Consider the following 121,896-nt stretch of genomic DNA (forward strand, 5'->3'; position numbering starts at 1 on the left):
AGACGTGGCTCTCTCCATACAGCCTCTGTCATCGCCTTCTCCTCTTCAGCCCTGTTGATGCATTCCCAACCTGCCTGCTGGCAGCCCAGGATAGGCGTCTACCTGGAAAACTGAAGGAGCATTGGTCTGAAGGAGCATTGGTATAAAGGAACACAGGATTTAGGCGTGAGGCTTTCAGGGACTGTCTCAGGTTACTAAGGAGTGAAGAGATATCAGAGTCAAGCTCTAAAAACGACTAAGGTGGTAGTGTTAACAGGACAAAGAGAAAAGGGAAAAATATATCCTCCTGGTGTACATCACTTGGAGATATAAAAGCTGAGTGACCTCATGTCACTCCATGGACTTTAACAGCATCATGCTGCTTTACACAGACCAGAAATGATTGCTACAGATACTGCTCTTGGAGCAAATGCTGGACTTCAGCTTCTGTATCACTACCAGTTCCTCTAAATTCATATAAAGTGAAAACATTGCAGATTACAGGGCTTGATTCTAGAATTAGTTGTGCTGACTGCGTGTCACAGCACATAAACCTGGCAGATCTGAGCGCTGGGGCATCTCAGCTCAACTTCTGTTTCAGAAGTCTGACTTTTCCAGCATCTCCTACTGCTATCAGAATGAATGAAGGTGTTCATCAATGGTGTCAGAGGGTTGAAAAGCATTTATGGGCTGAACAGGCAAATGTTTCCACAGGAAGACAGTGAGTGGTGCAGCCCTTTGTTCTTCAAACTTCATGTTGTGGCTACAATGCATGTTGTGGGTCTATGGTACTCAGTTTTTGCTGTTCTGTCTCCAGTTTGGGGAGTGAAATGCTACCTAGAGTTTCCCAGCAGCATCTCAGACAGTCTTTGGTAAAGAAGTGGATGTCAACAAATGGGGTAGATCCTTGATATGGTTGCAGGGACTTCTGCCTTGTGCCCCTGTTCTCCTTGGGACAGTAAACAGAGCAGAAGCCAAGGCTCTCATGGAGTGAGGCTGGGTTGCAGGGATGAAGCAGAGCTGGATTTGCTCCAGAGCTGCATCTAGCAAGGCCTTAATCTAAAGACTTCTGGTGGGAGAAGCCATCATGGAACTGGAACGGCATGGCTGGATGCTGGCAGAGAGACAAGAGACATCTCCTTCTGGCACCATTAATAGTTTTATCTGTTTTGCTTCTCCCTGCCATGCCAGCATGGTGAACAAGCTGACAGCATTCGTCTGGTGCAAGTGCCAGCCGAGAAGGGCACCAGAGCTGCTGAAAGTCATGGGGAAATTATGTGGGGCTGGGTCAGACTTCCCTCTGGGTCTTACCTCTGCTTTAAAACCTGGAATGTAGTCTTGGAGTCGATTAGAGAGAGCTGCTGCCTTCCTCCAGCTCCAGCCCTACCCATGAGACAGCATCCGAGCTGCTGAGTTGGAGGGACTATTGTCAACCCAGTGCCTCTGCTGTTATTTCCCCCCTAGGAAAACAGACATGTGGCTCTGTGCATGGCAAGAGAGGTTTTGAGCATTGCGTTCAGGCCTGGACCTCTGAATGGAAACACTGAGCTCTGCTCACCACTGAGCGAGGCTCCGTGCAGCTTTCTGCCCAGAAGCTGTGTCTCCCGTGCCAGCTCTCAGCCGTGCCCAGCTTTCCCAGAATATTGTGCTAAACCATCCCGCTTTCTGCTCCTAACTGCGAGGAGCTCAAAATCAGGACGAGGATGTGTGGGTATTGCCATGGTCCGGCTTTGTTGGTAGGAGTACACCATTGAAAGTATCTGCTGCGGAGGTGATCCTGCAGAGGTCAACTGATGTGAAGGGAACAGCTTTTGTCTGAGCCTGCCAGACGAGGAGCTAAGAGAGATCTTTGTTTTCTTTTCTTAAGCATTTCAGCTTCTGTCTGACTCTTGCAACCATCCTATTATTTGCTGCATCATCCTTCATCTCAGCGACGTGGAAGGCAGCCCTGCTGTTTAATCACTTGCCTTTACTGCTCACTTGTGGCTAATACTTGCTCCTCAGCATTGCGAGTGGAATGCAGTAGCACTGCTTTGCATTACCGCCCTGTAGCTGAGAACCAGGCCAATATCATCAAAATTCAAGGCATTCCTTTCCCAAAAGCACTTTACATGGAGAAGTACCCTTAACTCTCTCTAGCCCTGAGTACCAGGCTTGAGGGCCTCTTTACCTGCCAATGATGCTGGGCAAGCTTACAGCCCAGATAAACCCCAGGCAGCCGGGGAATGGGCTCCAGTTCTTGTTTCACCACTTGAAAAGCAACTTTCAAAAACTGGTTGGAATCCAGCCTTTAATTTTGCACCCACAGATTTGAACCCATAATCAGAAGTAGGCTGGGATCTCATCTGCTGCAGTACTAACGCTGTCAGCACGCATATTGCCTGCCTAATCCAAAGGAGCAGTTAGGTAATTAAAAGGCTAAATGTCTTAAGTTTTTCCCACCACTAGTTAGGAACAGGGGATGAAAAGGCATTGGGTCCTCTGCACATGCCCTGGGTAAGCAGATTCTTTTACCCCTTGTCTCCTGGTCATTCATTTGGTATCTGTAAGTGCTCCCTGCAGCTTTCCAATTTATCCCAGGCTGCTTTCCTAAGAGGGGCCCTCTGATGTGCTACTCCAAATGGAATTATTCTTCTACGAAATCCTAAATCCACTCACTTCCCAAAATGAGGCTTAATTTAGAGGGAATTCTTTCAAACATATTTATTTTCTTTTCTGAGTCCAAACTTCAGGAAAATTTCAAACGCAGCACATGCAGCATCCATGATTTGAGGCAGTGCCTTGGGCATCGCTTCCAGGGGAACACAGCCCAGCAGAGAATTGTCACTTTTACTGGCATTCCTAAGGCAGCAGGATTTGGAGGAGAGCATGAGAGATTTTATGGTGCAGCCTTGTTGTTCTTGTTGTCACTGGGGCAAAAGAAACCTGTTATGTTAAAAACCTGCAGCCTCTGTTCTCTGCTTAATGATGGGGAAAATGGTCCTGAGGTCTGCTCCCTTGCTTGAAATGTCACTCCACACCTGAAAGGAGAAAATAAGGGAAGTAAAATGGAAAGAAGGAATGTGATTTTACATTTCTTTCCTGAGTGTATAGAATGAGTATGAAAAGGGAAGGTATGTTTTTGTTGGGACACGAACTGAATAATCATTAAAATGTGTGTTTTCTGCTTGACAACGTCATATTTAAACAAGTTCATTCACAGAGCGATGGACTTCATCATAGAATGAAGTCGAATGGAACACAGTGATTGGGCTTTGAAGTAGGTAATTCTCAGAAGCACTACATTATGTTATTAAGAAAGATCTCGGTCTCTGCACAGAAGCAGCTGATGCTTCATCAGGTTTTGGATGTCTGCTCACCTCTCCTGGGGAGGATGAGCTCAGTGATCTGACTGGATTCCAGCTGGAACTGAATGTTGCCTGGGTGTGATCCCAATGTCCAAACACACTAACTGTGGATGGTGGCTGGAGACTTCTTCAGAGAAGCCAGCTGATGCCAGGAAGACATCACTTCAATGAAGTCATTGGATGGGAGTCGCGTTTTGCTCTCAGGCTGTGGTCTCGGCCGCCTTTCTCAGTCTGGATCATGATTAATGCTGTGTCCAAGCTAAAAATTAAGGCTATTTTATAACTGGGCATTGAATTTGCTTCTTCTGTTTCCTGACTCATTTGAACCTTTGTCAGGCAAAGCCTTTTTCCTCCCCTGGAAAAGCCCTGTAAATCTCTTATCGTTCATCCATTTTGGTAAGCTGCTGATTTTCCTCTCCATCTTGCCTTTCACTCCGGGACGTGCAGCACATGTATATTTGTCATAAGCACATATTTCTTTCTATGTCTTGAGACCTGTTTTCTTCTTTCCATCCTTTCGCATTCATGACTTTGCTTTGCTGCAATTTAGATTGCAAAATCTATGAGGTAGAAAGCTGACTGCAAAACGCAGCCTCGGTGGTTTGCAGACAAGTAATGCAGAAGGCAAACTGTGTATTTTCATGGGCTACCAGTGTGTTTTTAGGAAAAGCTCTTTTTGCAGATGGACAAACAGCATGGAAATTGAGTGGAATTTGTAATAAGCTCCCAGAGATTAATTACTTTGTGCTCTTTGTCACATTCAAACTGCATGGAGCCCCAAGATAATGTCAGATATCGTGTAGGCAGTAGCTAGGTGGAACACCCCTCACAAAGCCTCCAGGATGTGGGTATTCATACTGTTAAACCTAATGGTCATCAGTTTGCTAGGAGCAATGGAGTGCTGGAGGTACCCATCTCCCCCAGGAGCTGCTGCAACAGCACCCTGGTCTCTCACAGCCCACTGATGTTTCCATAGAGGGATGCTCACTCCAGCCTCTTGGTCCACTTCCTACTAAGGATAATTGGATTATTGCTTGAGGTTTTCTTTCCACTTGCATTTCCACTGCTTCTTAAATGCCATGTGGTATTTACTGCACATTTACTCAAGCAATACTGTTGAATGCTATTACTTGTCCCAGTGGTGGAAGTGGTGGGGGTTTTGTGAGGCTGTGCAGGCTCCTTCCACATGAAAGACCCTGTTCTTAGGAATATCAGGTTTTATTATTTATTTAAAGGATGTTTTCATGACACTGCAATTTCTAACCCAGCATGGCGAAGCCATTAAATAATAGCGGGTCTGTTTAGAAGAATGTGTTTTATTTGGCACATTTGGGGAATAGCGGTACAAAGGAAGAAAATAAAGTTGCCATGTTTATGGCAGCTGGGTTCTCTGTCCGTTGGTAACCACTTCCCACAAATAACTGCTTGCTGGTGCCTACACATGATATTTTAAGATCCGAGCTCTTAAAAAGAAGCCCATAACCATCAGCAATATTTAGTGCTGTACAGCCTCCTGGCCACCACATAATGACTGCAGTGTTTCTTATGAAAATGAAACTCATTGCATTCTGGGCTTTACTTTAAGACCTCACATCAATCACTCAACCTCAGGCCATGCCTTGCACCTTTTCGTTTCCCACAGCCTTGTTCCTTCCCTTATGTTAGTCTTAAAAGTGTCTTTTCTACCTTCTTCCTTACTGCCTCCTCCTTGAGGAAATAGGCTCTCTCCAAAGCTCTTTGCTGAACAATCCTTTTGCTTACCTGGAAAAGAGAAGGAAAACTGGTCAAGCCTATGCGGCAGACGCACCTAGAGCACCCTTACTGACTGTTTCTTACAGCAAAACAACCTGGGCATAAGTAGTGGAAAGATCAAGCAGCAGGTTAGACAAGTAAAGGAAAAACCATTTTTGTCCTCAACAGAATTAACTGTGGGACCCATTGCCAGAGGATATTGTGAAGGCCAGAAATAGATATTACTTTTTAAGATGAACTAAGTAAATGAGTGAAGGTTGGATTCATCACTCCTTATGCAATGCAGTGACTCAGAGGAAACAAGCCACTGAGAAAGCAGCCAGGAAGTTGGTAGGAGCTGTGAGGTACCAGCATCTGCTGCTGGTCCTGTGGGAAGCAGGATGGGTCTGACTCAGTCACTGTTCTGTGCTTTTCAATCACGCCACCCGTAAGGGGGAAAACAATTACAAACGTAATTACAAACTGGTACAAGCTGTATAAATGCAGTTCAGTTAAGGTTAGGATCTGCCTTACTGATGAAATGACCCAGTTGTTTGACTTTTAAATCTCTTCGTTTCTTTCTTTCTGCCTAATACTTTCTTTCTCCTGCGCTGCTGTGATGAGTTTTGTTTGCATACTCCTCAGGGCTGTGACCACGTCTTTCTTTCCATAAGGCTGTCTCATGCAACCAGAAGCTACAGTAGCTTTATTCATTCAATTTTACTTTCTCCCATTCCTTGGCAACCCCATATGCTGCAGCTCTCCTTTCCTCCTTTCTCTCCTCCTGTCTAAGCAGTGCACAATAAATACTGCATCAAGTCTGTAGTGATAGGACAAGGGGTAACAGGTTAAAACCTAAACAGGGGAAGTTTAGATTGGATCTAAGGAAGAAATTCTTTCCTGTTAGGGTGGTGAGGCACTGGAATGGGTTGCCCAGCGAAGTTGTGAATGCTCCATCCCTGGCAGTGTTCAAGGCCAGGTTGGACGAGGCCTTGGGTGAGATGGTTTAGTGTGAGGTATTCCTGCCCATGGCAGGGGGGTTGGAACTTGATGATCTTAAGGTCCTTTCCAACCCTAACTGTTCTATGGTTCTAAGTCTTTCCACCACCCTCCTGATGAAACTGGGGTTCAACAAGCAATGAGGTCAATACTGAGTGTTTGACTCTTCCCACCAGCCTATTTTGCTTTGAAACCCTCCCACGCTCTGGTTGTTTTGAATCAGGGTTTTTCCCTGGGATCACTGAATTACATGGCATGGCATGAGAATATATATTGCAAACAGAACACAAGGCTGATCTGTGGCTGTTAGATGCCTATACGGTGCCTTAGCATTACTTGGATAGTGCAGGCTGCATCAGCTGGATCCCCTGCACTGAGGCTGTGCTCTTTCATAGAATCCCAGCCTGGGTTTTGTTGGAAGGGACCTTAAAGCTCATCCAGCTCCAACCCCTGCCATGGGCAGGGACACCTTCCACTAGAGCAGCTTGCTCCAAGCCCCTGTGTCCAACCTGCCCTTGAACACTGCCAGGGATGGGGCAGCCACAGCTTCTCTGGGCACCCTGTGCCAGTGCCTCAGCACCCTCACAGGGAAGAGCTTCTGCCTAAGAGCTCATCTCAATCTCCCCTCTGGCAGGTTAAAGCCATTCCCCTTGTCCTGTCCCTACAGTCCCTTGTCCAAAGCCCCTCTCCAGATTTCTTGTAGTTCCCCTTTAGGTATTGGAAGGCTGCTTTCCTATCTAGGATTAAGATAACACAAAGGAAACGAAAGAAGAGATAAGCCACTGCTTCAGCAACCTCATTTATCTTGTTCCTTCTGATCTGAGATGCTGGTACACAAAGAGATACTGAGGAGCTTTGTTTCAGTGCCTTGCTGAGGATGCCGGGCGGTTGGGCAATGCTTAGTGCTGCTAGTCCCCAGATGTCCCGATGCTGCAGAGCACAAATGCACCCACAGTAAACAACCATGGACAATGGGGACTCTAAGGAGGAGGAATGGGCTTGTACCAGGGCTAGTAACTGTACCTGAAATAACAAAAGGGCAATTCAGCTCCTTGGAATGGCGTACTGTGGCACAGTGAAAAGGAATGAATGAGGAAAGATTAGCAAGGCTTGGCTTGTGCAGGCTGGCACATGATAACATTATTGGTTCTGTCATTTGATGCTGGGTGAAGAATGCAGAGAGAAAGTGCTTTTAGTCAGCATATCATATTGGTAAGGTTATTTTCTGGTACTTTCTGCTCCATTCCCTTTTTCTATCCCACGGAGTCATTCCTTTTCTCCTTTTATCTGGTGATATTCCCGGTTATCAGGCAGCGACACGACCACGGGATTCCTAGCATAGCAGAGCCAGTGCTGACCCAGCGGGGATCAATACACTCAGAAATTCCAGGAGTGGCTTAGCAGCACTCCGGGCAGACTCTGAACACATCAAAACCTGGATGTGTGGCCTGGGGCATCCGTAATGGAAGAAAGGGAACTGTAACATCTGAGGGAAAAATGGCCTGATGAAGCTTGTGGAATAGCTCTGCTTTAGGAGGGTGAGTTTACGTTGGGAAAGGCAGCATTAGGCACCTGGGCTTGAAGAGGTTGGTTTGTACTCTCTGTGACATACTTTGTAAAACAGAAATCTTAATGTAAATAGTAGCAGATAAAGGCCCTTTAAAATGGCCCGTTGCCATGAAGAAAAGGAGCTTGGGCAAGCAAACAAGAAAACGCAGCTGAGAGAATGAAGGTCCCATAACTCACAGTGCATTTGTTTACTTACTTTGGCATGGGGCTCAGGTGTGAGTTCATGCTTTGTTTCTCTCTGCAGGCTGGAATTAAGCCTGCCTGCTCCTTGCCATGCAGGTAAAATAACTCGAGTACTGAAGAATATTCTTTAAAGCTGTGCTTTGCCACCTCGTTTTAATGGAAAGACACATGCCTCTTGGAAAAAGGCGTCCGAGGACCAGCTAAAGTTAAATAAATGAAGCCTGCAAACGGTTTTGTGCAAGCCTCTAACAATGGTTTTCATTTATCCTCCCCACCTCTCCCTGAAATGAGCTGAAGTTTGAATGCTCATGGATTACTCTCCCCAGTTTTGCTTCCTGGCATAGATCTTTGCACATTTTCACCTCTCAGGTGCTGCAAATCCCCGTGGACCCTCCTGACTGCAGTCTCTTTACACGCTCTCTTGGTTATATTGGTCCTTTGTATTTTAAACCTTGTAAGTTCTTTTTAATACCTACTTTTTGATCTTCGACCCTTTTACTGAGAGTTTAATGGTACCTTCTCTGGGGACACAGAGAGTTTGGGAGAGGGCAAAGTGTAAGAGCAGTAGCGAGGGTGGTTGAGCAGCTCTATAGCTGCTGGCTATAGAGGAACTGATTTTGGGGAGGATTGGCCACATCCACCCTTAGGAAAGGAGGCTTAGTTTCCAGAACTAAATCCACTTGTGGGGAAGCTCCTCCTGGAGCTCCAGGTGAGAGGAGGTGTGTTGGCTGTGTAACCCAAATACCTCTTCTTTGGGATGGATAAAGCAGAGAAAAGGAACACTGAGTGCGCTGAGAAGCAGTGTCTGGTGTGTGGACATGCGGAGTGCAGGAAGGGAGAGGAAGAGCAGGCAGCTGCCCTGTGGACGGTGCACGTATTGGTTAATGATGGTAATAAAACAGGATTAGCTGCTACCCCTGGATTGATGGCCATGGCAATTGCCAGGCACCCAGCTTCCCTTCTGCGAGTAAACAAAGGTGGTGGCACGTGGAAGTGAGGGTTTTAAAGCCAATTAGCTGGGTGTTAAGGCTCCTCAGACAGTTAACGTTTCCAACCTGCAGCCTCTGTAAATGTGTTTGCCCCATTAATACCTGTCACTATCGATTATGCAATGCCCGCTCAGCTGTTTGAATGCTTGTTTCAAACGGAGCTTTATTTACTTAGAGTGCTATCAGGGGTTAGGGGGAGCTTTTCCAACCTGAAGATGTGTTTTCTGCTCTGTAATCTGAAGGTAAGAGGTTAAGTGGGAGACTTGAGAGAGATGCTGGTGATGCATTTGTGCATCTTTGATTCGATGCCACAAAACCCACAGGAGACCCATGCATTATTGGTGTTTGGAGGACCTGGTTCGGGTCTCACAGATGGGACTGGGAGCTCCCACCAAAGCAAACAGATCCTGAGTCATGCAGGAGAATTCAGCTCCTGTTTATGCCAGCAACGGGAGAACCATAGCAGCAGGAAAACAAACTCCAGGAGAGAAGGCAGGCAAACGAGGCAGCCCTGGGAAGAGGGAGGGAGCTGGAGCTCCAAAGGGGTGCCAGAGGGGACACTGAGGAAGTGCAAGAGGGGTGAATGTTCCCTGCCAGCTTGATAAGGGCAATATTAATCAGGACAAGTCTTAGAGCTGACTCAAGCCTTTTTTGCTGCATGTGAAATGGGAACGTTTGCTTTCACTGCTGTTGATTTTGATCCTTTTGTGGCTGCCGCGTCTCTGCTGAAATCTGTGTGGCACAGATGGCTCCCGGTCATTTGTGTGTGAGTCCTTTCAGGAATAACACGCTCCTTCGGGACAGCTTTTCTTGGTGTTTTCCTTAAAGTGACACCTGTTTGATGTATGAATCAGAGAGAGCCATAAAGAGCGGGGCTGATAGGTGAAAACCCTTCTCTTGATCTCCCCGTGCTGATCTTTAATGCTTATTAAGCTTACAGTATCACAATAACTAACGAAAGTGGCATTTCTGTGGTCAAACTGAGAGGCTCCCAGCTCTTCACAGCTGCGCTGCTGACATGTAAGCAAGCATTTCCATGCAGGGCATATGGGGCGCACCGCAGTCCTGGCCACTGGGTAGAGCAGTTTATTTTGGAAACTGCTAATGGCTTTGTTTGCACATTTATTCCCTTTGCTGCAAACTGTTACTGTGACCTTTTGTGTTACTATGATAAGAAGCTGTTTTGGAAGAAAGTAGGTCTGGTGCTTTGGAGACCTGGGAGCCTTTGGAAGGGCCTTCAGTCTGTCTATGCAGAGGGAGGTATGATGCTGTTTGCAGCTGCAGTCCATAGGCTGGGTAGTATTTGCTAGGGTAAAAAGCTAGGACAGCTTCAAGTTGATTTCCAGCGGAGCAAATAGGTGCATGTGGAGGGGAATGCGTTCCGCCTCCCATCGTCACTGTGGAAGCCTGCAAAGCTGTCCGATGCTTTGTAGTAAAGGGGTTTTTGGTTTCTAAAAGGAGAAATAGCAAACCATCCGGACCATGGAGCAGCAGCAGAGCTCACGAAGCGTTCTTCCATCTTCAGACCATCTCTTAAACAAAAAAAAAAGAGTTTAAATGTTAATTTTTATGTAGGAAGCAAACTATAAATTGTGCTTGTTCTTTATTTTGGCACTAGAGCTGCAAACAAGGCATGTCATATTGCCTTCGTAAATTAGCCCTATACAATTAGCTCTAATTTACTTTCAAGTTCTGATAACGTTGGTTTCCATATGTCTCCAGTTCCTGTCATTAAGAAGAATCTAGCTATATGAATCATAATTGATGGCAGGGAATACTGCATTATGAAGACATTCTTACTGCAAGCCCTATGTATATTTTCTTGGTTAAATAAGTAGCTTGAAACGGGTCACTCAGGAAAGAAAGAACAGTGCTTGCTGCTTTTGCAGTGTCCTTTTCAGATCATGCATATAATCATATATAAAATGAGGCATATTTCCCTAGCTGCCATTCGAGAGTGAACAAAGCTTGTTATTAGATGTCTAGCCTGGTTTGTTTGATTTGAACTGCAGTCAGAGGGATGAGTGCATGCTTGACATTTCTTCTGCAGTAAAATGTCTAAAGCAATGCCAGCCCAGGCTCCATGATGGGAAACTACTAAAATCCAGTCAGTATGTTCATGAACAATTCTAACTTTTAATAAAATTACAAAGTGTGTTACCGCTTTTGGCTTGCATATGTGGCCAAAGATTTTTGATATTAGAAAAGAATAATAGGGTGGGTTTTCTGAGATATGGAAAAAAATACTAGTAAAATCCATATTTGTTTTATACGGCTCAGCCTGTTAATATTGCCCACTCTAAGGATTATATGCCCTCAAAAAGAGAGGAATCTTGTCTACAGCTGCTGTGGAGAGCCTTTATTGCGAAAGGTGATGGAGAAAAAGTGAAGAACTTACTTAATGAGTACATAAGTAGTGAGAATAGAAGACAGACCAGGAACACTGACTTTAACTCAGCTCCTTGAACCCTGGAGGTACTTTAAGTATATCCCTGAGCTGATCCCTGTTGAACAAATAATGTGAGTATATCTTTGAGTTTTATTAATGGGGCTTACACATGTGTTCAATCAAAATGTATAATAAAAGCTCTGCTGAACTGGGGCTCTGGGTTTGCTTTTTAGGTCATGGATAATGGTATTTGTCCAGCTTGTCCTGATAGGTACAGAGAAAAGCTCTCTATGTGTTCAAAGTAGTACTATACATGCTTAAAAATATTAAAGGGAAAAGACAAAGCGTATTTCTCCCTCTTGGATTCCCTGGAGATGCCTGTCTTATTTGGCTGATGGTTTGCCATCCTTGCTGGTGCTTCTCAGTGCATCAACTTGCCGTATGGGGCTGCTTAAAAGACCTCTGACTTGCTTTCTCTTTTAAGCTCTAACATCTTCACACAAGGATGCTCTATTTCCAGCTTTTGGTCCAAGCTGTGGTAGGAAGTGACATTTCACTGGGGTTGCTGCGAAGCCACCACTGGCTTATGGGGTCTGCCTAAAACCGGAGCAGAATAATGCTGCTTATCCTAGAACTGTAAACTCTTGCTAATGTCCCAGGAAATGAACCAAGGAGACATCTCCCCATAGCTGTAAAAACCAGCAAACCCCAAACTAAGGCAGCTATTTCAAGCTTTTTGATGCTACTGCAAGGGCTTAGAGGGGCAAACAAACACAATGAGCTTCCCACTAGGGCATCTGCACTGTAGGTATGGCCTTAGTTTCTTCATTCCCCACCCACCCGCATGCAGAGGAGAGAAAAGGGGGATAAAAGAGGGAGGAAGTCTCATACACCTTCCAAATCTCTGCTAGGAGACTAGCAGAACCTAAACTCTGACGAGAGCTTAATATGGCTTTTCAGTTCTGGCTAGGACAGAAGATGCTATGGATCAATACCATAATCAGATATTCACCACTTTAGATATTGCTGTGCAAGCTCCAGGGATTGCTCGTGTATCTCTTACTTAATGGAATTATTTATGTATCTTGAGGTACGTACAAACCTTTTTCTGCCACAGCAATTAGTTAACCAGCCAAAAAGCTGATGCAAATGGCAGCCAGCTAAGACCAGAAATCAGTGTGCAGCAGTGGCCTTTATCAGCAGCTGAGAAAGTTGGGGCTGTTCAGCCTGGAGAAGAGAAGACTGCGTGGAGACCTCAGAGCAGCCTTCCAGTATCTGAAGTGGGCCTGTAGGGATGCTGGGGAGGGACTCTTCATTAGGGACTGTAGTGATAGGACAAGGGGTAACGGGTTAAAACTTAAACAGGGGAAGTTTAGGCTGGATATAAGGAGGAAATTCTTTCCTGTGAGGGTGGTGAGGCACTGGAATGGGTTGCCCAGGGAGGTTGTGAATGCTCCATCCCTGACAGTGTTCAAGGCCAGGTTGGACAAGGCCTTGGGTGCCATGGTTTAGTGTGAGGTGTCCCTGCCCATGGCAGGGGGGTTGGAACTGGATGATCTTAAGGTCCTTTCCAACCCTAACTATTCTATGGTTCTATGATCATGCACCTTTATTGCTGGCTCTGATGGAGCTCTGCCAAGGCTTCCTCCAAGACTTGTTGGACAGGCTGGAGGGATACTCTACACCAAGTCTCTACAAGCTCACCCAAGAGTGATGTGGCAAGAGGTATCCTGGCTCTGCCTCTTTCCAGCAGCAGAAGGAAGTGATTTCAGAGTTCCTCCTTTGAGTTCATGCCACACAAACATGGATATTTCTTCTGGTAAACAAAGAATGTGTGAAGCTTACTTCACCTTGGTAAATACAGTGTCAGCATAAGTAAGCCTGATGCTCGTGCAGAGTTCATGACTTTGAGAGGCTGGTCTAGCAGCTGGGGAGCTGCTGATAACCACAACCTGTTTTTAGAGTTTTGGCCTCTGCAAATAAAGGTGGTAGCATTAACTCCATCAAGGCTGATAGAGCAGCACAACAGTAGAGATGTCGATGAGATCAGTGCAGAGAAGATACTGGACCAAAAGCAAAAGGCTGACATACAAGATCCTTTTCTAAATGAAGGAAAGGCAATAAATCCTGAAAGTGTTAATGCTGACTGCACAAGCACATGGACAAGCCTGGGACAGCAGAAACTTGTCCTCCCAGCACTCACCTTGGGAGAGTGTCTTGATTAGGATTCTGCCTCTCCACCACAGCGTCTTTCTTGCTTAGGGTTTTTACTTTCTGGCAGTTGAATGGTATAACTAAATGATAGTTGTAGGCCACTTCCAACTGAAATATTCTGTTTCCTAACCCCTTTCTGTTCTATTTTCTAATACTTCCCTTCTCTGAACTTAAGTGAGCCATTTTCACTATGAGGGTGCTGAGGCACTGGCACAGGGTGCCCGGAGAAGCTGTGGCTGCCCCATCCCTGGCAGTGTTCAAGGCCAGGTTGGACACGGGCTTGGAGCAAGCTGCCCTAGTGGAAGGTGTCCCTGCCCGTGGCAGGGGTTGGAACTGGATGGGCTTTAAGGTCCCTTCCAACCCAAACCATTCTAGGATTCTAGCCTGGCTCTATGACACCAATGTGTCAGTAAAAGCACTGTCGTGATGCAGGATCTTCCATGTATAGGCAACCTCTTGGTAGAAGGTCTCCCAGGCTGCTGAAGGCTATGTGCCAATATGCCGAACAATAGGGATAATCAATAAATACTCCAGATGACGATAAGTATACTGGTGGCAAAATGACACTGATGGGTTATGTAATCAAACTGAGTTACTGTCGTATATGCACAATAACAACAAATCCATACTTTATCCCTAAATTATGGAATGAATTGGGTAGCTGGGAACATCTATGGAGTGACTTCTGAATCCAAGTCTGGATTGTGAACACAAAATGCAACTGGGTTAGTTTTACTTAAAGAATGAAAACAAGATGTCACGGCTCACTGTAGCTCATGCGGCAAACCAGGGCTCTTAGTCACTGTCAGTTGTTTTTTCTGGTGGCTGGCAGCTATCACTTGAATTTTTCTAGCTAACTAGATTGAATCCCAAATGTGTGCCCCTAATCCATTCGTTCTGGAGAAGAGACTCAGCTCTTCGTGCATAAAGATGTTTTTTCATCACTGGAAGTTCAGCTTTCCTTCAGGTAACCCCCACTTTGGGATGTCTTTAAACTGTCTCCAAAGCCTTTACATAAAGGCTCAGAGACACTACTTGCTAGTAGTAGCTTTCTTTAAGACTGTGTATCCAATGTTTTACTATTGGTTTGATGTCTGGGGGCAGCTTTGCTAGTTTTCTTTTCCTGAAGATGAATCAGGTCATCCAAACCAGACATTACCATGAGGATGAAGTCTTCTGTAAACAGAATTATGTTTAATGGTCCCACATCCAAGTGGTACTCAGCACTGTTGCATTTATGAAGTATAGCGCAGACTTCCTAATAATTTGATTAATAGTAAGATGGTTTGATGCTTTTAGCCTCTGTGTAAGAGCAGGGAGCTGCTGCCCTGCCATTTCTATTGTCAGCTGTTAGTCTGTGTTCACCACTCCTGGAGCGCAGTGAAGTTTTGCATAAGGCTTCTGTTTTTCTGAAGATCAACTAATGCAATTTGCATGTGTTTCCATTCTTTTTATGTCCTGGCTTTCTTGGGGGAGGTTGTATGTTTGGGGGAGTATTTTGGTGCATTTTGATTAAAAAAACCTAACAAGCAAGTGTTTGACAAACTGACCCTTGTGCCATCACTGCTTCCTCTTAGGAGGTTTTCAGTAGTGGTCCGATAGCATTAAAGCTGGAGACGAAGGAAGACAATATGGCCCCAATGAAAACTAATTGGAAAAACTCCCACAAACTTCAGCAGAATCGGGATTTAATCCCTGCTATTTTACAGTGAAGCAAAACTACACGGGAGAGAAGCCTTAAAAAAAAAATCATTAGCAAACAGTTGAGATCTCACATGTTGAATGTATTTAATTAGAAGGATTTTTCCAGTATCTCTAGAGAATTTAGGGACATTCAGTGGGACCTTCTTTTCTGTTTGGAAAATACTTTGCCCATTGTGGGCACTAGGAGAGGAAAAAATTGAAATAAGCTGTCTCCAGTTGCAGTTGGAAATGTAATACAATGGGAGCGGGCTGAGACCCACAGGGAAGCCAGTGGCAGCACTCCCATTGACCTTAATGGGAGCTGGACCACATCCCACATGGCCTCGGAGACATTTGTGGGAAAAAAAAGTCTACTGTAAAACTGAAAGATGAGAATGAAGAAACACATGAATTTCAAAACTCTCTGGCTCAAGGAGGGTCAGCGTCAGAACCCACTGAAGCAAACACGGAGGCAACGGTCAAGCTGACTTTGTTTGACTCGGTTGCTTCCCTCTTTGTTCTACGGAAGATCTTCTCTGTTTCTTAGCTACTACTCTTAGGATATACCTGTCCATGATGCAGATAATGTATGCTGGCAACGCTTCTCCTTTGTGTAATTGGATTTTATCCAAAACCCTGGGAAACACTCATGTGTTGGAAGGCTTGTGACCTCCACTCTGGCAGTTCCCTACCTATTGATCCTCAGCGGTGTCTCCCATGGGATCAGCCCGTGGTGATGTAAGACCTGTGAGAAAGAGCTGGGTCACCTTGCAGCCTGGGAAAGGCTGGCAAAAAGGGGTCTTAGGGAGATGAGGTCTCAGTTACTGCAAGGTGAGGTGGACCATGGTGGTATACAAACGGTGCCATCTCACTGGCAGGAAAATGAGGAGGAATTTTCATTAGAGAGAAAATATTTTCTGGGTTTGAAATGCAGCTGAGGAAAAGCATAATATAGAAAAGGCATCCGTGTAGAGGAAAAAGGAACACCTGAAGAACTGCAAAAAGGTGAAAATGTCTTTTGCATCAACAGTTCAGGACAGCAAAGCCTTCAAGCTGCTATTGCCTGCTTGCTATTTTGTGAGATGATGGGAGATCTCCATTGTGGTTCAGCTCCCAGCGATGAGGTGTCTGATGCACAAGTGTGGGCAATGGAGAGCTAAAGACAGTATGAACACAGACCCTCATCTTGGGTACCAGAATGAGCTTTGCTCCATGTTTCTCCAAGGGCATCAGTTCTCCAAACTATGTGAAAAAGTTTCTAGAGCATTCAACAAAGCAGAGCTCACTCACACCAGCTTTGGAGGAGATCAGGAGGGTCCTCACCCCCAAACCGCGCTCAGATAGGCAAAGACCCATTAAGGCACAGCAACACACAGAAAGAACCCAGCTCCCAAGAAAAGGGCTGCTTGCGCTTCCAGAAGAACTTGCTAGAAGCCACAACGCATCTTGGAAGGAACGGGGATCGTGTTTCAGCCTTGGATTTCAGGCACACGTTGTGACAGCCCGCGGCAGACATGCCAGGAACTTCATTCCGTAAATCACATTTCTTGCAAAGGAGGCCTCTGTGCTCAGTAGTAGTAGCATTTGTTTCTTCTTTTTCTTGGCTGCTTTGCTTGGAAGTAGTGTAAAGACTTAACCCTGGTGAGAAGGACCTGCAGAGAAATAATGGAGTATGTGAGAGCTCCGGCTTTTGCCTTGTTAAATGAAACTCAGTCTATATAAACACCCTTGAAAAAACCCTCTGGTAATGCTGCAAACACAGGATTCAGCAGCGGGCTGTTTTCATTTAGCTTTTTGGCAGCATTTTTAACAAGAATATGCTTTTTTGCGACTTTCAAACCAGACACATCATCTTGGATGAGCTATAATGGCAATAAAAGCATTGCAAATATCTCTATTTCTAACCCAGGTTTTGCTGGAAACATCTTACTACTTAGAGGAGAAATAGAGCCATAGTGCACCGAGCGCAACAACTCGCTTAGAAGTGAGCCTGTAGTGAAGCATATTCCTGTCTTTACTCGCACTCCACCTTTACTCTTAGTGTTCCCCCTTTGGTTTGCTCACACCATCTTGTTATGGGTGGTTTTCCTTTCATCTAGCCACAGCGCAGAAACTTCAGAAGCTAGTGATCTGAGGTACCTTGCCTTTTCCCTCTGAAGTATGTGTTTGGTGTAATGATGTTTCATATACACCAGGGCTAGCATCTCTGCAATGATCTGTTTGTAGGGCAAAGTCTGCTCAGTTGGTTTCTGAGTTTGAGGAAGATCTTTGCCCGCAGGCAAGAAGATGCTCCAGTCTGGAGCAAAGTCTGCTTTGAACACTTCTGAATAAATATTTTGCATAAAGATGTATACATGGGGCTATGATGTTCATCATAACTATAGTGGTGACCCTAAAGAAAAGAATGTAGAATATATCAGTGGAGATGGTCATCATACAAAGGTTTTAATTAGCTAAAGCACCCACTGATTTGTGGAACAGAGGCAAGCAGCTGCAATTCAAAGTGTCTGCCTTTACCAGAGATACTGAACCCTGTCACCAGCCCTCACAGGCACCATTCTCTATGTATCTAGCTGCAGCCTGAGGTTAGGGAAGAATTCTCCCTCACTACCACCTATGAGGATATTTCAGAGTCTTTGTCAATAGCTAGAAACTTTCTAACTTCAAGCTAACTTCTACATTGTCTTGTCATTGCCAGCTGCTAAGCTTGGCATAAGTTGCCATTGTTAATCTTGAGCAGCAGAACTCTTATTACAATGAATTACAGCCTGCTTTTTTATTCTGTTCTTCCAAAATGGACATGCCCTTCTTCGTTTAAATGGTCCTTTCCAATCTTATGCTATCAGCAAAATCAATCAACACGCTTTTATTTCCCATGCCAGGAATATTAATGAAAACATATAATATATTCAGCCCCATGATCAAGATTCTGGGAGCTCTCCTCTTTCAGTTCCCCTTGCAGCCTTACTGAGAATTTCCCTCTGCCTCTCTTTTGGAAGCCCCCCAAAACCTGATGGATGAGACTGCTGGCTGTTCACCAAGCCATCCCTGGTGCCTTGTGCCCTTGTAGCCTGCTGGTTACTGAGCATCCTGCTGAAAGGTAGTAACAGTGGGTCACCAGGCTCGAAACAGTCAAGGGTTTGATTTTTGCTTCAAGTATTTTGCTATAGAAAATAGAATAAGAATGTAAAGAATCCCCCCAGAAGTCATATTTTCCATACTGAGTACTCTTTTAGTATAGAAATGAGGACTATACCCACCTGTTGACTTCAGAGGCTATGCCTAAAAAGTCCTGAAGGCAGTCTGGAAACAAGTGAAGGTAGGAGTGAATGGTGAGATGACTTAGGTAAGCTAAGCTCTGCATTTCCCAGTCTCCTGAGGGGGGCTAAAATATCCTGTAAGCCTCTTCAACCCTTTGACACACAAGAAACAGGTTCATCCATAGGCCAAGAAGCCCGTCTTTTTAACATAAAGATGACCAGAAAACGCAGAACGCTTGAAGCTGGGGCTGTCTCAGAGTCAAAAACCACATCTTAATAATGAAGATTTCAGTGTGAAAATAAATTGCCTTTTGCACAGAATTGTTGGTTTCTTAAGAATCATAGGTAACTGGATGCTTATCACCAACAGCCCTCCAGGACCTTGTTGATTTGATTAAAACATAGGCTTGCTGCCCATGAAGGTATAGATATGGTAGGTCATCACCGTGCCAGTACAGCTTTTTTCCTTTGAAAATGTGGTATCTGCACAAAGGAGCTTGCCCTGCTTTGGAGCAGAGCTTCCCTCTGAGGATGCCAATTGCACCATCGTGCTCTTCATGGATGTAAATTCCTCTGCAGCAGCTGCAGCAAATGCAACCACTGTCGACCATAGCAGAAATCAGCACCTCCAAGCTTATTGCATGTTGCCATGCACAAAACCAGAGACCTTGCCATGCTTCTGTCCTCCTTCACCAGGTGAACAGCTATCAAACATCAATGAATCACAGCGGCTGCAGGATATTTGAGTGTCACAACCTGAAGGAGGAGTGAGAGTGTGGTACTACTGTTGTGCTGGTCATCATTTTACCTGTTTCAGTGTGCCATAAGGCATGCAGTGAGTTAACGTCATGCTGTGCTATTGCTTGGAGTTACAAGTAAGCCGCTTTGCATGAACACTGCCCACACAGCAGGGAGAACTGTCAAGCTCCAACATGCCAGAGACACTAAGGCACACCTATTGGAAGGGTGCTTTGCCTCCCCCTTCGCCTTTCCTTGCTTTAGCCCTCTAAAGTTGAATGGAAAATAACAGGTACTGCATTGTTTATTTTCAGGTTTGCTGTGCCAAACACGATAAGCATCCCCTGCACTGTGAAGTGTAGGCAGTCACAGAAACAACTTACACATGTTCCTGCTCATTTGTGATGGCATGGATACGGCCTTTTGCACTTGGGGCTTGTGGTGACAACAGGAGCTGCAGCCTTCTGTGTGCTGTGTGAATATTGCAGTTTAATGATGCTTGATGCAGCACTGTCTATTGTAACATGGGAGATAGGTTAGGAGGCCTCCCGGAGAGATGCCCATGCCCTTCTGCATGAGCTGTGATGATCTGAACACATCACCGGGAGCCAGGACCTGCTGAGTCACAACTTCACCCCAAGAGGAGCTGCTGGGGCTGTTGGCGCTGCTGTGTGTCTGCTTCCATAACCCATTTGTTGCAATCACCTCTCTCTTCTAACCTGTTGGAGTATTTAACTGAAAAATTAATATTCTTACAGTAGTGCTATAGGTGTGTAAGCACAGGCTTTGCAGAGGGAGGTGGGCAGTACCACGGTGCATGAAGATGACTTCTAAGAATAAGGGTTGTACGAGGAGCACTTGTTGCTGGGAATTAGCCCTCAGGGCTGCATCTGGCCCTGGAATGGTGCCATGGCTGGAGAGTGGGAACCAGAGGGAGATGGAGGAGCAGGACCGATGCCTGGCCCCAAAGGCTCTTTCCTGCCTGAAGCCACCAGAAGACCTGGGATGTGCTGTCCCCGTTGTTGGTCATACACCACTGTGGGTGCATGCTAGAAACATGCTCCCACCGCACTGATCACGCTTTATTTTCTTTCAGATGTCAAATTCATCTACACAAAAGGTTGGATAACCAACCTTAATTTAGGCTACTCAGGAAATTCCTCTTGTAAATTTACACTCAGTTTACCGGCTATTCCATGCGAACTCTCTCTGGCAGTATGCACATCATCCCCTGCTTCTCTGTGTGGACAAACCACCAGTGCAAGGGTACTGGTGTGGGGAAAGGGCTCTTTAATGAAGCAAAGTTATAATGAGGTTCTGCGGCTGAAAGCTGAAGCTGAAGAATTCAGGCCAGTAACAAGGTGTGCATTCTTGGCCACTGGAGAATTTAATATCTACAACAATTTGCCTAGGGACATGATGAATTCTCTCTTTGAAAACTTAAATTAAGATGGGGTTGGGGTGGTTTTTTTATTCCTAAACCATCTGGTTCAACCAGAAGTTATGGTCCTGATGCTGGAGGTACTGAGAGCAAGTCTATGACCCAGGTGATGGAACAGTTCAGACCAGACCCTGCAAGTCTCCACTTGGGTGGAATAAAGTGTTTTGAATGGTGTATTAAAGCATTGCTTACCCTCCTCTTTTGAATCTTAACCTGCCCTGCATGAAGAAAAGGGGGGAAAAAATGAGAACAAATGACATTTCCCAAATTTTCTTCTGTGATGTAGTTTTACCTTTATATCTATTCCTCCAATGACATGAAATGTCCTTGGCCTAAAAGGAATCAGAACACCTTTTTAGGGCTTTCTGATCTCTTTTCTTGTCCTGGGGAATGGGTTACTGCCTGCCTGCCTGCTAGAATACCAGCACTAAGGCATAATTCACCAGGAAATACCCCAGGCCAAGTAATGAACTGCACAGTACAGCAACCCTCTTTCTACTCATTTTCCTGCAAAAACAATCCCTGTGCTTAGATATTTAAGGAATGCAAAATAAAGTGGTGGTAGTGACTTTGAGCTATTAAGTATATTTTTCTACTCTTCCCCTTAGTATAATGCTGCATAGAGGGGAGTCTTACAAAAGCCCCTGTATTTGGCAGGGCACAGACCTCCCTGGCTGGAGCAGAACCGCTCCTTCTCCTACTCCTGCCTTGTAGAGGAGCTGTAGCTGCAACGCAGTGACATCCAAACCACTGCTACCTGCCCCGATGGCCCCTGAATCCACAATCCCCTGCAGATGAGCTGGGACAAGTATGGGCATGGAAAATGTTTGCTACACCCCTGGAAACACCTCAGCTGGCAGGAACTAACAGAGCTGTTACCACAGCTGTGCTGAGCAGTTAGTAGCAGGTTTTTGGTGAGAAGGAAGAAAAAGGCAAGTAAAAAGAGGAACTTTGTTTGATATAGTCCCATAGAATCAACCTCTGCAACCCAAGAGTACCCTACATACCCTTCCAGCACAGTATAGATCTACTAAATTGGTATGGTAATAATGATCTACGTTAACCCTTGTACTTATTTTGGCAGTTTTATACAAGAACCCTGAAGAAAAAGGGAAAGAAATGCGTATATTTAAGGTCTACTAATTCTTCTCTGATGCTAATGATAATGGTGAATGAGTGTCTACAAGGAGTGCCAAACTCAATTGTGTTGTATGTGAAAAATGAGTCTTCTCGTACTACTCTGGAATTGGTAGGCAAGCAAGAAAGTGCTTTTTGGGGAAATCAGTGCAGACATTCCAGTATTTCCCATGATTTTTACATGTAAATATATTCAGTCCGCTGGTCTGATGAACCCTCACAGTGTCCCTGCAACTACATCAGTCAGGCTCCCTCTCCTGTGGTTTAGGAAAGCATTCTAATAAATGCTGCTAGTTATTTTAACTTGTTTTACTGTGAGCAGAGCAGGGATAGAGGAGAACTGATTTACCAATTTGCTTCATGTGAAGCTCTTGTGGAAAGCAGGTAATGCCCAAGGGATCAAATACTGGGAAATGATTCTTTGATTTGTCGTTATGCTAAAGCATCCTTTTGCTAAATCCATCCTTTTGCCAATGCTAAATTATTCTTTATTGTGTATAATGCAGCTTCACAAATTTGTATTATTTCTTTTTAGTTTCTTGCCCAGTATCTATTGAAAGTAACAGAGAAAAAATGATGGTTTTGTTGCAATAATGGCACACGCTGGGGGGGGGGAAACTAGATTTACTGACAAGAATTTTCATTTTTGAAGGAAAAAGAACACTTTAGGGGAAAACTGCATAGATTTATCTGCTGGTGTTTACTGAAAATAGACAGAAAGGTTTTCCCTTACAGAAGTCCCCTTTACTGGCAATGATGCGCAGACCTGAGCTCTATTGGGTTGTGAGCTGGGAAAGCTCTTATGTTCTTCTGCCTTCATGGCTTTCAGCAGCAAGGATGTGCAGGGTGACATTTTAAGGTTGTAGCTTGCCAGGGTACTATATACTGCATTGGGAAGAATACACTTTGGACAGGCAAGGCAGAGAGATTTACACAAGGAATTTCAAAGCATGCAGCTGAGAACTACACGTAGGTAATTTTTGCTGGGCAGATGTTCCTTTATTGGTCTGAGACACACACTGCATTTTAAAGTGCTTTGTGCTGTTTGTCCAGTACAGTATTTAACAGAACAAACAGTTAATCTTTGGTGTCCTAGCCTTGACTCTGCCTCTGCTCCTCAGGCTTGTACTTACTCTAGAGCTAAATGTTTCTGCTGACAAATTTGCAGTGATTTTTCATATTGTTCGTGTGGTCTGGCACATTTCTACAAGGAAAACGAATACTGATACCAAAAGGGGGGTATTCATCTGAGGAGAAAGGTGGTGGCTATTTGGGTGTACCTTCCATTGGAAGAAGAAGCTCATTCTTATGTTTAAAATGAAAGGTTTTATTGACTCCAAGAGGAAAGAAGAAACACCTTTTCAACAAGTGAGCAGACCATAAGCTCCTGAAGATATGTGATAGTCTGTATGTTTATACTCCTTCACAGAGCAGAGCTGGAACCAAACAATATGAATAAAGACCATCAGGAAACTTCCAGTAGGTGAGGCACATGTGCAAGGGTCAGAAACCCTCATCATGGACAAATTAGATGGTATTGCCAACTAGAAATGAACCAAAAGTGTTATTAGCATACAATCATTTCTTCCTTCTGCTGCTCTTCTGATGAAAGAATTTCCTATTTCAGGTTTTAATCCAGCAGTTAGTAAAATATCCAGGTTTTAACCAGTGCTGACATGTAGAGGATGACAATCAACTGGGGCATCAGGTGTCACCCTTTTGGGATGTAGGAACATTGCATATTACCTATCCATGCATTGGTGTTAAATGTGATTACCTATCCATGCACTGTTAACGCTATCATAGAATCACAGAATCGTAGATGTGATATATAGATCATAGACCATTAAATGTGATATTGTAAGAGTAAAGGGAGAAAAAGCCTTGAGGTTCTTCCTAGCAAATAGGGTCCGCTTCCATAACCCATGCTTGGTAGAAGCCCGCACAACCAAGTGTGTATGACCGCATCTCACCCTAGCACGATGATGCTCTGAATGGAAAACTGATCTCGGTGAGATTAGCTGCATGAAAGCAGTACCCAGCCCTCACACACAAATAATTTCCACTGCTTATCTGCAAAGCCCTGCTGTGGTGTGGGAGAACCGAAGTCAAATATTACACTTTAAAGGACAATTACGTGTCCTTCGCTTCCTCAAGCCTCTCGAAAGCCAAATAGCGCTATCTAATCTAAACCACCCCGGCTCTTCTCCATCCCCTCAGACACATGCTGTGCATTACATTTCTGCAGAAATTCATTGCAGTCTGGTTCAGCAATGCCTTTGAAGTCCTTGGGAGCTTATCTGTACTCCAGCAAGCCAGGGTGTGTTCCCGGCCAGCTTGCAGGCGACCGTAAAGCACAGATTTATCCCAGAGGCCACAGGTGCCTCTCGGGGGATTTGTTTTTTCCTGCACATCAAGAAATCTCCAGAATTCACCCCAGAATTGTCCCTTGGCCTGAGGTGCTGCTGAGTGGGAATGGGAATGTAGTATGGGATACAGTACAGTGGGCATGGTCCAGGAGAGCTCCAAAACAAAACAAGCTCCAAGAAAGCACTGAAAAACCTCATAGCTGCCTTTTGGTACAATGGAACCACTAGAAACAAAGAGGGACTGGCAGGAGGCATCCATCTGGCTCCCCACCAACCTCCATTAAATCCCAGGGTTTCAGAGCACTGTAGCCCACCAGCATCAACCTTTTCCTCCCCAACTCCATGTCCACTCTCCAGACCCTGCTCTCCCTACCCTCAGGGTCCCACATCCACCCCCATTCTCACCCCTTTCCTGGTAACCATAATTGCCTTCCCTAAAAAAAAAGCTGGAAAATGGTTTTACTGCCACAGGACAAAAGGGGAAAAAAACAGAGTCTGACATTAATCCTGAGATGAAAATGGCTGAGCAAGTATTTATGTTGATTTAAGGCTGCTCTTGCTACATTCTTGAAACTGCTGAGGTTATCTGGTAATCCATCTGAATTGCAGCTTGCGGCATTTAGAGCTAATTTTCAATTGCGCTGCATTTAACTATTCTTTACCTGCTCGTGGTACATGTGGAAAACTGTACATTGGGTTTTGGAGCCCCTAACCTGGGGCTGTGCCTGCATCAGAAAATGGAGATGAGAAATTTGGGGGGCTTTTGACTGTTCAAGGCTGCTTTTCCAGTGCTGGGTTTTGGCTGGAGGAGGGATGCAATTGAGCAGCGCTGTCTGTTTATTTTCTGACTGTTTTGAGTGAACGCACGTCTCCATAGATGTTTAGAGAGCAGCAGCACTGGAGATGAGGTTTATTTATTCACAAGATATGTATCATGCAAACAGCTGTGAACTGCTTCTCCTCACAGCTCTGTTGGTGCGGTTCGACTCCCACCCCAGCAGACCACCCGAGGGAGCAGAGGTCTGCATCGCCTGGGGGCTGCTGCTTCTTCTACAGCAAGGATCATAGTGCTGGGCTTAGCAGCTCCTGGGGCTGGAGCTCTCTGCAGCAGGGTGAAAAGTGGCTGAAAAGCTGGATATGACCTGGCAGTGTGTGCTCACAGCCCAGAAAGCAACCGTATCCTGGGCTGCATCAAAAGGAGCGTGACCAGCAGGTCGAAGGAGGTGATCCTGCCCCTCTACTCTGCTCTTGTGAGACCTCACCTGGAGCATTGTGTGCAGTTCTGGTGTCCTCAGCATAAAAAGGACATGGAACTGTTGGAACAAGTCCAGAGGAGGCCACGAGGATGATCAGGGGACTGGAGCACCTCCTGTATGAAGACAGGCTGAGGAAGTTGGGGCTGTTCAGCCTGGAGAAGAGAAGGCTGCGTGGAGACCTCATAGCAGCCTTCCAGTATCTGAAGGGGGCCTGTAGGGATGCTGGGGAGGGACTCTTCATTAGGGACTGTAGTGATAGGACAAGGGGTGATGGGTTAAAACTTAAACAGGGGAAGTTTAGATTGGATCTAAGGAGGAAATTCTTTCCTGTGAGGGTGGTGAGGCACTGGAATGGGTTGCCCAGGGAGGTTGTGAATGCTCCATCCCTGGCGGTGTTCAGGCACAGGTTGGAGTAATGGTTTTAAACTAAAAGAAGGTAGATTAAGACTAGGTATAAGGATTTAATATTTTATGATGAGGATGGTGAAACACTGGAAGAAGTTTGCTGAAGAGGTGGTAGATGCCCCATCCCTGGAAATGTTCGAGGTCAGGTTGGACTGGGCTTGGAGCAACCTGATCTAGTTGAAGATATCCCTGCCCATGGCACAGGGTTTGGACTAGGTGACCTTTAAAGGTCTCTTTCAACACAAACCATGGTCATGTGGATTTTGGAAGACTTTTTCCTCTGGTGAAGTTAATTTCCTTCTCCCATCATTCTGTCTGTAATGAGAAGAGCTCCAAATGGGTGACAGATTTGTCAGATTTTTGGATGCAAGGCATTAGCAGGAATTTTCTCCTGGTCCCTTTTGGTGATCTCAACATCCAAGAAAAAGAAGCCTCAGTATTAAACCCTGGATATGGCATATCCAAGGACCAGACACATTTTCCTGGAGGACAAAGCAAATGGATATCTCTAACCAGACGGAATCACAGCATGATTTTCCTGTGTGATCTATTACAAATAACTTCCTGAGGAAGGTGGGGGTTAACCCCATTTTTCACATCCCTTTGGAAAATGCTCCTGGTCTGCTCCTTACCCCCAAACCAGCAGAAACCTGGAGGTCAGAGGCAGACTAGGGTATGCACACAGAAACCTTGTATTTCCACATCATGTCTTGGCTCCATCACAGTTTTAGTGGGGCTTTAGCTCCATAGGAGTGCCTGACACCCCTCCCTTGGCTTCTTTTCCCTGCCTCTCCCCATCCCAGGGAGCCCACTGACCCACCGCAATCACTTGTGGTTACTGCTGCCTGTTTGTTTGTGGAGGCAGGGTTTGGCAGTGTGTTCTTTCTTATCTGTAAATGGTATTTTTCCCATTGAGCACAATTGCAAATGCAGCTCCTTCGCTTTCAGCTCCATTTTTCACCTCTCGCTTTGCCTCCCACTCCCTCTTGGATGCACATTGGAGATCACAGTAGTTTCTGTTTAAAATGCTTCTGTGTTCTCCAGCATTTAATGGGGAGCCTGTTGCTACACGCTGAGCAGGGTGGGACTGACGAGTCCTTTATTCCTTTTTCCCCTCAGAAAGTAGGTTGCTGAATGTAAGGCTTCAGGGAATAAAATTTACCGGAGAGAAATTGCTGGCTATGTTTTTAATGCAGAGCTACCTCGCTGGCCAACACGGTGTTTTACCCGTTGCATGCCATGAAAAGCTTCTATTAGTGCTAACGTCGCTGGAGGTTCAATGTTTCTCCATTTCTGACTCCTCACTACGTCTTTCTTGTCTTCTGCGGTGAAAATGAAACTTGTTGCTTTCAGATTCATTGCTGAATTGCCCTTATTTGCATGTAATGAGGCTGAATATGCCAGTAGAAATCAGAGCCCCCTTTGAAAAGCTTTTTTTAGGGAGATTTATCATCTGTCCTTGATCTTCATGACTGCTCTTTTCAAAGGATATGCAAGGTTTTGGGACACATCCAGCCTGGGGAGCTGAGGAGAGGAGATGGCTTGTGAGAGGCCATTTCTTTTGAGTCCCTAATGGGGGAGGTCTATGAACAGGGTCCTGTGCATCCCAAGCTGGAAGCCAGGACTGCCTGTCTGTGCCTAGAGTGAGGAGCACTGTGTGGGACAGGGGGGTACTCCACACACAGTTTCCTCACAGGAAGCATCGTAGGGGTTTTGCTGGGATGTTTTGGGGTTTTTTTCTTGCCTGGGTTTATACTCTTAGGACCTGATCATCCCAAACAGCCGAGGGCTGGGGCTGGGAAGCACTGCTTGTGCACAGCCAGATGGAAGGCAGCACCAAGCAAGGTCCCCGAGCGTTTCACAACAGAGGGTGCGATGTGGGATAAGCAGCATGATGGCTCCACCAGCATGTGGTCAAAGTGATGCTGGCTGGGATGTGTGATCTGGGACCCAGCCATCACCTTCCCATGGCAGGGCTCGACCCAAAGCCCCATGTGGCTTTCCAAGTCTCCAAGCTCCTGTGCATCTTGCTCTCAGGCTTTGCACTCACTATTGTATCGGACTGAAGGAGCAACAGCACTAAGGCTTTATAAACCTTGTTTACAACATTCCTCTTGCCCCAGGCGCTCATGGTACCTGATTACCGAATGCAAGGTGGTCAGATAACCGAGTCCTGTTGGCTCTCCAGGGCTCTCCTCAGCAGATTAAAGGGGCACTATCTCCAGCTAACATTAACAACAAGCAAAAGCCTTTCTGCAGATCCACACAGACCTGCTGTATTCCTCCCACTAGAGGACAGTAGCTGGTGTACGCACACATCAGTAGCAATTTACAACAGAAGCAAGAATAAAACGGCCCTACCCTTCCTGTAGAAACATGTTCCTTTCTAGTGGTTTTCTCATAATGAATCCCAGTGAATATTTAACTAAGTCTCCCCTGTAATCAAGTTTCTGGCCTCCTTACTTGTATCCACAATGTAAAACATTTCCTGATCCATTGCATTCAGCAGCCCTGGGAGTCTCCAGCGATATCTGTTTCTCTGCTCAGTTGACATCAGATGATTGTTACTGGGTTTTTCTCATCCAGCAATCGCTGATACGACCTTTTCTGTCCTCTAAGAGATGGGAAGGGTCTTTAGCACCTCACCTTGGCCATCTAAATCAAGCGCCAGACCTCTTTGAGCTTTAAAATATCGCTGTATAGTCATACATATATGAATATTCATTGATATGTGTATGAATATTCAGTAATGCAAGTCTAGATTTCATGCAAAGTGAGCTCCCCTGTAACCCTCTCTTTAAAACACAAAGGAGTGAAAGAGAAAAGTGTGTTTCTGGGTCTGTGTGAGCAGGGAAAGAGGATGGTTTGGGTCTGCATGGCGACTTGGGAAACCTTGCTAGGGTAAAAACTCTGACTTTTGTTCAAGGAACTCCATATTCCTTAAACAAGCAAATCCCTATTTGTGTTTGGGCTTTACCTGCTTGACCGTTCCGTTCTCATCCCATTTTGTTTGGACTGCAGCTTGTGAACGTGGTTACAGAGTTAGCGAGCAAGGGCTGTTAAACCTTGATGCATCTCTGTTTATGTGGAGGCTTTCTTGGGCACGTCACTGGCTTCTCTCCAAGGCAATCCAGTTTCTCAAGTAAAATTGTGGGTACTTCAAATCACCTGGCAAAGGGGAGGAGGAGGTCATCTTACAGTGGGGACTGATAAAAGACATGGCTTTCACTGAGGGAGATGGGAAACACAGAGGAAGAAGCAAATTCCTGGGAAAACTACGGTAGGAGATAGAGAAGTGGAATTATGTGCAAGGGACAGGGAGAGAAGGAAGAATATGAACTGCTTGTGGAAAGCTGACTTAAAGATGGTTTGAGGGACGAGAAGAATGAGGCAGGGAAATAGCTGTAGGCACTTAGTGCTTTATTACCCGGGGTTGTGGAAAGTAAAATATCCAAAAAAGACTTTTATTTCATGTTTCTGAGCTGCTAGAGGGTGACTGTGCCCATTTGTGTCCGCAACTGGGCCTCGGAAAGACTGGAAACACAGAGCTTGGCACTGCAGTGAAGGATGTGGGAAGCAGAAGGGGTCTGCTGGGATTCAGTGGCATGGGGTGGCCCGGTCAGAGGACCCTGCCCTGGGCGAACAGATCGCTTCCACTGTGCATCCCTGCCGTGTAGTTTTCTGCCCCTTCCAGGGTTTAAGCTACAACACGAACCCTGGTGTGAGGCCAACTTCACACCTTCTGCTCTGAGGCTGTGCCTGAAAGTAAGAGCTGAACCCTGCGGTGCCACCAGAGAAGCATCTGATCTGATGTAACATTGCAGGGGAAGCTGCCACAACCACCAGTTGGTCTAGTTAGACAACAGGGCTTCAGTAAAACAAACCAGTGGGTATTGATCAACTGGAAGCAGGAATGAGAAGCGTGCAGGCCAACAAGCAAAATACATCCAAGTTCTGTAAGAGAAAGACAAATTGTCTTTGCAGCCTTTGTCTTCTCGGTTTTATAAGTCTGGCTCTGTCTTGCTGTGCCCTGCTCGGTGCTGAAAAGGAGTTTATTCACATGGTTTCTCTGAGGCCTGCTTTAAGGGAGCTCGCTGTTAAAACATCTCCAATGGATACTGCTTTCCACTCCTTTAGAACAGACACTATCCCCCAAGAGCCAGAGGTGCTCTACCAGGACAGCGTGTGACAAATTCTTCATGAGAGAATACATAATAAATTGAGGATTTTCTTTTATTTTGATTATTTAGTATTCAATATTTGCATTATGGAAGTGCCTGGAGGTTCCAGCTGAGATCAGTGTCCTATTGTTCTAAGCCATGCATAAAAACACGGTCAGAGATGAGGAGCTTACCATCTAAATAGATGAACTGGATAAAGGGTGGGAGACAGGAAGCATCTATTATTCTCATTTCATAGCTGGAGAGCTTGGACACAGACAAATTAAGCGCCTTTCCCAGGACTGTGTAGGAAAGCTGATGTAGAAGGGCAGAAAGCATCAGATGTCCAGTACCCCAGTGTAATACCCTGCTCATAACACACCACATTTCCTGTTTAAATACATCCTGCAACAGCGTAATAACAGCAAAAGATGGGGTTTTTTAGTGTTTTCCTTAAGACACACAAAATGAGAGGAGTACCAGAAAGGTTACATGGCTACAAGGCATAACAGTCTGGAGGGACTGTTGATACTCAAATGCCATTAGAAGACACTGACACAACAGGAGTGAAAATCATCTCTTTTTTTACCAAGTGCTTGGCCTTACAGCACAAAGCAGTGTCTCTCAGAAGTTTCTGCTGTGCAGTATGCAGAGGGAGATAAAAAAATTGATAGACAAAGGCAATTAATTTGCCACTTTCTGTAGCTTAACCAGAATGAGGTTTTTATTGATAAATCCTCAGTAAAATCATCCCTTTAAGTAATAGGAACTTCAGCCCCCCCCCCATATATTTTGCTGCAAAAGTACTTGGTAGCCCATCTGCTTTGTACTTTTATGGATAATTCTTGGATCTCCTGGCATTAAAATAAAGAAATTCTTATCTCAGTTTTCAGTTCAACAGCATCTTGAAGTAATCCATGGTGAGGACTAGTGATGGAAGCCTCTCAGTAGAGGTTCTTCTGTTAGAAATGGGTCGTGTTTATAAGAACACAAAGTGACTTTCCCCTAAGACACGGACAAACCTATAGAGCAACTTTGCCTGTCTTGGAGAAGAGAAAGATGTCAGAAGTGGGTTCCTATGATCTGCTTCTTTGGCACCCTAAAATCAAGCTCAAAGCTCTCAGGAAAGGCAGCCATAAATACTTTGGAAACCAGGTAAATATTTTAGCTGCCAGAGTGTGGGTTTAGGCACTTTAGAAGAACTTAAAAGGAAAAATCAATCTTGGACAAGTATTTAATTGCATCCATCACGGTCAAGCAAAAATTCTGGGGCAGGACAAGGGATAACAGGGAAGAAATGCTGCTTCCCAGCATCTTCTGTGGAGAAGCTGAATCCTCAGTGGGGTTTGTGACTGAATTGGGATCTAGGGGGTTTCTTTCCATAGACCTCTGAACTTGAATGTGTGGGTTTTCTTTATCTTTATTTAATATTCTGTGTTATATTCCTATTTCCATCAGATAGAAATGCGACGTGATAGCAGGTCCTGTGCCTGGAAAATAGAACAGTAATGAAGAATTGTCTTCCCTCGGGTACCTGTGGCCTCCCTTGCCATCTGTCTGCAATGTGGCAGGACCTGGGGCTCGTTCCTCGCTGGGATCCCATGGAGGAGCCGGTTTCTGTGGAGCCCTGCATACAGTAACATCTCCAGCACTTAAAAGAAATGTCAGGGGCTCTGTAAGGGTTAGAACTGAGGAGTGCTCAGAAGCTCTGCGCTGTGTTTTCATCTAAGGTGACTTTTCCCACATTACTCGAAGGCATTGGTTGCCTGTCTCACCTCATCTCTCTGTTGATGCAGTGCTTAACCTTCTACCTTCATCCCTAAAAGCCCTTGAGTTTGGGCTCTGGGTGGCTCCAGCCAGGGAGCTGCCTGAAATCAGGCACATCTTCACCTCACCCTGCCAAGGAAGAGGAGATGCCAAGTGGAAATGAATCCATCTCCTCACCTCTGTCTGCTCCGCAGCGGAGATGGGGCTGAGCCCAGCTGTGCCTTCCCTGTTGAACATTAACCGTATCCCTGCCTGCGTGCGGAGGGGGGACCAGGGTCCAGCTGACAGCACTGACAAAGAGCTGGCAGGGCTGAAAGATTCAATTTAACTTGGTTTCTCCTCCCTCGTTTCCATATGCGAGGGGGGGGACGGGGGGGAACGACACAGCACTGTTCCTGCTTTTGAAACTTGCGGTGCAAAGGAGCATTGGTGTCCTCATTTTCCTTCCTCCCTATTGATGTATCATTGCCAGGATGAAAAAGGACGTCTCAAGAGCCTTTGAAAAAATGGGTGACTACTCAAGACATTTTATAAAGGAGGAAGAATGGGGAAGAAAATAGGACTCGGTAGGGGGTAGAAGGAGCCTGAATGTGTGCCTTGTCTGTCTATTCTTCTGCTTGAAACCTGGAGCTGTTGTTCGTATTTCAGTTCAAACTGTCACCTTTAGTTCATGATGGCTTTACTGCCCTTGCTCCTGAACCTCAACAGATTGGGGCTTATTTACCTATTCACACTCTGCTGTGGAACCTCATTAATAGGCTTATTAGCCACACCATTCACGTGCAGGGGGGCTCACAGAAAAGATCCCAGCCACTTTGAGAGGAGGAGGAAAAAACTGTAAAGAGATTATGCTCTCATTCAGCCGCCTAACTGCTATGAAAGGCTCCCTGGGCCCACTGAGATCTCTTGAAGCCTAAATATGATGACAGAATTGATCCCCCCTCTACTCCCCCCCTTTTAATTCCAAACATGCTTCTGCTTTTCTCAGATGGAGGAGTTGGGCTGTTGTGGGCCACTTTAGGAGAATGTGGCTCATTTAAGAGAAAAGGCTGCTATTGATAGACTGCTATCTTTTCATCCCCCCAAAAGAATAAACTCTGACAAGTGCTTCCAGACATTGGGAATAGGTGTTCTGGCTTGTCATTTTTAGTGGAATGCTTCCTTCTCTTTCAGAGTATGCAAAGATATTGATGAATGGGGAAAGGTATCGCAGCTTCCTGTGCCGGACAATAATTTATGTGAGAATGTGTTAACAACGTTTTCAATGGGCAGTGGACATGCCGGAGCTGGGAAAATTGAATCTTGACTGTGACATCTCAGCTTCTCAATTAGAACATTCACATGCCTGTTGCTTTAGGAACAACACCAGAAAAAAACAATTAAACCTGTGTTTCTAATCAATTACAAATTTGTCTGATGTCCCCCATAGAGCCTGAATTACTGCTGGCGATGGTGGGAAAGTACTTGCTGGGAGGTAAGTATATGTTCCAGGGAAAACTCGGTTTTGGTATCTGGAAGCATGTAAATAGGGAGTCACACTATGCCATGCAGGCGCAGTCCTTGAAAACCCCCGTGGATCAATACTGCACACAGCATATAAAATGTACAGTAGGGCTATGCTTAAATAAAGTAGCTTTAAATTGATGAACGCTGATTTAATTTGAGGCAACCACCGCTTATTGATTTTGTTGTCAAGCTGACTCTCCAAAGCAAGCATTACACGGGCTCTGTATTAACAACCTTTTAGCTAATGGTATCTAAAGCAAATGTTTTATTAAGCATGTATCAGGTTAAGCTGGAGTGAATTTTGAACGCTGGTTTAATGCAGTTTTAAATCTGTTTGTGCAGGCGGATGATATTTGCACAACTATTGGACAACTTCCCCTGTTTGGGCACTATTAGTAAAGGTGCTCCGTGAGACACATTCACCAGGTGGTTGAAATCAGGCTTTGCACTGAAAGGCTCCTTAAGCGGAGTGCGGTTGTTCTAGCGGGTGCTCTGCGCTCATCCCCTCTAGTTTACAGGCCACAGGCCAGACAGGGCTTCTGAGCCAAAAGAGCTCCTGGAGAGGTTTCTTGGGGGGAAGCTGTTGAGCTGGGACCACTTTTGCATGAGGATGCCGATGCCGCCCCGCCTTGCGCCCGGGCAGCACTTTCCCCATCCTTCCTTTCCAAACTTTGAGCGGGGCAACACTGTGCGGGCTTCCTCCCGCCCCATGGCGGGGGTTGGAACTGGATGAGCTTTAAGGTCCCTTCCAACACAAACCACCTGGATTCCTGCTCCTTTCCTGCCCCTGTGTTACCCCCGTTCCTCCGCGGTACCCCCGCCGGGGGCAGCACCCGCGATCCCCGCTGGGGCAGCGGCGGAGCGCAGCGGGGCCGTGCGGTGCCGGGCGGCGGAGGAAGGGGCTCCGGCGGCGCGGCCGCCGCGATTGGCAGAGCCGAGCAGCGCCGTCCAGGAAACGGCTCGGGTTGCAGCGGGGGGAGTGACCGGGGGAGGGAGGAAGGGAGCCGGAGGAGTGCGCCGGGAGAGAGGGGAAGGGGAAGAGAAGGGGAGGGGGGAAGAGAGGAAAAAAAAAAGCCCCACCAAAACCAACCCAAACCACCACCCACCCGAGGGGGGCTGTTGGCTTGACAAAGCTGCTGGCGGCTGGATGGAGCGGAGCGGGACCCGCAGCGATGCCCGCACGGGGGAGGAGGCTGCTGGCGCCGGGCACGGCGGGCTCGCCCCTCTGAGGCGGTAGCCGCTGCAGCCGAGCGAAGGGACGGGACGGGACCGGGCGCCGGGCCGGCTCCTGCCTCGCCTCCCTCCTACCGCGTCCCGCGGGGGATGCGCCCCGCTGCGTTGCTGCGGGTTTGCCAGCCGGGGCTGCCCGCGGAGTGACCGCGGCTGCGGAGCAGTTTTCCTGCCCGCCGCGGGGACCCGCAGCCCGGCACCGCGCCTCAACCCGCCTGTTGCGGGCGACCGGACCCTTCCCTTGAAGCTTCCTCGCCGCAGGTAATGGCACCGAGCGGGATGGGGCGGAGAGGGGGGGGGGGGAAGGCGCAGCCACCCTGTAAGGTGGCGGAGGGCAGCGCTCGGGCTGCCGGTGCGGGGCCCCGCAAGTGGTGCACGCCGGCTCCGGGGCGCTCTGTGCCGGTGCGGGGTTTGGGATGCGGCGGGGGGCTCCGTTCGCCCCGTGCTCCCCGTTCTGACACTTGATGGTCTCTGTGGGGTTGTGTGTGCGGGGGAAGCCTGAGGTAACTTTGTGACCGGTGTCCAGCGGTGACAGCGGGGGTGAGGAAAGGCACGCTCTGCCTCCGAGGAGCATCCCCCCCGATTCGGAACGGGACCGCCTGGACCGGCCGCCCGCAGCCCGGCGCCGCCGGAGCAGGGGGTCCTGCCCGCCGCGGGGCTGGGGAGGGGGTGCCCGGGGTAAAGCGGGGGAGAAATCCGCGATGAAATACATATTTAAATGCAAAACGTCCCGTTCAAACAGGCGCCCATTATGCGTTCGGTGTGAAACGCTATCAACATTTAAAACTTCATTGTCTCCTTTGTACCAAATCCCTGTAAATCTTCCACTAGCCTTTACTCATTTTCATCTGAAAAGCCTGTTTGGGCTGAATAGACAGCAATCAGCAGCCTCGGGACTTCTCTCTCTCTCTGGAATGTCAATTAAAATGCAGATTTTTTTTTTCTTTTTCTCTCCCCCTGATCTTTTGGTGGCAAAAGACTTGAGAAAACCAGGATAGTCCTGGAAAGAGAATGAAAGAAGTTCGAACAATGCAAAAGTACTGAAGCTGCCAGCCGGTTCCCATTAGTCCTCCAGAATTAATGTTTAATAGCTGGGATGCTCAGATTTGCTTGGAGATCGAACTGCGATGTAGTCTTGTTAGTTACGTATCTGTGTGTATATGTTTATAGACGCGTGTATGTTTATGTGTGGGTATATGTGTGTGTATGTGTATATAAAGCTGTTAGCCCCAAAGCTGCACGTACCTGGATTTTTGTGATGGAGCTACTGGGCTTTTAGGGCTTCTTTGTGGAGGGAAGAGCCGTATTTCATTCAGAGTTTGCTATTCCCTGCCTAATCGAGAGAGATGCTGAAGGGCTGTACAGCGAGCAGTGTATTGATTCGGTTAACATACTCTACAAATTGTGCTCTCCCCGGGGAGTGATAAACATCTTATAAACAACAATGGAAGTAGATTAAAAAGAACACTGAGCATTGAATTTAATTAATGCCACTGCTGAACAAGTACTACTTGTTTGTGTGTGTGAGTGCGTTTAAGCTGAAGTGCAGCTTGGAGGAATTTGGTTGGGCTCCCAAACCAGTCTGCTTTCCCATGCTTGTCAGTTTGGCAAAGAAATTTGGGCAGGTATGTGACGAGGTGAAAATTGACTTGATGAGCGAGTGGCAAGGAGAGCCATCAATCATTGGAGCCTGACAACTCCTCCCCAAAGTGTAGGCTGAGAAGAGAGACAGAGTTCCCTTTCAAGGGGAAAAATAAACACTACGTGTGGCTTTCACTGAGTCTGAGACTCCAGGAGGGATTATGGTATTGTAGTCAGGAAGCCAGAATTGTGGAGGCCAAAAAGCATGCTGGGGCTGTGTTCCAAACATTGAGATAGAGGTACATAATTATCCAGCACAGGAGGTCTTTCCAGAGACTCGTCCCCCAGCAACTGTGGCGATTAAGCTATGAGAAGAATTTGGTTTCATTTCATCTTCGTTGGACTCAGCTTCTTTTGGTAAAGGGCAACCCTCGAACCCCGGTCGCTGTTGTGGTGGTAGAGAGTGGTTTGGCTTCACGGATGGGTCCAGAGCTCTGGTCTGTGCTTTATTATGCCTTTGCAAGCCACGGGTTTGAATTCTGTGGTGCCCTGTGAGTGAAGAGCCCCTTCGTTCTGCTGGCAGATGTTCAGCTGCAGAAGCAAATATCTACAGGTGAGAAGATGCATGGTCAGGTAGCCTTGTGGCCACTTCAGGATTTAGGGTGAGGATAGGAACCACAAACGTGCTTTCAGTGGTGTTTAATGTAGCTTAAAAATCTAAACCAGCTGAAATGTAAGCGGAATTAATGCTGTTGGAGTCTGGAATATAGGCGAGCAGTCTGGTATGTTTTCTTTTTGCAAAACTGTGATTTTCTCATTTATATACATTGCCTTTAATTGGAATTTACAGGATGATTTATGGCAATTAAATCAGCATTACATCCAGCCTGTTCATTAGGGTTCCTACCCGCTTTACAGCTGGATAAACTGAGCTACAGAGCCGTGGTTGTGGGTCTGGTGGTCGGGTGGTTGACCGGGGTGGCAGCATCCAGGAGGGCTTGATCCGATCCCTTCCCAGATGCAGTCCAGTCCCAGAAACAGAGCTCTCTTCAGTTCTACACCTGCTCAGTGCTTATTTAAAGAAGAGCTGGGCAAGCTCTTTGCAAATGTTTATGCAGTGGTCTGGTGGTGTTTTCACTGGAGGTTTAATAGTAGTTGCTAGCTTGTGGTCTGGGATGCTCGCGTTACGCTTGAATCTCTAAAGGAGGGACAGAGCTTTTTGCTGATACCAGCTGAGGGGGGAAAAAGCTTGCCCTGAAGTACCAGGGATTCACCTGAAATAGCATGTGTTAATTCTTTTCCCCAAGTGCCTTATTTATGTCATCTAAAATCTGTTCCTACTAATTCCAGATGTGACTGTATCTAGTAGCCAAGATAAAAGATGCTTCGACAGCATTTCTCTCCTTAGCTCTGTGAACTTGGTTTGTACACAGCAGGTAGCAAAAGGCTAATAAAATCTGAAAACACTTTTTTATGGTTGGCCTTATAAAGGGAGAATATTTGGCTGTGTTTCTGTGTACTTTATGCTGAGGTGCCATACCACATCCAAATGGCAGGGAGTTCTGGGAAGTTTGCCTTTATCTTTGCACTCCTTGCCTTTTTAAGGGTGAAAGCAGGAGGGGAAAAAGAGGTTTTATGTTATTTCCCCCCTTCAAGACAAGTGCTCTCGAATCTTCAGTTGGGTTTGGTCACATCTAAGATGAATCATTGGCCAGGTTGTATTATCCATTGACTGAGGTTTACCATCTTTTAGTTTTGAAGTGGAAAATCAGGTCTAATTTTCTGGTTGAGCTGTTAAATCACCCTGTGAGGATGTTCTTCTGACCCTCACCTGGCATCTTCCTGTGGTGGCAACAGGGTCCCATTAAGAGAGTAGTGGTTACTTTGGTACCACTTCCCTTTTCCATCAGCCTGTGCCTGGATTATCAGCTAACTCTCCATCCATTTAGATTAGTTTTACAGTGAATAAAGTACTTTATTTTTTTATCTTATCTGAAAAAATATAGATCAATAACCACTGTTGAGAGAGAAGAGAAACGTGTGTGCACACAATTTAGCATATATGAATGGAAAACGATGCTGGGGAGGTCTCCTGTGAAACTGCAGCCTGTACCATCCTTTATAAGGGTTTTAATTGCCTGTAATGGCACGTAGCTAACCAGCATCCCCACAAAGACTGGAGCCTTCCACCTGTACAGGACTCTCAGGCTTTAGAAGGACACTGAGTCAGAAGAAGGTGTATCCATAGGGGAGCTGGAAGTCAAATACAGTTGGAAGGAAGGTGGAATACGGTCGGAGCTGGAAGGTGAAATACAGTTTTCCAGATTATCCAAGTCTAAAGAAGTCTTTTTCGACTGGTTGTGCTTCTTTTTTTTTCCTTGTGGAAAATTACTGAGTTCTTGCAACTTCAGCTGGCTGCAGAGCTGCCTAGGTGAAGGAATGAAAACCAAGGCAAACTTACATAAACCTTCAAACAATAACATGAATATAATTTGTATAATTGTGGTAATTTCATAGCATTACAGGTTATGTGCCTGCACATGTGTGCGCCTCTCGGTTTGCTTTAAAACCTGTATATTTTTCTGTCAGTAAAATAGCTCTCTGAATATGTGCTGAGAAGTGATTTTGTGAAAACAAGGAGGACTTGGTTACGCCTCAGGTGATGATGGAAGCTGCTAACAGAAAATGAAAAGTCACTCACTTTTCACATATTCTTGAAGCTGGAAAACTGTTTTTCCCATCCTCCTCCTCCCTTCCCTCTCCCCTCAGCTCTGCTCGGGGCTTTCGGAAGCTTTTGGGTTTGTGCTTGAAGATGTTTTTGCTGACAGTGTTAAATCTCTCTTCTCCCCACAGCAGCAGCAGCCGTCGTTCCAAGGGAGGAGGTATTACCCCGGCCGAAGGCACTGCTTTCTCTCCATGCTTCTTTAGAGGTGTTCAGATGGGATTAAAGTCCACATGGAGATATGGAAATGGACCAGGAATTTACTCTAAAAAGATGGTCAGCTGGGATTCGGGTTGCCTTATCTGCCTGGTGGTGGTCACCATGGCTGGACTTTCCCTGGCTCGACCTTCGTTTAATTTAGTTGTTGAAGACACCACGCTGGAACCTGAAGGTAAATCACTCTTCAGTCCTTGATTCTGCAAAATAAGTTAGTTCTAAGTGCCTGGATGTCTGAAATAGAAGTCAACATCTTTATGTGCTTTGATAAATCTAAGGCAAGTAACAGATTAGCCCTCAAGAGTTATGTTTTTTGTCTTATCCTGCTCACACGTGGGCTGTGTGCATGCAAGCGTTCGTTTGTTTAATCTTATGCAAGCGAGTGGTGTCAGTGATTTCACTTGGGACTGTCATCACGTTGTATAATCAAAGCGTACGGCTGAAAGTTTTCAGGAGCGGGTCTGTAAGGGAACCAGGCAGTTGCACTTGCATACGTGTTACGTGTTGCCGTCTCAAGGAACGGAATGGCTGTATAGCTGCATGTCGTTGTGATTGTCTTAACCTGAGACGTTCGGAGAGAAATGAATGCCAAGAGCTTTTCAGTCCCGGGGCCTGAATGTTCAGTTTTGCCGGGCACTCTGCGAATGTGGTGTTGCGGCTTTATCAGTGTTTGTACTTTGAATGCATTTCCCCATTGCTGTTAATATCCAAGAACAACCGGTACAGTGTCTGGATTGCAAGTCTGGGAAGTGTAAATGCTGAGATTTGTATAGCAAGGACTGCAGTTTATTGCTGGGAAAGACCTTTACGTTGGAAGAGGTGTTTTGATAAAATCTCCTACTTTGAGCCGGCACCTGTTGATATGTTCTTCTAGGTATATCCCTTCCTCAGGCTTTGCAAAGTGCTTTCCTTCAACAAAGAGCTAAGGAGGGGCTGCTTTTTTATTGTCGCGAGCTGATTGTGTTTAAGGATGATTTTACTGGATTGTGTAGGATCCTTCCTGCTCTCTGAGCACCTTAGGGGGAAAGGGAGGCTTCCTTCATAAGGTTTCATCTGTCCTTTGGAGGAGTGATTACACTTCTAGGAACTCAACTGTCAACCTACTATAATACTCCATAGAGCATTTGTGATCCAGCAAGCTTGCTGGAAAGAATTTGGCCTTTACACATTCTACTACTCATGTCCACGGATACGGCTTTGTTTTTGTTTAATACATTTTCATGCAAAACTTATTTGTTTCTATCCACTGCCTCTAAAAATAGACGTCACCAGCTAACACATATTTAGAATCTGTTCCAAGTACAGTTTTATTGATGGCAGGGGATGAACTATTTAGAGACGAGGAGCCCTCCTCCCTAGCAAGTGTTCCTTAAAGAAGTTAACGGGGTATAGCAATATTGTCATCTGTCAGCCACAGAGATTGCTGATAGCAAAGATGTTTTATTTTCCTTTCAAAGGTAACTTGAGAATTAAGAAAATAAAGCCCAGCTCTCCTCACCACTCACTGTATGGGTTGTTAATTGCACATCTGGTGCCTTTTTGGCTTTACAGAGGAATGACAAAAGCATGAATAACCCTGGTTGCAGACTTGCTGTTTGTAGTGAGGTTCCCTAGTTTTAGGGTTAAATCAGAAAGAATGCGATTGCAGGATTGGTGGAGTGTTTTACGGGGAGAAGAGCAATATTTTCTGTATGATGCCTACTAATTTTTCAGCTCTTCAGGGGAAGAATAGCTTCTATTATTTTTAAAAAGCAGTTTAAAACCATGTTTCTTCCACAGTAAATATCCAGGGGGTAGAATCTGGGTTTTATCAAAGAGTAAATTGTTAAAAAGGATTTAAAACTTCTTCCCTGGGCAGGAATGTTACCGACATGAAACAATTTTAGATGTGAGAACCCGAACCATTACCAGAAATAAGAAAAGGAAAAACCAAACCAAAGACCCAACAAACAATTATTCTATGACCCAACAAAAAAAGTGCCTTGAAGTTACTGGTATAATAAGAGCTTTTATGCTGCAGAATACGGGGAATTGTGTGGGATTAATATCTGAGATTTGGGAAATAAAACCTCCTTTATGTACTTCGTTAAACCTTATGTTTTTACACAATCACCTTCTCTGGGTGCCATCACTGCCACCCACAAGCTTTCCAAGCCCAAAACGAAACAAAAAACCCTTCCAAAAACCTTTGCAAAACCCAAGTAGGCTTCTTTTTTAACTTAGTAAATACCAAACATTTTGGCCAGAGCTAATCTGAGGGGTCAGGTGCTCCAATAATGCAGGTTTTCAGTAGGGCTGCTGAGTGTGCAGTCATTAGAGCTATGACATTTCATACCAGCTGAGAAGGTCGGCAGGGCCGTGACCTTTGGTGACACATGTTGATCTGTTTTTCAGTCTTCCTTCATGGACCTGCCCTAAATTTTGTCCTTTTTTTTTTTTTTGTTTCATGTGAGGTGCTTTTCATTATTATTTATTGCTTTAGTGACTCAGGATATTCAAAAAGCTGTATGGAAGATTCAGAGGAATTGAGATTGTGGCTTTTTATTCCTTTGATTGCAATAGAGCTCTTGTCTCTTAGCTAAACCTAACTTGAGGGGTATTTGCAGCCTTCAGAGTAGCTGGTTAAGCATGTACTGTTAGTACAAGCAGTATTTATCTAATAGGGTACTTAACTGCATGGGTATGTGCAGGTTATGGGCAAGATGTCATGCGTCAAGGTTCTTTGCTTTTGGTTATCTGTAGTCAACCAGTCTCTGGTGGCACGCTTCTTTGAGGTGCTTTTATCAAATGCTGGGTTCATTGTGCTCTGAATCTCATCTGTGACCATTAGATATTGCTGCAGTCATTTACTCAATATTTACTCTGAAAATGGTATCTTGAGCCATTCTAAATTAGGACATCAGTGTTGGTATCGTGACTTCTTACCAGTGTGTGGATTCTGAGTGTTATTGGTTGTGGTGCTTTCTTCCCCCTAAGCTAAAATGAGAGGCTGTTGAGCACTGTGAGCAGAAACAGGACCTGTAGGAGTTGGTTTGAGGGCTGTCAACTCTCAAATTGTATCTCGCATCCAGTGTTTACATCAATGTTTTTTATCCTAGGGAGTATAAAGCCTTTCTGCTTTTAAATATTTGGAAATAAGCCTACCCCAGTGTGTACAAAGGAGCCATTCTCTTTCTGTGTACCCGGGCTATGAAGGCCTTTGATGATAGCCAACTTTTCGAAAGGGCTCTGACCGCACACATAGGTTGAAGGGTTACTTTGTGAACTGAATAATTAGTTTAGACATGTATTTGATAAATAGCAAGCTCTCCCTTGACCTTCCCTTGCCCAAGCTGTGTGTTATCGTTCTGCTGGGTAGTTAATTTAGGCCCTTCCCCATGTGCAATGCCTCGATGCTGTCCTTGGAGCACCCATTCGGAGCCCTCGCTTGGCGCACAGTAGCAATGTGTTTCAGTTCTTTCAATTTAGGTCAAATTTCAAAGGACCAATTTAAGCTTTCCACGAGGGACAGCCTAATTCTGGGTCCTGTGAAAAACACAGCGGGTCAAAACAGCCTTAAATTGTGCATTTGGGAGGTTCCTAGGAGCAGCAAGTGAAGGAGAGAGACCTTTAATGGGTGGTGTGTGCTTATGGTGGGCTATGAAGTGAGTAACCAGTTGTCATTTGGGTTTTAACTTGGTCCCAGCTATTTGCTGGCACAAAACAACACAAAACCATAAACACATTCAGTGCAGTACCCAAAGCAGTACCTTCATTTTGGTAAATACGCTGTGTGAGGACTATAACGTTAATTTTGGTGTCAATGTTGCATATAGGAGCGATATAACCTTAATTTTGATAACAATGTTGCATAATATGAGCACTATGCCTTTGTTTTTTGTAAAACTGCTGCATAATGTGGGCAATTTACCTTCACTTTTGTAGAACTGAGGGCAGTGCTTCAAAGGTTAGCGTCACCTGTGGTCACAGTGGTTAGCTCAGTCCACTGGAACATCCTTTGTTAGCCACTGCAACATGCCTGCATCAGGATGTGGGGTCTTGTGAGGGTCTTCTCTGGCTCCCAGGCAGTGGGCAGGGCTGCTATACAGAAGATACCAGTGGTGGGATGTCCACTGTCCTATGTGGAGTAGCGTGTTCCCCATTCTGGGTTGCTTTCATGGGGCCTCTCCATGCCAATGCCACCCTGCTGTGAGGGACCCCAGATGGTGGTCATCTTCCTCGGATGGTGGTGAAGCATTAGGATGCTCTTCCAATTTGGCTGGAAAAATAAAGCAAAAGGTTCACTCAGGGTTCCCTTATTATTGGTGTTTTGGGGTCTTTTTTTTACAAGAACACAGCGGCTTTGATATCTGCAAGTTCTGAGTAACAGTTCAAACTGATTAGTTAAATCAGAGTTTAGGTTTTGGGTTTGTTTAAGGCAATTATCACAGCTTATTATGGAGGAATGTGACATCCCCACGGCTTCGGATGAGGGTTGGATGCCCTTTCAGGGATCTGGTTCAGTAAGTTATTTGGCATGGTACAGGAATTGCTAGCTGAGATTCTGGGGAACTGTACAAACAGCCAGATTAAATCAGTCTTAATGTGCCCATTCTGCATTGAAAATCTGCAGCCCTTCAGCAGGGGCATGGTCTTGAGCTGCAAATTAATTGGGCATGGGTAGGGTTGTTATTTACAGGCTGTGTTGGTGAGACGCTGGGAGCTGGTAATGTGTCAGCATGGCAAGTATTTTACAAAGTAGCACAAATAATTGCACATTTGGGGCTTATCTGCCATTTTTGCTTTCTTTTTAAACCACTTGTATAGATAAAACCCCAACCCAATGACCAGCTCCAATGCGTGTGTAGTTTTCTAACTTTGAAATAGCTCTTCTTGGGCAGAGAACTTGCACCAAACTTCAGGCCATAGTAAGGTACTTTACAGGGAAGTCACAAGTTTTCAAGTTACCTTTGAAAGCAGAATTTCCAGTGGAAATGCTGACATTTCCAGTTCTTCAAGGCTGTGTATTTGAGAGAGGAGGGACTATTGTGGTGTTTTAATAAGAACCATAGCATAGCTCTTAATGAGCATATTTCTGTATCCAACTTCCCGACTTCAGTAGAAATGATCACTTGGCTTTAAATACATAGAGTCAAAGCTTGTTATTTTCTTAGAGTGAATATTTACTTCAGGAACAGATGGGGATGCGAGAAAAAAGATTTAACTTTCCCTTCCTCTAACATTAATAGGGAGATATTCCTCATTGGAAGTGTCATATTTTTAAAGCGTTACATATTTTGTGAGTCCTCAAGGTTGAAACTTCAGTGAAAGCAGAGACTTTCTTTGAAGCAGAACTCCTTAGCAATACAAATCCATGTTTTTAAAAGAGCCATCACCTGCTGAGGCAAGTTACATCTTGTCTATTTGTAATAGTGCGCTTGGTTTCACTAGAAGAGAAAATGTATTAGTGTGGTTTAAGAAGTACAAAATTCATGCTGAAAAAGACGTCAGGAACCCAAGGTATGTCTGAAATGATGAAGAGTCTGGAGTTTTGCACCAATGTGGCTGAGGGTTTGGTTCCCTGGTAGAGGATTCTCCATCCATCAGTGGGTCGGGTGGGAGCATCTTCTGCAGTGTCAGTCAGGAGGCACTGATTTGTGTTTGTGGTGGCTGTGGGAAACTGGGCAGTGCTTTAGAGTGGAGCCTGCCAGGGTAAAATTATCCTTACAGCAAACTGGGAACCAATCTGAAATTAAGACCTTTGAATTTCAGCTCGGCACGTTGCCCTATGTGTCTGTAATGTGGTTATTTAGGGGGGGAATTTGGCACAACGTGCCCCCAAAATCAGAGGTGCCGTCTTGCAGTACCAGGCACTAAACTGCCTCTTAAACTGGTTGAAAACGAAGGAACTTTGAATACAGGCAAATCTTAAATAAAGACCAGATTTGCAAGGGTGCAGCAGCCAACAGCTCCTGTTATAATTACGAAACGTGTGCTGGGAGCGCCGAGCTGTTCTGGAAGTTTGGCCTTTTGGGTTTCAATCGGAGCAGAGAGCGTCAGCGAAACTGCGTCTGCATTTACTCCTTGGCGATTGTGCCTCTCAATGAGGACGGTTGCAAAATGAGGTATTCCAGTTTAAAATTCATATCCCAGTTATGTACATCTCCAGGTTATCCATTTCCACTTTAATTATCATTCCTGGCTTTTTTGTTAGTATTTTTTTTTCCTTTACTTTTAAAACAACAACCCGTTTTTTGGGATTGGTTTTTCTGGACCTACTTCTGAGTATCGGAGTAGTCAGCACCTGGTATAGAGCTGTCTCTCGGGCTTCACTCTCTGCTGGTTCAGATCTTCTGCTTGTCACCACATAGATGTCATTATCCATATCAAGGAGAGGGACAGAAAGGCAAACTGAGTGCTAGCTGAATCCTACCGTGCCGCTTCCTTCTCTTGCCATGCTATTATTATTTTAATTGTGTTTCCAAAATGACTGTAAGTGAAAGCATTTGGTGAACCTCAGCGACACTGAGCAGTTGAGATCTGACCTACTTTCCTTCCCTTCCTCACATGCCGTTGCAAGTTGTGTGTAATTATTGCTTTTCCTCCCCCGCAAAAGAACTGGCTCATGGGGCTGGGACACAAACTGATGTGGAGCAGCCCCGCAAAGCGCCTTGCATTGGCAAAGCCATAAGAACTGAAGAGGAGGAGAGAATTCCCTTGCACCAACCTTGCGTTTGTGAGGGTTTATTGGAAAGGGCAATGTGCTGGGGGGCTGGAAGGGAGAAAAAGGAGAGTGAGAAGCTGGTTGGGGAGGAGAAAACTAGTATTTTGACTCTGTGTGTGTGTACATATATATATATCTATTTCGTGAGTTTCTATTTTGAAAGGAGTTTTGGGATGTGGTAGTTATCACCTCAGTCTTTCTCCCAGGGGGTTTGTGGCTGTTTGAGCAGGGTTTGGAGTTGGCTACGGTGGCTGGGCATGCCTCAGCAGTCTGCTCTGAGCAGGACAAGTCTGTAGGAGGTTAAAATGTGGTTGGATGGAACAGGATATGATCCGAGCACCATGCTCAGCTGAGTTTTTAAGCTTTATAAGAAGTCGTGGTGTAGAAAAACGACATCAGATTCATGATGCTCCTAAGGATGGGCTGTGTGGTAGGTTTGCTGCTGGCAGGACCTGCTTGCAGGAGAAGGTGCTGCTGTGAGACTGGCTTTGCAAGTTCGTAAAGTGCCCTGCTCAGTGTCTCTGTGTTGCAATGTTTAATTTGTTTCAGGGAAAGTAATACGGTTTATAATGCTGAATGTCACCCAACAGTTCTTAAAAGTCATTTCAAAACCCCAGCTGGAATTCTGAGCAGTTCTTTAGCTTTGTTCTATTAAATATAGTAAAGAAAAATAATCCGGTTCAGCTATTACAGCACTGAAGTACCCAGATTTATCTGATACTGTTTGCTCACCAGGGTATTTCAGACACGCAGATTAACATGGAGGCTCCTTAAGAAACCTGCCCCACTGCTCAGTAATAGCCCTTCTCCTAACAATTCAGAAGCATTTGAACCATCTTCCATTAGTATGGCAAAGTGCCCAGGAGCCACTGCTACAGCAAGGAGTGATGGAGGTGTCTGCAAGTTAAAAATAGCCCTTGTCATGTAAATGGTTGTGTGCCACCTGGAAGTGCAGATAGCCAGCCTGACTTTTAACTTCAGGGCTTGTTCTGCTGCTCTTGCCTTGTCCCAAGGTACCACTGGTGATTATTCTCTGTGTTGAGCCTGGAATTGAGTTAGCTCCGATACCTTTTGACTAAATGTTGTGAAAGGGGAGCCTGGCATGCCTCAAAACCTTGAAGTACTTGGAGAGTATCCTATGGTTTATGCGTGTTGTGGCGAACGCTTTCAAAAGCGCTGAGGGGCTGTTTTGGGGTATTGTTTCCAGTGACTTTTTTTCCAATCCCACTTTAGGAAGAGGGGGAAGATGAATTTCAGGGGAGCAGGCAAGATGAGACTTCCAGACGAGCTGCTAAAATTAAGAGGATTTGTATAGTCAAGTAAAAATGGGACCGTGTACAAAAGAAACAACTGCTGACTTGCTTATAGGGAATCTGAATAAATGTTCCCTGTATCCAGAACTAACACTTGGACACGAAATTGTGCAATTTTTAACCTCATGGTTGTAATTTATTTCTTTTGCATGTTGAATAGCAATAGTCCCGAGCATGGCCTTCGGCAAACCTGGAAGAAGTAGGTTGTGTTTTTATGTTCGGATTTGTGTTATGTTCTATTCTGTTTTTATGTTGCTCTTGAAATGCAAATAAAGAACCTGAAAAAAAGCCACAGATTGGAGGAGATGCAAGAAAACATTAAACCCAAGAAAAAGCCTTTGCGACTAAACGCGCTCATACCTTTCCCCAAAGCTCTGTATCTTACACGGAGCCTTTCCCAAGCAGATCTTAATGCTAAGTTGGACAATGGGGGTTGCTTAAATTGCTCTGTCACTTAGTTATGTGCAGAATAGAGACGGGAAGATTTGATGTGCTGCTGAAAGTAGAAATAATTAGAAAATGATCCTCGTCTTGGATTCTGCTTTTTAGGGAGAGAAGGTTAATTTTTTTCCAGCTTTTCATTTGAGGTTCTGGCAAAGGTGATACATTTCCCCTTTGCATTGTATAATAGATTACATGAGAAGCCTCTTCTGTAATGAGTTTGAAGAGTAGTTAATTATTTTTGAGATTGCATTACATGTGTGTGAGGTTTATATTGTACTCCCCAGTACACCTAGCACAGAGACTGCCGCTCTGTTGATTTAGGCACCTAGGGGAGCTTATGGCTTGAACAGAAGTGGTCAAGATACAGTGCTTGGAACTAAAGATTCAAATCCTGAAGGTGGCCAGTAGCTTCACATCGTACCAGTGGCATAAAAAGCAGCACAATAGTTTTAGGTTTTTTTTGTAGCTGCTCAAGGTTGTGGGTGTTTTCTCCCTCCGTAGTTACCAAGTCTTTGAGCAGAAGGCATACTGATGCTCTCCTCTTTCTTGTTCTGTCCCAAGTCTGGAGATAAATCCTATGGTGACTGTTGTATAAAGAAGTCTTCATCCTGTAAGGAGCAGGCTGTGAAGAATGGGGACAAACAGGAAGAAATTGCCAGGCAGTTCCCAGCAGCAGGAGGTGGCCTTGCTGGTCTCTGCTGTTTACTTTGAACTTGGCGTGCTCCGAGTCTTCCCTGGCTTGGCTTCCAAAAGCATAAAGCACACGGCCAAGCCCAGGAGCATGTGGTACTTGGCATTTTTGACACATATTGCGTGGTTGTGCAGCCATAACTCAATGATCACAACTATAAAGACAGGTAGGAGCAAGCAGGCTGCAAGTTGTAGGACTTTTTAATTTCTGTATGAAGCCTGGACAAGTACAATTTCTCCTTCTTTTGAGAAGGAGTCTTCCTTTAACTACGGGGTGAGACGCATCAACCCAGATGCTTTTGCCATTAAAGCCATGCTGCAAACATAGGGTGGGTACCCAACTCACCACGTATCAGCCAACACACCAACGTAGCAGGGGACCTCAGGAGGTTTGTTCCCACCACTCTCTTCAGCTGGCTTCTTCCTTGTGTCTGTAGCCAGGACTAAAGGCTGCCTGGGGGTAGTTACCTCAAGGAGTTGCAGTTCTGTAATTGCTCATCTGCCAAAGAGCATTACACAAGGAAGATAGATGTAATCACATGGGGATGACTTTTAGGTGCATATGCAGAGCTTTTTTTTCCTTGGCCAGGGGGTCCTGCAAGTGGTGAAACTCTTTGCCTGCTCACCAGAATTATTTATTTTTCTAAGTCTTTAGAGCTTAGGAAAACAACTTAGTGCAGTGTAACATTTTCCCTTACCCATGATGACATTGGCAAGTGTTTCAGTTGGAGGAGATTCGCTTCTTTTTAATGATCTTAGTATATGTAACACTCAATAGGAGTTGACATGATGTTGGAGGTCCACGCTTTAGCAGGTCGGTGCGGCTGGAAGCTCTACACTCGTTCTGGAGTCTTGGGAATGTATGTGGCAACACTTCGTTTTGCAAATGTTTGCTTCCAGAGAAGAAGGATTCTTCCTTCTGGTTTTGTCTCTTGTACCCATCAGATGACTGGGCCTCTATAGAATAAGGATAACAGGGTTAAATAAGATGCCAGGAAAAAAAAATATCTCAATTTATTTCATACAGTTTAGCACTTAATGGTTTATGGAGTCACTGCTTTCAAACAGAGCAGCTTGAGAGCTTGTTTTAAGCCTTGTGAAGACTTAGAATCTGCCACATAGTGTTTGTAACTATCATGGATGTCCCTTTGATGCTTTGTGTTTGATGAAGTTTTGCTATAAGGCTTAAATCTTTTTCATCACATCATTATATGGTAGAGGAGGAAGAATGATTCCTGGTCTTTGGAGTGGTGTTCAGTGATGAGGGACTTTTATATATTTTTATATATATATTTTAACTTTGGTGTTTTACAGTTCTAGCAGGAGTTGTAGTGATTTGGAAAGGAAAGGTTTTTATCAGAACAGAGGCTTCCTGATTATGTCTAGCGGAGGCAGAGCTGGGCATAGCTGGCAGCTAACTGGCGGAAACAAGCCAGCAGGAATCCAGTGACTTTGGAGAAGAAGATGGATGAATTGCCAATACTGTTTTGTCCCCCTTTGTATAAGGAGACATGCTTAGCCTTTGTGGCTTTGGTTTGCTCTTGGCTCATGCGTGATGGTCACCGTGGCCAAGAATGACTCTTTGCATTTTAAAACCATTGGCCGTTTAGAGTTTATCATCCATCATCAGAAGGAGACATGGAGCTACTCTTAGTGTTAGCCTGCCAACTTAAATTGAGGAAGAAGCCCACCAGTTTGTACCTGGGAGGTAGGAGGGAAGGTTGCAAGCTTGGCTGATGATACCTGGGCTTCCCAATCCTGCAGAGGCTACCTCTAGGGGAGAGCATAGAGGTTTGTGTTTGACTCCCAAAGTCATGGTGCCCATGGCTATTCTGCTTCAGGCACGGTTCGGCATCCCCATTCCGTGTTGCTCATCCAGTGTGGTCTTGCTTGATTTTCCTCAACGGCAGGAAAAACAGGAGACGAGGGTAGGAGAAGCAGGAGGAGTGGTAGTGTTTGGCAGCCAGGCATTCCCTGTGGGGACATTCAGTTTTGCAATGAACCTCTTGGATTCGTGACAGGTCAGGTCTGTTGACCCTTCTGGGCACGCTATGGTGAGTGTTTAGTTATTTACTAAAGCCTTTTGAAGAGAAAGTGGCTTGATGGGGTCTGAGGCTTTTGTGTTATGGAGAGTTGTGTGAGAATCTTTGCTGGGGTTAGCTATTAGCTGATTGTTTAATTATTTGGCTCTGTAACTAAGTAACTAAATGCCTTGAGCCTTGAGATAAGCAGCTCTTTGTTAACTTTTTAATAAATGGAGACAAATAGTAATAACTTAAAACCTAAGGAAGTATAAATCTCTCGTTTCAGTGACTGAATCTTGAACAGAAACATGATTTGGAATATAATTGCGTATCTCTTAACAATCTGAAGTAGAGCGTTCAGAATGTCCCCAGTCCTCTATTGTGGTCATGGCTTTTATACAAAGAGTATTTACTCCGTTTGATGGCTGGATGGCATAAACCATGCTGTGAGACTGTATGAGCAGGCAAAGAAAACGTTCACATCTTGTTTATTTAAGAGCAGCTTGGTTTTCCATGGTGGTATTGTTCAACAGCTCCACCTATAAAGTTTAAACACACTCTGTGCACCACTATTACAAATAAGGGTGTAGCTGGGAGAGGACAATAGCAGAACCAATGTGTTCTCCCTTGTCCACCAGTGCTTTGAGAACATCATCAGATATTTTGCACATGCCGTTGTGGCTTGTTGGCTTTTTGAGGGGTGATAGGCAGGTGCTATGCACATCAGGTAATGCACCTCTGCAGCAGGAACTATGCCACAATCATAGGGTTTGCAGGAAAACTTTCTTAGGAATTCCTTCTTCAGCCTGGAGAAGAGAAGGCTCCTGAAGGGGAGACCTTAGAGCAGCTCCAGTGCCTAAAGGGGCTGCAGGAAAGCTGGAGAGGGGCTTGGGACAAGGGCCTGTAGGGACAGGCCAAGGGGAATGGCTTTAACCTGCCAGAGGGGAGACTGAGATGAGCTCTTGGGCAGAAGCTCTTCCCTGTGAGGGTGCTGAGGTGCTGGCACAGGGTGCCCAGAGAAGCTGTGGCTGCCCCATCCCTGGCAGTGTTCAAGGCCAGGTTGGACACAGGGGCTTGGAGCAACCTGCTCTAGTGGAAGGTGTCCCTGCCCGTGGCAGGGGTTGGAACCGGATGAGCTTTAAGGTTCCTTCCAACCCGAATCATTCCAGTGTTCTATGTATCCCATGCTGCCTGCCTTCCCACAGCTCTGTAGAGCTCTCCCAGGGAAGGGCTGCTTTACAGGCTTGTGGTGATGACTGAAGGATGCAGTTTCAAGGCAAAGCTTTGGAGAGGGCTGGAGGAGCATGTGTTTGATATTAGATCATCAAGCCTTGCTTTGTGCTGTAGGCTCTTCAGGGCTATCTGCTCCTTCTCACATCTAGCTATTTTCACTGGGGGAAAACTCGGGATGCTGCTGCTGAGAACACTGGAGGGTGGATGCAAATGAGAGCCGAGCAAACTTGCAGCCTTATTTCCCTGTTATGCTCAAAAGATGTGGATGTAAGGAAAAGAATCCTAATGTGAGCCTTAGGGAAGCCATAGATTTGATGCTGCAGCATGCATGTTCAAAACTTGGCCCTAATTTTCTGACCAGCGTAAAAACGCTTGTGCAGTGTCCTGGAATGAGAATTAACTCTGCACATAGGTTGTTTATGTGCTGCTGGGAGTGTTTTAACAGTTCAGACTGGTTGATTTTTGCATTGAAGCTGATGGGCGGACTCATGCCTCCGAATCCCACCTGTTCTCTGTTTGCTTTTGGGCACCATTTCAAACCCACACTGGAAAGAGTTTATAGGCAAACATTATAAAAAGTGACAGTCTTAAGTGCTGCTACATTCTAGTTTGGCAACACAAAGGCTTACCTGAAATAACTCACTATTTCCAAACATGACTTCATTATTTCATGACAACACTTTGCTGTGTCTTCCCTGATACTCTAGAGAGAAAGAAATGGAGGAGGATAATATTTACCAAATGCTAATACCTATTGGAAACTTCAGTATGCTAGTAATTTTCTGTGGAAAAGGCATTTTTTCTTTCTCATTTTGAACTAAATTACTGCTCTTGAGTTGGGATTTGCATTTGTTTGAAAGACTCATTGTACATTTGGGGATAGGAGTTTTGAAAGAGATGGAATCGAGGATGGGAGGTAGAAAATTACCTTCTAATTGTATGTGAACAACTGAACTGCCCGGGAGGATGCAGCAACCTATGTGAGCATCCCGTGAGTTTCCTGGCCCTCTTTGGCAAAAGCCTCTACTGCACTTAAAGGAGTGTTATGCTCACCCATAGTGGAGTTTTACAAAGCTTAAACAAAGACATTTTCAGACTCCAGGACATTGTTGGCACAAGGCAAACGCCTTTAAAGAAATTTGCTTTGCAGGTAGAGCGTTACAAAGAGTCTTAAAAACTTCAAAGTAATTTAACTGGTTGGCTTCAGCTCCCTCCTTTCTTCCTTTTTGTTTTAATTTGGCAGAGGAATCTTAATTTAAAATAAAATCTCAAGCAGACTCAACTATACTCCTTACTGTTGCAAAACACATGCAGAAAGGAACCCATGCTTAGGTTCCTAACAGCGTAGTGTGGTACCCAGTGGAGCACCTGCATTGCAGATCTGTGGCTTTGTGAATGTATCATCAAGACCGAATTAGTTTATAAGGAGTGTAAAGTTATATTGGAGCTTGTCCTAGACTTTGAGATGGAACTTTGCACCCTGGAAAGTTTAGAGACCTTCTTATAAAACCTAAATCCAAGAATCTTTATGATCTCTGTAATTGGTCTTGTTTAGATGGTTTTATGTACTTCTTCTGGTCACCATCTTGGTGTGATGCATATGTCAAATCTGTTGTTTAAGAAAGCATATTTTCCCTAGAGAAAGAGGAGAAGCTGCTTGTTTTGCAAGGGCACATCCCTGGATCTGTTTTCACTCAGTCAAACTCCCACTAAACTCCTTGAAATGACATAAATCCAGGATGAGTGGGAGAAGAAATCTGGCACGTTCAAGCCTGTCAGTTTAACCCAATATTTAAATGCATGAGTGTCCCACTGAGGTGGCCACTTCTGGTACTTGTAGAATCACAGGCTATCTCAAGTTGGAAGGGACCCATAAGGATGATTGAGTCCAACTTCCCTGCTCCATACAGGGCTACCCTACAACCAAACTACTGACAAGAGCTTCAGCATTTCCAGACTCATGTCCACAGGCTAGCTCAGATGTGATGCTTGTTTCGGAGTTCTCTGTTGGAAATGTGATGCAAGAAATGACCAACGCCATGCCCTAAAGACAGGGCACACAGCTTTCAGGGTTTCAGTATTCTTAGACTCAAGGGTTTGCACTGAAGAGTCACCTACTTTAATACTCCCTCAGACTCCCTGGCAAACAGAAAGGTGTGTGTGTATTTATATATGCACATGGTGCCTGCATGGGAAGAAGGCTGTGTGCTGGTGAGCAGCTGTCTGTGCGATGTGATGCTCCTCAGGAGCAAACAGAAGATGGTTTCATGCTTCTTTCCTCTATTTACTGTTCCTTGGTGAGGTCCAGAGGGTCGTGGGATGGGGGATACTGTGGTTGTAGGGAGAAACCAGTTACAACAGCTGTCCCTATATGTGGAGCATTATCTGGAGCATCCCACTGCGGAGATGGTCCCAAGTGTCTGGGGCTGTGGTTCCCTCCCTCCTGCTGAGAGCCAGCCTTGGAAAAAGGGGTGATAAAGTTCTAGTAACTATAGGCAGATGTAGTTTTCCAAGGATGTTTTTTTTTTGAAAAAGACTGTGGTTTGGCATTCTTCTTGTTATTTGGTTATAAAAGGGAACTGGTGGATGAGCCATTTTGTTCTGAACTTCTGTGTACACTGTGACATCCTTTGCTTGTGTTCCTGGGTTTCTGCTGTATCCTGCTCAGGAGAGGATGTGAAATAAGAAATGAAGCATGAGTTAAAGGAAAAAGTTACTGTCCCTGGAACAGAGCTGATGGTATAGAAGGCAAAAGTAGAGACTTTGGGAAGGCTGCAGGGAATAAAATAAGGGGCGTCATATACGCTGTGTATAGGAAATGTTTATTGGGGGGGGGGGGAGGCTTGGGCATTCTTTTCTTCCAACAGAGCTCTTTTCAGTTTGAAAAAGAAAACAACAAACTTATAAAATCAGATGGGGCAAGGTTAAGTTTTAATTTGAATCGCAGACCCGAATGCTAAGATATAAACCTGAATTTGCTTCTTGACCTCCTCCCTCCTCCAAGTTCCTCAAAGCCCCAGGTTCAGCAGCACTCATCTCCCTAGAGCTGCTCACAGTGGCTAGTGAGAAGGGTTGTGCCTTTGCGTGGCACTTGGGAGAAGGCACATGTTGAGGCAGCGATCAAAAGGGAATGAGCTTTGTTTGTGGTTAACTTCTTGACAATGAAGCCTCTTCCATACCTGTGAGTGGTTCAGTTTCACAAGGCAGATTGCTGGGCTGATTTGGATGAAACTTTTTTGTTTAACATAACTTGATTTCTGTGCATGACAAGGGCCTTCACTGACTTGTGTTGGAAATTCTCTCCTTTCCTTTCTCTTCTTTTCCTCCTTTCCTCCCACCTTCGCAGAGCCGCCAACCAAATACCAAATCTCTCAGCCAGATGTATACTCAGCACTTCCAGGAGAGCCGCTTGAGTTGCGCTGTCAATTGAGAGACGCCGTCATGATCAGTTGGACTAAGGATGGGGTCCCTTTGGGGCCCGACAATAGGACAGTGATTATTGGGGAGTACTTACAAATTAAGGATGCTACACCCAGAGATTCGGGCCTCTATGCTTGCACTGCTGTTAGGACCCTAGACAGTGATACTCTGTACTTCATTGTAAATGTTACAGGTGAGTGAGTTAAATGTAGGTTTTTGCATGTAGACGCTGTAAAATGTGATATAAAGACACGTTATGCTATAATGTGAAATAACCCACTTGGGCACAGCAAGCTGAGCTGCGTTCTCTAGTTATTTAGGTATTTTCCTCCTTATCCTGACTGTGAGATACACTCTTTGTATATAGAATCATAGAATAGTTAGGGTTGGAAAGGACCTTAAGATTATCAAGTTCCAACCCCCCTGCCATGGGCAGGGACACCTCACAGTAAACCATGCACCCAAGGCTCTGTCCGACCTGGTCTTGAACACCACCAGGGATGGAGCATTCACAACCTCCCTGGGCAACCCATTCCAGTGCCTCACCACCCTTACAGGAAAGAATTTCCTCCTTAGATCCAATCTAAACTTCCCCTGTTTAAGTTTTAACCCATTACCCCTTGTCCTGTCACTACAGTCCCTAATGAAGAGTCCCTCCCCAGCATCCCTATAGGTCCCCTTCAGATACTGGAAGGCTGCTATGAGATCTCCACGCAGCCTTCTCTTCTCCAGGCTGAACAGCCCCAACTTCCTCAGCCTGTCTTCATACAGGAGGTGCTCCAGTCCCCTGAGCATCCTCGTGGCCTCCTCTGGACTTGTTCCAACAGTTCCATGTCCTTTTTTATACTCCTTTTATTTCACAGGATCTACAGTGAGGGTGTTGGAACTAGATGATCTTTTAAGGTCCCATCCAACCCAAACCATTCTGTGAATCTGTGATCAAAATGTGCTGAATAGCTCTCTGTTTTATGCCACGATCAGATTATAGTTGTGGCGATGATAATGCCAGTAGAACGAATACAAGGTCCCGTTCCCCCCCCCCCCATCAGAAGAGGAAAAGGGGTGTCCTACATCCTTTAAGGATAAATAACTCTGGAGACCCTTAGTTCTGTTCAACTGCATGTCTTTAAGAAAAAGAAGAATTAAAAGTAGAAAGAGATTTTTGGAGTCAGCGAGATCCCTATGGAAACTTTGCAGCATTTCAGGAGTATTAGCTAGTTTTGTTAGAATTTTATAAGAATAACACACATTTTGTGGCTGGATTTTCTTTTTCTGTAGCCTCTGCAGAATGTAACATCTGTTCTCCTGATAGATAATCTTAAGATGTAGCATATTGGTTTATTTGTCTTTATTTGGTTTAAAGACTTGATTATTTTTAATGTGCAGATGCTCTTTCCTCTGGGGACGATGAAGATGACAACGATGGGTCCGAGGACTTTGTGAATGACAGCAACCAGATGAGTAAGTAGCAGCCAACTGGCAGAAGTCACTAGCAAGATCCACGTGGAAAATAATGCCCCGTCTTTCACACTCCTGCCTTCAGAGCTTCTTGATTGTTCACTGCATGGGCTGTCAAATAGCGGTTTCTTTGTCCTTCTCCGTTTTCTGTTTCACATAGTTCATATCTTGGAAAAGAAAAAGAGAAATAAACTAATATTCTCCTAAACTTTACTGGTCTGCACTTTCTGTCTCCTTTCTTGCTAGCATTTCTGCGGTTTCCTTTCTTCCTGAACTGAAGTTCAGTCTTTGTCTGGTTTAGACTCTCGCAGATGAACTAACTTCCCCTCAACTTAAGCTGAAATGTAACAGAAGAACCAAAGATCCGGCTCACTTTGTTAAAAGGTGGTATGGAAACTTTAAAAATTAAGTTGTAATGAGGCAAATCCTTCAATCCTTAATCTCGGCAGAAATCTCCCCTGGGAGAATGAGTTTGGAGACAATGAGGTTCTTTTGTCTGCAAAGGACCTCAAGGTTTGTGGCATAGAAAGCAATCCAGCACTAAACCCACATTTTGTGTTACTTATGTGTGATGAAAATGGGCTAAAAGAGTCTTAAACCTATCTGAATGTTAAACTTCAGTCCCTTTGGAGAATTTGGAAAGCTATTAATAGGCTCTAAATAGAACAGTTGCTAAGGAGAGAAAAAAAAAGAAGGTAAAATTCATATTGGTTCCTTATGCCCCTATGTGCTGCTGCAAAATCCCCTCAGTGACTGCTATCACTTGTGCTTTGTAAAGTCAATAACACGCAGAACACAGAAATCCTTCATGGGAGATGTCAGCTAGTTACCAAACACAGTAGCCAGGTAGTATGTTTGCTCGTCAGCCTGATTAGTAGCTGGCAGCTATACTGTATGCTTGAAGTATGATAAAGTACAAGCCTGGCTTGAGCTCCCCTAGTTAGTTACTGTTATATACGACTGCCCCTGGTCTGAAGCTGTGAAACATTAGATGCTATTTAAAATGATATAAGTTGTTAGCTGCCTGTTTGGCCCCTGCCATCTGTTAGTGTGATTAACCCGGTCTGATTCACAGGTGCAGCTTGAAGTGGCTGAGATTAGGCAGCTGGAGGCTGCTCTGACAAAGAATGCGGTGGCAAAGATAATTGGCGAGTTTGGGAAAGGGACACTGCCTTTAAAAGGAGTTGTCTAAGCAAAACTCACCAACCTAGGCAATGTTAGTGTTCCCCTGGAAAGGACTCGTGGGTAGGAATTCCTTTTAGGAGACATCCCTATGTCTGTTATCACTTTAGAGCTTTTTTGGTGTTGGTCAGGAAAGGGCTTGTATGTTTTTGGTGTGTTAGCAAAGACAATTGTGCTTCTAATCTGTGCTGATGCTTTGTGAGCCCAAATGCCTTTTGGAAGAGACAGAAATGAAAAGGACCTGATCTCAAGGCAGCTATGCCTTATAAGATGGTTGTGCAACAGGGAGAAGTACCCAGTGGTCATAGTCATAGAGTTATAAAATGGAGCTCATCCAACCTCCTGCCATGGGCAGGGACACCTTCCACTAGACCACAGTGGTCCAAGCCATGTCCAACCTGGCCTTGAACACTGGAGCAGCATCAGCTTCTCTGGGCAGTGGTGTCTTGTGTAACACTAGTGACGGTCTTGTATTACGAGGTGTCATTGTAAGCTCCGGTTAATCAATCTTGGTTCAGGAGCTGGTGAAAGGTCACTGACGATTTCCATCTGCTGGGGATGGGGTGTGTGCTTCCACAGGGGTCAGTCACACTTTCCCTGCTCAAAGTGAAAGGTGCCTCTACAGTGTGAGCGCACAAGCATTTCAGGTGGCAGGAAGAGTGCAAGCTCTTGTGGTGCAGAAGGGAGGAAACATCAAGAAGACAGATTGCTCCCAACCAGAGCATTGCACAAACAAATCCTGATGAGATTGCTTTCTACAAGGTGCCCACAAACTGCTGCGGCTTCTCGCAAGCTGCAGATGGGTGCAGGGAGCAGCGCAGCCTTCCTCCTGATGTCTGAGGGCTCGATGGGAAGAGTTGGAACCAGAAGACTAAGTGTGGCACCACATCCCTGCAAGTAGTCTGCTTTCAATGAAATGTTGCATCACAGTAACTCGGCTGGATTAAAGCAGCGTTGCTGAAAGAGGGTTGTGATTTGGCAAGATTGGAGCTGTATGAAAGTTAGGGGTGGGACTTGGTGTGGTGCTTTCGCAAACCACTGAACTCTGTGCATCTAGCATCTTCTGAGAGCTCCTTCCCATCGGTGTTCCTCTTCTAGATTTTATATTGCGTCCAGAAGGCCACATCTCATTTAAGACACTGTGTTCCAAGACAGATTGAAAGGCAAGTAAGGAGTTCAGGGGTAGCCAAAGGTCCACCATGAGCATGCTGTGGGGCAGGCAGTGTTGTGTAATGCTCAAATAACCCTTACCGTGTTCTCCTGCCTATGTGAGGCAGAGCCTGGGGAAGTCCACGATCTCCCAAGAGCCCCTGGTTGCTGCTCTGTAAGAGAAGAAGACTTTAAGTGTTTCCTGAGCCATGGTTTGAGCTTTGCAGATCTAAACCGATTTCACTGATAATTTACATACAAATTACAGCTGCGATCATTAAGGATAAGCAATGGAAATTGGCCCGGTTATGCCTTTACTGATGGAAACAAAAGGCCATAGTCTTCAAAGGTTGTTGCTTTTTGATGAAACAATTCTGATAAAGTCCAGCTGTCCTGGCATGTTAATTATGATGTGATGAGGCAGGAAATGGCTGTAGTGCCTTCCACAGGAAACTGAGCCTTGGCATTCTCATTCCTGCATATTTAAAGCAAACCTTTTTAGAGCTGTTTCATTTACGAGGGTAAGTATTCCTTTAAGCTTTTTTAATTCGCCTCAGTTGCAGATATGTTTTTCAGAGACCAAGGTTTTCCAATACAAGCAGAGAGGCTATGGAGGAGATCTAGTGTCATTTTCAAGGCTGCCCAGAAAATACAGCTGCCCTTGAAGTCAGTGGAGGCTGTAAGTGGCTCGGTAGCTGCGAGGAGCAATTCATCCTCAGGAGAGGAGGGCACTTGTGTGTACACATGTGCGTTTGACCATTTGCCCTGTGTGTATTTATAAGCAAAAGGCATGCATAGCAGATTTCACTCTGCGTTTGGTGTCCTTTTAGCTTGACAGATACTTTAACTGTCTGAAAAAAGCACTGTGGTAGATTTGTTCCAGACTGCATCCTGAATAGCTTTTTATTACTTCCAGCTTTTGTTGAAGGGATTAGTGCTTGTGGGGAAGGTGCAGGATTGGTTCTACTGCAAAATAGTCCTCTCTGTCCACAAAAACGGGTTTGTTGGCAACTCGCTTTTTCCCCTTTGTTGCCCTAAAGAGGTGCCTTAGCTTGGTTTTGGAGGGCCACCTCCAAGGACCTTGATCTGGGACTTGGGTTTTGCAAAGCTAAGGGCTGCTCATCATCAGTTCCTACTGGCAGCAGTGGAGGATAATACATTGTTGGTGCTTGTTGCCTCATCTTGTTAAAAGGTAGCCCCAATTTAAGGGATTTCTATAATCTTGACTTGGTGCTGGCAAGGCAACGGCTCATGATGTGGTCCACTGAGATCTACCAACAGTGATTTATTCCGGAGACCCCTGGATAGCCCTGGAGATGCTGCTATTCTGCCTTAAATTCTAGTCAGGCGACTGGAAGCTTTAGGACTTTTTTCCTTATCGCCCTTTAAACAATTTCTTCTGGGCCAAGCAATGGTAAATTGGCACCAAGAACAAAAAGTATCTAAATGCGATCCACATGCTGTTCTTTTCATGCCTTGAAGACGCTCAGAAAGGATGAAACAAGGTTCAAATTCATGAAATCCTTTAGAGTGGAAACCCACTCAAGGGAGCAGCAAAAATAGGATGTTGCCTAGAAGTGTGTTTTAATTAAAGGTCAAATACAACTGGACTTAAAACCTTTGCAGGGGGTTGGTGTGGTCATTTTAGGTGTGCTATTGCCTGGTCAAGGAGCTCGTAGGGCAGGCTTGGAGCTGACTGCTTTAGTAGTCCTTTGTATCAGATAAGTCCAAGTGAAAATTAAAGAGTCCTGAAGTGAAGCAGTCCCCTGGGCAGCCTAATTTCAATTTCACATGCAGGAGATTTGCCTGATTAGATATAATGTATTTGCAGTGGAGTGCAGTGTGGGTCAGCAGGATATTTTCTCCACTAATGAGAGCTCCAAAAGCAATCAGGAATTCCCACCCGTTCCCCTGCTGCTTGTTACTGCTATGAGCTGGAGTCTGCACTGTTGTCACGGTGAACTTTTAACAGTGGTGCTGCCTATTTCCACCTGTCCTGTTAGCAAAGCTGGGATGAGCTGGGTGCTGTCTGTGAGAGAAGCTGGCACTATTATCTATTAATCTGTTACCTAATAGATAGATGATCTATTGATGATCTTTCATCATTAACTATGTTCGTTATTGGTTTTAGTGAATCTGGACGTTTTTCCTCTAAGGACAAATAAAAGCAGTAGAAGGTGCCTTTAGGTTATGCTAATTTAATCTATAAAGAGAAATGCTGTGCGTTAATCACTGTATGAAAGCACAAAATGAGGGCGAGTGTTATGGTTTGTGGATGTTGCTGCCTTTTTCTCTTTTCCCTTCAAACACACTGAGGAGCTGCCAATATACATTGCTACTACCTAGTGAGAAATGGTAGGATGTCTTGAAGCATTTTCAACATGTGATGTCCGCATGTTTTTCTCCAAGCTCCCCTGTAATTCGGGAGCCTTGCGGATTAAGCTGAGGACTGTGTGAGGGGAAGCTTTCCAAGCAGAGTCGTTTCAGCCCGGGGAGTTTCCTTTCCCCTTCTCTCCCTGGCACAGAACTGAGCTGCTTCTCTTTGTTCCTGCCTGCATCCTCCTGGCTTCTTCTCTGCTCCCAGCTCTTCCAGAGAGCAAAGTTTTTTCTCCCTGTGCATTTGTCATATAGGACTCTTATTGGAGCACTTCTCTTCCAGGAGCAGTTTTTTAGAGGGTGAGGGTTGATGAAAGAGGCATATATACAAGAAAACCTGAGGATGAGCTGCACTATAATGCAGCAGAAACCTGGTTACACGAAGCAGCTTGGTTTGGGGAGCTGTTGGTAGCTGGATCCTGACCAACTCTGATGCCATGTTGGAAGCTTCTCCAGAGCTTGGTCCATCCTGCAGAACAGCATCACCATGGGTGAGCTGTGGAACCTGTGCTTCAGAGGTTGTGCTTGCCAGTGACTGTACCCAGGCTCTTTATGCTCTATACGTGCAGGAGGGGGTGTGTGTGACAGACGTGATGAGTAGTGACCATGCTGGCTGAGAAACTGCTGGGTCAGCGTTGTCTTTTTAGGGCGAAATCTGGGCGCTTTGCTCTGTCTGAGGTACCGATATAACTGGTTTGGGTGGTTGATTGGCTTTGACCTGCCACAGTTTACTTTGGCTTTGTGGGAGTTGTGGGTAGGGCACAGTAGTGGTCACCTTGCATTGCCTTGTGCAAGAGTTTTAGCAGTCCAGAGAAAATAATCCTTTTAATATATCGGTACCAACATGTAATTCCCCCTTTTCCTGGTATACTTGTAATGTAATTAGGTCTTTGCGTGTGGTAGCTAATTCCTTTGGTTGGCTTTGTTTAAAGTCTTCTGTTGTTTTAATGTGATCCTGGTTTTAGCAAATAATGTTAACAGTGATTTTCCTTGCATCCCTAATTCACTTCAGTCTGTGTAACAAGTTCTTAGTATTGCAGTTAAGTTTTCAATAGTGACCGGATTTTCTACTTTGATTACATGCACAAATTTGCTTTGCTTTTCTGCTTCATTAATTTTAACACTAATTGCCAACCCACGTATCGTTCTTAGCATCATTATGAGACTTGCTTTTAGAATGTTGCCTTTATACCGAGACGTTGTTAAAGGGTTTATTCCTGTATTTTCTATCCAGCTGTATTTTTATTTAGAGAGGGGGGTAGCAGGATTTCTGAGTTTGCACTGATTGTAAGAACTGCTATAAATATTTGAGGAACGGAAGAGTTTATTTATAGTGGAGTGTTAGGCTGCTAATGAAGGAAATGAAACAGGGCTGAGAGAAATGGAGTTATTTTTCTGGACCCCTCTAGTCCTAAAAATTCCACACTAATCTGATTTGCTTCAGGAAAACTCGATTGTAAAAGAAATTAATGTTTCCTACTATTAAACATGAATCTTTAACTTTTAAAAATACCTGTTTTGGTGAGACAACTGAAGCAATGCCACGAAGACTGTGCAATGTAGCCAAAGTGGTGCATGGATGCGGAGCATGGGATAACCTTGTATATGGATGTATCTATCCAGATTTGCTTCTCAGGGGGTTAAACGCGATGGGTAGTTGTGTGTTTTGCTCTGCTGTGTTTCCTGTGCTGGTACAGGACAAGTGGTTGAGAACTTGGTTGAAAGGGGGGTTTTCCATGTATTCCGTAGGCTCCTCGTGTGGACACAGACAGGGCCAGGGCATGGCAAGGAGGGAGTGAGTGAGCCAGGAGAGCCTTGCCAGGCACTACTAAAAGTGATCATTTCAGTAAATGTAGGCTGAGAGAAGTATTCATTTTGTGCCTTGGTGTTGGTCTTGTTCAATTTGGGCTTTGACAGGCTCATGAGAGTGGGAAATCCCAGCAAAAATGATGAATGCTGTTACTGAGTTTTCCTGATCCACATGTGCTCATTTTCTTCCTCCTTGGTTAACGTTTCAGAAATACATTCCATTTGTAAATAGATTTCAGTAGTTTCTGTGACAGTAACAACACAGTTCACCTTGCCATCGTACAGTGTAAGTTTTAGCATGCTGCCAGGCAGGTAGCTATGTTTATCCACCTTCTAACACATGGAGAGAGGTTAAGGCTGATGCTTCCGACAGCTCTTCTGACTTGGTCTGTCTGGCTTTGCAGCCGAAGTCAAAGAATTCAAAGTTTGCTGAGCACTCGCAGTAACTCAGCTTGAAGTTAAGTGTCTCATCATTTGAGTCACTGAAAACTCAGTCCCTCTGTTTTACTTGACACACACAAACCAATGTGGTTAATTATTGGGATTTCATCATAAATGGTGTACTCAAAGCTGCAGACTGAGCCATTTGAAAAACTGGTCCACACTTGCAGCATATGACTTCCAGTCATGTACTCAAACCATGTTTAATATGTGCAACTCTTTATGTCCTTACGGAAGGGGCTGGAAAGGGAGCTCAGTTTCCAAGTACTGATGTTTCTGGGTGTATTTCCTTGCAACAGGGGCACCCTATTGGACACACACAGACAAAATGGAGAAAAGGCTTCATGCGGTGCCAGCGGCGAACACCGTCAAGTTTCGTTGTCCGGCGATGGGAAACCCAACGCCGACCATGCGATGGCTGAAAAATGGGAAAGAGTTTAAACAAGAGCATCGCATTGGTGGATATAAGGTAAGAACTCACAATGGGGTTTTGCGATTTCTCTCATTGACCAAGGCTGTGAAAAAAACCAAAACTGAACTTGAAGTCAACAGAAAACTTGGATCAAATGTAGAAGCAAAAAAAAAGAGTAATTGTTTTCTTCTGGGGACGGGTGGGTGGTTTCTTTGGCAGTTACTGAGCATTAATTCTCTCTCTATATATAACTTTTGTCAAAATCAGGCTTCTGACATAGCAGTGCAGCTAAGAATTTTATAGAGAGACTTATTTGGAAAGCCAAAGACTGACTTTGCAAAGTGGAGTAAGACTATTTTGCTCTATTCATTTTTGACTGCTTTGTTAAAAACGTGGCCATCCACCCTGGTGATAGTAAGCAGTTTAATAAAGGAAGGGTTGTAAGTCAAAAGTTGTTATTTTCTATAGAGTTTATGGTCTGTGAAACTGAAATGGGAAGCAGAATTTGAGGGGAAAGTAACAGCAATTACTTTAACAAGGGTTTGTTTGAATTTTAAGCAGCTTAGATTAGATGTTTCATTCTAAATTGGTGGTTACTGATTAAGAGAGAGGTTTAGGGAGGCCATCTCGCTCTGTGGGTTAGTGCATGGACCTTTAACCCCCCGGTATCTGCCTAGGTCAGGTCAGAAGTCAGGATTCGGTCATCTTATCCCACTCCTTGCACGAATGGGAGTGTGTGACTTCAATGGCAGGTTGCTGTTCAAGCACTGCCCTTGCCATCCTGCCTGCATTTGTGGGTTACCTGAACTTCTTCTGTGGAGCTTCTGCCAGTGGCGTCCTCACCCAGCATCTCGGGGCTTCTCTGCAAAGACGAGAAGTTTATGAGTTAGTCACTTTGTGTCACGCTGCAAGCCCCAACCTAGAACTTGTTCAGAGCAATTTCTAATGCTAATTAAGACAGAAGTTAACTGCCTTTGTCCAGATGACACAGTAAGCTCAAGACTGAGTCTTGGGGTACCTCACTGCTGTCTTACCCCGGTAACTGCAGTATCTTTGGGGTGCCACATTTTGCAATGCCCTGATGGAGTCGGGGTGTATGTTTCTTCGTGTGCTGTTGACTCGGATCCTGCTTGGTACAAAAACCCTAAGTTTTCCAGTGCAGAGGAGGAGAAGCTGTAGTCTCCTTTCCTCTCTAGCTGGATTTACTGTAGAAAGTGTCAATTTTTCCAACATTTGTGTTAGCACAGAGCGAAGCCCAGAAAATCTCTCTGCATGAACACTAATTATCTAAGTAGACTTTTCCATCTATGTTTGCTTACACCATAAATTACTGTTGCTTATGAGTGTACACCTGGCAACACCTTCTGCCTTTCATAACGCTGCAGAGTGTTAACGAATTGGCTCCAATTCAGTGATTTTCACCTTTCTCAGTGCTTTTCTAAAACCAAAAGGAAGGCAATTAAAAAACAACCCAAACACCAAACCCAAACTAATCCTGTCTTGGAAAATAATAGTAACTGTTTTGGTACTAACTGGGGCATTATTTAAACCCTTTATACCTCACAAAGGGGAAATGGAAATATCACTCCTGAAAATCATGCAGGAAAATGTGTATCTTACAAGGCAGGGATGGAGATACCTGATGTCTGGTTTGGGAGGATGGTCTTTGATGGGGTAAATCAGCACTTGTGGGGCTCTGTGCTGCCCCTGCAACCTTGTGTTAGGATTCTGCATGAGCTCATTTAGACTTGAGCCCGTTAAGTGCCACAGGTTGAATTTTTGCTCGTATTAAACATATACAATTTCATAGGTATGTATGTACTCTGGGACAAAACCACAGATGCCTATTTCTAAAGCCACCTGGATCAGCGAAGTATATGCCTGTAATTCTCAGTCATAACTTCTTACCTCTCTTTAGTCTGAGAGAAGTAAAGAGGGGGCACAGCTGTGGATTTTAGACTTTCTTGTTGCTCAGAAATACATCAAATGTTAAATGATCTGGTAGCATTTACTTAGAGGATCATAGAATCAACTAGGCTGGAAAAGACCTTTAAGATCATGAAGTCCAAACTAATCGTTGCCATTCTGCTTATCAAATCCATGTATATTCTAGTGTCTGTTGGTGGTTTAAATAGCCATCTTTTTTGTTTTCAGTGAATGGGTGTTAAAGAATGAGTCCTCCAGAGCTTCTGGAGCCTGTGTTCTCTTCTTGTAGAGGGGCAGGTTGAGGTCGTTATGGGCTTATCCAAATTTATTCTGGAGTAAAGAGAGAATTGTATTTTCTTGTATTGCATGTCTTTACTGACGAACTTGTAATGAAGGAATCCTCAGAAAGGACTGGTTTGTTTTCAGCCAGATATCACAGCAACTCAAGATAATTCTTGTATGATAGCTTGTCTTGAATCTGAGCGTTGCTACATGTAAAGCATTTCTGCTGGAACTCTCCATAATACTTTGAGCAAATAGAATAGCTGGAACCAAGCTTGGCCGTATCTGCCATGACCAGTTGATGTAACACCATCTGTCCTTTTCGGAAGAGGCAATCATCCCTTGAAGACTTTAAGAGCAATGTAAAAATAAGGAAAACATGAAGATTTCCACTAATCCTGCAGCCACCTCTCTCCTGCTTCCTTGAGCTAAGAAATCTCTTCTTTGTATGCTCTTTATCACAATCAGATAGTGGCCTGTAGTACTTTGTCCTTCAGACCGGGGAATATCTTGAGTCAATTTGCACTCAGTCAGGCTAGCAGGAGGGTGTATGTGCTGCCCAAGATAGCTTCCAGAGTGAAATTCCTCCACCGTGACTAATTCTGGGTGGTGAATTTCAAATTTGAACCTTCAATGATTTTTCAAGGTATACACAAAATTCTGACAAAAAATCATTTATTGAATGTCTAAGTCCTTTATAGTTGTGTTTTTATATCTGCCTCTAAAGTGATGATAGCTCTTGCTTGTGCAATTAAAGGCATTTTATAATTTCTTTGAATGAATAATCTACATCCTCCGTGAGAGACCACAGGAGCCTTTACTTTTCTATACACCACCCAGAAAGTAAATGTATTTCTATCAGTTGGTACTATTTAAGCATTAACAGGTGTGTGTGTTTTCACATGTGCATTTTGATAAACTTCATCACTACAGTTGTCTTAAACACATTTAGATTCAGGCAGGTAAATACAGAGTAAAGAAAGAGTTCTGACTCTATAGGAACTGTAAAAGCCTATGGCTTTTGCATGGACGTTCTGCATTTGTTCTCTCTACCTGAGCTGATTTTGTGGGGAATCACATTTTTACACAGTCCTAGAATGGTTTGCGTTGGGAGGACCTTAAAGCTCATCCACTTCCAACCCCTGCCATAGGCAGGGACACCTTCCACTAGAGCAGGTTGCTCCAAGCCCCTGTGTCCAACCTGGCCTTGAACACTGCCAGGGATGGGGCAGCCACAGCTTCTCTGGGTACCATGTAACAACACCTCACTACTTTCACAGGAAATAATTCCCCTATGTCAAGAAGAGGCAATGGCAAATAGAGAGGGATACTCTGAAGACCAGGTAATGGAGTAGATTCTCCAGGATTTTGAAAAGAAATCAATATGAGCTAAGATTTCTGGGAATAAAATAGTAGAAATAATAGCTGGCAAGGAGCTAGTCAGGTTGAAGAACTGGAAAGGTTTTTGAATGCGTCTGTGGACACATCCTTTTCTGGACTCTCTAGGCCTGGTGAGGATATTCCCGCTTTCAGCAGCTTGTTGCTGCCCTCCGTGATTTTTTCCTAGTGGATTAGTGTGTATGAGTTCCCTAATATGTCTGCCAGATAAGCTGTCATCTGTTTAAACAGCTTCAATGGACCCTGTTGGTATTATCTATGGAAACTTATTAGGGAATATTTGGAGAGCTGTAGCACTGGTGTCTTCAGTTAGAAGGGCCCTAGTGAGCAACCAGGAGGGAGCTTATGGCTTTAACCTGCATTACCGAAGAGGCCATCTATTTGCAACTTCAATCATAACAGTGGGGTTGGTTTTGTTTTGTTTGGCATTTGGTTAATGGACTTGGACTTGATGATCTTAAAGGTCTTTTCATAGAATCATAGAATAGTTAGGGTTGGAAAGGACCTTAAAGTCATCTAGTTCCAAACTAGATGTTTCTATGATTCTGTGATTTTGGTGCTGGTTGTAATGGCTCTAGTTTTACTCCCCAAGGACAGGCTTTGTTGGGACTAGGGTGTGACAACACGTTACTTGAAAAGACCATGTTAACGAAGACTGTATGATCATGGTGTTGGTTGCACGGATGTGGCACGACCATTGTGTTTCTGAGAATGAAAGGTTGAATTTGGAGTCTTCAGTGGGAGAAGATGCTGTCATCCCCAGCAAAGGGGACTTTTTCTGGGCATTCAATCCTGCACTTGTAACCAGAAAGCGCTAAGCCAACAAGCTGGATCTAGTTGAATCCAGATCCATGTCATAAATCCTGTTGTGTGACAATGTGTCTTATGTGCTTTGGGCCTCTACAGCAGTTGTTTAGCTTAAACTGAAGAGTTTCAAGCTGTTGTTTTACGATAAAGATATTATCTCCTCTTATTGGAGTTACAAGAAGGGGAATTGCACAAATACTTTTTAATATTGCCATCCAGTGTATCCACTTGTGGGTGTAAGTTAGTTATGTTTTCTTATTGGATGCTAAACAATTTCTTGTGTTTTCCTATCAAACTAATTACTTACAGCTTGTTAGGAATTTTTATGCTGTTTTAACTTCCATGCAGCCATGATTTGTTCTTCCTGTTTTGTGATCAGATTGGTTAAAAACCCTTGCTCTGATTCCGAGAAGCATGATGTAACTTGTAGTGGCAAAAGGTTCAGGTCACTTTGACCAAATCTCCATCAAAATAGCTTGCAAGGAAGTAAAATAGCAAAACTATGTAGCTGCTGTATTTGTTATTTTCCGGTGGTTTATGGCAGTAATTCTTCCTGACCCAAACTTTGACTTTCAAGGTTGCATAGCAGAGTAACAGCACAGTAACACTAAAACTCTTTCTAGCTTTATAAAATCGCTTTGTAGTTCTTGATAGTGTGGAAAGAAAATAAATCAATACACCATAACGGGACAATAATAATATAATCTAGCTAAAGAGCTAATTAATAGCTGGGGGCACTATGAAAACCAGGAACCCCTTACAGAGAGGACTCTTCTTCCAAGATCTGAACTGGAACTATTTTTCCTCCAGCAAATATGAGGGCTAAGCTCTTTGCGCTGGGGATAGGGCCCTGTGCAGCCTTTTCCTGCTGGATAGGGACCTCCACAATCGTCATTCACAAAGCAGGATTTCAGACCTATGGTTGTAATGATGTTTTAAGAATGTATAGTTACTGGAAGTGTTGCTGGTCCATAAATTCTTTTGGTGTACTGCGCTGAATTGCTACTTTCCATTTGGCTGATCAAAATGACTGTACCAGATTGGATTTTATTCCATTTGCTAAACTAAAGTACTTTGCAATTTCAAAGTTGTATGTTACGGCTACTTAATGTTAAGATTTTTGAGTGCTTTGTCAAAAATGTGATGCTAAAACAAGGGATTAGTGGATAACCAGCAAAAGGTCATTTTGGGAGCCAATTTATGACGCAGGATATATATATATGTGTACCAGATGACTCTATATCCTTCCAGTATTGGGCTGGATCCTATTTTCTGCAAGACCAATGCCAATGCTCCTGTTGAGTTCAAATGGGAACAGAATCAGCACCTTTAATACAAGCTGTCCGAGAAGGATTGTGTGCAATAAATGTATATCCTTATTCTCTGTTTCCATGAGGATTTTCTTCAGGCATTTTTCTGGAAGCAGCATCTTAATTTCTTTTGCTGCCCTGGGGTACCACAGGAGAGGTGTTGCCACTCCTCTGTCTGTGGGAGGGATCCCAAACATTGCCCTTTTGTGCTTTGTTTCTCCAAAACCCTTGCTGTATAATTGAGCTACTAGAAAGACAGAGATTTGATGTTAGGGGGTGATATCCATGCTGTATTGCTGGTGGGTAGTTAATATTATCAGATGATTGTTTGGAGACAGACGGGAAATGTCCTGAGGGTATGAATTCACTTTAGAGTGGATTGAGAGGTAAAGCCTGGTAAGGTGACTGCTGCTAATTGGAGCCATCCTTTTAAGCCTGGTAGGACTGAGTGTGCACCGAGGTCTGCAGTGCTCAGATCAGGGACAAGGTAAATTTATAGCAGAATGTGTGAAAGCTTTCACTGCTGCAGCCGTGCTGTACCATACCAGGCATAGCTAAAGTATTTCACTGTCCGGAACAGTTAAATGAGCACAGAATAGGTTCTTAATCATGGATTACAAAGGTTAACTATTCAGGAAACAGGTCTTTTGGAGGGGGAGAGAGTGAGACTATGCAGTGAAGTTACCACTCTCTCTGGTTACAACCCACCAGGTCCGCAACCAGCACTGGAGTCTCATCATGGAGAGCGTGGTCCCATCTGACAAGGGAAATTATACGTGCATAGTGGAAAACCAGTACGGATCCATCAACCACACTTACCATCTCGACGTTGTTGGTAAGTAAAGCTCTGTCGTGTGTGACGCTATGTTTTAACTTGATGAGTTAAAACATTTAGAACTAAGCTGATACGTTTCGCATTCATTTTGAAGATGACTTTGCATTAGTCTGAAGACAAGATTTCACTACATAACCAATTGCTATGTGAGGATATGTTCATCTGTCTCTTGTCTGTAGGACTAATCTACTTGTACCTTGCAATGGTGTAATGTCCATGTGTACAAGTGAATTCTTGTTTGTGTGATCCACCTACAAGCTTACCGTGACAACCAAATAATAAATACTGATGCAATTTTAATCATTAGTGTTACAATTGGATTACTACTTGTACAATTGTCCAACACAGATTTTAATAGCTGCAGTTATGAAAATTGTCAAGGGATCCTTTAGATTAGAGCTGAAATGATTTTTCTTACAATGAGAAGATAGATACTGACTTTGGTGAAGCTAATGCTGATCTGGAGCTTCAGGAAGGGTGCTTTGCACTCACAGCAGTATAACAGAGATCTGACCATAGCCTGTTGTGCAGGCTCTGAGCAGTTCCTGAAATGCAGATGACAAAAGTAATGAAGAAGTGTTTTACATGAGGACAAATCATAAACAACTGTGTGAATTCTTAGTAGTAGCAAAGCTGTGATTCAGCAGGACTATCAAGCACATGCTTAATAATGTTAACTTAATAATACCAAAATCCTGGTGGACTTTAATAAGGCTTACACGTATTTATTTAAGTGCTTAGTAACATTAGGGCTTGAACTCTTAGGATCTAGTTCTCTTTCTATTCACCCCTGCTCTTGCTGCTTAGCCTGGATGGGTATGAGCAGTTTTATTGACTCTGAAGGCATCTCTGTCCAAAAGTAATCAGTTTGGTTGTTACTGTGGGACCTTCTAGTAGTACTTTTAGAAGTGGAGTCTCATTTTGTCTGAGACCACTCAAATCTGCAGGAACCCCCAAATCCAAAATAAAGCAGGTGCCAGCTTTTCAGGCAGCAAGAAAGGAAAAAATCCCCGTGGAATTACCAGTGAGAATTCCCCATGGAATTACCATGAGAGCTTATCTGCTCCTCTTCATGGAGCACAGGAGGAAAAAGATAACTTTGTGATGCCATCAGACTGGAGCTCTGCCACCAGCCCTCAAACATTTAAGCCTTCAAAGCCAGTCTGTGAACCACCCACTTGGTTTTAGCTAGTCAACACTGAAAGCAATGAGGATTTTTATAGCCTTGGCAACATTTTTGTCATCCATAGTGAACTATGGGTATTGTTGAGGTGAACCAAGCAAAGCCATTTTGTTTGAGCACTTGTTTAAACAAAGTTTATGGAGGGTGCAGCAGCAACGGCTGTTAGAGGTGGTAGTAAATTGTGTTCTGTTGCCTCAGTCCTCTGCTGACCACCTTGCTGGAGGCAAGGGGCTGCTCACACAAGCTTGCTTTAAACTTGACTTAAAGCCTGGCCCAGGAAGTGTATAAGATGATGATGAGTTGTGGCATTTTTGAGTTGTTTTGGGTTTCATTTTTCTTAATCCTTTAGGAAACGTAGATTAACTCAATTGCTTAAAACTCTCTTTTAAGAGGTGACTTAGAAGGAAAAAGGCACTCTTGCAATATTGGGAGTTTTCCTTGCTGAAATGAAACTGGTTAAAAATTCCCCTTCCCTTCTCTGTCCCCTGCTCCTTTTCCTCGTTACTGCCCCAGCTCCAATCTGGCATGTTTTACACTGACCATAAATCTCTTCACCCGTTTTTTTCCTAGCAAATGTGTTCCTGGATGATGTGGTCACTTGAGCAAATATTTGTCAGAAGCCCTCTCACCTCCTCTCCCCCTTTGAGCCTTTTGAATGTCTTACATTGAGGAATATTATGCAGAAGTTTATTTTTCCTGGCAGTAAATTATAGGGACCTGCATGAATGAATGGAATGGTAATAAGGATTATGTCATTTATTTAAATGTCTGTTCCTTTCCTATAGAGAGGCAGAAAAGTAAATAATGGGGTTTTTCAAAACTGACTAGTGATTTGAGGTGCTGGGTACCAGGCTGGTGGCACCCAAAGGAGCCTTGATTTCCCCTGGGGGAATAATCAGCATTTTCTGATGCTGAGACCCTGTGGGGTATGAAACCAGAAGTCCAAAAGCGATTTTTGCAAGTCATGACCAGCATTTTGGAGTTCTGTGTAATCATTTTACATGCTTTTCGCATCTAATTTCATGAGTTCAAGAGTGTAAACTAAAATATCTATGCTCAATTCACTGTGAGTCTCTTGAGAGATACTGCACTGGGGCTTTAACCTGAAAGGGGGATTGATGCTAGAGAGCTCAGCCATTGCTGTGTGGCTGAAAGCTTGTAATAATCATGGAGGTTGGGCATAAAACTGCTGAAGCAGTAAATTAAGGCTGGCCAGAAGGGGAAACTCTGACAGTTTTTCTAGTTAAGACAGTTCTACAGAAATTTATTTTGTCTCTTTTTCTGTTTTCATATAAATTTTCAGTTCCCACAGGGTTGCGGAGAGTTATGGATGTTTGTTTAGAGGCAATTGCGTATGTAGACTGCATCTGACAAACTTCAGGTTGTAATTTTGAGGCAAGTTCTGTGTGGAAAACTGTCATTTGAAAGCCTCTGAAATTGCTTTTCCTATATGGTTTAACTGGTTCCAGAGTTGATTAAGTGTAAGTAATAGCAAATGGTATTAAATATGGCAACGTCTTACACTAACATGAGCATCTGACTATATGCTGTAATGTAGAGAACCCTCTGATTATGTCACAGATTTGGGAGGTATCCCAGCAAAAAGCGTGCCAAATAATGACACAATGCTGGTTAGGAATAGGCCAATAACTTTCCAAACCTTGAACTCTTCTGACAATTAAAAACCTGGAGCCAGCAGGGCTGAGTAGTTTTCAGTCAGAATGTAGGTGTGAAGTATTCTCATTTTTACCTTGTAATTACTTGCAAGAACCCTCTTAAAATAGTCAACTGGGCTCAGATGGTCTCATTCAAATTTACAAACCTGGCAACACCACTGAGCTGCATTTTTTACAATGGGAGTAGAAAATACCAAAGAAAAAAGCAGCAAGCTGTTGGCAGCCTCTCTGTATCGCACGGGATACTCGTGCACATTGACAATATTAACAGGGAATTGTCCATTCGAGTTGGCCAGGATATTCTGTGTTGGACAAAGTTATTCTTTACATGTTTGGGATACCCCGATCCACTGCCTTTTTGTCTCTCCTCCTCCATTTCTAAACAGGGACTTAAGAAGGCTGACTGCAAGACTTTGCCCAGGGATACAAACGGGTTAGACGCAGTAGTGGCAAATGGTGGCAATACAAAGCTTACGTTAGGATCCTGTAGAAAGGAGATGAGTTGATTTTAGCTTCTTATTGGAGTCCTACCCAAAGGCTTCAATTACTATCAAATACTTAATGTCCAAGGCAACGTGACAATACACAGTAATTGCTTACAACTGAAATGTGGAGAGGCTGGGAGAAGGAAATGTCACTGTCCATTTTATAGATGAAAACCTGAGCTGTGGAGCGATAAAATTTCTTGCCCTGGGTCACACAGGAAGCTGGTGGCAGAGCCAAAAAGTAAAGCTGGTACTTGAATCCTAATCCAGGACTTTAATTAAAAGAATGTTCTTTCTCTTGCACAGTTTAGCCCATCAGCTGAAGTGCCTTTTTATTCTTTTGTATTTAACAGTAGGTAGAAACTTGCATTTTTATAGTAAGCTTACTAATCAACTAACTCCTTTCTCATTAAACATATATAAAGTCGTGCAGTCTTAAGGGAGAATGAATGAAAACGATGTGGTTTTCACTTACGAGTTGTATTGTAGTGAATCCGGGTTGGAGGAAGCAACGTGGGAATGCAGCCATTGAGACTTGTATATAATTAGATCACTCTTGGATTGCAATTATCGCTAGAGTACAATTTCAGCAGCGGCAGTTCTGTTTAAGCATGGAAGTAACTAATTGAATTTATATTTTAACAGCAAAAGAAAAAGATTAGCCTTTGAACAGCCCTAGTGCAGGTAGCCATTTCTGTCCTATTTAATGTCATCATCCAGGGAAACAAAAGATGGTTTGGTTTCAGGTGGTGTTTGGCACTACCCAGTTTGTTAGCTTTCATAAGCAGCTGCCGTAGCACAACACCTCTTCCAAGAATGTATAAGAAGACTGCTGTTTACTATAAAAATGAACATTACATGTCACAAATATATAGTTTTAGAAAGGTCCGTTTGCAGCCAGGTTAGCTGTGCTTTGGCCAGTTTCTAATTTGCCTAATAGCACTGCCTTTGGCTCTCGTTACTGAGGAGTGAACTCCAGAGGTGGCCACACAGTTGTCCCTTACCAGTAATTCGTATTTTCATATGAAAACAGTGTGAGAACTACTTCTCATCCAGGGAGCACTTTAAATGACTCTCGGTTTAAAGCTTGTGCCCCAGAAATCTCATGTATGAGTGGTTTTACTGACGGGTGTGCAGAAAAATGCTTTTATTCAGAACTCCTGGAGGTTTTAGAGGGCTGGGGGGCGTGAATTTTACTCTGGCTTTTTACAGCATGTTGTTAAAAAAGATCTGATTAAAACAGAATCAACTTTTTTTGCTATTGGTGGTTCACTGTTTATATTTCCCTTAGTTTAGGCAGAAGAAAGAACTTTGCCTTTGTTTCTACTCAGTTTTATTTTTGGCTTCTCATGTGCTCTCAGTCTCTAGCTGCGAACATGGCACGGACACATATTTTTCTGTTAAAGACATGTTTCCATTTTGTCATTCCCGGATTCATAAAAACATATGCATTGTTATTTGCTTTGTGCCAAGGCTTGTTTTGTCAAAACAAAGCTCAGAAGTAGCTTGACTGAGCTATAGTATGTCCCTTAATTTCCAAAGAATTATATTTAGGATTCAGGTTACTGTGAAAAAGGAACTGACATCAACTAAATACATGCCTTGGACGTTGCATCACTGATGTCTGGCAGGACTGAAGCGTAGGTATTACAACCAAGCCTAAACTTGTATTTCTGGCAGATGTGCTTGTAGTTGTTGACTACCTCTTTACATGGACAAGCTTTGGCTTGATGTCTTCACCCAGGTGCTTGCGGCAAGGGACATGATGAGACAGGGGCTGAAAGCGTGAAGGAATCTGTACTGATGCTTGCCCTCAGGGGTTTGGTTAGGCCGAGAGGGAAGAAGACTTTATTTAATGTACTGATAAGCCCAAGTGTGGACTTTACACCTGGCACTAGGCTTTTGGCAAGGTGTGTGCACCTGAGAAGAAATTACACAGATTGTTTAGTGCTGGAGGCTGTGCGGTTTGCTCCTGAAAACAAAGACCACAGTGTGATGGTTCAGCTAAGGGAAAAGGCAAGCGTACGTTTTCCCCCTCCCCTTTCTTTATAAGGTAAAAATATTCCAACCCCCTGGTTTTACAGCGTTAAAGCTTCTGATTTCATTGGAGTAGTCTGGCTAAATTATGTTTTATGGACAAATACTAGTGTCATTACTTCATCTACTGAGTGAGCAGTGAATTTGTCATGTTTGGAATGCTTCCTGCAGAGTCTGCTGGGGGAGGACTGGTCTCCCTGTCCCACTTTCTTATTACAGCCCCAAGGCAGGTATTTCTCTTTCTTTTGATGAATGATGAACAGGATATTGTTTCAGCTCTGTTATTATCATTTTTAATCGTGCCTTCTAATTCACGCAGTATCCTACTTGTGGAAATGCAAGTAGGAATTTGCAGGAGTTGTCTGAAGATGCTAACAAGACTGTTGTCTTGTCAAATGTGCAATTGGCATGTGTCGAAAGCCACGTCTGTGCCTAATAAGAGAGGCTTTTTGGTCTGATCCAGTCTTTTCTAACAAACTTATTACTGAAAGAAATGAGTGTAATTGGCAGTAAATTGGTAAAGTTACATCCTCTTAAAAAGTGCTGTCACAACTATAGAAAAGTCATAAGTGAGCTGTGATACAGACTGGATGAATTGGCCATATTAAAGGCAAAAACAAGGCTATTGATCGTGCCTGCCTTATTAATGAGGAGTTTGCACCTTCATTTCTTCGTGTTGTCTGTGAGGGTGGGAGGAAATGCAGAGGAGGGACAGCCCCATGGCTGTAGTGGGATATCTGGCCTGCACTGGGAAAGATGAATCCCAACCGACCACCACACTGGTGGTTTTGGGATTGACTAGGATTAAGAACAACGTAGCAAAGCTGGAAGTAGATGGAGGCGACGCTTAGCAGAAGCCATCAGGGGTTGTTGCATGGCTGAGACTGGCAAGAGACAGGATTGGGAATATACAGGACTGAAAGGCTGTAGGGAGTCTTTGCAGAGATTTTCAATGTAGCAGAGGAAGAACCCTTGAGGGATGGTGTCAAGGTGAGATAGGTAAGAGGACAAAAGATCAGAGGAGGGCCATAAAGATTATCAGGAGGGTGGAACCTCTCCTATGAAGACAGGCTGAGAGAGCTGGGCTTATTCAGCATGGAGAAGGTGCAGGGAAGACCTTATAGCAGCTTCCAGTGCCTAAAGGGGTCATACAAGATAGCTTGTTAAGCGCTTTTGAATATTGAACTGAGATTATTTTTTTCCTGTTTCTCTTTAGAAGGTTGCATGAACATGGTGAAATCTTTAACTGTTCATGAAAGTAAAACTGATGCTGTCAGATCCTGAGTGGAGTTAAGAACTCAGCATGGCAGTGCATTGGTTGGAGTACAGTTAGTCTTTACCATTTTTGCAACGCTTGTGAAAGTCTAAAGTTATATATCCTTTTAGGGCTTTGTAAGCACCGTCACAAATGAGGTGGTCAAAACAGTTGCTCTTAAGCTGTGTATTCTGCGTTTACAAGTGCATATACTTTCGTTGGTTAGTGTTTGTATCTGCAGCATTGTTTCTGCTGTTAGACTGGATTATATGCCCTACTGAGCACCATAATTTCATTGTAGCAGTTGGTCTCAAAGGTACTTTTCCTCTGATATCTGTGCTCGTGCACTGTCTAGAGTGTTCTGTGAAACCCACCCGTGTCTACGTTTGAATGAATATTACAACAAATGATGTTTCCTTCCTTCCCCCTTAACTTCAGTGGAATCTTCTCAGAAAGCAGTTCCGACACCCACTGCTCAGCCAGAGGCTGGTGATGGTGCTTCTGGCTCTTGGCTTCATGTAGGTGGTCGTCCAGATTGTATGCTGAAAGGCAGGAAAATGTGGGTGCAGAAGAGTTGTGGTTTAATCCCAGCCAACAGCTAAGAACCACCCAGCTGCTCACTCACTGCCCTGGTGGGGTGGGGGAGAGAATTGGAAGGGTAAAAGTGAGAAACGTCGTGGGTGAGATAAAGACAGTTTAATAGTTGACATAAAAAAAAATAATAATAATTAGAATAATAATAACAATTTTAATGAAAAGGGAAACAACAAAGAGAGAAATAAACCCCAAGAAAAATGAAGTGTTGCAAATGTAAAGCAATTGCTCACCACCAGCTGACCAATGCCCAGCCAGTTCCGGAGCCACTTCCTGATTTATATACTGACCGTGATGCCACATCATATGGAATATCCCTTTGGTCAGCTGTGTCTCCTCCTGGCTTCTTGTGCACCCCTGGTCTACTCACTGGTGGGGTGGTGTGAGAAGCTGAAAAAACTCCTTGGCTTGGTGTAAGCACTGCTTAGTAACAACTAACACATCAGTGTGTTATCAACGTTATTCTCATCCTAAATCCAAAACATGACACTGTACCAGCTGCTAGGGAGCAAATTAATTCTATCCAAGCCAAAACCAGGATAAGAAGGGAGGTCAAGAATTGTAGAAAGTAACAGAGAACAGCTTTCTTGGTTTGGAGCACAAAGCTTGTGTCCAAGCATGGCCAGCCTAAGTACTTGGTATGAAACCTATTGCATCTGGCAAACTTTACCTAGGTTTACTTGATTTAATAGAAATATAATGACAAATGTGTATAATCAGGGCCTCTCAAGAGCAGTCTTCAGCATCTGCTCCAACGTTTAGAGCAGGTTATGGATACTGTGTTGTAGAAGTGAGGGACATCTCCTCTCTCTTGACGTGGGACCACATGATAGCAAACTTCATCACTAAAGAAGGTAAAGGCCGAGTGTCTTGAGGCTGAGTCAGGATGGTCCAGCACAGAGCACTGAAACTCTGGGTGCTGGAGCTTCTCCTGTTCTGAGAGCCTGCACACCAGGTATGTGGACAGTCAGCCACTGGTTGGCTATGTCTAGCAGGGAGAGGAGGGAGAATACCACTGTGCTTCCCATAACTTCTTGCCTGTTTTGCTCAGTAGAGCCTATGTATAAGAAAAGGGGGAGAAGTGTGCAAGTGTCAGAGCTTTTAAAGGTTTACACAGTCTTTTCACAGTCTTTTCCATTTCACTTTAAAGGCAGAGCTGTTTGCAGGAAAGGAAACATGGAGGATGCAAAATATGCAGTCAGGTCACAACAGCAACAGCAATAATAACTCCCACTGTGTGCTTTGTGGCATCACTGGGTGTACTGGTTAGTTAAACCCACTGCAGCCGGGAGAGAGCATCATCACTATGGGAGAGATGCTATTTGCCAGGCGTACAGTAAATCTTTGGCAGAGCCTACTGGAGAGCCCAGTCCAATGGTGCTGGACCCCAGCGTTATCTCTGGTTATTCTCACGCAGCTGAGTGCTGGGAGCTGTGCACAGTACAAAGGAAGATACCTCTGTCTGTAAAAAACAATGCAGTCCCTGGAAACCACCAGAACAAAACAATTTGACCACTTGTCTGTGAGAAGCCACAAGCTGTTTTTCACATTCTCTTGTAGCCTTTTTGTTTTAGGGTGCACTGAAAAGAATTCCAATGGTAATTTCAGCTCCTCATTGTTCTATTTCCCATGTTTTTTTCACACCAAAGTGAGGCCTCTCCTTCCTTTGTTCAGACATGTGAAGCTTTTGCTTAAGCATGCACTGTGTGAGGGATACTGCAAGTGAACTCCGAGGTTAGTGTTGGAGCAACGTCTCTTGCTGCTATGGCTTTTTTTGCTCCGTGGGGCTGATGAAACCCACGCGGTGCTCCCCTGACAAAAGGGCTTTGCTCTATGGACAAACTGCTCTTAAAACCCTGTTGATAATTTCGTGTTGTAAAACAAGAGTGTTCATGTTGCCTGCCTTAGCCCTGGGCTTGCTGGGTGTACATGTGATTTGAAAGGACAGCTTTTAACTAGTTCTGATTGTGATTCTTTTCTCCCCTACTGTTTTCACTGACATCAGTGGACTTCGTATCAAGCCAGATAAGTCAGTCTGGCTTGCTTTCTTTTCCCTGGCTTGCTGCCATATGAGAAAGAGGTGTGCAGATGAACTTGTGCTGTAAAAGTGTTAAGCAAAGATGGATTTTAGCTAAGATGCACATAGGGTACCAAGCTGAAGCCATGCCATAGAGCTATCCAAAGAGACAGATGGGATAACATCAGTGGGAGCTTTGCCTGCTGGAGCAGCAGTGCCATTACTTCAAATTGGAGGTGAAGGTGGTGAAACCAAGGACAAAGAGTTAGAATGCACCTGATTAGTTTCTGTAAAGGTTTTAAAAGGCACTTCCTTTTCCTTAGGTGGCTTTGGAAAGTAGGAGAGCTTGAGTGGCACAAGGAATTTGGATGGGGTGGCAAAGACTTTGCTCTGGGTAGCAAATGGGTCTGCTCCTGTTGTCTGTGACAGTCTTCACTCTTTAGAACTAGAATGCTTTAATAGTCTTCAAATGTTTAATTGTATGAGAAAGTATTCACTGACAGCAGGGAATATATGGAGTCTGATTCCCTGCTGTCTCACTTTATGCTGACTGTTGATACTGGTCCACAAACCAAAGCAGGGATGGAGGTTTGGGCCCAACAGTTATGAATGGTGAAGTGTCTGACACAGCAGTAGAAAGAAATACCTCCAGTTTACATAAAAGGCTTCTAAATGTGAGGACAAAGGGAGCTCAGAAAGTGGTTATGGAGGTTAGCCCCTCAGTCCCATCTGCTTGAGCAGATCACTGTGCTGCTCCAGGCCTCACCATGTTCACCCATAAGGGCCAGTGATACCCCTTTGAGCTCTTGGCCACTGAGAAGACTTCTTCAAGTAGTATTGGGCTGACAGGAAATGCTGTACATGGAGACTCCTGCTGTACAGGAACATTGACTAGATGAACATTTGTTGGCTAATACGTCCTGATAAAAGATGCCAAAATTTGTAAGGCATGATTTCATCAGCACTGATGATACTGGTCTGATCCATAAGCTATTCACTAGTCTGCCTGAAAAGCTCCTGCTCTTCATCAAGTACTCTTGCCAGGGATGGACACCAGCACACTTTATCTCTTAGCGTTTAATGACAATGATTTGTTATTCCTTGTAGCCTTAAAACGTCTGATTTTGCAGAGTATGGGAAGAGAGCATTGTCCCTAACTTGCTGTGGATGCTACCTTAGCGTGCATGGATTACCTAGGAAGAGATGGTTTGAGGGGTGTGTATGTATGCACATTGAAATGGAACATGACAGTTCTGCAGCACTCCTGAGTTGGCCATAAACAACATGCAGTGCTTCATACTATGCAGAGAGGAAACCAAACTGATGTGCAGCTGCTTAGAAGCTGCTCAGCCCCTGGCTCATGTGTATGTACTGTATGGTGTTAATTAGTAGAGGCATTTGCCTACACCTGCTCCATTGTTCCTGGTCGTTTGAAAGCACAGCCAGCACTCAATCTTGCTCCTCCATACCATGGAATAATTAGTGGAGTTTCTATGTTTTCCTTCCAGCACCTCACCAGCAATTGCTTATTGCTGGAGAAAGGAAGGGAAGGTTTGGTTTGGCCCTTGCGTAGAAAGCTACCTCGAGGAGGAAATTCCTGTGGGGACTCCGACATCTGTCTGGTTCGACCCCTCCTATGCCACTCCACCTGGACCTATGGAGAGCAAGTGTGGTTTCAAATCGGGTCCTTTGTACGAACTTGGATAATGCTGGATTTATAAAGAAATCGAGTTGCAATTCCTCATGTGCCTTGGCTGCTCCTGGAGCTCTCCTCACGAGAACTCTATAATTAATCCAGCCTCGGAGTGCTTGTGAACTGAGGCCAGGTTTGCAGCGCATGGCGGTGGGATGTTTCATGAGGGACAGCGATCCTTGCAAACCGGTTCCTTTGCTGCCAGCTGGGGCAGGGTAGAAACTTGATAGGACTCCCCTCACTGAATGGTGAAGTATTGCTAAAAATTAAATATTTCCTTTAATGGTTGATATTTACCCCAATAGATAGTGATGTAATAGGGGCTGCAGTTGGCGCAGTGGTGTTAGTAAATGCCCTCACCCAACAGTAGGTATCACACCACCAAAACCCATCATGAGAGCCCGTAATAACAGTATGAATATGTACAGTCTCAATAGAGATGCCAGAATTTGAATATAGAGACACTGGTTTGCACAGGTAGAGAGTTGTTCTCAAACTGTGGCAGAAGTGGTCATTAGTGCCTCTTCTGAGAAGAAATGGTATTTCAGCTTTGAGGTGGCACAGGGTGCGTGACCTGTGGGAAGCTGGAGCCGTACCTGAGAGGTTTTACCTTCCTGTCAACTCCAAGCAGTGGTTAAGGCACCTGAGAAGTTACCATATAACTGCATTTTCTACTGGGGCAGTTTGGATAGTCCCTTGGGTATCATTTGGAAGAAGGCATGAAGAAGGGGTTCTGGGTGTCCTGGAGATGGGGCTCGTCTGTGGGTCATTTCGTGGCACAAGGGATATCAGGTAGATACGTCTCTAAAGTATCTGCCAAGGGCATCCCCTGACATGTTGCATTGTTGGATAGAAGAGGACACACGCAGTTAATTCAGAGACAGAGCCATGTAGCAGCATGTTCCCCCATCATCAGGGCTGCTCCCAAGCCTCAGTGGCCTTCTGGGAGCCCCCATGTTAGGTATATGACTCAGTGGAACTAGCGGGAGAGTGTGGGTGAAGGCAAAACATAGGAGAAATATTTCAGTCTGAGTATATGATGAAAAGTCTGTGATTTGATTTTTATAAATAGAAATATATATACATATATTTTTTTGAAGGCTGAAGAGTCAATCTTGCAAGCTTGAGAGGCTAAGCCAAGGCAAGAGGCTGTGATTGCAATCTGGCCTAAATCACTGTAGGATACTTTTGAGACCCATAATTTACTGGATAATTAGCATTTTCCAAAGCAACAGATGTTGCACGATCGGAAGGAAGGTGGTTGGGAATGGGCAGTGTTTTCATTGAATGGGGTCCAGGCGGCTGCTTGAAGGCTTCTTGAGCAAAATAAGCAAGTAGAGCCGAGCATGCTGTGCTGACCAGGGCAAATGAAGACGAGGGCATGGCAGGTCTGTGTTTTCATTTAAGCTGAGAGACAGCTGGGGCTGCTTCATTTTTCATTTGCTGATGTCTGGTTACACAGAACCTCTGCCAGGGGCTATCGATCCAGAAGTGTTGCTGGTGCACTGAGAGGCATCGTTTGAGGGAACCCCTCTGTAGCTTCACAGTGGCAGCCGTCAAGACGACTCCTTTGGAGTCAGTAACATTTCAAAACTGGTATTAAAGACTCTGATAAATGTGTCTCATTATAAACTGTGGAGAAGAATTGGATAACTTTTTCCCCATCCCTTTCCTTCCTCTCCCTCCCATTAACTGAGGATCTCTTCATTGTCCCCAGAGCTCATGTTTGGTCTTGCATTTGTTATTCAGCTTTTATTTTCCTAGCCCGCACTCGAATCCCACATTTGGAAGGAGAGGAAACAAGCAAAATCAAAAGGGGGAAAATAAGAGTAGTTTTCATTTATTTATTTATTTTCTTAATGAATCGGATGCCTTATGCAAAGCCCATTGAATTCCATGTGAGTTTTCCCCCTGACTTCAATGGGCTTTGGTTCTGGCTTTTAGCTCCCATGAAAGGTCCTGAACTGTCTGTGCTGGGGTGACAAGGAGCCTTGGATAGACAATTGCCAATGCTCTTCTCAGCCCCTGGCATAGCCACGTTGCTAAGGAGACTTGGCTTCAGGATGGGCCCCAGAGCTCAGCCCTTCCGGGGTTATTGTCTTCTCTCCCTGCCAAGCCACTCCAGTAGCAGCAGAGACACTCTTTCAGTCACAATATGCTCTACTTGGGCCTCTGGCAGAAGCAGATCCTGCCCTGCATCTTCCCTCTGCCAGCATGCTTGGCGAGCAGCCTCTCTTCCTGCAGTTATTCCATCCCTGCATCCCCTACACTGGGTCTTGGAGTGGTGGGATCGCATCCCTCTTGTTCTGTTGGCTGTGGAAGCAGGGGGTTTGGCTCCTACCACCCACCTCTTCACCCCAGTGTCTTCACCTCATACATTTGCATCATGACTGTTTGGTCTCCTGTTTGGTTTCCTGCTATGTTGGCTGCAGCTATCAGCAAGATTTGGAGGAGATAGAAAAAGCCAAGGATGGGAGAGAGATGAGGCCCTTTTGTAGGAATCTCCTGTCCAGGGACTTAAACTTCTTAAAGAGCCAATAGGACTCCTTGGGAAGCGTGCAGGCTCTGGTTGTCATTTCCAGGATGGTTCTTCCAGTCATTTCTCCTTCCATCACCTGTGGCAGGATGAGCCTGGGTTTGTCCAGCCTTGAGCAAAGGCGGCTCAGGAGAGACCTTGTCACCATGTTCCTGTGTTTAAAGTGGCTATGAAAAGGGGGGAGAATCCCTTTTTACAAGGAGTCATATGGAAAAGATGAGGGGTGACGGGCACAAGTTACTCCTGGGAGATTCCAATGGGACACAAGAGGAGAATTTTTCACAAGAACAACCAGCCATTGCAATAATCTCCCCAGGAAAGTGGTGGATTTCCCAGCATTGGACACTTGAGATTCAGCTGGACAGGGTGCTGGGACATCCAGTTTTGATCATGCTTTCCCTAGAAAGGCTGGACCAGATCATCCCTGAGGCCCTTTCCAAGCTGGTATTCACTGATTCCATGATTGGGCTCTCAGCTACCTCCAGGTGTCCTGCAGGGCCGGGTGCTGCTTGAGCAGTTCCTTCAACGTGCCAGTTTTGCGGAAACTTGGAATTTTCCAACTTTCCTGGATTCTTTGCAGTTTTCTTTCTTGGAGGAAGGTATTCTGAAGTTTTAACATTAACCGGCTAAATGACAGTTTCTTTCAAGCCATTGAGCAGGTATCTTTGTCAGTCATCTTTTCAGATAGCGAGTCTGTTTGTCTATAGATAAGCAAGGAGAATTGCTCACCCTGAGCACTTCCAAAGTGGTGTAAAAGTTAGCTGCTTGTGGCCTTGAGTATGATATTCCTCACGTGAGCAATCATTTTCACTCTGCCTTTTGCAGATAGCTGACTCCTCAAATGGGGGTGATGTTGGTTTTGTATCTAAACTTCAAGTTGAAGAAAGCAAGCTGGTGTCTTATCTCTTAAGGTGGGAACCAGCATTAAGCATGCTTTCTCTCTAAAAAGCATTCTTAAAGTTAGGCTGTGGGAAGAATTAGAGTACAAATGAAATGTAACATATGGAAATTTATATGTAATTATCAGTTTGGCTCAATTTCGGATCATGACACAGAAAATACTGTTCAATTTTAACCACTTTTAAACACCCATTACATTTGCTTTTAAACATCTATGGCATTTCAGTTGAACCAGGAAGGTCTGCTTGAGAAAGCAGGGCCTATCTATGAAAAACCTTGTAGATCTGTATGTAGTTCACTAGGTAACTAATATTTCTATTTCATTTATGGTTTAGTGTGCTTAAAGGCAGCTCATCTGTGGGGTGATTTTCCATATGCATATGCTGTTGACTTGATTTTGAAGTGTGTTTGCAGTGAGAGTGGACAGGCAGCAAAGATTTATTTCTTGAGGTTCTGATTCAATTTGGTATCAATGAGCAAGAGGAATATTGAAAACAGTAAGGCTACAGAGGCATGAGATGGGTTGCTAACTTGTTTTGTATGAAAACTCTGTCTGAGTCAAGTATCTAGAGATGTCTCGTTTAGCAGTGATCCTGGTTAGAAATATTAGGGGTTTTTTTTTAGGGCTAATGATAAAATTAGTTTCACCAACCTTTTAGACTCCTTTGCTAGTCTTTAGTAGAAAAGAACACGCTGTTTCCATCTAATATTTGTGTAGCCAGTTGTTTGAGTGATGATATCTGCTTACACATGTACAGCTTGTATTTTAAATGCTAAATAGTGATGTGAGATTTATGAATATGGTTTTGACAGCACCTATGCTTAAGCAGAGTCCTTAGATGCGTGTGGTTTGCAGAGAAATAGGAAAGACAGGGTAACAACCTGAAATGGCTATTTCTAAGAAATGATACTGTATAGGATCATACTTGGTCATTTGTAATTAGTGGAGTTTCTCCATATTTAGTTATTTTCCCCAATACTGAGTGTTTCTTGCTGTCTTTGTCATGAAACCCTGCTGAATTTGCATCACGATGGTTATGTTGTGCTGTTTGCCTGTGTGGGCATAGAAATATCCCTTTCTGATGAGGTGGGGGAGTCGACAAAAACCAATCATTGCCCCATATGTTGGAGGGCAACCAAAGTTTCTTTTTAGCACACTTACCCTAAAAGAAGAAATTTCACAACTGGCTACACATACACACCTATACATATGCACACACTTTATTTAGGTGTTTTAAAGGAATTTGGGACGTAGAACGTAAGAACTCTGCTTTTACTTCTTTGCTTTGCCTCCTCTTTTCTGGTAGAGGAAATGTTTGACAGTCATCAATAAAAGATTAAATCATTGATGGCTATCGGGGTAAACTAAACACATTTCATGTGTTGATGCTGGCATAGTAGGAACTTTTCCAAGATGTTTCAGGCCTCATTCTCTGGTTTGTTTAAGGGCAGAGAATAAGGTCACAAAGGAAATCAAACCCTTATGTGGAGAAATGAAACATGAGGCCTACTGACTTCTAAAAAACATTTTAAATAACATTCTCTAAGGTTTCATTTTATACTGAAGGCAGCTGTAATAAGTTTTGGAAGATGGTGTAAGGTTTCTATTAAAGAGAGATTTTTTTGCTTGCTGTTTTTGTACCCAAATGAAGGAGCGAGAGAGATGGAATTAAAGCTTATTTAGTTTAAGGTGAGAAACTACAAGTTCTCCCCAGAACTGTAAAATAGTAATTTATGTGTTCTACTGTAATTTGCAAATTAAAAAATAGATCTTTGTTCCTAGATCTTAGAAAATGACACACAGAGCCTTGGAATAATTTAATAACTGCAACAACAAATGCACTTTTGCCACAAGTAAAATAAGACTGCTGCTTTGTAGCATGCTGCCAGCGTAGCCTCACTGAGTAAATTCCCAGTAGATGTTTGCTGCACGCCAAATATACTGGGCTGTATAAAAGATCCCATTGTTCCATGGGCATCATTATTTGCTATTATACTCGCAATGTTTGCTTGTGAAACAGTTTATTGGAAACCAGTATGTTTAAAAAGGAATGCTTGGTTTGAAATTCTGTTGATTTGGCTCGTAACGTTCAAAGGTTTTACAGCATACAGCCTCTAAAAATAAATACTGAGGTCCACTGCTCCTTAACTTATCTTTGAAAGAATTCCTGGAGCAGGGGGGAAAGGACAGCTCAGGGTGGGCAGTGGGTGTTTCACTTCTAATTCATAGGTTGAAAGTATAAATAGGTCTGTATTAACTTTACGTTCTTATAAAATGAAATGGACAGCGCTGGGCTTGCAGGAAGAATCCTGGAATGATTTGGGTTGGAAGGGAGCTTAAAGCTCACCTAGTTGCAATGTGAAGATCTCCCACCTTAACACACCAAATGACCAACTACAAATCAGAGAAAACTGCATTAGTAGATCTGCCTTATGGCTGGAAACAGAGATGTGTCTGTGGCAGATGCAATGGCTTCTGGTCCCTCTTAGGAGATGTTTACAATCAGCATCTGCCCAACTCTGACCACAGAGTTGGAAGGAAGGAACCTTAAAGCTCATCCAGTTCCAACCCCTGCCACGGGCAGGGACACCTTCCACTAGAGCAGCTTGCTCCAAGCCCCTGTGTCCAACCTGGCCTTGAACACTGCCAGGGATGGGGCAGCCACAGCTTCTCTGGGCACCCTGTGCCAGCGCCTCAGCACCCTCACAGGGAAGAACATCTGCCTAAGAGCTCATCTCAGTCTAATCTAAGAAGGTGGAGAGTTCCCTGCTAGGCTAGTGAGACTGCATCTTTCTGAGGGTTTTCTGGGAAGAGTGACATTGTCCATCCCACTCACTGAATTCAAAGCAATTTGGTAGGCAGGGTGCTGTTTTGAGGACTTTTCCTTCAAGCATCACATAACAAAAAGCCTTTATGCTTTGTCCATTTGCCTTGCCTGGCACAAAAAGGCCGTTGATGGCCCTGATGATGGGGAGCTGGCTCCTGCACTGCCCACCACCCAGAAGATTTTAGGTGGTTAGATCAGGCTTAATGGGGGTGATGAAAATGTGATGATTTCCCCAATGACTATGAATATCGCATCCACAAAATTGGGCTGGTAATGCTGGCTTCACTGGTTCTGTGGGTACCCAGGTGATACAGGGTACGCTCGGTATGTTTAGTGATGTAAGGTTGTCCAAGAACGTTTGATAAATGCTGAAGCAAGTCCATGGATCCAAAGCTCTATCAGCTCACACTGAATATGCTGCAGTTTTCCAGAGGACTCTGTGTTTCCCTGTGTCCTGATCAGAATAAGAACAAACTGGTATTTCTGTTGCTGTGTTGGTAAAGCAGAGAGCAGCTATTGTGATAGCACTGGTCACAGCATTTTCAATAGTCTAGGTGCTTGGTGTGTGCATCCTGCTTGAGGACTTTCAGTGCTGAGGCTTCTACTAGTTTTGGGAAGTTCCCTTTCGTTGTTTTCTGGGTAGAGTGGCATTATCTGTCCTGCTCACTGGATAATAAAGCAGTTTGGTAACCAGGACTGTCATCTTGAGGACTTCTCATTCAATCATCACATAATCAGGTTTTAAAATGAATCAATAATTTTGCTTCTTAATTTGTAGAGTTTTAGTTCAATCAAAATGTTTTAAAATTCAGAGGTACTTATAATACCCAAGCAAACAACAAAAAAAAAAAAAATTTTACTTAATTCTTTCTGCACTGAGCTATGAAAAATGCTTAAAGTTTCTAAGCACAATTTCTCCCCTCCCCTCGAATAGCTGTTCTTTCTGTTACAAGTGTAGTGCTCAAGTCATCTCCTTTGAACTGCAGTTTTTGTTATAGGTTTTGGCCGCAGCGTTATTTCGGAGGAGTCAGCCAACAGGCTTACAGGGCTGTTTGGCTCGAGTTCACTTACAGTTTTCTTGGCAGCTCTGCTTATTTATGCATCTTTATTTCTCTCCCTCTCCCTCCTCCTCGCTGCCTCTCCCCACCCGAACAGAGCGGTCACCGCACAGGCCCATCCTCCAAGCTGGCCTCCCAGCCAACGCCTCTGCAGTCGTCGGAGGGGACGTGGAGTTTGTCTGCAAAGTCTACAGTGATGCCCAGCCTCACATTCAGTGGATAAAACACGTCGAGAAGAATGGCAGTAAATACGGGCCAGATGGACTGCCGTATCTTCAGGTTCTGAAGGTGAGGCTTTACAGATGCTGGAGATGGTGACGACCCCTTTAAAGCATCGAATGTACTTGGTGTAAATCCAGGAGTTTTGAGATGGGAACTTCTTGTGGAAGAGGAATTGTTTGTGTTAGAAGTGAAATAATGACTTAGATAAGCATTTGATTGTCTAAATGTTAATTATACAGTTTATAGACGCTGTTTTGCTCTTTTTTGCTTCTGTGAAGTCCTTTATCTCTGAATGTTTCAGGCGTGACTTATTCAGAAAAAAACGAAAACCCTCTTAAGACCACCATTGACATTTATGTATGGGTAGAACTCATCCAAAACATCCCTGGGACAATCGACTCCATTTCTTTCACGTTTCTTCAGCCTCTATTTCAAACTAACGTGACACCTGCTGTAAAAGCTTGTTGGCAGGGTTGGGTTTTCTGGATGCTGAGCCTGCAGAGATGTCCATTTTTTGCCGGTGTATCAGTGGTGGGGTTCTGAGCAAGCCTGACCAGGGAAACTCCAGAGTTTTTGAGCTGGGTAGCATTGCCAAAACTCAGCACATTGGCAGGCAGGGCAGCCAGCTCTGTACCATCTTGTTCTATGCAGCCAGTGTAACAGCCCAGGTCCTTTTCCCCCCTCACCGCTGTTTTCTAGCTCCTCGTGTGATGCTTTTGATTTACCCCCCCCCCCCCAAAAAGCCCAACAAAACCCCCAAACAACCCCCAAACCTTCAATGTTTTGACTCTGTGTGAAGCGGAAGGCATATTCTTATGACGTGTTGGTGGTGGGACCATAGATTGGTGTCCGTTTTGGGCAGCAGTGACATTGTTCTCCTGTGTTATTGGTCTATTCTAGCATTCGGGGATAAATAGTTCCAATGCTGAAGTGCTGACACTGTACAATGTGACAGAGGCGGACGCTGGAGAATATATTTGTAAGGTCTCCAATTATATAGGGGAGGCCAACCAGTCTGCCTGGCTCTCAGTTCTGCCAAGTTTACAAGGTAACAATGTTTTTTAAAGCAAGCTGGATGTAGAAGCTGGAAAAAATGGTGCTTTGGGAGACTGCAGGCAGCTTGTAGGATAACTCTTTGGCCTTGTGGTATATGTGTAATCCTCCTTTGGTGATGCAACTGGTATTACACCAGCAGCCATGGAAAAATTCCCACAATATTCTGTGTGTACCATAACCACTGGTTTCTTCATTCTCTCTCGTGTCTGTGTGTTTATGTCACTTTTGTTGTTGATTCTGCATACTTTGCAGTTCACGTACAGGGTACTCATTGAATAAAGTAATTATGACCTATATATATTTCCATATATATATACATATATATATATGAAGTGTTCATAAAGTACCCATTGAAGCACAAATTAGGTCAATTTAATCACTTCTAACTTCCCACATCACCTGTGAATGCACAGGGTGGGAGGGTTTCCCAGTTGTTATTCACACATTATTAACTGCATAATAACCCACCAATAATGCGACTACAACTCAGAACTACCTTTACTTTAAAATGGTCTGGTAAAAATGTGTTTATTCCCTCATCCTGTATTTCAAAGTAATGTCTTTGAATGGAACAGAGACAAAGAGTAACAAACAATTTCTCTAAATCTCCATCACAGAGACCTTGATGTCTTGCTGAGCCCATCTTTGGGCAGCTGGGAAGCTGTCTAAGATTTACTCTGTCTGTATGAGTTTGGATAATCACTGATACACAGATTGGTTTGGTGCATAATGACTTGTCAAGGCAGAGATTTAACAAGTCTGGAAGGAAACCTGTTAAAAAAACCTCCAACTTCCAGAATTTATTTTTCCATCTTTAAGATTTAGATCTAGTGGAAGGTGTCCCTGCCTATGGCAGGGGGTTGGAACTCAATGACCTTTAAGGTCCCTTTCAACCCAAACCATTCTAGGATTTCCATTTCCTGGTTCTGGAACCTTTGTAAGGTCCAGTTTTTCTCTCCATTTGAGAGTCACAACTGATCTTTTGTTTGAACAAGAGCTGAGATACCTTCCACTGTACTTCTAAGCAAACCACCAGATATTACCAGACTTGTATTAAAACAACATTTGGCAACACTGCACAATGTAGCATGTTTATGTGAAGTGCAGTGGATGATGCAAGGGCCATGCGCTGCTTAAGACAGCTACTAAGTTGTGTCTTTTCAAGCAGAATTTGCCTTTCTTTTAATCCTTTCAGACTATATTTTTATAGTAAATTCTTTCCTCTGGAACAGGTAACTACATGTGAAGGATCCTGCGTTCTGTCCTACTTTGTTTTCTCTTTGTCTTTCAACTTTCTTTTATTATAAAAGAAGAATAATAAAAAAAAAAGCTTTGTGGGTGAATTTTTCCATGTCATTTGATTGCATGCATGTTTAGGTGGTGAGTTTAGGTCTGGTGAAGGGTGTCGATTACTTTCTGAGGTGAGCTGGGACCTGTTGGTAAACGCCTTTTGGATGAGGGATTGTGGATGGGGAAGGAGCTTTGCATCTCTGCATCTCTACCTTTACAAAGCCCTGTGGCTCCATCTCCCTATCCACAAGAATTCTTTCAATGTCTAGCTTTTTCTCTTGCTTCCCTCTCTTGTTTTTTTTTAGGCTGCCGGTGTTAACACCACGGACAAAGAAATTGAGGTTCTCTATATACGGAATGTAACTTTTGAGGATGCTGGGGAGTATACATGCTTGGCGGGTAATTCTATTGGGATATCCTTTCACACTGCATGGTTGACAGTTCTGCCAGGTATACACTGCTCTCTTTCTGTGGTTTTTCCTCTTTTGTTTTTCCCCTTGTTGATTGCTGCAGAATTAGGCACGGCTTCTGTCTCGGAAATGGAACTTTACAATGATTTTTATTTAAACGCAGTTGTCTCAAGCCAGTGAATTGTTTTGTCACACATTTGCAACTCCAAAAACCTATCAACGGCAACAAAATAAAAGGGTTGGGGGAACGGCGTTTGCACTGAATTGAAATATTTTTACATCTGTTAAATGATTATCTGAAATGCTGAGGAGCTGCCTTTCCTTAGCACTTCAGTGAGATGACTGAAAATCAGCACATTAATCATTGTAAACTTTTTTCAAGAGGATGAAAGTCAAAGCTTCCTTTGAAGCTTTGGGACTAATTTGGCCACAGTTACGTACTGGTTCATTAAAATACCTGAGCTATTCAGTGTATTTCAATTCAATTTCACCTATCATCCAAATTCTGATTTTAATGCCAATGGATTGTGTACAGAAGCAGTGTCTTCCATATCTTGGGAATCGGCTCCGTGCATCTTTAAACATTGCATGCTCTAAGAAAACAAGTAGTCGTTTGCTTTTACTGCAAAGCATGTCTTGCTGTTTTGGGGTTGATGGTGTTTCTGTCCTTAAAAGAAACAAACATCAATGTGCTTTATTGCCTGAAAATTGTTATCAGCTGTTAAAGATGTAACTGTAGTTGGTTTTGACACTAGTCAAATCTTCTCGTTTATAACTGTTGGCAGCTGCCTTAGGAGGTCCTTTGAAAAAAGAACATGAACCACCTGAGGTTTGCTGGGTCATCTTGTGCTTACCATTTATTAATCGTTAATCCTAAGTAAAAGGTACAAAACCTGCATGTGCATATGGCTGAGGTTCATATTATGGGAGTGAAATGTTCCCATTTGCTGCAGATTTCTTACCCGTTATCAAAATATACTGAACAAGGCAACTCTATTGCATCTCACTCGGATGTGAACACCGAGCCTGCATGGCCTGTCACCGAGCAGGCAAAGCAGTACTTGTGTAGAGCTTGCTTCTGCAGTGTTTGCATTTTGCGAGTGCTTGAAATGTATTTTTTTAACCCATTTTTGGGGATGAGATATTTTTATGAGCTTAGAATGGGGCCCAAGAAAATCTCAGCTTGAAACGTGCCTTGCTTGCGGAGTGACCGCTGATTGCTGTGGAATGCCATTTATCTGGGGGGTTGAATCCCAGATAAGGGATTAACGACAGTGTTTGCACATATAACTGCCTTGAAGATAATTTCAAAATACTTTCAATCAGAGTAACAGCCATGTAGAACCACTCCCACCAAAATCTAATCTCATAGGGTTGTAACCACTGATGAGGTTACTTGAAATATGCAGTCCTCATGCAGGACTCATTAATTAATGTATTGGTAGCAATTCAGCTTCCACTTGCCTTATGCTTCTTAATCTCACACTGGGCTCTTCAAAGAACCTCAGGGGAGGCAGGCATCCAGTATAATGCAGCAGCCAGGTCTTTGAAACCCCCCCTGAAACTCCTAACCTGAGTTTAGAAGCATGATGAGGCATGATTCATCCTGCCTTCCCTCCGTGTTTTGAGATTCCCACTGAAAACTTTGGATAAACAGGCAATGCAGACTCCAGCCCAAATGTCTGTTTGCACATTTAGACTGTTTTAGGCTAAGTAATTCAATATTTTACCCTTAGATGTGTCTTTACGTGATTAAAATTAACTACAGGGCTTTTGAAGTTTGACTTGAGCCACAAAATGAACCTGAGCCTAGTTTGAGCACTCCATTTTTTGATTCTCCCCTAAAATTATGCTCAATCATCCACTTTTTCAATGCATATGCATCTACCTTTCTAGGCAGACACATGTATATGCCTGTATGTGTATAGATACATGCACAAGCTCATGCTGAATGGCAAACTGAGAATTCAAAGCAGTAAAAGAGGACTTGCTCTGAGACTGCAAGATGGCCTAAACATGCATAACATTCTGTATGTCACACAGTCACTGCAAGAATCGCTGGTATTTTACCATGTCAGGTTGTTCCAAGCACTGTGTTGAACTGTCTTTGTTACCATCTGCTAACTCTGTGGCGTGATTGTTCCCTCCTAAAACCTTCCAATCCAGCTCCTGAAAAAGAAAAGGAATACCCGACATCCCCAGACTACCTGGAAATAGCAATTTACTGCATAGGGGTCTTCTTAATTGCCTGCATGGTGCTGACGGTCATCCTGTGCCGCATGAAGAACACCACCAAGAAGCCTGATTTCAGCAGCCAGCCCGCTGTCCATAAGCTGACAAAGCGAATCCCTCTGCGCAGACAGGTAACAGAAAGTAGATAAAGAGTTCAAAAAACCTTTTACCAAACAACTAAGCCAGCACATCCTTAGCTTTGAGTGAAAAGCTTTGGAACGGGGAATAAAGAAACATCACACCAAGTTGCAGTGAGGATGGGATTTCGTCTGGCACCTTGGAGGCTGGCATGGGAAGAAAGTACATCTTAACACAGCAATGTGTGTCTCAGGGCAAGGGAATCGGGGCAGGGATGTTAGAGGAGGAATGAAAAAAATGGAATATGTTCTGTATTCACAGGCTATAGATGGAAAAAATGTATTTAAAGTATTTCAGGGCCTGATCCCACAGCTCATTGAAGTCAATGGAAAAAATTTTACTGACTTAATGGACTTTGGAACAGAATCCTATTTAATTGTGTATTTATAATGTTTCTAAGGTGACTATTATTGTAGTAACGAGGTACCAGATACAGAGAGGTATTTTTCAGGAAGAATTTTGGAGACTGGGTGTAGGGAATTTCGTAGCCAAGCATCCAGAAACAGCCCCAGAATAGACAAAGACTGTAATAAAATAAGAATTGTGGAGATACTGCATCAGCTCTTGGACAGTTTGATAAAGATGCTGATGCTTTTGAGTGAAGAACAAAAGCAAGCTTCAGATTTAAAACCAGCATTGCATGAAATATGTTTTACAATTGCCTGTGGCTGGCAATGAGTGTTTCTGGAGAGGGCAGTACCACGAGCAGCAAACCAGTTGAATGAGTAACAGGACTTTGGCTTTGTCACAGGCCATCCGTTGCCAGAACAACCTCCATTCCCACATACCATCCTCTCCTGAAAGACTTGTTTCTTTTGAAGCTGGAGTTTAATATGCTTTGATTTTCTTGCAGTAGGTCTTCAGGATAGACCTCTGAACCCACCAGCTCCTACCCCAGGCCTCACCCCTGTGAGGTGGAGGGATGTCAGCCCCTGAGGCCGTAGTTCACCTCACTATTGAAAATAGGGTCCATCTGTAGGGTCTGCATCCAGGCTTTGCTCAGGGGGTTTGGATCTGAGGGTTTAATTTGGGTCCATCTACACCCTGAATAGGTTGTGCAGAATTTCTGCAGCTTGTTTTTAACCTGTCCAGAGCATTATTAGTGTCAGGGTACATTAAAACTACTCCTTCATTGTGGCTAAATGTTTGAAATTGAGATGCACCATCACACATAATAGGATGGAGCTTGGTCTTGGGATTTTGAGCAGTATTACTTCATTTCCTTCATGGTTTCTGAATGTCCGTGGTTAAAATGCTGCCAAGTAGTAATGCCTTAGCCAATCTTCCTCTAAAGTGTAGTGTTTTGCAAAATCTTGAGGTGGGGGACATGGACTTTGTCTGACCTGAAAAATATTTGGTTTGTTTTATGCACAAAAATGTTAATTCTTATTTCATCTGACTTTTCCCCCCACTTTTTTTGGTAATATTATGATTTTACTCATTTGCTTAGAAATCACCGGGAAGAAGAGGGACTATGAGTGTATCGGAGTGATAAGCCCTCAGCTCAATTCGCACATCTCTATGGCTAAAAATCTGTAGCTTTCAGGACAAAGAAGGCTTTTCTAATGTTGTATACTTAACCAGAGAGAGATACATATCAGCTGCTTAGATAAAAGGCATTTATTAGATTTCTGCCTGAATACAAAAGCATCATAATGACTCAGATAAGTTGACGGCATTAAAAATACCTCGGGTTTGGTGTGAGCTCAGTTGTGTCAGTTGGAAATGGTTCCTCAGGGGGAGAGTGTTATTTCATTGCGTGTGACAGCAGTGCCAACCACTGCCCTCAGTTTAATTATTTATCATTAAATGATGCAATATGGACCTTCTCCAAAGCTATTGTTTCACAGAGGAAAAAAATATTTGTCTTACACCATGCCTGTCAGATAGGATTTTATTTATGTCTTTTGTTTTTCTGGATCTTCTTCGCCAAAACAGCATTTTGTTTTTAAAAGTGGGAATAATGGTCCGAGGAGCAGTATATACGTTTGAAAGCACGAATCCTATTTCAACCCCTAAGCAAAAATTCCACTACTCTCAATTCTCCCAAGTAGTTTCTTGTGAACAGGAGTTTCTCATTGAAGGGCTCTCTGCTTTCATATCTTCAGAGAGGGAAGCGTAACTGCTATAAGCATTAGAAGAAATCTGTATTTCTGTTCTGATGATTTCACTGGTTATTTCACTAACTGCCTGTATTAGCTTGTAGAAGGAGGATAAAGCAAGCGATCCCTGAAGACTTGCTCATCAGCAGTGAAGATTCCTTAATTTTTCGGTTAGCATCGCCTTAGTATCTAAGGCTGCAGCAATTGTTTGGTTTCTGCATTTGTTTTACAGCTGGTTTTGGATATCAGAATTGTTGTCAAAAATCGAGAAACATCAACAATAATCCAGGAGATGTTATATTGCATGGGCGTGTGTTTCTGGATTATTCAGCTCTGTTTGTTTTGCTGTACTGCCAGCTTTACTTTTTGTTTTGGTTTATTTGCATTTCAGAGGTCTGTATTGAAAGCCCGCTGCGGTTTTGTCACTGAACCTTAATTTATCTATTGGTCACAGAAGGTTCTCCCTTGCCTTTGTGCTGTGTGTGTGAGGGATAGAGAAAGTGGCTGAGTTGTTGAGAGGATGGGGGAGATGCTCGTGGCAGGTAGACTGTGAGCTGGGCAGTGATCTGGGGCTGGCTGATGGGTTTTGTTGGAATTCCAGAGAAATGAGGCCATAGATTGGGGAATTCTTGATATTGTTTTCAAAGCTTTCTGCTGCTGGGTCAAGCTCCCTAAGGAGTTGGATATGAAAATAATCCTGGTTCTCAAAGAGGCATTTGCATGACTGTGATGCCATCTCATCTAAGCAGGAGAAGAGTCTTGCTGAGTAACATATGGTTTGGTTTGCAGGACTAGATTCTCATACACTATTTTGTCTGAGCTACTACAGGATTTTATCATTCCCCACATGCAGGCATTTTTTTCCCCTGCCAAAATGAAGTTCTTTTCACGTTTATAGGAGGGGTCATGATGAAGTCAGGGTTTATCAGTTTCCTCCCCCTACAAACCTCAGCCTCCCTAGATCTGGTACTTGGTTTTCGAAATAGAAACTGCTTACAGGGAAATCCAGCAAACAGTTCCTCCTTTTTATATAAAAGCAGAGATGTGCACTGCTCTGTTGGTATTGGCAATGTTCTGTATTGAAGTACAGCTTGAGATGGAGGGGGAAGGAGTATTTGTAGGATTGAACATCACAAGCTGATTTGCAGTATAGGCTTCGAGAGACAGGGTCACTGAACCAAAAAGGTACAGAGTAGCCTTTAGTAGGATATACATCTATTTTGTAGAACTTATTTTTTCTCTTCTCAAATAATTCTAATTGAAAAAGACAAAAAGACAGTCTCTGGTGACTCGCCCAGTCAAAGTCAAGTATGAGTGTGTGTCATCACTAGAGCATTTCATTATTGCTATCACAGTTAATCTGTCAACTATGGACCCCTCGACTTGGGTGCACATATATGTCTTAAACAGGGAGGAATGATTTCTTATGCTCAGTCTTTTAAATACGTTCCCATTAATTTATATCTACTGTCGTTGTTGAGTCTAAGCCTTCATAAGATATAGAGAGTGCCTTTGTGATGAACAAAGACTGATTGGTTTAAAGTAAGATTTAAGCTCACCCAGGAAATAGCTAATTCAAAATGATGATATCAGCTAGAACCTGTAAAAAAAGAGAAGTGCTGTGGAGCAAGTAAAGTAACATGGTATTTCACATAGTTTTGAGCTGTACAAATGTCATTCATTTTAATGACTGGACTCTGAACTACAAAGATTAATACACAACTGTGAGTAGGATAGGTAGCAAGGAATTTACCTTAATACTTATTTTAGTTTCTTGCTTTATCCTTGGAGTTCTCTGTATGGAAACCATTGACTTGCTCAGTATTTGTTATGTTGTTGTAGTTGTATGTTGTTATAAGTGTTTCAAAAGGAGTGCTTTTCATGAAGGGGTGATGATGTGTACTTTAAAATGTCAGTACCTAACGCTAGGAATCCTCAGTTTTGTGTGTAGTGCATTTAACCTTCTATTTTCCTTGATCCAGTCACTTAGGTAGACTGATTCCACCAACAGCTAATAGCGTTACTTACTAATTATATTTATATACATATATGCATATGATTTCAAATTAACTTTTATAGCAGAGCCTTCAAAAAGACTGACAATTATAGGAAATCACTGCATGGCTGCTAAAATCTCACAGCATGAGTGCCAGAACTGACAGATCTAGGCTTTGGGACATGGTATAAATCATCAGTGGAGGAAAACACCCTTCATAATCAATTACAGACAATTACACACTGCTCTGCAGCTGATTTTGCCACATGGCATTTAAAGATTCCAGCAAAGATTTGTTTGTTTTAAATGCTCCACTGCTTAGAAATGCTTGTAAAGCATTAACTTAGAGCTGATTAAATACAGTGTGTTGGCCAAAGAAAAATACATTGGGGATATAATCATGCATTGGTGCCTGATGTTTGGACACAGCGGGCTTTTTTCTTTCTGAAGTACAGATCTGGGGCTGAAGTCCTATCTTGGGCTGGTACTTTTCTTGGTTCTGGCCTCTTAAAAGCAGAAAGGAAGCACACAAAGAATATTTTATGGTGGAGATCTACCTTTCTGTTGAGGTTGAGGTCCTGTTCAGTGTTTGCTTAAGTCACTCTGACTTCTGCCTTGCTTTAATTGAGCACTCAAAATAGTTTTCTTAGTGTAGTGTTATCACTTAAAACAGGTGTCACCAACACACTGAGTAGACCTTGAAGAAGTCTGATTCACCTATATCAGATGTCCTTCATTGCTTCTCTGCTCTGGCTTGCCTTTGTTCCTTTATCTCCGAGGAGAGATAAAGGTGGTGAGCTGGGTGACTGCCCAGGAGTTCATGCATTCTGACTAGGTGTCCAGCTGCTGCTTCTTGGCACCTTATAGACCTCAAAGTGGCCCTGAAGTCTGTATATTGGCCATGTACAGTTACAGGCTTGAGGCAAATACTCACTGTGGCTTCTATTAGACCTGTGTCCAATGTACCTTGAATCTTTGCATAATGAAAGCAAAAAGAGCATCCACATACTTGAAGGCAACACCACATGCTGCAGTGTAGGGCTCATGTCAAAAGTGTCACTGGTTCTTGAGCCTGCATGGTAGGAGGTTGGAGAGCAGTGCTGCAAGGAGCAAGGTAGAAAAAGGCTTTCTATTTATGCTCTTACTTAAATGTATACATTGAAGTTGACCATGTCTGCTGACCTTGGAGTAGGTGGAGTTTTCCTTATGGTTTGATAGTGCACTCTAAGGCAACAAAAGAAGGTGCTTAAGGGATGAATTCAAAGGTTAACTCTTGACTACTGCAGAAAAGTTGTAAGGCCAATTTTGAAACAGAAAATCTCCAATCACAGGCCAGCCTGGATTGGCTTCATCTTTTCTGGAGCAGATTTTTATAGCCCTTGAGCTCCTGTAACTCCTTGTACTGCTCCAGTTAATCAATCAGAAGAATATTCCCTGGGAGTACAGTCCATTTTTCTTCTCCCAGACAGTGAGTTAGTGGTTCCTCTGGATTTCTCATCATTCCTATTCACGTTAATGCACTCTGGTTACCTACAGCATCTCTGGCCAGTCATCCAGTTATTGTGTGAAGTAAACATGAGCAATAGGGTTAGAAGGGAAACTGGCAGAGTCTTTCATCTGTTTTTTTTCTATACTTTATTACTATTTAACTTCTGTGTTTAAAATGCATCACCAGAGTATTTCCGTTTATTGCAAGTTTACACTGGTAGGTTTTAACCATGCTAAGACTGTTGAATTGTAGGGTAAGAGCTAGGGAGAAGATGAAACTCTGGCAGAGATCTGAACAGTGTCTAATACAAATATGGCATTCATGAAGAAAAAGACCCAGAATGTTTTGGGCCATTTCTGATACATAAGGGGTATCTAAATTTGGCAGTTTCACTTCCATGCTTGCCTGATGTCCCATGAAAACAGTGGCTATAATGACAAAGAAAGGCAAGGAAATAAAGGCAATGTTAATAAATACAGGAGAATCAAGACTTGCATAAAGGTCTTGGTAGAATGGCTGGGAATAATGGGTGGATTTTGGAAATGTGAGGGAAGTGATCATAGAGTATGAGTAGGTTTGTAGTGAGAGGTGGTAAAAATGGAATCCAGAAATAACAGGAAAATGACATTTAGGGGAACTCCTGGGGGACAAAGGAGTTACCATATTGTTTGTGGACATTTGCACATCTCGTACTGCTGAGCTGGTTCATTTCATAAAGCATCATTTTAAAATCATAATGAAAATGAGCAGAAATATAAGCAAAAGTCTGACTCCAGCCCTGGTTCTTATGCTGGCTTGCCATAAAGCTCCAGCAGATGTGCTCCCCTCTGTAGACTGGGTATGCCAACATCTCTCTCTTGGACCCTGCTCAGTATTCATTTACTGATTTATTTAGAGCTACGTAGTCTGCCTTAAGAGCAGTTTTCTGTTTGTATCCCAAGTGGTCACCGTATCTGTTATCCCAGAGAAATGTGCCAGGTACTCTAGGTTTGCCAAAATAAATATTAAGATTGAAGATGGTGGAATGAACGAGTGGGGTCCAGCTTTCCTTTGAATGGTACTCTAATTTGTGCAGTTATGCTTTCTTGTTCCATAGACACCTTAGTGTCTTGCATACAGAAACTGGAGCTCCTGATATCAAGAAAGGTCTGTCAGCTGCAAAACTGATTACCAAGGCTATTTTTTTGACAGCAATCCTTAACACTTTTTCCTTATGAAACCTCTTTCCAGTCTTCATCTCTAGTCCTAGAAAAAGGTGTCAAGAAGCCAAAACCATTTGATGAGATGGGTTTGAGGATCTCTTCCTGCAGAAAGACCTCTTAAAACAAGTGGTCAAGAGTTACGAAGAGAAATCTGTTTAAGAGCGTTAGCCTTGTCTTGTCAAAATACGTTGTGCAAGAGCGTGACTTGAAAAAGCCTTCCAGCCCCGTTCTGAGGAGCTTGAGTAATTCCATGGGCTGAGATGCTGTAATTGCTAATTGGGTTTAATATAAGGAAGCAGTAATATGGACTTCTCAGGTGTCATGGAGACAAGAGGATTTTGTGTTCATAACCCTGTAACACTGATTTTCACTTTAATGCTATTAGGATCTATTTGCTTATAATTGCTTTATCTAGTTATAAGATCTGTGGAACAAAATTGTAACCTGGTAACATTTTACATATGCAACCCTTGGTATTACATGAGCAAACCTGGTGTCAAAGTTGACTCCAGGCGAAGGGGACGAAGGTCAGCAGTGGTAGTTGTTCTGATGCTCTAGGCTTTCAGCTTGGGCAGGGTCCCAGCAATGCTGGCTGAGAAGAATGTCCTGCCACCTGATGTGAGGATGGTACCAGTGATGGCACTGTGAAAGAACCTGCATCCTGCTTTGACCACCAGGTTTGGGCTTGGCCAAGCCTATCATGGCCTGAAGAGAGAAGGAGGATTCACACTTAAAGGAGGGGAAGGCTGTCAATACAGGCAGTTTTGTTTTGTCTTCATGTTCACATGAAACTGAGGTCAGCAGACAGCAGGTTGCTGCTTGCAGGTTTGGGGAAAGAGCCTTATGGAAGATTCACACCAAAACAAGTTTTGTTACATGGGTGGAAGAGCTGCCTCCTTTTTCAAAGCAGTTATCATCAAGTGTCTTTGCTCTAAGGAGAATGTTGAGACCCATGAGAAATCATACTCCAAAGTGAATTACATTTCAAAACATTGGACATTATTTTTAGGAGCTCTTCTCCACACTGCCTGCAGAATCTTTAATTAAGAATGTAGTTAACTGAACTTGAGTATCCCCCAATTATTGTGATAGCTTTTTCATGCTTTCGATATTGAATGCTTAGAAACTATAGAATCATAGAATCATTTAGGTTGGAAAAGACCTCTGAGGTCCGCGAGTCCAAACATAAACCCAGCACTTCCAAGTCCACCGTTAAACCATGTCCCTAAGCACCACATCTGCATTGCTTGTAGAGACCTCCAGGCCTGGTAACTCCACCACTGCCCTGGCAGCCTGTTCCAATGCTTTTGATAACCCTTTTGGTGAAGATGTTTTTCCTAATATCCAATTCAACCCTTCCCTGGTGCAACTTGAGGGTTTTTTCTTCTTGTCCTATCACTTGCTAAGTGGGACAAATTCAACACCCACCTTGCTACAACCTCCTTTCAGGTAGTTGTAGAGAGCAGTAAGGTCCCCTCTGAGCCTCCTTTTCTCCAGGTAAACCACGCCAGGTTCCTCAGCCTTTATCATAACACTTGTGCTCCAGGCTCTTCACCAGCTTTGCTGCCCTTCTCTGATGAAAAATATAGGAGCCTTTGCAAAAATAGTGTTTTAAATCAAAAATCCAAAATTTGAATTTACTTTTTAACACCAAAAAAAAAATAGTAAAATTGTCTTCAGAGTGAATGCATTTAAAACTTACATGGTTTTTTGACCTATGGGGCAGACACAGCCTTGGCAGCAATTAGAGTTACTATTGTGCTTACAGGGAGGGAAAATATGTGAGAATCATGCACTAGCAACAGGACTGTAGGTTCACTTCCTAATACCACTGTTCTGAGCTGGCTTGGTTAGCAGGTGCTGCCGGATTCTGGATTTTGGGTCAGAATTACATCTCTGCCTTTCTTTTTTGCATCTTGTATTACAACTATAGGTGTCAGCCGACTCGAGCTCCTCCATGAATTCCAACACGCCTCTGGTGAGGATAACCACTCGCCTCTCCTCGACTGCCGATGCCCCCATGCTGGCAGGAGTCTCGGAATATGAATTGCCAGAAGACCCAAAATGGGAGTTTCCAAGGGATAAGTATGTAGTCTGTTTCCTTTCGCACTACCTAAGCACGTGATTTGTAATGTGTCCTTTTAACTCGAGAAACCCTGGGAAATCTCAATTACCCAAATCTCTTGAAGATCAAGATGCAATTCAGTTATCTGAAGTCACTTTGTTTAAATAGAAACTAGATTTTCTCTGCCTGTTCTGGTTTTATTTTCAGATTTCTTGTGGGTTTTCAGATATTCTGCTGAAATGCATCTCCTCTATCAGGAGAAGAGTGAACCTCAAATGTTATCTCAAATTATATATAGAATCATAGAATAGTTAGGGTTGGAAAGGACCTTAAGATCAGCAAGTTCCAACCCCGCTGCTATGGGCAGGGACACCTCACACTAAACCATGTCACCCAAGGCCTCGTCCAACCTGGTCTTGAACACTGCCAGGGATGGAGCATTCACAACCTCCTTGGGCAGCCTATGGTCTAGACTGGGAGAAATAGCCACATACAAGCATTGGTGAAGGACAGTCAAGATTTCCTCAAGCAATACCTCTGTACATTCAGCCGTGTTCTTCAGTTATTACTTAGTTAATATTTATAGAGCAGGTAATACAATATCATGTAGGAGATAAAGTCTAGAATATGGTATTAGACAGCCTTTTCTTTCTGTCAAGACTCTGGGTAGGACTTGTTTTGATCTTATGTTAGCCTGTATTAACGGAGACAGTGATTTTTGATTTAGGGGGACATTTTGCATATTGTATGCATATACATAGAACTTCTGTTGCTTAAAAGCATTAGGTTTCAAGCAGAGCTTGCTGAATTTTGATATATGCAAATTCGTGTGGCTCCGTAATGTTTTCTTCAAAGTCTGTTGACTAATATGCAAAATGAGCTTCTGAATAATCTAATTAAAGATGTAACCCTATTCTTTAATATGAAGAAGACATGTAAAAGAGAGATAATATTAACAGAGGTGGAGCTATGATTATATGTTAACGTTAATACTAACTTGAAGAAGTCTTTAGGTGGCTTTGAGAAAATAACCCCTTTTATCATGAGCAGTTCTCTTTGAAAGCTCAGGGTTGTAACTTGTGGATGGCAGAGCTGTAATTCTGAACCTTCTGACAACTGTTCTGGAAATCGTTTTAATGATGTAGCTGCAAAGCAGTGCAAAATGCTGTAATTGCCACCTGCAGGATTCTAGTCAACAGTGGGGGCCTGTATGTGTGCTTCTGTCAGCCCGGACCCTGTGGGGATACACTAAATGCGGAAAAATTTAGAGTGCTAAACATTTCAAACCAGCATTCAGCGCAAACGGCGGTGGAGCAGATTTGCAATGAAAGGAGGCTATTTAGAGGCAGTTTATTAGGTTGGGGGGCAGGAGGCACACAATGAGGGGTTTGTTACTTTAGTCCTAGCAGGGCCATAGCACATAAATTAAGCAGTTTCCAATGCAAATGTTTGTTCTCTGCCAAGATCCTAAATTCAATTTTAGGTCTGGAGTGACCTCAGCATAGCGTACGCTGCCCTTCAGTCTTTGCACCTTTTAAAACTCGCGTTTGCTTTAGAAACCGATCCAAAACAGCTCGAGGAATTCTAACCAAGGCAAAGACCGCATCTGACAAGGAGTCAGCGGGCTGCCCTCCGGAGGAGCCGCTTCTCACTTCTGACTTGTGCCCAAGTAGATAAGCAGGGTTTTCAAACCACCAAGCCTTGGTTTAACGCTCTCCTGTGGATGATATGGCAATCTCTCTCTGTATTTCACTGGGGAAGACGGAAGTCCATGCTTTAAGAATGAGTCCCTACATACACTGTATCTGTGAATCTTGCTTTTGACCATGAAAAGCCAGTTCTGAGGAACTTGGTTATGAGAATGCTTATCGGAGTCTGCCCCCTCCTCTGGATAACATTAGCAGTATCAAACTCATCGACCACCCTCCGGATTTCTGCTATGGCACTGCTTCTGGTTGTTAGATGATATTTTCTGCGAGTAAAGGAGCCCAAATCTGGCCCTTAAGCGCTTGGGCTGGAACAAAAAAGATTTTGCCCAGAGGCTTTAAAGTTTCTTTTTGATTCTATCTTTTTATCTTCATAAATCTGAGATTGGCATCTCTGTGTCTGTTACAGCTGAGTAGGTTTTGCAAGCAGGTATATGCTTTGCAAAATACACTTTGCACAGCACACTTAACAGCTGCTCCTTTTAAAAGGTTTCTGATGTAGACACTGTGATTATAACTGAGTTTCAGTTTCTTCCAGTCTCTGCTTCCTGCTTTCTGAGCAGAACCCAGGTGCTTGCAGGCAGGAGGCATCTTCTGTTACCCTCCTACATGACACTCGTGGCACCAAAGAGCCTGCAGCCAAGAAACAGCCTCTATGCTAGACCCAGCTATGGGTAAATAAAGCATCCTGTCTTGCCCCTTAAAGGATCAAAGGGAATGCTATATCAAAGAGGATGTTGGATCTTGCTGGGGTGGCTGTAAAGAAGACAGCTTGTAGGGGATGCTCGGATGTGCCAAGTGCTTTGTCCCATGTAGGTACTGCCGTGCAGGGAGAGCATCGCCTCTTTATGCATGGTGGGACTTGCAGCAGAGAGCAGAGCTGGTGGCCGTGGCAGCTCCTGCCAGCTCTTCAAGGCACAAGAGCATCAGCATCACTGGAGCCTTAACCCAGTCCCTCACAGCAGTAACCCCTTCTGAGCCTTCGCTGCATGCATGAGCCACCTGGGGCAAGAGCCTTATGGAAGATACACCTCCTTTTCCAAAGCAGTTAAGTGCCTTTGCTCTAAGGAAGACATCAAGACCCCTGAGAAATCGTACGCCAAAGTGAATTACATTTCAAAGCATCAGGCATTAAATTATATTTAGGATCTTTTCTCCGCATTGACTGCCACTGTCCTCCTTTCTCTTCCCCTCATCTTCTCTCCTTCAAGAAGGCAGCTGGGTGGCCATCTTTTCAGCCATACAACAGAGAAATGAGTTTGATAATCACCCCCAGACCTGCTGTCTGGTCTGTCCTGGCTGATTCGTCCAGTGCAAGGCATCATTAGGCAAATCTTCACAGCCTGTGTCCCCAGACAGAAAGCAAGAATGAATTTTGAGCTAAAATTATGCTGCCTGAGAGCATATTTGATTTTACTTTCTGTTTGCACTGTGCCACCGTATCACAGGAGTTAATACCTAAAACATCCCCCTGATCTTAATACCACCCTTTGCCCAAAGAAACTTCTTTCATCTCCTTGTGGTCAGTGTGAAAAAGAAGACGACTGGCCATGTTACAAGGACAGGAAAAGCTCACGTGTTGATTGCTGCCCTCTGAAAGCTCTGCCCCTCCATGCTGTCTCCCTGCTACAGCCTCCTAGTACAAGGAGAGGGAGAGCTTAAAGGCTGGGTTTAGCAACTGATCTGCCCTTTTGAGATGCTCGCTATCCCATCCCTAAGAAAACATACTGCGGCGCACATGAAAACTGATGCATGCACAGAGTCTCATTAGTTCCATATGATAAATGCTTCGTGCTGCAGCAAGATGCTGAAAGCTTTTTATATTTAGCCCTGGAATTTCACTGGCTGCATCCCTTCACCAGATGCTGAGTGTTAATCTCCTGTTTGCACCTCTAGGCTGACGCTGGGTAAACCCCTGGGAGAAGGTTGCTTTGGGCAAGTGGTCATGGCCGAAGCGGTGGGGATTGACAAAGACAGGCCTAAAGAAGCAGTGACTGTGGCAGTCAAGATGTTGAAAGGTAAGAAAATTGGGTGATTAGGGATCAGAATGGGCGATATGGCAGTCTTCATCCACGAAAAGCTTCTTTTGTGGCATCTGAACTCTGTCATCATGGGGGGTCAAAGAGCACATAGCTGACCTCAGCCTTCAGCAGTTTGGGGTGTAAATCTGTGCCTTGACAGCCTGTTTATCTTGAGCAGTGAGTATTTAGGAGGCAGAAGATATATTAGCATCGTGTGGGTCTCTCTGCTTTTAGTTTAGTTCATGTCAGAGGCTGTCAATATGTGTATCCCAGCCCATTCAGTCCAGGTGGTTGAGGCCTATTTATTTTGCATTTAATTATAAGGTTAGTTTGCAGGAAAGGCATAGTTATTGGAGGCTTGTTAGCTAAGGACAGCATTTTCGTGTCTGATATTACTGCTGCCTCTTAACATACAACGTTGAAGAGTTGGTCAGTTTATCAGAGACAGATTATTTTTGTTAGGACATATGACATATGTAACATATGACTGTATGTAACATACAGCGTAAACAGGAAAACAAATCCTGTATTCTTCATTCAGAAGCACATGTTTTACACCAACTGGTGAGCCTTTGTGAAGTTCGGGGTGGCATGCTTAGAAAACACAAACTGAACCTGTGTCTTGTACAGATGATGCTACAGAAAAAGATCTGTCTGACCTGGTGTCGGAGATGGAGATGATGAAGATGATCGGGAAGCACAAAAACATCATCAATCTCCTTGGAGCCTGTACCCAGGATGGTGAGTAGAGAAAAGAAAGTAAAGCAGGACTTTCCAACAGGTCTGCAAAAGTCTCATTAATCATAATTTTTCAAGAGTTTTTTAAGGAAGCAGTCATGCCGTGATGGGATTTTTAGATATTTCCTTAGCTTAGCAGCAATATTTTAACTCCTGTCTCTCATTATACTTGCAGCTTTAATATGAGAAAGGGTACTATATCAAATGAAAACTCTCTAATCCCTTGCTGCAGGGGGAAAAATGACATTTTAGAGGGGCTTTACCCATGCCTGTTGTTCTGAATTGTCAGTCCTGCTTTAGTGGAGCTTGTATCCCATGAATCTGAAATGAGCATTTTTACTCTCTGAAGACCACAGTGTTTTTATTAAAAGCTAATTATGTCACGTAAAGTGATGCAGAATGGCATAAATCTCTGGGAATTAAAAAAAATCTTAAGCACTTTCCCTTTGTTTGAGATCTCACAGCATTTTCTGATTGAAAGTGCTTGCTGTTCAGTACATGGCATGGTCTGGAAAGGAACAGTCACAACCCCAGGGTTTAGGTACTTTCAGACACTGTAGCTCTGCTGCTATCCTGCGATGGAGCTTTGGGCCAGTCATTTGGCCAGGTCTAGACCTCCTTTTGTTTCAAGTTGTCCTTACTGGCTTCGCAGTTAAACATTTATTGGTTCAGTTCATTCATTATAGAACACTAAAAGCTTCTTCACATAAAAACACTTTACCCTCTGACCTTACTCTGGTTTTCACACGCTTCTGTTTACCCAAAGGTCCATTGTATGTGATAGTAGAATATGCTTCCAAAGGAAACCTGCGTGAGTACCTGCGAGCACGCCGCCCCCCGGGGATGGAGTATTCGTTTGATATTAACAGGGTACCAGAAGAGCAGATGACATTCAAGGACTTAGTGTCATGCACCTACCAGTTGGCAAGAGGCATGGAGTACCTGGCTTCACAAAAGGTACGTAGAACTCAGCAAATACTACACAGAGTACATGATGTGTGTGCTTGTTTGGCACTTTCTGAGTTTGGTTTTGTTCTCGTCTCGTTTATGTTCAGGCATTTATTGGGATAAGAGCCCTTCTAAACTGAGTTGCATAATCCATGCTCTTGGAGAGCGGTGGGAAAATTCATACACTCGAACTTTTTAATCACTGTTTAACAATATTGCTAAAATGAGGCGCAGAATGGATCACTCAAAGTAAACACTGTGTACGTATCTGCTGTTTGAATTCATAAGCACAGGTGGTCACTTGATTACACAAGTCACATTATTCCACCCATGGGGCAGCAGGCACCATTTGCCTTCTGTTTCCAGTCAAATCAACCAAATCATTTCATACAGTGATGTGAAATAAATGACTTCAGTTACTTGGAGGGTTTACAGAATGATAATAGGCAGAGTTAAGAAGACCACAAGATGCCAGGGCAGAAATGAACAGAAGAGGGAAAAATAAATGGAGTGAATTAGTCACTTAAATTGTGCACTTTACTTAAAACTGGTGTTTGTCAGGAAAGCAAGCTTATTGAAAGAATTCATTTATCCTGTCGTGTCCCTAGGCATTTATTTCTTCAACTTTTCTTTTTAACCAGTAATTTGATTAAATTATAGTTATGAAACCTGCAATATCCCTGTATAACTAACTGTAAACATACTGCGGCTTGGTGGACAAGCAATCATGAATACCCTGCGTGGTGTTTGGGCCCAGTGGCTAAACCAGAGCCCCCGATATTGATGATAAATACTTCCTGCAAGGTGTGGAGTGGTTAGTGGGATTTATACTAATTTCCCGTCATGTTCACTCCCAAGTATGGAGCTGTTTTTAATCTAAGACCAGAGCCGAGTGGAACCCTCCATTCCTGTTGTGTGGAGTCATGATTTTACTGCTTTTCTGCATTTGTAGAGGGGGTGTGTGTGTAATCTAGGTCTAATTTTGCTTTTATTCTTTAATTTTGAAACAGTAATTCTCAGCATAGTGGGGTAGTCAGGGCAACATGCATGAGACCAGGGCAGAAATCTAATGGAGTAAGCATAAGTACTGTGTTATGTAAAGCGCCTCTGGGTATCCCTTTTTAAGAGTAATGAAACATTTTCCTGGCAATGAGCCATATCCCAAGAAAATAGAACTGTTGTGAAGGGAAAAGGAAAGCTTTTGCTTATCAAACCTTGAGCACAAGCATCCACCTGAGAAGCTCTGAAGCGCTGTTGTAGAACACTACCAAGAAGGGGTGAGCTCACAGAGATGCACAGGGCAGAACCGTTTCATCCTTGACGCAGACCCTTTGCAAAACCACTTGGTCAGCACTGCGCTGAACTTGACAGAGTGCGAGGCATTGTACAAGGCAGAGGGGAAACAAAGGCAGCACATACTAAGCTGTGCATTCCAGTTCTTCAGATATCCCACCACTTCTGTTTGCATTTCACTAGTTCTTTTCCCCTTAGGGAACTGAAATAGTAAGAGCTGGTCTTCTCACAGTATTTCCATCATGCAGGAAGGCCAATGTTCTTCTTATTTCAGTCCAATAAATAGGTCACTGAGACTTCAAAAGAAAGAAGTCAAGATGATGTTTGGGCACCTACTTTTTGCCTTACGTAAAGTTTTTGCCTTGCAAGCAATTGTACTTGGAAACAATATCCCATTTCCAAAGTCGGTTGGATGCTTTTTAGAACTCTTGGCATGCCCTCTCTAACCTTCCAGTACCATGCAAGCACCACGGGGGAGCTCCAGGAACAGGGACTGGTCCAGATTGTTGCAGAGACAGCAAATTGTTAGGGCCAGAGGGTAAGCTGGGAAACCTGTCAGATATGGAAATCAACAGGGGGACCATTTAGAAGATAGGAAGAGCATTAGTTGCAAAAATGCAGGATATGAGAAGTATATTGACAGAAGGTGTCAGGATTTGACTCACTTGGTGTTAACGTTCCATTTGAGATGCTCTACGGTACCCCCAGCCTTCTGTTCTGGAAGGGCTTGGGTCTGCTGCAGATCCTGTGTCATCCCTGCTAGTCTCATCCAGATACCTTAGATATCCTAGGGTATCTCAGATGACATCATGAACTTGTAGTTGGTTGACTGCTTTGAGCTCATAGTGCCTTACATCTATAAGAATAAGGACAGGGAAGTAGGAAGGCTGGCCTATGTAGTTTTTGCTGATGGTGAATTACAAGACTGATTTGATGCTGAAAGCATGTACTGTTGTCTGGCCCTGTGCACATAAAGGCATTGCTGGAGCAAGTTTTTCTTGGCAGTTCCCCATGGCTAACCCAGTGAGGAGCAGAAACTTCATTTTACCCATGCAGGATAAGAGATCTCAGCAAATTGCTGGGACAGGTTATAATGCAAGAAAGAAATTGGCTCTGGTATAATTTTTGCAGTGGTTCAGTCCAGCATGTCTATGCACATGCTGAAATAAAGAGTACAACACAAAGGGTAATCCAAAATGATGGGGGGAGGATATTTGACTTGAAAAGAAGTAGAATATCCTGGGAGGACTCCAAATACGGTGTTTCTTACCATGCCATCTTGTATGAACCCTAATAATGCTACTTAAACACAGGAATAATATACTTCCAGTGTCAAGAATCAGTTATAAGTTTTCAGGATAATGCTGACTTGAAGGAAAAGTCTTTAAGGAGACAGCTTGGATACTGAAACTAAATGTGTTGTTTTACAAGCAAACAGCCAAGCCTAGACTGTTTTGGGCTTCTTCTTTCCTTATCATAACTAAATTGTTATAGTCTTAGGTTTGAAGTAAATTCACACACTCTAGACATCTATTTTAAAGTTCTGTTCTGCGGTTATACTTCATATTAAGATCTTCTATATTAAAAATGGTTTCACTGCTCCACTATCAGGTTTTAGCTCTTGTGAGATGATATAGTTTAAGAGAAGCAATGTAACATTCATTAATAGTATTTGTAATGAAAGTGCTGCAATACCTGTACCTGGGCACATGTAATGGGGAGTGAATCACAAAGAGCCTGGCATGGTTTGTGTCAGCACCCAGGCTTTCAGCCTTAGCAAAACACAAGTCTTAAATAAACCAGGCTTTTCTAAGAGGCTTCTTAGGGCTGGTGTTCAACTTGGAAACACCACATGAGAGGATGGACTACAGTGAGAAAGACAACCTTATTTCATGGGCTTTTAGTAAATGTGTGACTTTCCCACCTTCTGATTTGGGTTAAAATCCGTAACGGAGACTTACTTACAGTGTGGAAGCAATTTAACTTTTACAACAGTTTATTTCAGTGGGCCTTTTTTATTTCCCTTTTCTTTCCAGTGTATCCACCGAGACTTGGCTGCAAGAAATGTTTTGGTGACTGAAAATAATGTCATGAAAATAGCAGACTTTGGTTTAGCCAGAGACATCAACAATATAGATTATTATAAAAAGACTACTAATGTAAGTGGATGGTTCTCTTATCTCTGATAACAAGTGTTTGTTTCAATGTTTCACTTAAAAACTGTGGTTGTAAACTTAATGGGCTTCTTGTACAGCAGCCTCACTTTTCATCTCGGACAGAAAACGGGGATCAAGGTCGTAAGTGTTTCTGTCCTCTCTTACCATGACGGTTAGTTAAAAGATAACCAAAGAGGCTGTATGTTGTATGATTTATTAGAAATTCTAAAATACAGGAATTGCTTTTTGTGTGTCCCTGACTCCAGTCACTTGAAACAGTGGGAATGTTCCTGTTGGCTCCAGCATATTTTGTACCAAGTGGAGAACCTTGACAAGCACTGCATGAACAGTGCTAGAAATCACCCTAATACAAGTCCTATTTCGGTGTTGTAATGCCACATACAGCTTTATGCTTTTTGCCTGTATTTGTTATGCTATGTGCAAATTACGAGGGTAGTATCAAATTGGGGCTACAAGTTGAGAAGACAGGTTTTTCCTCCCTGCTCTGTACCAATTTGTACCAAATCAAGAGCATAGATTGTTTCAGAGGTAGTTACTGATGCCTAGTTTGAACATCTTACACCTGTTTTGTAGGGGTGCTCATCAGATCTTTCCTAGCTCATCAGATCTCTTAAGATCTCTTAAGATCTGATGAGCTACATTTGGGTTTTGATGGGAACTTTGCAGTTCCACAGGCTTTACTATTTTGTATAAATATTTATTAACAGTCACATATAAGGGCTTATCTATCAAAATAAAGCACCAAGTAATTAATAGCATTAAAATGATAATATCTGCCTGCTTCCAAAAGACAGAGCAATCAGGTGTGGGTACATCAGTACTGGAAGGAGTTGAACCTTCTTCCTATCAAATGTAGTGCGACTCCTGGGCTCTGAGCAGAGCTGTCTCTATGCAAAGCAACAGGCAGTTGTGACGGAGTTTTGGGTCACTGCGAAAGGTAGAACATAAACCCCAAATTCTTATTAAAAACCTTATTTTTGCAAGCAAGCCTATTTTTCAGAGGGTTGTTTTTTTTGTCTTTAAAGAGCTGCTTCTTGTATCGCTCTCCCAGCAAGCAATCTGGGAACTTTTTGGGGAGCCCTCAGTGCTTTTAATTTTATCTTCCATGTTTCTATCCATTTTTCTTCATGCTCTCTTTATTTTAGCCCATTTTGCTTTTTCTCCCTCAAAATTTTCAGGGAAATTCTATGCTGGTTTGCATTAGCAGACTATTCTCTAAGAACTGATTAACCTTTTAGAGAAATCAGGGCTGAAATCATCCTGTAAATTGCTGCTGGTTTAACTTCTCTTCCCTTCCCCTCCTGACTTACAGGGACGGCTTCCAGTAAAGTGGATGGCTCCAGAAGCTCTGTTTGACAGAGTTTACACGCATCAAAGTGATGTGTAAGTGGCCTTATTTGAGTGGGGTTTTGAGGGGCGGAGGGAGGGTTGTTTTGGTTTGCATTTGTGAAAGTCTGTGATATTTTCAGTGTATTTTGCTGTTGTCTTTTACCTGTAGGAGTTTTCATTCTGTTTCACATATTAATAGATGGAGCAGGACTTGCCCTTAGAAAGTGAGGATTTTATGGTAGACTGCTAACCAGTGCTCTGTTACTAATCTGCCCAGCTTCAAAGCACATGAAAGGTGGAAAATGCTAACCTCCTTCTGTCAGTGCGGAAGTTTCCCCCCTTGAACTTATTTATGGATGTGCAGCTACAAAGAGTCTATCTAATTTGCTTGGCTTTTGACATACTCTGGACTTCCTTCAGGTTAAAAAACATGAGAGGGAAAGAAAGCAAGCAAAAGTTCTTATAAGAAGTTGTGCTAAGTTTAGGTCCAATAAAACATAGGCTGGATATAGTGGGAAAGCTCTCTCTGATTTTCAGAAGTGTTGGTGTTTCCCGTGTAGCAGAAATCACTGGACTCTGACACTTCAAATCTTTTAATGTGTGCACAAAAGTCACTGGCTGATGCAACCCGACTGCTCAGGATTTATTCTGCTTCTTATTACTGTTTCCTAAGCCCGTCTACGGTACTCGTGTGCACTGTGCTTGAAGTAGATGTGTATATTTATGCAGTGCAGATGAAGATCTCATGGTTTTTATTTCTCCAAGAGAAGCTGTTAACTGTAAAGGGCTGGATGTTTCCCAGCACTGCTTTAAAAGGTTATGCATGTCAGTGCAGGGTTAAAGGGAAAAAGGGCAGGGTGGAGAAAATAAGGGGTATCTCCTCATTCTTTAACATGGGTCCACTTTTTGAGCTGCGCTGCCCTTAAGAAAAGCATTTATTGAGGTTTTTCTTCAGTATTTACAAGGAAACTGTATACACAGGTTAAGGGTGAACCCCACTTTTGTTTTAAAACAACATCTTGGCAAAAATATGAAAGTGAATGTGAAGTAAACCACTTCACTGGTTCAGGATTGAAAGTCAGTCCGAGCTCTTCAACAGCACATGGGTTTCAGTGCTGGAACTTGGAGCCTCTTGGCCCCATGGTGGCTTTGAAGAAGGCTAAAGATAATATTATTGTAAGTTTGTGCAAACAGTTTGCTAAAATACACTGCTCAAAGCCTGGAGAGCTGCAGAGAAGCTGGGGAGCCAGTGCAAGCTGTGTGCTGTAGCTTACCTGGCAAAGCTGCCTGCCAAAGAGCCCTGGTTTGCCAGCGAGGTGGGCGCTGGAGGAGGTGGCAAGCAGGCAGGAAAACTGGCTTTAAATGATCCTCTTTCATTTCCTAACAACAATTAATGATAAAAAATAGGCGAGCAGAATGAGGCAAAATATTTTTGTTTTGAACAGTCTGCTTTTTTTTTCCAAAATACCCTGCCACATCACTGCAATCCAGGTCAGCTGTGAGTGCTCTGTAAGTAATTAAGCTGTGAAGACGTGGTTCTTTGCAATAGTCCTGGAAGCTTGGGTGCTTAGAGCACAGCAAAGGCAGAGAGTGTGTTTCTGATCTTTCTGCTCATGTCAGTCACTATTTCTATGTGCTGCCTAGACATATATCCAATTAATTGACTGATATAGTGAGAGGCCAAGGGGAATGGCTTTAACCTGCCAGAGGGGAGACTGAGATGAGCTCTTAGGCAGAAGCTCTTCCCTGTGAGGGTGCTGAGGCGCTGGCACAGGGTGCCCAGAGAAGCTGTGGCTGCCCCATCCCTGGCAGTGTTCAAGGCCAGGTTGGACACAGGGGCTTGGAGCAAGCTGCTCTAGTGGAAGGGGTCCCTGCCCGTGGCAGGGGTTGGAACTGGATGAGCTTTAAGGTTCCTTCCTTCCAACTCTGTGGTCGGAGTTGGGCAGATGCTGATTTCATCATCTCCTAAGAGAAGCCAACAGTCATTGCATCTGCCACAGACACATCTCTGTTTCCAGCAGTAAGGCAGATCTACTAATGCAGTTTTCTCTTTGATTTGTAGTTGGTCATTTGGTGTGTTAATGTGGGAGATCTTCACGTTAGGAGGATCGCCCTACCCGGGAATCCCAGTGGAGGAACTTTTTAAGCTGCTTAAAGAAGGGCATCGAATGGATAAACCTGCCAACTGCACCAATGAACTGTAAGGACCCTTATTTGCTATACCAGGACTGGAGGGCATAAAGTGTACTGAATTCACATGGTTAATGCTTCTCCCAGCAGAACTGTAGATATACATGTGTGTAAGATAAGTAAAGGTATGAAAAGGTCTTCAGGAAATGTTTGACAGAGGATTTAAGCATCTTCTTTACACACCCTGCTGTGATCCCATTGAAAAAAAGAAGAGATCATCTACTATCCTGTCTTCATCAGTGTTTTTACACCCACATTTGCTTTATTTTAATCTCGTTAACATGAAAATGCCTAAATGGCCACTAATCATATGGAGGGTACATCAGGCTGGTTTTGTACACAGCAAAGCACATCTGGGAACTTCTGCGTTAGCACACCGTTATCTCCTGGTGATGGAGGGAGGGTGTTTTCCCACTCTGATATTTCAGTGGAGCCCTTAACTATTTTTAATTTATTTTTTCTTAATAATTTCTTTAATTTCTTCACAAAGCCCACAATCCCTAACGTGCACAAATATTTAAGCATGAGTAATTTAAAACCACTGCAATTCCTGGGAAAGAAGGCTACAGAATTGGGTCCACAAAAAAAGCAATTTAGACACTGGGTGGGGAAGAGATTCAGGAGTAGAAACGCACCTTTGAGGAAAAGGAATATCAAACAGTTCTGGCAAAGTCAGTGGTCAGTGTACAGGGTTGTGGGTGCTTGCTGCTTTGCTTGTGATGAAGAGCATTGTGTGTGAAGAGATTTGCGAGGAAACGCGTGATTTTAATTAAGCCAAGAAAATGTGTGTTTCTTACAGCTATATGATGATGAGAGATTGCTGGCATGCTGTGCCTTCACAGAGACCGACTTTCAAACAGTTGGTAGAAGACTTGGATCGGATTCTCACTCTCACAACTAATGAGGTAGGTAAATTGTTTCCCTCCATAAGCTGCTGATCAGGACAAATGCTTCAGGAGACAGATGGAATTTATTCAATTATGAAATCCTGCTCAAGTTCTCTTCTTGTTCTGTTTGTCGTTGTCCTCTGAGGTTACATGCATGAAATCCTCGGTTTCTTGCCATTATGCCTTGATTTATGTAACTAAACAGAAACACATCTTTAAAATGTTTTTGTTTATTTCTCATTGCATCTTTTGATGTTTTTAGAGTGGCAGTATCGAGGGACTGCATGCAGCAGGTTGAGAGGCGATATATGTGTTTCAACATGAGGTTCATGTCAAGGAGATATGTAGAGTTCATGGTGTTTTTCAGTTATCGACCCGGTTTGATTCCCAGCCATGATATCTAGGTCAGGAAAGGAGAAACTGTTGATGGTAGATTTCAGATTATATGTCTGAGAGTGAATTAGGTTCACTGAAATAGCTCTCTGTGGAGGGAAGGAGGACCCATAGGGAACATGTGAACAGTCATCCAATTATCCAAAGGTCCTGCCTAACACTGCTTCAGGTTGGGATGTATGAATGCAGAAAGGTTTTATTTGAAGAGCATTCTTTCAGAGGTCTGAGATATTATTAGTTTTAGCAAGGAACACACTGATTAGGGTATTCACACAGGAATCGGCTCTCTTATCACTAAAGCACATGCACCTTTGAGGAAGATCACAAGTGATGGAAATGTTGATTCTTTTGGTGGAAACTTCTTTTGAGAGGAAATGCTTGGTGTCTCAGAAATGTTTTGTGAATTCCTATTATTCTAAGAAATGATATCTATAACGGGAGGAAGAAAAAGAACAAAACACTTAGGGAAGTAGCAACAACTTGATTTAACAGTTTCAAAATAAATTTCTCTGACTTGCTGTTGCTTCTTTATAAGGGAGAAAAAAGTAGGGAAAAAAAGATTTGGATTGTTCTTGATACATATATGTATTACTTTCTGATTTTTCATAATTGTCAGATAAATAAAAAAATGGATTATTATGCAGCTTTAAGAAAGTCTGTGTGCAACAGCGATGACAGGAGAGCCTGAGTAAAGAGACCCCATTTTTTATGACCATGATTTGTTCAGTAGATCCAGTTGAAAAAGAGACTTTTGCTTCAGTAGCAGCTATATATTTGCCTGGATTCTGGTTTTAAGGCTTACTCGAAAAGGTGGCACCTTCAGGAGTGGCTCAGAGTTGGGGTAAGAATATGTGTGTGCTCCCTTTGGAGTTGGTAATGCAGCTCTGCATATCATTACCATTCTCCCCTCATCCAGACGGACTGCATCTTTTCCTGCCTACATTATACATGATTTCACAAGACTTGTTGGAGGTGGGCTGGCTGCCACTGCAGAGTGCTGGGTGGCTTGGACTGGATATGCACTTGCAAATTGAAGAGGGAGGTTCTGGGCTGCAATTCTAAGCCTGGGAAAGGATATTGCTTGCTTTCTTGTGTGTGTTTAACCATCTTGCCTTCCCAAGTCATGGGGCTGGAAGGATCTGAAAGGTAACCTGAAAAGGCCTTTAGGGTTCTGTCAATTACTTTAGACTAGAATCACAGGAAAAAAGGCTGGGAAAAGCTCAGTACATCCAGTCCATCTGATCGACCTATGGCAGGATCCACTATACGTTTGTCATCCCTGACAGATGTTTATGTAACTTGTCCTTAAAGATCTCCCCTGCTGTATTTCTGCATCGCCCCTTGACAGTCTATTGCTTTGTTTCATTAGCTTTATTTCCTGAAAGCTTTTCCTAATCTCTAATCTTTCAACATAAGATATTGCTTTGTGTCCTATTTACCCTGGACATAGAAAGCAAATTATTTCACTTGTGTTTGCAGCACGTTTTATGTTCTTGAAAACTTGTCATGTTCTCACTCAGTACCTCCTGAGAACTCTAGTGTGTCTCCCATTTTCCTCTGTAGCTTTTGAGATCTGTAATCTGCACAGGTTTCCTGAAGTCGGGTCCATCATGCTTCAATGGGATGGTACTTCTGCTTGTCCTCTCTACAGTGGCACTTTTCCTTTCCCCCTGGAATGACACCGTTGGTACAGAGTCAGCCTAGTTTACCCAACTCATTTTTTAGGGCAGCCAATAATATCTTCCTCTGCATTTGTCCAAGTGATTACTTCTGCTTATGGAAATGTCTTCCTCTTCTCCATAATCATCGCTTGTTGGGTTTTTTCACTGGTGTTTTTGGGGATTTTTTTTGTTTGCTTGTTATTTTTTCCCCTTCCAAAAGACACTATTTCTGATGCTTCCATGGGTTGCATGGAATGTTTCCTAGAGCCCCAAAAGCAGAAGTTACCCAGAGTCAATCTCAAGGGTATATTGTTGTATCAACACCAGGAACCAACCTGATACTGGGAACTTCTTATGCCCCTTTATGTGGCTCTGGCCCTTGGCATTGGATAAGAAAGATGGAGAAGGGATAAGAAGCCCACCTTAAATACTGAATTCATAACTGAATCGCATCAAGTCTTTTGATGTGACAAGCCATGCCTGATATCCCATGAGAAAGCCCTGTTTCTTCAGATACTGGAATACTTTCTTCTTCTGTCTGTCTAGAAAATGGTTGATTATTTCTGTTCATGTAGGACTGGTTTCCTAAGAAATACATGTCATGATTGCCCCTGTGGATTTTTTAAAGGCAAGGTAGGCAGTAATCACAGATCCAAACTGCCTTCTCTTGCTGGCTACTGTATTTGTCGGCATTTTAAAACTTATATTCACTGCTTTTAAAATGGTGACCATTTTTTAACTATAATATGGTAATGATTGAATTTCTGATTTAAAAAAATGTGTTAGCTGAAGAACTAAATTACCCCAAACCGAAGCACAGCAGCATAAAATACTGACTGAGGTGGAAGACTTGTCTCGTCAGTACGATCATAACTTGCGGTTTAGCAAATGAAGAGATTGCATTTAAATGAATGCAGCTGCCTTTAGAAGTTGAAAGAGAAGGAACATTTCAAGGGGAAAAATAACTTTATTCTCTTGCCAAAACTGTTGTTTCTAGCAAAAAAGCCTTAATCCAAAACTTGGATTCAGCAGATATTATTTCCTTTTTTAATGACTGCTTTGGTCATAGCTACTCTGGGACACACACGCATATGAAAACCCCAAAATCTAGTGACTTTATTTTCCTTTTTCAGCTCTTTTTTACATGTATGCCACTGCATGTTTAAACACAAATTTAATATCACAGAATATAAAACAGAGATTCAAAGTGACCAAAGGAATATAAAGTTGGAAGTATCCTTCCCTCACCAAATCATTACCATGTGCTAAAGAAAAATGGTTCTATTTAGGATGAAATTTCATTTTTATCATTGCGAGTGAAAAGTCCTCTTTTGATGTGGTTGGCAAGTTTTATTTCCAGTGGCGCGGCTAATGCTGGTGATGTTGGACTTCAGAAAAGTACTGTGTTATTGGTTTGGGTTTTCTTTCTCTATCCAAGCTTCTTGTTTTATGAGATATTAAAGCAAGAGGTGGGTTTGAATGCAATTGCATTACAGAAATGTCATCTTTAAACTCCTCTTTCACCCATGGGATGATCAAGCCAAATCAGTGCAGCAGTAACATGCTATTGTCAGTCTTACTGTCTAAAGTGTGGTTTCTTTCTTTTGTCATAGGAGTATCTGGACCTCAGTGGACCTCTCGAACAATATTCACCTAGTTACCCTGACACGAGGAGTTCGTGTTCTTCAGGTGATGACTCTGTTTTTTCTCCTGATCCAATGCCTTATGAACCTTGTCTTCCCAAGTACCAACACATGAATGGGAGTGTTAAAACATGAAAGTAAGTCATACAGGTGAATAAAGAAACAAGAACATCAAGCTACCTACCATATACAAAATGAATTCTTTTCTCCAGGACCTTAATGTTTCTGCTTGTACATATGAAATATGGAAAAAAAGAAGAAAAAGGAGAAAAAAAAAAACCACAAACCAAACTTGGAGGAAAGCAGTTCAAAACCTACATAAAGAAACTCAGAATTCACAACTTTTAAACATTCCCAGCAAGAAGAATGTTTATGAACTGTGTCTAGATACCCTTTGCTATCAATTCTCTGGCTTCCTGTAAGCTGCAACAGACTTTCTTTGTACAATGGACCAGTTGGACTTGAGGCAAACTCTGGGTCTGCCTTTCTTGTTTATTTTGTAATATTTGGAGAAAATATATGTTGGCACACACTTACAGAGCACAAATGCAGTATATAGGTGCTGGATGTATGTAAATATATTCAAAATATGTATAAATATATATTATATATATTTACAATGAATTATTTTTTGTATTGATTTAAAAATGGATGTCCCAATCCACCTAGCGAATTAGTCTCTTTTTTAACAGCTATTTGCTAAATGCTGTTCTTACACAGAATTTCTTAATTTTCACCATCCAAAGGTGGAAAATACTTTGCTTTCAGGGAAAATGGTATATCATTAATTTATTAACTAATTGGTAATGTACAAAACAGTTAATCGTTTATAGGGTTGTTGTGTTTTTATAATTTAAATGGCATTTCTATGCAGGCAGCACAGAGAACTAGTAGATATAATGCTCAGACTTTACTAGTTTTCAGATCTTTTAAAAAAAAAGAAATATTTACAGTATATAACTAATTTGGGGGAATTAAACTTTTGATTTATTTGTGTTTTAAAAACTGCAGTGTCAGATGATTATTCTTATCAAAGCCAAATCCTTTCACAAGAAAGTCTTTTCTTCTCAATACCTGTCACTTTAACAGTTTAACTCTTTAGAAATGTTTCCCGTGGCCAAAAATCAAAATCATTCCACACAGACACACACATAAAAAAAAGGAAGAAAATTTCAAAGAGGGTTCCTAAAGTAAGGAAAGACATGAATTTGTCTATAACCATAGCAGAACATACTGCTCTAAAAGGAGCTGAGCTTCTACCCCTGAGTTGCACATGCATCAAATTAACTACAATTCTCTTCCCTGAGTTTGGATAATAGGTTCCAGATCTTTTGGCCTGTATCTTTCGCCTTTTAGACTATCCTTCTATTGTAACTTAAGTTAAAAAGAGAGTTGTTGTTTATAATGACAATTTGCCATAGGAATATCAGCATCTTTTTAAGGGATTAATTCATGCTGACTCCAGTATTTCCTTCTGATCCATTCCATAACAGTAGGTATAGCACTGGCCTCTGCTAAAATATCACTGTTGTTTGTATCTTTTTACAGAAGCCTTGTGTTTTTACTTTCAGAACACTCACACTGATATGGCCATGCAGTATGAATGCAAATTACACTGTTTTTTGTGGTGGTGTTTTGTTTTGGTTGTCCTTTTGTTTTTAAATTGGGTAAAAGAAGTATTAAAATCTGTTAACTTTTGTACTGACAATAAAATGTTTCTACAGATATTAATGTTAAAATTACAAAATAAATGTCATGCAGCTTATTTTTCCTAATCCTTTGTGTCATACAACATGGTTTCCTGAACATCAAGTGGTGGAACACATCCAGAAATGCTTCCTATCAGAGGGCCTATACTACCAAGCTGTTCATTCAGGAATGATACTTTTGCCTCTGTCTCATAAAATGTCTGTTCATGAATAATACAGATTATTTGAGTAAATATATGTACAATCTTTGGTGTTTGTAGGGTGGGATGCTCTTTGCTGGAAGCCAGTTCATAGTGTAGACATAGAATATTTTCTCTTGTTAGTCTGTATCCTTTAATTAGTGAGATTTCTCACTCATAGTGGAGAAGCTGGAGGGCCATTTGTATAGGAGATCTTAAAAAAATTGAATGGAAAGAGAATAATCATGAAGAGAGTACAAAACTTGGGGGTTTTAGACTTGAAAACAGAGGGAAGATACACCAAAATAGCTAGAAATAGAAAAAGTTCCCATTTTCTGTTTGAGACAGAAATGGGAAATTCATGGTCACGTTGCTGTTGCAGGTTAGCCAGAAAAGGGTTGTTGAACCTGGTCTTTACCACATGCTATAAGAGTACTCCAGACACCAAACTAATCTTCGGTTTCTTTTTGTCTGT

At 43.4% G+C, this 121,896-nt stretch overlaps 1 protein-coding gene across 10 annotated transcripts; it reads left to right on the forward strand.

The window, feature by feature from the left end:
* The first annotated feature begins 34,183 nt into the window (after nt 1-34,183).
* On the forward strand, nt 34,184-121,308 carry FGFR2 (fibroblast growth factor receptor 2). 10 transcript variants are annotated; one of them, XM_061458587.1, is made up of 18 exons: nt 34,184-34,613; nt 38,787-39,046; nt 54,625-54,891; nt 56,085-56,159; nt 63,413-63,582; nt 69,960-70,083; nt 88,443-88,633; nt 89,468-89,615; nt 93,490-93,692; nt 102,416-102,567; nt 106,150-106,271; nt 106,905-107,015; nt 107,779-107,969; nt 111,290-111,412; nt 112,743-112,813; nt 114,822-114,959; nt 115,749-115,854; nt 119,504-121,308. In XM_061458587.1, the coding sequence occupies exons 2-18, from the start codon at nt 38,872-38,874 to the stop codon at nt 119,666-119,668; spliced, it is 2,532 nt and encodes an 843-aa protein (XP_061314571.1). In that variant the 5' UTR covers nt 34,184-34,613; nt 38,787-38,871; the 3' UTR covers nt 119,669-121,308. The 10 variants fall into 10 exon arrangements, with proteins under 10 accessions (XP_061314571.1, XP_061314574.1, XP_061314573.1 ...); XM_061458590.1 differs by having other exon boundaries at nt 93,490-93,686; XM_061458589.1 differs by lacking the exon at nt 89,468-89,615 and adding an exon at nt 91,219-91,363 and having other exon boundaries at nt 34,185-34,613.
* Nucleotides 121,309-121,896: the final 588 nt, after the last annotated feature.

This window comes from Pezoporus flaviventris, unplaced genomic scaffold, assembly GCF_033815535.1.
Source record: "Pezoporus flaviventris isolate CSIRO_AGI_PZ_B2104156 unplaced genomic scaffold, CSIRO_AGI_Pfla_v1 ptg000029l, whole genome shotgun sequence".
NCBI lineage: Eukaryota > Metazoa > Chordata > Aves > Psittaciformes > Psittacidae > Pezoporus > Pezoporus flaviventris.

Bases quoted from the DNA above. Each gene is read 5' to 3' on its own strand.
- FGFR2 (XM_061458587.1), top strand. From the start codon at position 38,872: ATGGGATTAAAGTCCACATGGAGATATGGAAATGGACCAGGAATTTAC. The intron at 39,047-54,624 runs GTAAATCACTCT...CCACCTTCGCAG, and splicing joins CACCACGCTGGAACCTGAAG to AGCCGCCAACCAAATACCAA. The intron at 115,855-119,503 runs GTAGGTAAATTG...CTTTTGTCATAG, and splicing joins TCACTCTCACAACTAATGAG to GAGTATCTGGACCTCAGTGG.